General features: G+C 37.8%; 4 protein-coding genes across 6 annotated transcripts; 2 read left to right on the forward strand and 2 right to left on the reverse strand.

Annotated features, from left to right (window-relative positions):
* Positions 1-10761: 10761 nt before the first annotated feature.
* LOC145777419 (uncharacterized) lies at positions 10762-19960 on the forward strand. Its single transcript, XM_082588785.1, has 5 exons — positions 10762-11485; positions 16768-17102; positions 17475-17936; positions 18079-18558; positions 18912-19960. Exons 1-5 carry the CDS (start codon positions 10786-10788, stop codon positions 19101-19103), a joined length of 2169 nt encoding a protein of 722 aa, XP_082444911.1. The 5' UTR covers positions 10762-10785; the 3' UTR covers positions 19104-19960.
* Positions 19961-20652: 692 nt separating this feature from the next.
* Positions 20653-25301, reverse strand: LOC145777330 (small ribosomal subunit protein uS3m-like). The gene is made up of 4 exons (XM_082588688.1): positions 25183-25301; positions 23644-23758; positions 23217-23321; positions 20653-22323 (listed from the first exon to the last, which is right to left on the reverse strand). The coding sequence occupies exons 1-4, from the start codon at positions 25252-25254 to the stop codon at positions 22142-22144; spliced, it is 474 nt and encodes a 157-aa protein (XP_082444814.1). The 5' UTR covers positions 25255-25301; the 3' UTR covers positions 20653-22141.
* A 21328-nt stretch (positions 25302-46629) lies between these two features.
* LOC145777460 (transcriptional regulator protein Pur-beta-like) lies at positions 46630-57621 on the forward strand. Its single transcript, XM_082588834.1, has 10 exons — positions 46630-46768; positions 46915-47048; positions 47695-47823; positions 48232-48335; positions 50401-50474; positions 52038-52153; positions 53277-53361; positions 53613-53743; positions 55423-55530; positions 56113-57621. The coding sequence occupies exons 1-9, from the start codon at positions 46729-46731 to the stop codon at positions 55501-55503; spliced, it is 894 nt and encodes a 297-aa protein (XP_082444960.1). The 5' UTR covers positions 46630-46728; the 3' UTR covers positions 55504-55530; positions 56113-57621.
* Positions 57622-63692: 6071 nt separating this feature from the next.
* On the reverse strand, positions 63693-109021 carry LOC145777140 (uncharacterized). Of its 3 annotated transcripts, none has more exons than XM_082588440.1 (50): positions 108915-109021; positions 108260-108387; positions 107707-107847; positions 107048-107104; positions 105938-106042; positions 105745-105813; positions 105256-105330; positions 104888-104950; positions 103489-103548; positions 102565-102618; positions 102309-102392; positions 101809-101874; positions 101418-101474; positions 100398-100484; positions 100000-100092; positions 99339-99401; positions 97691-97747; positions 95997-96050; positions 95653-95739; positions 95141-95206; positions 94484-94540; positions 92967-93110; positions 91852-91944; positions 90465-90527; positions 88913-88969; positions 84622-84675; positions 84288-84374; positions 83773-83838; positions 82172-82228; positions 77613-77756; positions 76825-76905; positions 76208-76393; positions 75797-75871; positions 75294-75464; positions 74744-74806; positions 74357-74434; positions 73938-74120; positions 73787-73861; positions 73000-73182; positions 72627-72704; positions 71653-71817; positions 71389-71472; positions 70407-70580; positions 70013-70162; positions 67764-67844; positions 67189-67227; positions 66799-66948; positions 66078-66158; positions 65098-65208; positions 63693-64284 (listed from the first exon to the last, which is right to left on the reverse strand). In XM_082588440.1, exons 1-50 carry the CDS (start codon positions 108961-108963, stop codon positions 64249-64251), a joined length of 4581 nt encoding a protein of 1526 aa, XP_082444566.1. In that variant the 5' UTR covers positions 108964-109021; the 3' UTR covers positions 63693-64248. The 3 variants fall into 3 exon arrangements, with proteins under 3 accessions (XP_082444566.1, XP_082444565.1, XP_082444567.1); XM_082588439.1 differs by having other exon boundaries at positions 71389-71475; XM_082588441.1 differs by lacking the exons at positions 66799-66948; positions 67189-67227; positions 67764-67844 and having other exon boundaries at positions 71389-71475.
* Between the last annotated feature and the right edge of the window lie 3074 nt (positions 109022-112095).

A 112095-nucleotide genomic window follows, 5' to 3' on the forward strand; every position in this document is an offset into this window, starting at 1 on the left:
ATTGAAATAAATAACTGATCTACACAATGAATTGAAAACGAAATGCATAAGAATGAAACGGCAAAGCAGAGGATGGCCGAAAACGTTCGTAGTTTATAGTTTATGTTCAGTGTAATATATTATGTTAAATGTCGTGTGGTTGCTTGGTTTTATCTGTTTAACCACAACTGCTTCGAAAAAAAAAGATTGATACCGGAGCAGACTGCTTGTCTCGTCTCAATCCGGGACGTATGACTAGTTTGATAACAGGTGTAAACTTGTACGCTAATTTGAAGGGTTGGGGCCTGATTAAGCAGTTATGTGACAACAAATGACGAACAAATAAAGCAAACTTGCCATGCAGGCGGTTTTTTATCAACGTATTTCTGTGGCATTTACCGTCGTTATTAAAGCGACGTCCACGCATTTAAGAAAAAAGCAAAACATCATAAAAAGTTTTCCAGCACTGTCAGTGAACAGCTGCTACAAGCTATAATCCCCACAACCAGATGGCAATCTGCCATCGCTTTGCAAAGCGGTGAGAAATTTGCTTTTGAGTGACTTCAGGTAAACAATGGCTTTTAGAGAAAACGGTGGTTTATATAGCGAAAGCGTTTGTGCGTATTTTCGAATGAATGTCATAAGGATATTTGTCACTACTTATCATAAAATGTAATAGAAAAGCTATCGTAAGCTGTTGTTTGCGAAATTATATCCACATGAAAATTTTACGCGAAACTTTGGCTTAAGCCTAATTTTACGTGAAAAAAAATTAAGAAAAAACAACTAATTGTTAGATCAAGCTTTCAGGGCATCAAGAACAGATGTTTTCTTAAATTCAATTTTTAATTTTGACGTGAAATACACGTCACAGAATGTTATGTTGACAAGAATAGAACCTCGATTCGATGAACACCTGCTGTTGGGCTAGCACAGGTGCAGTTCGTTACGGATTCGTAAATCACGAAAATCCAACGGATTTCAACAGCCACAGTGTGGACAGAATGGCGAATTCGATCATGTAAGTTTATGAAACCATCAAATGAGTAACGACCGCGTTTTTATTTCAGTACTAAAATTACAGTGGGTTGACGCCGGTTGCGTAGCCAAGTGGTAGGAGCTGTGAGCAAGACGTTCAAATTGACGTCGGTTCGACACCGATAGCAAAGAGGTGGCTATTTTGGCACGCCGCTTAAATGACATGCTTGAAGATTGGCTTCCTTGCCTTCCTTTCCACTTGAGATAATTTACAGTAAATCTGCAACGACCGATCGCAACCGGCATATCCGGCCCTTGCTAACGGCTTTAAACTGGGGGAGACTTTTTCTAATGCCTGTAAGGGCTAGGCTTCCAGACCTCCACGCAAGCTTTCAGTCTACACTTTACAACGATACACAACTGCAGATGCCGCATCTTTATTGTGAAAGCACCTATAGCACACAGACCTATCCAGATTTATGTGATCATTTCGAGCAGCGGGTCGCGAGAACACTATCGAAATGGTCGTCAAGACTGCGAGTTGGTTGAAAGTGTGTCCTTAGCCACACAAATTTATTACAGTGAAAACGATCACAGCAATGCACTAAAAAACGTAGTTACGTAGTATAAATGAATATCAAATATTATCTAAAACCTGTTGTATGATGGCCTATGATTTTGCCAGCCCATAGCGTCGATGTTTATCCATAGTATATCTACAGATTACTAACGAGCAGTCAGTTTTTGTCTTGCTGGTATCCAAGACACAGACCCGTGTGAGCACCTCGCCCTCCTCCCCGAAATCCACTAGTGGGCCTCTATGTTTAGTAATTGCTCTTAAAAATAGGAAGAGAAAGCGTTTAGGCCGGCAAACTCTTTCAACGTTGGAAAAAATTTACATTCATCAGTTTAGCAACGAGTAAACAATTTTTAAGAGTTTATGGGGAAAAATAGTTAATAGGCTATGCCGACACTGCAAAAGGGGATCTAGAAAAAAGTTGGAAAAGGACAAGAGTTTTAACAAAGTAAAATTTATGACATAAATGAGCAACGCAATGTAACACGTAATGTCCAAATAAATGAAACGGAAAGGGTGTGTGAGGGCTTACCCCTCAGAAAACTTTTGACAAATATAATATTGTTTTGGTAACTTTTTAGAAGAAATATTTTTTGTATAAAGATGCACACTTTGTATGTAACCAAATTCATCAAACTAAAATTGGAATGGGATAGAAATTTTGTTTAGAATTTAAGTTAGCCTACCATTGGAATTTTTTTTTATTTACAACCACAGACAGGCCCGGATTTAGGGGTGCAGAGGATGCAGCTGCCCCGGGCTCCCCTTTTGAAGGGCTCCACGACATGGAAAAATGCGATTTTGTGTTATTATTATTATTTTCTCTCAGCCTTTGAAGTTTCGGCAAAATGCCTCCTTTTTCTTTCAAAGTTAATTTTTAGTCACAAGGTGGTGACTGAGCTTGGCGTAAAGGCATTAGCGGTGTGGGTGACTTTCAAGTTAATAATAATAATAATAATAATAACAACATTTATATAGCGCCACATCCACAGTCAAACTATGCTCCTGGGCGCTGTACATGACAATGGTGATAATTAATACGGTAATTTCAGTCATAATGTTCATTGAAGTAGAACGTTTTCAAGCGAGTTTTGAATTCATTTAAATTTTCTGCTTCTTTCACACAAATAAGTTATCTTGTAAAGTTTTTCGCGCCCTCGGCGCAAAAAGCTTTTTTCTTTGGGGGCCCCCTGATCTAAAAGTGTCCCGGGCCCCCATCAGTTAAACTCGGCTTTGGACGTAGTAATAGTTTTTCGCGCCAAAAGCGAGAAAAAATTGTTTGCACTGGGGCCCCGATCTAAAAGTGCTTCGGGGCCCCCTATCAGCTAAACCCACTCCTGAACACAGAAGGATTTCAATAATTTATTTCTTGAAAGTTTGTATGGCCTAGTGGTGTATTATAGTCTTTCTGCAGGATAGAACTTCGAAAATTTTACCCAAGATGCCCCAACCTTCACAGATAACATTTTCACTCCATAACCTATCTCGATTCACATTGAAATTTCTCAATTAATTATTATTATTAATGAACTCGGCTATTTGAGTGTTTGCTTCGAAATATTGCATCATTTTGTTATTTTTTTTTTTTAGACACAAAAAAGTGTTTACCCCCCTAATCCCCAACTATGCTTGCCTAATATTGCCGAGATGAACGAAATGTGGTTGAGCGCGAAAAGCGAGCGAAAATGTTTTAAAACATGGAAAAAATGTAAAATTACAAGCTAAAAAACGCTGCACGAACTAAATGTGGGCTAGTTAGAGGTAGGCTCCTACTCGGGGATTTGGAAAGCAGTACATACGGCCTTGCATGATTTAATTAGTTATTGAATATCGAGCTTCTGTAGCATTTTTTATTTTTGAAACAGTCAAAAAACATTAGACAAACTAAAATGAGTGGGCCCCTAATCAACTGTGGGGCGTGGACCCTTCCCCGAACCGGGGGGTACAGATGGCGCTTAACACAGCCCTGCCAATACACAACGCCCTTTGCTCCATTTTGCAAACAAATTAGAGAGCTGTTGTTTATTATCAGTCAAATTAGCTACACAGCTGTTTCTTACATCAGTTCCACTAGGTAAGAGAAATTTAGTGACTGGTACAGACTTGGACAACTAGATAAATGGTTCTTAAAACCAGGGTTCGATCGAACCCCTGGGGTTCAACGAAGCTGTTTCAGGGGTTCGGCGTGAACGTCCTCTGAAACATTAACACATGGTCTACTGAATGGTATATCAGAGAATATTTTTGGAAAATATTGTCCAGCCGAAACTTCATTGCGGCTTACAGGATGGTAATTAAACTCCATTTTCTCAAAACATGAATTTCCTCAGGTTTGCTTTTTGCATGGAACGGCAGAAGCAGGGCTCTCACTTTTGAGGAAATTTCCTTGGTTTAGTTCTATTTTCAAATTTTTTCAACAACATCAGATATAAACAGTCCATACTTGAATTACATTATCGAGCTTCATGAAAGCAAGATGCAAAAAAAAACTTCAACACAACAAATTTTCAAACGTTTTGGTGCCAACAAATGAAAAATTATCTTCTTATTACAAAAGTTGCCCTTGAAGTTCTCTTGCCATTCGTAACCACTTATTTATGCAAGCATGCGTTTTTTATTCTGGTGGATGTTAAAGCAAAAAAAAAAAAAACGAAACCGACTTGCATGCGAAAATGAAACGAGAATTGCTGTTTCCAAGACAAAGCCTCTAATGTTACTATTGGTCACAGAAAAACAGCAACAGAAGTCTCATTGATACAGTAATGTATTACTATTAAATGTGGTAGATTTTTGTTTTTGTGACTCAGCGAAAATTTAGGGTTCAACGAAAGCTTGCAGATTAGCGTAAGGGTTCGGAAGGTTAGTAAAGGTTAAGAACCACTGAACTAGATAATTCTAGTTGTCTAATTCGATAAATTAGAGCGAAATGTCAGTAATTCTAATTCTAATCTAATTCGGTAAAAACTTGTTTGCTCTAATTGTAGTTCTTATCCAATCTCTACTTTTGCTAAAAATTTTAGTTTGTCAAACAGTATTTTTTGGCAAATGGAAGGATACTGCGCTCTTATCAACGTTATACAAAGAAAATGCAATAAAACGATCAAGATCAAAGTGTCATTCCATCCCTTGAGCAGCAAAGTCATGAAAAATTCGATTAATTCATCAATTCACTGACGTTACAATGTAGCCTATGTTATGACGTAAGTGGTTTTGGCACTGTGATGGTGGAATGACACTTTGATCCCGAGTTGGCGTTTTTATCTAACTAAAAAAAGATATGTGACAACTGTGTCCAACTAATTCTAATCTAGTTTAAATTCTACTCTACTTTGTGAAAGCTTGGGTAGCTCCAATTCTAATCCTATTCTAATTTGTAGCAGCTTAAATTACTCTAATTATAATTATAATCTAATTTCGAAAGACTACAAAAATTCTAGTTGTCCAAGTCTGGACTGGTACAAGAGTCATGACGATTTTAATCAGCAGAGACTCCTACTGTATCATGAAAAGCTTAGATTTTGGAGGAGCAGTTGATTTGGCTTCATCGTCTACTGACAAAAAGACAGAGCGGTTTGTTCGAGACAAAACTTTGTTGATTTCAAAATATAATTATGACAAATTTTGCGAAATGGTTTAACTTTCTAATAACCTGTCAATATCAAAGGCATTGAGCAATACCCAAATATTGACTCGTAGTCTACTAATTCATTATTGTTACGACGTTACCTTAGACATTTATTTTGTGTTGCTGTAGTGCCCTACCATTATTTTCTACTTGTAACCAATAGCCTACTATATTTCTTATTTGAGATTCTTTGAAAAAAATAGCTTTTTCTCCAAGTATTATAACATACATTTAGTCATAATATACTACTATGCGCTATATATCGTGTCAGAATACTTGTCCTGTCAAACTATTTTATCGGTTACTTGTCTTGTTTGACCACATAAAGTTGTGTCTTTTGGTGACTAGATATCTCAAATGCGATAAGGCAACGCAAACCATTTTTTGCGAACTCAATAGCAACACAGCAAAAAGTGCACTACTGTTGTCAAGGAGTTTAAAATACATGTTATCCGAACCCTGACATTCATAATCACTGGTAAGTGAAAACCCTTGACAGGTGTGAGGAATTATACAGCACATGGCTGTGTTAGTCTTTAAAATAACATACTGAGTTATCTCATAAAGTAAAACACCCTAATGTGTGAAACACTATCTTTCACTTAAAAGTGGAATCAAATAATTCATCAACATAGTTGTTAGTTATTATTTAAAATTAATATAGAAACCTTCTAGGTATCCTGTGTTTTTGCCTACTAAATGTAACTTAGTGTAGGGCCCAGTGGTTCTCAATCTTTTAGTGATTGTGTACCACTTAGCAACTTTTACTAGCGTTGCGTACCACCCAGTAGCGTAGCCAGTAGTTTTGAAAGAGTGGGGTTGTCGGCCGGCGGGCGAAGCCCGACGGCGTCTTTGCCGAAGGCAACAAACAACGGCGGGGGGTCTGGGGGGCCCCCCCAAAAAAATTTTGAAAAGTTACTTTGAATTTAGTGCCTTCTGAGAGCATTTTCAACAAAAATGTGGCATAGCAAAGTACCACTTGGAAAGCTCCCGCGTACCACTAGTGGTACGCGTACGACAAATTGAGAACCACTGGACTGTAGGCAAACGTCTACTTGTCTATGGTTCAGAAAAATCACCTCTTAACCAAAATTGTATTATAAATGTAGCGTTGATTTCTTTCTCAGTGCAATCTATATGTCAAAAACATAAAACGCTTCTTTATTTTTAAACAAAAATCTTCTTTAGCAGACCTATTTAAAAAGATCAATTACAAAGTTTAAACATTCGACTCGGACTTTTTTCAAATGAAACAGTGTCAAACTCGTACTCGCGAACTCATGACGTAATTGTTTGAAGCAATCATACAACTTCAACGGGTCAATAGCCGGCGCGTGCGGATATTTGGTTTCAGAAAAGATGCATGTTAAAATTCACAAACAAAAGAACACCAGTGTGTTTGCATTAGAGATTATAAATCTCTAATTTAAAGAAAAACTACTCAGTTGAAGTCACGGTATTGCTATACCAGTGAGGTGTGGTAGCAAGTCATAACTTGGCATTTTTTCATCTGTTTACTCAGTACTTTTCCCAGCTGGACTTTTGCTGTCAGCAAATGCACAAGCGACTGATGTTGTTTGTATTGCCAACCGCAGATCAAACATTTTTCATATTTTTGTATAAAGGCCACATTCCATTATTGATTTATTCCCTTCGGTAAAAAAAGGCTTCAAAAATTTGTTACAGTCATCTTCTCTGAAGAAACAGCTGAAAATTGAAAACAATGGAGGCATCAATCAAATACTTGGGTATGCTATAAAGCACTTCATCTAAATAAAAGTCACGGTTGGAATTTCATATAGTTTTTTTCCATCCAATCTAGACAAGAAAAATACGGCCTTTCCTCTTTCCAGCTGAGCACATAGCCACATGGTATTGACGGAGTAGGCCTAGACCATTTTCTGACATGTCATCTTGAATCTTGCTGAACTCTCCATAAGCCCGCATCTGAAGTACAATAAGTTATTGATTGCTATCTCTAATTAATGTATACATTAGAATATAGTTCATATACATTGTACAATACAAAGGGATAGTTTGTTGTTGATCTAACTTTTTATCGATAAAGAATTATCGTACGACCTGTCAACGATTGTGCATACACTTGTGCTAGATGAAGTTGTTACCAATATACACATTTTGCTTGCAACTATGTGTCTCAAGTCTAAAACATGCCTTCTCAAAAGTAATCGGTAAAATCCCAGAAAATTTTCCAAACAAAAAATGTCCATATAGAAAAATTATCAATCCTAGTGATTGACTTACAGCATTTGAATGTAAGCCTAACCAGTAATTTTCAGTGGACTGGAATGCAATTTTATTGGACATTGTCAAAGACTCTAACTAAGTGTGTAATGAAATATCAACAGCATTACGAAATATTTTATTTCATCGTGTTAGCCTATTCAAAATATTGTTGGAAGTTTTATTTCGGCTCACAAAACAAATTAAAATTGGTCCAACGATCAACAGTAGGTAGTGTTACCTGTACACTGTCCATTATGCAGAGGTTGCATAGAAAATTATTTTCTGAAATGGGGTTGCATAACCAAAAAGTTTGAGAAGCTCTGTCTAAACAGCTTTGCACATAAAACCACATATTTTCGCAGAACACTTCGAATCAACTGCTTTTGAATGACGTCACGATATAGGTCATTTGTAAGCGTTTCACGTTTGGTCTACTTTGTCATAAAATGAAATTATTTTCTTGCTCACATACTGCAAGAAAGGGGACGCAGCCAACTACAATTTTTGTGTGAGAAATGTGATTTAGCTTTAGTTTATTTCCCTTTCCTAACAAAATAGGGACATTCTCTCTCCCGTATCTATGGTTCAGCATCTAATCTCCACCACTGTAGAGCAATTTGTAAGATGTTTAATCGAAATAAAGTCGCAAGCTTATTTGTTGAATTAGTAAATACCGTAAAATTGATGAAAAATATCTTGCATTGTTAAGGTTTGTAAAGATCTCGTAAGAAAGATGGTAATCTCAACCTTGCTTAGGTACATTTTTTATTAGTTCAGCTGCCTAATGGAGAAAAAAGTAAACAGATTGTCAGCCAAAAGACAATCAACCGTCAGGTATGTTCAGTTGTGTCATTAGTTCCAAGTGAATAGAAGAAGCATATACTGTATAATGTGAAATGGTAACCACCTCCTCAAATGAAGTTGCAAAAGCAAATTTTTACCTTTAAAATGCAAACCATGACGTATGGCACAAATTTTTGACTAAGATGCTTGCGATGTGATATCAAGAAAGATTCAGTTTCTAAAGTCACTTTCCTTTTTAAAGGCAAATTGTAGCAATCCAGTAGGCTTTGCAGGTGTTCCGAATCCGATCATATGAACAATAACATGCCATTTATCTTATCTACTAAAAGAGTTGGCATAGGTGTTGTCATGCCAGTGGTCCCCAACCTGGGTTAACGGACACACAAGCGGTCCATGAAAGTTTGTAACTGAAGCTCATAAATGCGTTAAATTTGGAAAAAATACTAAAGTCCAACTTCCAAACCTAATAAGTTTAAGAGTAATTTAGCAAAATTTTAGCAACGGCAACTTTTTTTAAAACTGTAGGGATCTGCTGGGTAAATAACTTTTTGCTGGAGACCAGAACTGTGAAAAGGCTGGAAACCACTACCTCACATTGTCGTGTGTATGGTTTAGTTAATATTCAAGATGCGTTTTTATTAGTTATCCCCTGTGCTACTGTAAATCTGCTCCCCCGGCCACAATAAATCTTGTTTGTATGGTATGCTAAAAAATTTTGCAAATGATTCACAGGTGTCAAGGTTTTTTTTTTTTTAAAAAACGTATTGTTTTGATCTTTATATGCGAACAAGTGTAAGGCAATCAATAAACTTATCCCGTTAGTTGTTCTTTTATTTTGTTTTATACTTGCTTGTATCAAAATATACTAAACGTTCTATCAAAAACCATTATCCAACTTATGGTATAAAAAGATGAAAAACGTGACAACATTTGTAATGTTACCTATACTCTACATAGTCTATTTGATGTAATGCTGGTAGACTTGGCTTTCAGGTAAAATATTTTTCATTGACCACAAAAAAGACAAGGAAGTTGTCAGAGTACTTTGTTACATTAATATGTACTACAGATGTAAGCACGAACACTCTTGTGCTGAAATTCGTTTTTTTGTTTTGTTATTTTGATGTCTAGCAACGTTAAATCAATCTTTTTTAATATTGTTCTCGTTGCCTTTAACGTTTGTTGTTTACAACATCAACAATCGTCCCATACAGCAAAACCAGTCATTTTTACATTGATTCAACGTCTGCAGACGTTTAAGTATCTTCAAAGATTCTTTTCGTACAAGCCAGGTCGAGAAACGAAACAATGAAATTGTTTATTTGCTGATTTTAAAGCAACATAAAAAAATATGCATGACAAACCGATTAACTGTGAACACGATGGGATACCCCATCAACCAATTGCACCAAATGACCAAACACACCATTATCTCAGCTGCCACCACAATAAACGACATTCTTTACCACCAGAGTTGCCAAGGCGGTGTGCATATGTAGTTGTCAAAACTCCAACAAATGAAAATCATAAAAATAGCTTTCAAGTGTCATTTTCACTTTGTGTAGAAGCTACATGTGCTTGAAAAGTTGCTGATGTTTTTGTTTTAACTTATTGAGAAGTTGCTTGTTGGCAAATTGATAGCTTTTAGTAAGTGTTAATGTCTATTCAGTCACATCATAAAAACACCCTTGTTTGTGTTTTTAACAAGAACAACATTTTGATTAAAAGCACCAAGAACCTCTTTAAAACATTGGCTTATTGTATAATTAAACCAGAACAAAGAGAAGTTATCACTTGGATTGGTTTTGTGGTGCTCAAAAACATATACTGTAACATGTAAAACATGCGGTGCTGTAGGCTATATACCGTTGAAAAATATATGTAGGCCAAAACGAACGTTTTTATGTGCTGTAAATGTAATTTTTTAATTTTAAGACTTGGTTATAATATTTATGCCACCATAGCCATTAGCCATGCATAATCAGTTTTGCACAAAACATTAGCGATAATGCAGTAGGCCTGCTCTTCGAAAAACGGTTGAAGCAACAAGTTTTATAAAATACCTGTTGCCATGTAGTAGGCTACTTTTTAGTGGTTTATTTTCATATGACACTTTACATCTTAAAAAGAAAAGCTTGTCTTGTTTTACTGTAGATAAATTATTGTTTCTGTTAAATCTGTTTCATCAAATAACAAATTTGTAGAAACATTTGATCAAAAGAAACACGACTCTTTTGTTGGCTTTTGCGTATAGAGATGGTAAAAACGTTGATAGTAAACAACCCAGCCATCTCTTTCAAACCTTTTTCTCGAGTTGCGGTTCATTTCTAAAACCATTCCCACAGGCTTGACTAGTCAGATACTTTATCGGTTGAGATGCGAGTAGAAGCGGTCTCACAGTGAAAGCAGTGGTGTTGTGCAGGTTAAGTTACAGGCTGTGGAAGTTTAAAAAATTAACCCCATAGTAACATGTCGCGCGAATGAATTTGTAAAGTTGTTTTTAAACATTGCTTAAGGTCAAAATATGTTTCCGTTTGAGACAGATAATAATTGTAATTAAAAGTAGATCAAAAGCATGCGTTTTTTTGTATTGGGCACTTGTCTGCTGTTTGCTTTGCTTTGCTGTGACGCCCGAAGAAGACGGAAAACTTCAAAAACTTTGGCTGGATCACAAAGCACGAACCCGGGTAAAATTCAAGAATCGTTGTCTTCGGGTAATCACTCTGCAAGTTTGCTGAATAAGCCTTATGCTGCTGTTGGAAAGTCAACTGACACTGCTTTAAGCTCTTTGGTCAAGAGTTCAAAAAAAGTTGTGACAAAGCGTCAAAAAAGAAAACGAAAATCAAGAAGAAATCGAAAAAGTAGGAAACAACGAAAATACAAAAAGAAAAGCAGAAAACACACTGGAAGAACTTCTCCAAAAGGGACTAAAACAGAATTTGACATTTTTGATAAAACCAAAAAAGAATTGCTCCGTTCCACAATGCGTCGGATGTTCGGGTTTGATCATATGACAGGACCTCGCGTCAACCAAAAAGAATCCGCAATCGATGAGTCTCACTTTGCAAAAACTCCTCGATCACACGTTAAAGACACAAGCCGGAGTAGGTTGATGAATCCCCTTGACCAAATGAACAGCCAAAATTATCATACATTGCCAAACCCTCCTGATTTTATGTTAGAATTATATCGAACATATTCGGAAGATAAAAGCCTGATGAGGATCAACGCGCAATCTCAGGGAAATACCATCAGGAGCTTTTTCTCTGTAGCAGGTAATTCATGAAAATCTAGTTTGGTAACATAGGCTACTAGTAGGCTACATAAGTTTCAAGTATTTTAGTTTCATGGAACATTATTTTCTTTTAAAACAATTGAAAAATCAATTCAATTTAACCACCAGAAAAAAAAGATCATTCAAAGGACACCTCCATTGTATTTTTTTAAAACTCTCAGATGCGAATTGTTTTATTAACGACTTCACTTTAATTCACCTTCTATCATACACACTGTTGCCACTCTATTGTCATGGAAAAGTACTAGATTTGACTAAAAAAAACACTAGATTCACAAAAAAACACTAGCATCATGAATACACGATCTTTTACATGCATAATGTACAAAAATGACAGGCAATGGCGTTAGTGAGTGTTAAAAGTCTTTAAAATTTCAAAGTAGAACTGAATTTCCTTGAAAGTGAGAGCCCTGAAGTCATAGCCGAAGGAGAGTAAAACATTTTGGGGGGCGAATAAAATTTTCCCCTAATTTAGCCTTTGCAAATATATTGTCAAAAACGCAATATAACTCACAATCATCTCTGAAGTAGTGTAGTCTAAGAACTCCACACTCATCAAATGTAAGCGACGAAATGTAAGCCTCCGGTACCATATGGTAGGCTACGCTACCTACTTTAGTCTATTTTGAAGACTTTTCACAGTCATTTGTGTGTATTTTTTAAAGTATTTATGCTAAATATCTCAAATTTGGTTATCATTGGGTGTAACTAGACAAAAAACTCGCTGTCCACTTTGAAAAGCACTACAAACACATTGATGCAGCCAAACAAAAAATAGGTGGGGCTACTTTGAACACTGTCCAAACTTATGCACACCAACATAGCGCTAAATCGCTAAAAAACACTAGATAGCAACAAAAAAACACTAGAACACTAGATGCAACCCAAAAACACTAGATCTAGTGGAAAAACACTAGGAGTGGCACCACTGGATCATACATGATACAGTTTTTAAACGTCTAAACCTCTTTTTCGATGTTGCCATTTCCGCACCCATATAATGTATCAGTATCATATACAAAACGTTCCTGCGTAACGCGAACTTTGCAGCATACAGTATAACATTTTTTTAATATTATTTTTTAATGCAATCCGGTTAGTTAGAATTTAAATTATCCAAAGTTAAAAAAAATAAAATGAAGTGAAAATTGGTAACTGAAAAGGACTGCTTGTCATTCAGCAGCACTTATTCGATGGAATAATAATTCACAGACAACAAGCGGAAACTTGAAACTTCATTTGTCAATTTCTTAACCGGGCCTGCGTCGGTGGTTCAAGCCGCTACAAGTATGCTACGCAAAACCGCGGATATGTGCAAAACTGCTAAAATTTAGCCCACAAAGAAGCTTTCTCTGTTCCAAGATAAACATTCCCACAGTCAATGAACTCACTCTAGTTCTAACTTCTAGCTTATCAGCAACTCAAAATTAATTGTGTCATCCTGTGTAAGCCGTAAATCTGCAACAGTTTGAAAACTTCAAAGCCTATTTGTTATGACCATCTTGTAGTGTTAAAGAAATTTTTAAATAAAAAAAATTACAATAAAATGCAAAGTTAATTAATTTACAAAACTCCAAAACAAAACTTCGTTCCTAAACTTCTCATCAAATTTTCCTATAATTCAACTGATGATCCACTGGGATGCACGGTGTGACAAAACATTTTAAATAAAGTAAACAATATCACACCAAATCAGAAAAATCGGTTTATTTAAATACAGAGCTTTCGCCACACAAGTTTATACTGATGAAGCCACACTTGTGTGGCGAAAGCTCTGTATTTAAATAAACCGATTCTTATGATTTGGTGTGATATTGTTTACTTTATTTAATTAATTTAATTAGTTAATTAAATGGCAAGTTAATTTGTCTACAATATTTCAAATTTGCTCTTGGAAGCTCTTTTAAGAACACAGATTTTTAATGCGGGCAAACGGACTCCTTCAGTTTGGATTCAGGCAAAAACTTGAGCAAGAAAAACGCGGCGACATAAACTGCAACAAACATAATATGGTGAATTCAGACACCAATTCTAAAGCAAATGATAGCAAGCGAGGTCAAGCGGGAAAACAGGTGATAAGGATTTTTATGGTTGAACCAAACCAACAGCAACATGACATCGTCCAAACTCCAAACGGATCATTGTTTTGTAATGCAAATTATTTCTGTTCACGAACTTCAAAAGTTTTGACGGAAAGCGTATAGATAACACAACTAACTGGCAGTTTCATTTATGACGTGGGATATGTCTGTAACAACTATGCAGTGGCGCCGGCAGGGGGGGGGCAGGCGGGGCAGCTGCCCCCCCAATGTTTTGGGCATTATCTTTTTTTTTTTTTTTTTTATTAATACATATTAATATTATTTTTTTAATATTTGGATCCCAACCTCAAGTAAGTCAACTCAAGTTGCAAGGGGGGGAGGGGGGAGGTAAAAGCTCTCTCTTAAAAGAAAGTATGGAAAACCTTGATGACTAAATTGTACAGTAGATAAAAAGATTTTCTACAGAAGCAAAGATATAGACTTTTTAAAGTTTTAACTAACGTCACATTGATGTAGAAAAATAACAACCTGTTAAATTTTTGATACATCACACTCCCATGACTTCTTCCGCGCGCATTTTAGCATTGGCTGCTTGCAGTGATTCTTTCACTTAAACAAAACGTTTTGTTTCAGCAGTTTTGAGTTGTTCGATTCTTAAGTTGTAAAGGAGACTCAATTTCTCCAATATTTATCATTTATGTTTCTTCTTTAATCTCAGCAGAGTATAAAACTTGTAAAAGTTTTTCATCCATACGACGTCATGAATGAAATTATATCTCAAATCGGCGTAATGACGTAACATCATCTAAACATTTTACCGAATAATAAATTAACAAATTCGATCGTCAAAAGTGGTTTGGTGGTGGTAAATATTACGTAATGAAAAAAATGTGATAAGGTTGGAAGACATTACGTCATGTATTTTCAATACAAATATGAAGTTTAAAATTTATTCTTTTGTTCATAGTCGTAATTCACCTTCAAAGCGGTACTACAAAGAACAATTATCGATAAGGGGGGCATCAAGAATATGTCGACATAACTTTTAAGGTTTACGTCAGCTCCGTAGATCAGTAAAATATAAGGTTCTCATTATCGTGATTGTAAGCCGCGGTTTTTCTCTAAAAAATAGATTCCCGGGAAGCTAAACATTTTTTCCAGCCCTGGTCGAAAACAAGAGAAATTAAATAATATACCATTGTCTTGCACCAGTGGCGTAGCCAAGGGAGGGGGTTCGGGGGTTTCAACCCTTCAAATTGAATTTACGGATGTTAATACATTGTTTACAAGAAAAGTTTTAGCCTATGATGTAATTTGTCGTCAAACTGTGCAAGGATGCAAGCCATCTGCAACTGCTGAGATCGCTTGTTCGATCTAGATTAACATCTAAACAGCTATTCGTTATACAAAACTTGAATATATCAGAAATAACCTAAAGTAACTTCATTGTCTCAAAGCTTTTTGTTTGACACTCATCAAGATGTATGATCTCTATGACGTTACGTTTTCTAAACTTTGGGTTGACTTCAGAGCATAAAAGTTAGTGACTTACCGGAATAAGATCGTTTTTTGAATCAACCAAAGAGAAAATTGATAAATAAAAAAACTGTAATAATCTCGCAAAAAAAAAGCAATCAATCTATGTCTCTAAAACAAAGTTTGCCTAATTTTAAACCAAACTGTATTAAAAGAGCGAGTTTTGCCAATACCAAACATTCAAATATCTCAGTCTTGAATTAGCAACAAGAAAACATAGAGACTTAGCTTTATTTCCGAAAAATGCCGAAGATCCTTTTGCTATGCCACTGGACAGCACCATTTTACAGAAATATTCATACCCACAATTTTGTTGAAAATGCTCTCAGAATGCACCAAACGGAAAGTAATTTTTCAAAAATTTCTGGGGGAGGCCCCCCAGACCCCCCGCCGCTAAGTGTCGCCTTCGGCGAACACGCCATCGGGCTTCGCCCGCCGGCTGTCAACACCCCCCCTTTCAAAATTTTGGACTATGCTACTGTCTTGCACTGTCAATATTTTGCCCCCCCAATGTTGAAGGTCTGGCGGCGCCACTGCAACTATGGGATTCAATTTTAAATGTTTTTTCTTTCAAACTATTTTATGAAAATTGTATAAAGATGTAGATTTGCACTTGCGTTTTTGTCAGACTTTAATTTGGTTGAGAAATAGCAGATAAAATGACATGCTTTTGTTTAAACAGAAGCTTTGATGTGTCTCCAAAAACTTGTTTGAAGAATAAACATTGTAACCCAACATTGAACTTTCTATCGGACGTAAGCTATAGCATTTAACATTTTAATTTTGATTCATTTAAACAGTTTTAATTCCATGCAAATACTCTACATTCTAATCACTGCATCATCAATTTTGTTTTATCAAAATTTCACTTTTAACGCATTAGCGAGACGTTGCTAGAACACCAGCCGCCAAGTGATTGTAAAAAAGTGTATCGCTACTTTCAACTGATGTTTTGAAAGAACTTGTGTTTTTCTTACAACTAGGACAAGTGTCATTTTCTACTTCTTTTTATAAAACAAAACCTTTGCAAAAAAAAAAATGACACAGCTTTCGGTGAGAGATGTGCAGTGCAATGTAAATTCATGCAGGCTACAGCCTGCAACCGTAGTCAAACAAAGGTCAGCAATGCTGCCATGGTGAAATAACGATAAAATAGAAAGAAAATTTTTATTCAACAACGTTATTTGAAGTTCAAAATATTCGAAGAAAGAAAAAGAAACAATATTATGACGTTCTACTGAGTAAAACTGTAAATAAGTCACGAATGCGCAACCACGTTAAATTATTCACTTAATCTAAAGTTTGAGACAACTTTGAATGAGAAACGAGTGTTTGTAATCGGCTTGTTGCCATTTTCACTAAAAAAAAATTGTTCAAGCTATCCATGTATTTGAAAGATTCAAGATCAGATAATGCAATTAGACACCTTTAGACTTGTCGTCGGTCATTGCTAAAAGCCTTCGCTTATACATTACCGCTATCAGATTAAATGCTTATGTTGAAACCTGCAACACCGCAACTTTAACACGGTAAACCAATATCTTTCAACTACCAATGTTCTAGTTTATATATTTTTGACTTGCAGAATAGGCTGCTTGAGTGCATAAACGTATCTATTTTCTACTTGTTTCCTGTTTGTAAAACGCTTTTGGGCTTGCTTACCAACCATTGACCTTTTCTGCAGGGGAAACGATGAGTCGACTGGAGGATAAAGAAAAGCCGTTGATTATCACTGCTTTTCGCAAAATAAAAAGTTCTGTCTCGCAATCTGATGATTTTGATGAAACCAATGCGAATCAATATGGCAGCAAAATAAAAGTGTTTGCTTTCAATGTCACATCAATACCAGCAACAGAAAGCATCGTCGCTGCCGAGTTGAGGCTGGATGGGCTTCGCAAAGCTGCTTTGAGTACATTGAGTAATCCGAGGCCGCAGAATGTTTCCCGATCGGGATGGTCGGCCGATGTTGCCGTTTACAAAGTTGCAAATTCAAACAAAGCTGAAAATGAAAGCAGAAAGGTAAACAATTTTTTTTCAAATTTTTTGACAAAAACGAAACCACTCGTTGTAATCTTTTAATTTGTAGCTTAGCTAGATTGCATTTTTAAACAGACCTCCTGATTGGCTATATAGATAGATAGACAGACCTCTATGGTTTGATCAAAGATATAACTTAAAAAGATGAAAAATGTTACAACCGAACATTTTTAGTGCATGCGCTGCGCTCTTGCAAACGATCGAAAGAAGGTGCAGTCCCGTACAGAAAACGTTCGACTAAAATGTAACATCTCTCAAAATGTAATAGAATAGTCTACAACGAGTGTAAGCCTAATCGGGCTTTACCGATTTATAGCCTAAATGTAATATAAATTATTTTGTTTATCATTCCAGATATATCAACGAGTTGGGCGAATGATCACCATTCGCCCATCGGGCTCGTTTGCCTGGGTAGATCGTCGTATCGCACGCCTGTCGTCCAAAGCACGTCGGGAGAAACATGTTCTCATCGTCAAGTTCAACCATGACGTAGAACACAATTTAGCACGTCGGAGAAGGAGTACCACATCTTCCACTGAAAACTCTTCCTACAGGTCACATGCCACGCCGAAACTACTGACATCCATTTTACCGAATTACTTTGTAGTAGTGAGATCAGATCGAAGAAAAAGAAACACCGGTGCAAGTTACAATCATCCGAGATCTGCTTCTTCGGCAAGTCCGGCATCTCTCGCGCCAATTCTCATTGTTTACTGCAATGATACGAAAACGGTGGTTTCCGCGACTGATGCTCCAATTCCGAATGGAATTTGGGGAACTCTTGGAAATTTTTCTTCTTCATCCGTACATAAAAGGGTAAGCGAAAGCCGCGGTAGCTTACGTTGTGCTTCGGTCAGTAAAAACATAAATAAAACATGTAGGCTACTGTAGTTGAATACAAAGCATTTTAAGCTTAAGTTAGCTGCAAAATGCGGTAACAGAACCTTTTTTTACGTAGACTCGCCGCTCATCAAATCGAAGATTGCCTGGACACTCTTTGTTATCATCTAGCGGTGAAAACAAAAACGAAATTCCCGGTGAGACACAAGGAGACGATGCCAGCGGTAGAGTAGCTTCTCAATTTCCCACAGTGACAGACAACGATCAAACCGAATTGCACGACAATGGTCAAGTGCAACGAAGAGTAATTCAACAACTTCAAGACCGCAAAGCAATGACTGAAAGTAAAAAAGGACAAAAGAGAAAACGTGGAAAAAAGTGCAGAAAGCGAGGCCGAAAAGGAAGAAGATCTCGAAAATGCAGAAAAGAAAAAGCAATTTCCACACCAGAGCCCGATCTGAATCGTGCCCAACAAGTTTGTTCACGAAAGTCTCTGCATGTTGATTTCAACGACATTGGTTGGTCAGACTGGATTATTTCCCCAAAAAACTTTGACGCATATTATTGCTCTGGCTTGTGCGAATTAAACACTATGAAGGTGAGTTTGCAAACGAGTTTGTCTCAAGTACAGACCAACCTTTTGTTTCTACAATTTCTAGTTTATCCTTCAACTAAACTAGTTAATCTGTAGTCTGTAATGTAACTTAGGCTAAAAGCAAACGAGCTCTAAAAATTAGTTAAAAAAATAAAGCAATAAAAAGCATACCGTACTTCATTAGTTAGCTTATCTTTTAACAAAAATAATATGTTTATCCGTGGTCTTTAAAACTTTAAAAATTGGCTAAAAAGAAAGAATTAGAAAACATAGTTGACTTTCCAAACTTTGTACTCTGAGGCTGAATTCAATCATTTCACTATTTTTAAAGATATCTAATTTGCATATGTTTGTAGAGAGCGAGACCTTCCAATCACGCCATTGTACAAGCGTTCATCAAATCCTTTCAAATCAATCCTGAGGTTCCTGCTCCGTGTTGCGTTCCCGATAAACTGATGTCTCTAAGTGTTTTGTACTTCGACAGAAACGACAACGTAGTCTTGAAGGTGTATCCTGATATGTCAGTTGAGAGTTGCTCGTGCAGATGAGCAAAAAGAGGCCACGAGAGATTAAATATGACATCAGAAGGACGTCATATCACAGGTGAACAGTCGCACGTAACCAAGCCACGGAGGAAAATCGAAAAGTGGTGAAAAAAATTGACTGTCAGAAATGGACAAAAGAAGATTTTTCAAAATACTAATCAAAATATCTTTCAAAGATTTGTTTGGTTTGCAATGTTCCTTGAGTTTGCTGTGACACACTTTTGAGATGCTACGCTCACAGACCTTAGAAGACTACACAAACATTTATGTGTGTTTGTTTATGTTGCGTAATTTAAAAAGTGACAATCGGTGATTCTATTTTCAATGTCAACTACAGTGTAACAATTGTTTTTGGTTTAATTTGATATGCTTATTTTACAATCTCAACATTGGTAGGCTAATGCTGTTAGCTGGTAGCTTATTCAATGTTTGAATATTTTATTAATTAAAACAGGACCATGTCTCATTTTCCTGAAAACATAAGCTACGGTACGTAATATTATTTAAAATAACTTCTTAAAAACCAGCAAATTTGACAGCTGACAGGTACCGAAAATTATGTGTTTTATATGCGGTGTATGCTTTTATCAATATCTCCCGATTCAAATTTGCACAGGAAAAAATGATACGCCAGACAGCAAAACACGTCATTTTTACATTTGTTCAACGTCTGCAGACGTTGAACAAATGTAAAAAAGATATTTGCTGTCTGGGACCCTACCTTCTGCATAGTTGGAAATTAGTCAGCTTGCAGTTTCTAGTTGTTTTTGTTATAATTGTTACGATACTAATTTAAAATAGCCTATCAATAAAGTTCAAAAAATACATGTTGAAACACGGCTCATCGTGAAATTCATATTTGTAAATCCATTAGCTCAATTGGAGTGCACAAAGAAATCGTATGATCAAGCAGTGCTGGCTTGGCTCTCAGGGTGTGCACTTCCACTTATGCACAACAGTTTAAGGATTGCTCTCCATTAATGACACCTACCGAATGGAATATGTACAAATAGCAACACCTTGACAATAGGAAACTTCACTCTGCCAATCTCGGTAACCGGGCGCGTATTTGTAATTTGAAGGTCGCTACAGCGGATGAGGTGTACTGTATTGTTTAATCAAAAGGTAAGATTCTTTCCCTCGGCTGTCTTCAGCAATTACGTCCACTTAATATATGTCAGGCCGAGTAAGGAAAATAGATGCTTTTTAATGATCTGTCAAACCATGATTGAAACAAATTAAATTGACCTCGACCTTGGACAGCAAGCGTTTTATTCGCTATAGCCTACCATAAGTTTTGTACCATTTATGCTATACCCAGGCTATATCATATATAGTTCCGGTATAAAAAAAAAAACTTGATTTAACTGTGGCTAGATTGCGTACAATTTTTTGTTTCCGTTTTAAAATAAAACAAATAAGTTTGTATTTTAAAACAAATAAGTCTGTTTTAAAATAAGTTTGACACTCTAACCTAGCCTACAGTACACAAAAAAGATGTATAACTACAACTTACAAGCACGACCAAGCAACCATATAACGTCACCACAAGTACAAAAGAATGTGTTTTTGTTAGTTTTTGAAACGATAAAAAATAGTGAGAACAGTAAAACAAACACTTTGCAATGCGTCCATCCAGTAGCGTACCTAGGGTATGGCAGGCATGGCTCGAGCCATGGGCGCCACATTGATAGGGGCGCAAAATCGGTTGGTACAAATTAAAATTTGTTACTTACACTTCCTTCAAAATCTAATTTGCGCCCAATACAAAGATCAAAAAGGAGTCTCTCTTTTACTGTAGCCTATAGTTATTGTTAAACAATGGAATTGTGATGTTACAAAGCAACACTGTGCATCTCCTGACTCATTTAGCGTTCAGTCATCAACAATTGAAGCTTAGTAAAGTCGCTAAGCAGCGATTAGTTGAAGCTTAGAAGTAGCGCCAGAACTTACTTATTCATTTTTATAAGAATTTATAAAGCTAATCTGTTGTATGACTTCAATTTGGCCTGACCAGAGCACTCAGTCTGTTCTAGGAAGAAATTAGCATTAAAGTATTATTGAGCCTATAAGCATGATTAATAATTATATGAAATTTTGAGACCAAAAATTGGTCTATGTAGTATTAGTAATTGTAGTATGTATGATTTATTTTTGCGTGCTGCGCTGACGCTACCTAGCACTTAGCAGTCTGAAGTTTTGAGGTTCATTCACAACTTCACAAAGTGTGCTTGATGAATATACGGTAGCCTACTGTACTTTTACCTAACTTCCTCGAGCTATCGAACGGATAAAATGAACGCAATTCGTAGCAGAACACACCAATGTTGGGATTGGGAATGATTCGATATCAGTTTCTTCAATCTCTATAGTTAGCATAGCCTACAACCCAACGGTCACAAAACCCGTCGACATGCCAACAAAAAATGTCGACGACAAATTAAATTAATTTATATTAGTTTTTAAAAAAATCTGCCGGACTTGGGTCGCTTTATTTTTATCCACAGTTATCCGACAAAAATACCCGTATCTATAGGTCGGTCATCGCCGGTTGCATCAACACAGCGCTCTGTTGAGATGAAATTTAAGTAGGCCTATACGTAAAAGACTATGAAAACATTGTGTCCATGTAGGCCTATATATTATAATTAACTTATGTCCGATTATGTCCAATAATTCACTTGGTAGTAGCCTAACTAGGCTACAGTAAGCTACAGTAGCCTATACACAGCGTCAGATGAAAAAGAAAGGGGAAGCCGCGTTAGCTAGATTTTATGTGGCAAATAACTTGGAAAGAAGGCACAAAGTGCAGCATTCTATCTCTATCAAATCGATTAGCTCCGCAGAGAGAACAAAACCTGCACGACGAAACAATCTCACGTGACTGCCTTAGAATATAATAAAACGGCAATAACACATTTATTTTCTTCGTGGTTTGTTCATAAAAGAGTTGTATGCAATATTTAACTTAATTGTTAAAAAGGGCGCACATTTAAACTTTGCCATGGGCGCCATTTTGCATAGGTACGCCACTGCGTCCATCATATGTACTTATAGTGCATATCTTCCGGTTCAACATGATACATATACAGTTTAACGTTGCACTTTAAAAAGGCAGATAGGATCTTTTCTGAATAAGCCTTAAGAAAAAAGATTTTATCTCCATGCTTTGGCGAGTTGATGAAGGCGATTACTTCCAAAATGTTGCATCGTCTTTTGATAACTGTAATCAAAACCCATGTCAGTTGAAATGATTTCGATATCAAATAGAAAGTGTTGGATTGAAAATGTACCTTAACTTTTCACTTATTGACTAAAGACTGATTGAAAAATGATTCGATAATTGAAGATTAAGCCTAATCAGGTATCACTTCATAATCATTATGTCATGTTAACCAATTACAGCAATTTGTGGCTCTGCCTGTGGTAAGTTTATAACTTGGGGTAAGTCTAATCTTTTGTATGATTGTGGTCTTGTAGTAATGTAAGAATACACACGTTGCCTGTAACATTGGTCTTAAACAAATAGCCAACGTAAGATAGAAAATGAGATCAAGAAAGTCAATCAAAAGACTCCGATATCTTTGAAACAATACTAAACCGGGTTGATAGAAAACATTGCCAAATTTGAAATCTATCCAAAAGTTTAATCTTAAATGGGACATTTTATTGATTTTCAATAAATCACCAAATCGGTTTTCTCCGAAAAAGGCTGTCTCCGAATCAGCGTATCCGAATCGGATTCTCTGAAATCGGCCATTCCGACATTAATTATATGAAGTACCTTGATATTACCAAGGCCAGTAGCTCCGACCGGAGTTGCAATTCTCTAGCAGGAACAACTGGCCTACGGCGAAAATTTTGCCACCAGTGCATCACTAATAATTTTTCAAAATAAATTTTCGTTTTGAGAAAAGTAACTTGATCTCTGTGCTTTATTTGTGCAACTATGCAATCTTCTTGCATAATTTACAAAAATCGATTTCGCAAAAAGTATAGCATTTTTAGCTCCTTCACATAGAACCAATAGTCAAATGTTATTAAAAAAACGGCAATTTTCTGTTGTTTTGAAAATCCTGCTGAAAAATTCCAGACAAGAGTCAAAAGGCTTCTCACCTAAATGCGTTGGCAGCATACGATGGAACGTTCCTTCCATAAACCTTCTGATAAACTGTTCCTCATATGTTCTGGCATGTGAATCTTTTTCATCGCGTAAATTTCCTACAATAACAATTGAAACTGCACTCAGAATATCAAAAAGACAAAGCAGTGATGCCAGGTGAAAACGAGCATACATACAAGTAAATATTTCAGATCTACTTTCCAGCTGTAAAGAGTGAAAAAAAACAGGTGTAACTTTCAAAGCGGCATCATTGAAATAATTGTTCGGGAAAGTGCTCTGTCCGACACCACAACTTTGGTGATAGTACGGTATGCTTCTCAAATCAATCATGTTTTTGACATTTTAACGACCACAAATAGAAAGTGGTAGATATACGGTAAGATATCTTTAGAAGTTTTTTTAAATTTCATGTGCAGTTACCTGTATGCATTGTTAGCCATCCCTTTGTCACTGCTATGTTGTGAGGTTTGAATGCTTGATCATAAGTGAGAGGCTTGTTATTAAATTTGCTCACTTTATAACGACCAGCTTTTGCCTGCAACATATTGATGTGTAAATATAAAATGAAAAGCAAATCGCAAAATCAAAGAAAATATGTCCCTAACATCCTTTAAAATTTTCAGAGAGCAGATGCAATCTAATCAACAATAAGATTTGCTTCATTTAATAATGCTTTTTAACCTACGGTGAAACATGTACTATACTACCCTACAGCTTTCCAAGCGGCATGTGAGAAGTTACCATTATCAAGTCATTAAAGTAAAGTGCATTATCACAACTGTCTGGAATAAAAACTTTTTGTCGCCTAATCATCGATATTTGACATAAGAGAATTGATTCAAGGTATTTGGTTTTGAGAGAGCAAAACCACACAGGGAAAGGTACGTTAAAACTATTTGGCTAAACTGTACTCCTCCTAATCTACCAACACAAGTCATGCCATGTATTTTAATGGTAACTGATAAACAGCTTTTTGGCCACCAGGTTGCATCAATCCTCAGCACTGCACAAAAAAAACATTGCGTCAATCAACATCATTTAAGAAATGATTGCCTGCCTTAATTGTTAACTCTAACGCCACATGTTAATGAGTGCTAACTGCTCAGCCTTGCGCTGATATCCATGTAGAAAGTCTGTTCTACAGACCCAACCGCCATTATTAAACCAAGTTTCCCTTGCCCTCCCACATTACAATGTACAAAGCCATACGTGCAACATTCAATTGGAAAAACATTCAAGAAGCAGTTTGTGGTAAGCAATCAGGAAGATTAATAATAATAATCATGTTTTATTTTGCGCCCATTGCGATAACATATGTACAGTATATACACTGCGATCACAGATGCGATACAACAGGAAGCACCGAATGAACATATATATATATTAGTCTTTGAATCAGCTGCTCCCCTTCTTTGCCATTGACAGTCACAGTTTTAGCAAAAAATATCTAACAAATCAATTAGCACACATTTAAATTATCAATAAATTTGTTTACACAAAGGGCATTCGATTAGATCTATCAATAAACAATATCTATTGTTAACACTATTACAATAGGCTACTTAGAATCCTAGACCAGTGCTTTTCAAACTTTTTTGGACTATATCACATCAAAAAAATTTGGAATTAACGAAGCAGATTTTTTTACTACGTAAGCTATATTTATTCTGATCAATGTATAACAGTAAAATATTTGCTTTTACTGTAAAATAAAAGATGTGGTGGCTTTGTGCACAATAGTCTTGATTCAAGGCTTGACATCAGTGCAGAGTGGTCTGATGCTCAAACGATTTATGCAGTTAGATGTCAATCTGCCATAACACAAAAGCAAATACTTCTCTCTAAACTAATCTGACACTTCACAGTTTTGCGCAATGACTGCAGCATTCAGAAATCACCAGACTTTCGCAGCACACTTGCAATTCTCACAGAGCACTTCAAGATAACTGTGAAAATTACCTTGCAATACAAAGGAGATATATGAAAGGATCGATGACATTGAACCATCCAACGAAAAGGAAAGCTTAACATAATAAAAAGCAATCAAACTTTTCTATTCATCCTTGTAAATTAAACCTGCAATTAGAATAGATTGAAAAAATACCAAGTGCACACTGCACACTACTGCACAGCTATGGAAAAAAACTATAAAAATCCTGTAAAAATACTGAGATTTTAGCGACAAGGGGTTATGCTCGGATGGCTCATTACTAGAGATGTACCGATACCAATATTTTGGCCGATACCGATCCCGATACAGATATCACTTTTTTAGGCCGATACCGATACTGATACCGATATTTTGGCCGATACTTTGGTGTTACAAAAAGAAGCAATTTTGGTATTTGCAAGCAATTACCGTATATCAAATGCTAAGTTTTACCTTATTTGCATAAAACTATTAAAAAAAGCTTTGAATTGGCATAATTTATTAAAGATTCAAGAATCCAATCTCAGCTACATCGTTGTGTCATAATAGTAGGTTTTAGTAATGATAGACCACCGTAATTGAGGACTGGGGTAATTGAGGACTGGGTATAAGGGAAGAAACATTACATAATAATTGGAGTTTCTGAAAAAATAATAAAGGGTTTGGGCAAACTCTCCAAATAGGCTAGAATAATTGATAATAAGTTAAGATGTAAAATGTAAACCAAGTGATTTGTGTAGTCGTACAAAAACTATTCGACAAGTAATGTGCAACCTAAGGGCGCTTGTCATTTGGTTGAAAAGCTTTTGGCAGGCCAAGACTACCCAGGTAGCAAAAATGTATAATTTTGCATCGTTTTTACGTTGCTAAACGTTTAAAAAACCTGTGTAACTTGGTTGTTTTTAGTAAGCTGGTTCTATCAGTTTGTGATTTAATTTCCACCTTTCGTTGTAATAAACTCACCATTACCAAGCTCAAACAATGTCATGGCAGAATAAGTAGGCTCAAAATGAAAGCAATGGGATTACGAATCCTCACTAAACTAATCCATAAATGGTCTTGTTGCCCCTAAGATGACAACCTCATTGTGAAGAAAGGAGTGTTCTTCCCGGCTATCAGCACAAGGTTGAGCAATGAGCACTCACTAGTACAGTGAGCAGTTGCGATTCGCTAACCACAACGGTGTAGCTTCCACACTAGCCATTTCTTGTCAATGTCAATTCTTGCTACAAAACGGCTGCCGAGAAACATATAGTTGATTGGATGGTCTAAATGGCTAGCGTCAAGCCACACCGTTATGGTTAGCGAATCGCAACAGCTCGCTGTACTAGTGAGTGCTCAACCTTGTGCTGATAGCCGAGAAGAACGCTCCTTTGTTCACAATGAGGTTGTCATCTTAGGCCACAAGACCATTTATTGATTAGATTAGTGAGTTGCTCATTCTCACCATTGCTTTCATTTTGAGCCTACTTATTCTGCCATGACATTGTTTAAGCTTGGTGAGTTTATTACAACGAAAGGTGGAAATTAAATCACAAACTGATAGAACCAGCTTACTAAAAACAACCAAGTTGCATGGGGTTTTTAAACATTTAGCAACGTAAAAACGATGCAAAATCATACATTTTTGCTACCTGGGTAGTCTTGGCCTGATTTTATCCTAGAGCTAAAAAAGAAACACAAATGATAAATATTGGAGAAATTGAGTCTCCTTCACAACTTAAGAATCGAACAACGCAAAACTGCTGAAACAAAACGTTTTGTTTGAATGAAAGAATCACTAAGCAAATAATGCCAAAAGGTGCGCGCATTAAGTCATAGGAGTGTGAGGTATCAAAAATTTGAACAGGTTGTTATTTTTCTACATCAATGTGACGTTAGTTACTACTTTGAAAAATCTATATCTTTGCTTCTGCAGAAAATCCGCAGTAAACATCTTTTTTCACATGTTTAGTATCGGCCAAATTTTGCCGATACCGATGCCGATACCGATACTCAAAAAATGGCCGATATCACCGATACCGATATATCGGTACATCTATACTCATTACCATACCAGGCCTTGAAATTCCAGGCAGACACGGCGGACATGTCCGCCGTAACAACATGTGATGTCTGCGGGAAGTACCATCTAGATTGGTCATAATTGTCCGCCGAGAAATACCGTAACACAGAAGTCGATACACAGAAGCCTAACACAGAAGCAAATAACACTGCCGATACAAATCGTCATTGCATAGCACGAACAATTTTTACGAGAATATAATTTACGCGCATCTAGAAAATGTGAATACTGTATCCCTAAGCTTCCATTCAAGGAGGAAAACTTTCGATTTTTACGTTGCTTCAACGATTGATGACATTAAATCAGCGTAAAAAAGGCGAATTCTTTGCTAAGAATCGATGGAAATACCGGTACTTCTACACTAATCACGCGCAACGTAGTTAAAGTCTTACGTCACAATGTCTGGCTTTGATCTCCGAGTAATGTTGATAAGGCAAGGTTGGTTACAAAATTAGATTATACAAGTAGGCTATATTACAGCAGGATGCAGCAAAATTTGTTGAAGTTTTGGTATTGCAGTAAGAAAGAAAACGGCCAGGAAAAATTCACTTTTGCTCACAAAACATGCAAAAATAAACCTAATGAAAAAAGCCTCATGAAACTTTGCACAGCAGAAAATAGTGGCGTTCTTGTAGAAGTTTTCCGACTCAGAGCATTGTGACGCAAGAAGCCACACGACCTCGTTCGGTGGAAGTTACTCAGTTATGCGGCGTATTAAGCATCTACACGGCGCTTTAACTCTTCAAGCGCACGTCGTTGGTCTGATGAAAGCCTTTCAAAGTGACTTCGCTGAAATTTTAAAAAGCCTTCTAAACCGTAGCTATAGTTTTCGAATGGCGAAGAATTATCAAGATAAAGTGATTAAACATGCAGTTGATACTAAAACTGGTGTGTCCGCCGTGAGACTTAATTTGCGCACCGAGATAGCTGCTCAGACCGGACACGTTTGTCCGCCGCCAACAAAAACGAATTTCGAGGCCTGCCATACTTTATAAAGACTAAAGGGTCATTTCATGTAAACTGATCCAAGCCATGTCTCAGATTTTGCTCCAATTCAATAGCCTACCGAACTACTGGTATGGTACTGTAATACGGACTACGGTACCAAAAATGGCAATGGTAACCCTATATCCTAATACTGTAGGCGTACATGAACAACTTTTATTGATGCTATCGTGGCTGATTCTAGCAAAATAGCTCTGATAGCTTGGTTGGTTAGCGCATGACCGAAAAAGCTTCAAGATCAAGCAGCGCTGGTTCGACTCTCGGGGTGTGCGCATTGCGCTTGAACAATGCGCTTGAACAACACGCATTGCGCTTGAACAACGCGCATTGCGCTTGAACAACGCACATTGAGTGGAGGCTGCTTTCCATTTAGCAGCATCTACTCTACAGTACCGTAAGTAACGTAATAGATAGAATAGGCTAAGTAATTCCCTGGTAAAAACAGTTCAACGATTGTAAACTTCACTCTGCCAATCTCCGTGAGCGGACTTGCCTGGTTCAAAACCTCCATAAGTATGCGAAACTGTCAAGATTAAACTCTCAAAAAAGCCAGTCCAGGACAAAGTTTCAATCAATCAATCCGATAGCTCAATTAGTTAGCGCGTCACTTCTGGAACGAAGAAGCTTCAAAATCAAGCGGCGCTGGTTCGACTCTCGGGGTGTGCGCTTGAGCAACGCACGTTAAGGACTGCTCTCCATTCAGCGGCATCTAATGGATGGAATAGTTCCCCGGTAGCCTAACAAGAATTCAACAATCGGAAACTTCACTGTCAATCTTGGTGACCGGGCCTGCGTCAGTGATTCAAAGCCTCTACAAGTATGCGAAACTGCCAGGTTTAAGCTCTGCAAGAAGCTTTCCCAGTCAGAGGATAAAAAAAATTCAAATCAAAAATCAAATCAATCGATGAAAATAAAATAGTAAAATACTGGCAATAAGCAAATGGCCTTTGCAGTCAACGAAGCGGAACGCGTACTATAGAAATCATTACCCAAATTCAATTGCAAATTATTTTTATTGCATTTAATCAAGTGTAGTGAATTTTTGAAAACACATTGCGCCATATAACTATTTTTCACAATAAAAATACACAAACATTTCAGTTGTTACCCCCAATTTAATCAGACTCTATTCTTTAATCTTGGCAACAAAACACTATCGGAACAAGTTGAAAACTATTTTTTGCTGCGAACTCCACTGCAGTTAAAAAAAAAGACATTGTCAGAATATTTGCAACAGAAAAAGAAAAGCGTTGACAAAACTAAAAATGTGATTGTGTTCAGTGCAGTTTGTTTTTGTTTCTGACCATCACAATGAAAAAACAATACAGCCAATGATAAACGTAGCAGAGGTCTAGTAAAAGGTAGAAGCGACGAAACGCGGACGTTATGACTTTATGATACCAAAGCAGGACAATCTGTGATATTCATGAAGCGGCGTGAAAAAAATCATGAAACAATATCTGGCAACTTTGTTTTCAAGCTCGAAGAACGGAACTGCAAATTAATGGAAGTCATTAAACATTCAACAATTCCTAATTCCCTAGGCCCTAGGGTAAAATTACACATGGTAGTGGTAGGACAGAAAGTACTCCAGGATAGAGTCAGAGCAGCCGTTGACGACCAGGCGATAAGCTATAAAATGCAGCACTACCGGTAACTGATATGTGTAATGTGTATTGAGTAATTCGCTAGTACATTTGGTTAGTAGCATAAGCTATATTTACCATATATGGTAACCATAGCCTAGTTTCAGTGTGTTGACCTGTGGTGTGGGTACTCTCATCAAGAAAACAATAATGTACCGGTAACACACCTGAAAAAGACGTAGATGTTGGCTATTTTTTGTATTTTAAAACAATTTTCTTGTTGCATGAATTTTTTTTCTGATGAGGACAGAGTTTTGTTGAAAACATATTATGAATTGCAGAAATGTACGTAGCCTATACGCCGCAAATTCGACGCTGCATACTTGCAGCGTAGACTTTTTGTTTACGCTGACGCTTGCGGCCACATTTTTTTGGATACAGTAGAATTCACCTATAGTGACACCTGAAGGGACCACGGAAAAAGTGTCACTATAGACGAATGATGACGTCGTTGATAACTTCACTTGTGCAGTATCTTCGCATGCGCATCCCATGTTGGTTTAATTCAAACCCAGTCAGCAAATCAATCCTTTATGGTTCAACCTTTGCATACGTTAAATCAATGTAAAAAGATGGATTTGCTGGCTGGGAACTGGCGAATGCTGATAAGGACAAAATATGATTCCAACTTAAACTGGAAATACATCGTAAAGTGTCCTTACACGGAAATTTTTGAGCCCAAGGGACAGAAATGTGGTGTCACTGTAACTCTGTAAGCAAAGTGTTCTTATACATGAAGTCACTATAGGCGAAGTCATTTCTATGCAAAACATATGGTTTGCATTGCAAACAGGACTTTGCAACAGGTATCACTATACCGTATATAGCCAAAGTCACTATAGGCGAATTCTACTGTAGTTTGCGCTTGAGGCTACACCGTAAAGTTTTTGCGGTTTTTTAGCGCATAGCATCAACTCAACGCATACTTTTTAATGTATTTTTTTTACTACAACACGTCAATACCTTCTAGCACTGCAGTTGAAAGAATGTTTTCAATGGGCAAAGACATATTGGAACCAAAACACAGCAAAATGTCAGATGAACACTTTCAGATGCTTGTGTTTCTTCGTGGAAATTCAAAATAAAACTTGTTTGTTTCGAGTGGTTTATACCGTGTGAATGTTTGGCACCTAGCAAACAAAATGAGTTTACCCTAGTGTATGCGCTAACGCTGACGCCGCCAACTTTTTTTACAAGTTGCGATGACGCATACAGCGTATGGTTTTTCGAACGTTTGCGTTAACGCTGACGGCGTCAATATTTTTTGTATGTGCGTACATCACTGATGAATTGTTACATGTGTTAGTTTTTTTGTTCTGTAATGGCTATTTTACTATATGTTGTAAATATTGCCTTTGAGGCTATATTCACCTGTTCATTTGAGCAAGTCCATTTTTTTCACTTTTTTGACATTGAAAGATGAAGAAAAGCTGCCTACATTACCTCTTAACTTCAAGTCAAAGTTTTTTGCACAAGCTTTGGTTGTTCGTGCAATTGTGTCTGTGATTGAGATTCCAAAGGATGTCAATTCACCATGTAGCCTGAAAGTGCTTTTTATTTTTTAAAAACCTGATTTATATTTGAAACGTCTCAATCGATGATAGTTCCTTTTTTGCCTTTCAGCTTCATCATCATCATCATCATAATCCATCGTCGGTTTGTTCCCCACTAGTGGGGGTGGCCGATTGTTTCCGCGCAGCAATTGTTTTAATCCCTTTTCTCCATTTCACCCTGTCCCTTGCATCTTCCTCCTTCAGTCCGACTTTTTTAAATTCATCCTTCACTTGTTGTTTCCACGTTCTTCTTGGACGACCGCGTTTCCTCTTCCCATCCACCTTTAGATCTAGTGCCTTTCTAAGAAAACTTCCTTCCTCCCTCCTTATCACATGTCCATACCATCTTACTCCATTTGCCCTTGCCAGTTGGTCTATGGTCTCTCTCATCTCTAGCATATCCAACAATTCTTCAGTCCTTTTTTCCCTTCTCGTTTTCACCCCACACATTGCTCTCACCATTGACCTTTCCGTTCTTCTCAGGATTGCCAGTTCACTCTCTCTCAATATCCATGTCTCGCTACCATATAGCATTGCAGGCCGCACACAGCTCCGATATACTTTCCCTTTCATCCTTAGTGAGAATTTTCTGCCATACAACATTTCCCCACATTCCCTGAACTTTGCCCAGCCCAATCTTGCCCTTGTTGTCACCGCTGCTTCACATCCACCACTTCCATTTATCCGATCACCCAGATAACAGAAGTCTGTCACTGTTTCGATGCCATGGCAGAACTCATCATCATGGCCTTCCACTTCATTCCTTCCTTTACTGCATTTCCCACAAACAAAACACTTCGCCAATCTTGTTGCGGCTCTCTTGACATTAGCACATCTTGCATGTACCCACTTTCCACATTCCTTGCATTGCATTGAATTTCTCATCACTCTCTTGCCACATATTCCACAGGGATCTACTTTGCACTCAACAACTGTTCCTTCTGCTCCACTCACCATCACTTTTGTTTTTTCAAGATTCACCTTCATACCCTTGGTTTCAAATGCTTCTTTCCATTTCTCAAACTTTCTCTCCAGTCCCTCCATACTATTACTTGTCAAGACCAGGTCGTCTGCATACAAAATTTCACTCAATAAGCCCTCCCTCACTCCTTCAGTTACAACGTCAACCACAATAGCAAATATCAGAGGTGACAAAACTGATCCTTGGTGTACATGCACATGATGGTGGTTGTTGCACATGATTTTTATCACACAACTAACTCTGATTCGCCAGCTAAATTATTTTGGTGTACCGGTACTTTAATAGTTTAATTTAGGGAAATGACACATTTTTTCTAATATTGTATAAGTTCAATAGATGTAAAAAGTAGACTAAGGTAACAACACTTATTTTAAAAGAAATGGCTTCATCAATGGGATGCAACCTAGCTCGTACCATGAACAGTTCGGATTGTCAGTTCGGACCGTCAGTTCGTACCTTGAAAAGATCGAGAAAAAAAATTAAAAAAAGCTGAAGTTGCTGATTGCAGTTTCCGGAATCATTTTAAAATTTTCCCCCTGAAAAGATCGAGAGAAAAAATAGCTCAAAACCGAAATCCGCTGATCGCAGTTTCCGCAAACATTTTTCCGCAATTTCCGCTAACTCTAACCATAGAGTAATCTATGCTCTAACCCTAACCCTCGCTGATCGCAGTTTTTGCAAATTTCTTTCCGCAGTTTCCGTTAACCCTTACCCTTATTCTAACTATAGAGTAATTTATGCTCTAACCCTAACCCTCGCTGATCGCAGTTTCCGCAAACATTGTTCCGCAATTTCCGCAAATATTTTTCCGCAGTTTCCGCTAACCTTTATCCTAACCATAGAGTAATCTATGCTCTAAACCTAACCCTCGCTGACCGCAGTTTCCGCAAACATTTTTCTGCAGTTTCCGCTTACCCTAACTCTAACCATAGAGTAATCTATGCTCTAACCCTCGCTGATTGCAGTTTCCGCAAACATTTTTCCCCAGTTTTGCAGTTTCCGCTAACCGCAGTTTCCGCTAATCCTAACCCTCGAGTTTGTTTCAGATTGTTTGGGAAAACTCCGATCAGCGACTTCGGCTTTGTGCTATTAAACTGCGGTCAGCGACTTCGACTTTTTTAAATTTTTTTTCTCTATCTTTTCAGGGTACGAACTGACTGTACGAATAGTTCAAGGTACGAACTAGGTTGCACCCTCATCCATAGGCGTCGATTTTTTCTTAGAAGAGAGGAATTCTGGGTGGGCAAGAGTTTTCAAACAGATTTCATTGAATGTGTATGTTTGCAAATTCGCAATGGTTCAGTCTTCGAAATTAGCATATTTTTACTTCGGCAATAACGTTGCCGAGGCCAATCGGCAAAATTTGAAATTGCTTCGGCAATTACTGTGTATATTTATTAGGAAAAGATTGTACTAAAACATGTAAAACGAGAAGCGAAAAATATACTAGAGTAGTCTATCACGACCGCACTGTTTGATTTGTTGTGATTCGACATCTAGCAACGTTGAATTATCATAAAATAACGTCAATTGCTCAACCAGATACAGGTAACAAATTAATAGCTCCCTGCGAGAAGATTACCTCGATTTACGTATACACTAACATAATTTCGGCACAATTGGGATACTGCGAACAACACAAAGTCTGTTTGATAAAGAACTAGCTGTCAGAATCGGAGTCATCAGATGCTGTATCGGAGCACGAGGTAGTCGCGTCATCACTGGAATCAGACACATCAAGAGGCTCATAGCTTGGCTGTTAATCTACATTTTGCCGTTCGCAATGAAGCGTCCACGTTTTGCGGCTTTCGGGCTTTGATACCACTCCACGGGCCTCTTTCTTTTTCATAAAGATCCATCAGGGTGTTGACTAGGGAATAAATCTATGCTGTGCCATAACGACTGGGAGGAATGTTTAACCCTAACGTTACAAGCGCTCGTGTGGCCTCGGCATTTTCATTGCCGACGCTAATGCGCCATTTGCCGACGCCCAATTTCGAAAACTGAATATATCGCATTAATAAAGTGTATTGTGGTGTCACTTGCATCCAGCTTATCGTCAGACATCAGCTGCTTGATCACTCAATAATGTTAACAATTCAAGCATAGACAGGGTGTATTATTTATCGAGTGCTTTAACTCTTTTCTAGTCCTTTGTGATTATAAGTGGCAAAGTACTACTACTTTATTTACAAGGCCGCTTGTGTAAAATTTTCTCGGAACTTCATGGCGGACAAATGCGGCCGACGGAAGGGCGAGACCCGGCGGACAAAATGTCGGTTTTTGTAGGTTAATCGCGGCGATGGCCGCCTTCAGTTTCGAGGCCTGAATTATAGGGTGATATTTTTATAAAAGATTCTTCCAGCTGGGCACGTGTCTAAGCGCCGGCGAAGTAGGAAGTAACCCAAATAAAACATCCAGCAATAGTAAGATTGAATCAACATTCTAGTCTGGTGTAGTCTAAGAAAATTAGTTTTTTCTTGTAATCTTGTTGTCCTTACAATCACCTCGGCAATTGCCGACGCTAATTTCGAAAAGTGTTGTTAATCTTTCTCACAAAGACTGCGTTTAGCGTCGCTGCAGCAATTAAGCTTTAATAGGTTGGATGTTTTCTTTCTTGCATCTTGCGATCTTATGAGCGCTGCTAAACTAAACAAACTTCTTTTATGTTTTCCTTTGCGACCTAAAAAGCGCGTGACTCGTGACCTGTTATCTTTAAAGTGGCGCCTTCGGATTTGCCGCATTTGTAAAAGCGATTGTTTTTAGTACGTCTTTAGTATGTATCGGTTATTTTATTGTCATGTTCATTAATTATGATGTCATATTCACATTCCCTTACGCTGACCGGGAACTGAAGTTTGAATGTGACGTAACGAAAGTGAGACCATTCGGAGAAAAGATCAAATTGCCGATGCAAATTTGGAGAAAAGATCAAACGTGGCTTTCTCTCACCAGGAATTGCCAGCTGTGGCAGTTGCCGTAGCAACAACAATGCAGTGCGTACCGCCGTTTTTCCACGCAGCGTTGTTACGGAATTGCTTTGTTCTGTCGGATACCTAGCGAGAGACATAGCGTAAAACAAGAAGTTGTGCTGCAGTTGGTTGGATAGTCCAGCGTTTAAGAAAAACGGAAATAATTGTAACGAACACTTCATAGTGGCATGAAAACAGGGTGGGCGAAACATATTTTGCCCACCCTCGTTTTACGGCAGGGTGGGCGTCGCCAACCCTATTTCGACGCCTATGCCCTCATCAATCTATGATTTTAGGGTTTTGATTCTGCAATTTTTTGTTTTATTTTGGACCTTCATACATTTATAATGTATGACTTTATGTTTCACGAAAAGATTAGAAGCTTGCATGTATATATAACACATTTGAGCGCATATTGAGGTCAAACGTCTTAGGCTACTTGCGGAATGGCCCGATTCGGTGAGTCCGATTCGGTGAGTCCGATCCCTTAACGGGGGATTTTTTCAATTTTTTTTTTAATTATCGGGTACCGTGGCCTAATTATCATTGCCGTTTTAGGGTTAGGGTTAGAGGTTAGGAACTCACCGAATCAGACTCACCGAATCGGACTCACCGAATAGTAGCAGACCCGGCTACTTGAGTAGCCTAAACATGAAAAAATTGTCAAAGAGGTATATATATTCACAATATATGGTGCTTTTCAACGGGTGCAACCTAGTTCGTAACTTCGTACCCTGAACAGTTCGTACCCTGAACACTGAACAGTTTGTACCCTCAGTTCGTACGGTCCTGAAAAGATAGAGAAAAAAAATTAAAAAAAGCCGAAGTCGCTAATCGCAGTTTAATAGCACAAAGCCGAAGTCGCTGATCGGAGTTTCCGCAAACAACTCGAGCGTTAGGTTTAGCGGAAACTGCCGAAAAATATTTGCGGAAACTGCGATCAGCGAGGGTTAGGGTTAGAGAGCATAGATTACCCGATGGTTAGAGTTAGGGTAAGCGGAAACTGCGGAAAAATGTATGCGGAAACTGCGATCAGCGAGGGTTAGGGTTAGACTCTTAGAGCATAGATTACTCCATGGTTAGAGTTAGGGTAAAGGTTAGCGGAAAAATGCTTGTGGAAACTGCGATCAGCGAGGGTTAGGGCATAGATTACTCTAAGGTAAGGGTTAGCGGAAACTACGGAAAATTGTTTGCGAAAACTGCGATCAGCGAGGGTTAGAGTTAGAGCATAGATTAGTCTAAGGTTAGGGTTAGCGAAAAGTGCAGAAAAATGTTTGCGGAAACTGTGATCAGCGAGGGTTAGCGTTAGGGTGAGGGTTAGCGGAAACTGCGATCAATGACTTCGGTTTTGTGCTATCTTTCTCTCGATCTTTTCAGAGGGGAAATTTTTAAATGTTTGTGGAAACTGCGATCAGCGACTTCCGCTTTTTTAAATTTCTTTCGATCTTTTCAGGGTATGAACTAGGTGGCATCCCTTTTCAACATCGCATGCTTTTTTGTGGGTGCAACCTAATTCATACCATGAACAATTCGTACCGTCAGTTCGTACCTTGAAAAGATCGAGAGAAAAAATTTAAAAAAGCCGAATTCGCTGATCGCAGTTTCCGCAAACATTTTCAATAAGCTGAAGATGCTATTACTATAGCGAAATCGATTTTTTACTTAATAAATTACACTAAGAGGTTAGGTTGTTGTGCAAATGCCAACATTTGATGAATGCAAAATAGCAGTACATTTTAAAAGGATTAGGGTATCGGAGTATCGGTATCCGCAGACAAACAAACTGAAAAGGTCGAGAGAAAAAAATAGAACATCGCTAATCGCAGTTTCCGTTTTTTCGCAGTCTCCGCAAACATTTTAAAATTTCCGGTAATGATCCTAAGAGTTTGCCGAAGTAACTGATTGCAGTTTCCACAAACATTTTAAAAGGGTTAGGGTTGATCGGAGTTTCCGCAAACATTTTAAAAGGGTTTAGGATTAGGGTGTTTCCGCAAACAAACTAAAAAGATCGAAAGAAAAAAATAGAACAAAGTTGAAGTCGCTGATCGCAGTTTCCGTTTTTCCGCAGTTTCCACAAACATTTTAAAATTTCCGGAATGATCCTAAGAGTTTGCCGAAGTCGCCTGATCGCAGTTTCTGCAAGTATTTGAAAAGGATCAGGGTTTATCGGAGCGGTACACGACAACTGGGTGAGACAAAGTGGGCGATATCCACTTGGGCGAGACCAGGTGGGCGACAAGACAAGTGGGCGACGAGTCAAGTAGGCGACGGACCAAGTGGGAGACGAAAGCGAAAGTTTAGCCGTTTGAAAAAATATGACTTTTAATTTTTACTTTAAAATACAATGATTGATTTGTGGAAGGGAGGCAATGAGAGTTCTCACGCTGAGTTTCACGAAGCATTAGAAGCAACATTTTCATTAATTTTTGTACCGGTAGTCTAGTAATAGCGCTTGCTGTTTGATGTTAATTTGCATTGTGACATCATCTTGACACATTATTTTGCAATTTGCGGCGTCAGGGTTTATCCTGAAGCTTAAGAGAAACCTCTCAGAAAAGAGACAAACGAATGGCCAAAGAGTGGTTTAAGTCAGTTATGAACGTTCCCTAACCGTTATCAAAGCTTGTCAGTATAAAATATGACTTTTAATTTTTACTTTAAAATACAATGGTTGATTTGTGGAAGGGAGGCAATGAGAGTTCTCACGCTGAGTTTCACGAAGCATTGGAAGCAACATTTTCATTATTTTTTGTAGTCTAGTAATAGCGCTTGCTGTTTGATGTTAATTTGCATTGTGACATCATCTTGACACATTATGAATTTGTGTGCACGCTTCTCCAGAATGTCGTGGCCTACATATATATATAGGTCACCAATCGAATGATTGTCCGCAATGGGCTAAATGAAGTAAAGGTGGGACAGACGCATGCGATCAAAACAAAAACAAGTGTCTGTAATCCCAGACCATAATCTTATGTGCTAAACATTGTACTGCAAACAAAGACGTTGAATCTATGTAAAATATTGCAATGTTTGTCGTATCCAGGCTTACACCCGGTGGTTGAAGATTTAGATTAAGTGGACCGGAAGGCAAGGAAGCCAATCTTCGTGTCCACCTTCAGGCATGCCTTTAAATGTGTTGCCACAGACACAGCCGCATGCTCTTGAGCGGTGTCGAACTGGCGACCTTTTGATTGCAATGCAATGAGAAATCTGCAATGAATATTGCAACGAATATTGCAATGAGAAATCCAAACAACTTTTGAAAAATCATTTGGTGATCTGCTTTGTTAAGTCAACATGTCAAGCAAATCTGTAAAACGAAATGATCTGGCTTTAGCTGAAAGAGTAATATAAAGAGTTAGAGAGGAAAACGCCGCAGAGAGTTGTTGCAGCAAAAGTTGATGTTGCACAGGCACAAATTTCACGGATATGGAAGGCACGGGAAAAGCTCTTGAACAACCATCACCTTAAGCAAGTAGAAGTTGTGTTTTATTTACAGCAAACACAACTTCTTCTGTCCATCTTTTCAGACCAAGGTATCATCAAGAATTTCAAACATCAGTATCGATGGAGTATGTTGCAAAAACTTCCGGTCACCATCGATGCTAATGAAAACGCTGCAGCCACCAACATAGCACGCGCAATCTGTTTTTTGTTTTTTTTTGCTGAAATTTTTCGGTCATTTGTCCGAAATGACTTGTAAAAATTCGGTCATTTTTTATTTATTTCGGTCATTTTTTCTGATGAAAATATTTCCTTGCAAGTAGCTGATACAAACCAAAATTTGCACTTCCTGACTTGCTACAACATTAAGTTTCGCTGAGAAACGTTGTCGTGTTTTATCTGAAAACAGTTAGAACAGACAAACGTTTCTTCAACGTTCATCAGCGAAACCCAACCTTGCAACACTTGGCCGAATTGACTATATATTTTTTTGGACATTTTGACCGAATTCCAACTATAGTTCATCGATACGTAGATCTGCCGTCGTGTTGCGTTGTATGATCGTGTGTAAAGCTTGCTATTCCAAACTAGAAGTAGAACCTTTTTAAGCAGTAAAGACGACTTCGTGTCCGATCATTCCTTGCCGACTTTGTCCAGGAATGTCGCCGTCCTACTGATGGCTATGTATGAGCGTGTATGCTGAACAGCAGCGTCCGCTACATACTAGGCCTATGTTTCTGACAAATAAACCATTGGTTGATTGACATTTGTAAATTTGCCTCCGGCTCTGAACAGCCCCACACTAGTCTGTAGCCTATATATAATATACATGTTTAAATAAGTTTCTACATTCTCTAATGCATATATCTGCATCCTAGGCAAAGGCTACTCTTCATTACACTTCCTTACCTTTTCCATGACCAGATCAAAACGGATATGACAAAAGCATGATCGCTCTTGCGCAATGGTAAAATTGCTCGAAACGTGAAACTTACTATTGCCATCTAGTGGTTGCTGTTTTGAACTTTTATTTGCCACATGGCGCTAGAGTATTATTTTCCGATTTTATTGATGTTTCAATGGCAATTCTATGTTCACCAGAAGAGATTTAACAGCAAAGTTAGTGCAGATGGTCAGAAAGTTTTCAATTTGATCAGGGACAGGGTTTTGGACCTAGTTGAAATATTTGCTGAAATCTCAAAAGCGGTTTTGGTCTAATTTTTAGTGCAGAAATAGGGATAGCAATCTTCTAACCTGTGCCATTTTAGTTTTTGAGTTTAAACAAACATTAGCCTGTTTTATTTGAAATTCGTGTTTCGGGTTATTTTACCAAAAATTTGTGTTTAGGGGAATCAGTAAATCACTATATAAATCGTATGTGCGCGGAAAATCCAATGTCTCATAGAGACTTGCTATTAACTTACATTTACAATGTTGTATGTGAAAGTACTAATAAAACTTTAATGGACAGGATCCACCACAAACTATGTGGGACTTCTCAAGAGGCATAAGTCATAATTTTAACTTGGGCACTTAAAGTCAACTGATATTTTTAATCCGAATGCTCTAGTCTAGACGCTGCGTAGCCGCACCAGCAGTTTACAGAACACATTGAGACTGACAGTCATTACTAGGGCCATTTTGTTTATGACCTAAAAATTGAAAAATATGACTTTGTTTTTATTGCATCAAATTTATGCTAATCTCCGTAGTTAATGATTCGTATGTAAGTTTTTACATATATTTTGAACAATAACACACTCGAACAACTAACAAAAACTTCTGTTTTGCTTGAAAATCACTACAAACATTCAAATGTCTAATGCATGTAGTCTACCTACCAAACCAGCTACTTAGTAGTTAAGATCTCAGCACTGGCTGACCTAGTGACCTACCGCAAGTGTTTATAATATTCAGAGACTGGATTGTGTGTTGCAAAATAATGTGTCAAAGTGATGTCACAATGCAAAATTGATGTCACAATAAACGTATTCAAAATTTTCACTTTCGGCCGACGCTACTTCACACTCCGTAATCTACGTCGCAATGATCTTGCCGCAGCAAAAATGTGTTCACTTTGAAATGTGTAAGTTGAACCGTGGGGTTGAACCTGTCTTTTTGAGGTGAAAATCACTTGCGAACATCTCGACCTATGCTCGAGTATATACAGTATTCGATAAAAAACAGAAGAGAAAACACTTCGCCCTTAACGCTTTGATGGTAAGTAATTAGCAAAACGAGCGAAATAAGGTTAATAAAACTGATAGCAGGTTTCCACTCTGCTTGAGATCATGCTTTTTTGCGTTTTATTTCGATAACTTCAACTGTCTTGATCATTGTTATTTAATCGCATGAAAAGGAAATGAATCGGCTTGTTTTCCAACTGTTCCAATTATGAGCTATCAATATCAAAATTTTTACGACTAGGCGTACTGCATGCGTAAAACTTATCGTTTCAAGCAGCGGTTCTAATAAATTCAGTTTGCAACCTAGGTGTCAATATAAACAAGACACTAAGCTTAATCAAAGACTATTTTAATTCAGTAAAATAGCGTTATGGTTATGACGTCATCACCTTTCTCGCCCCCCAGGGTTTTTTGAAAAGTTGGCGCCTATGTCAAATACACAACACTTTTCATTAGGTTGTTATTTACTACTACATGTGTGCTTCTCTTTGTTTTTGTTTTATTTTTTGCTGTTTGGGTTTTGTGGCTGTGCTAACTACAGACATAATAGCCTATGGTACTACACAATTTACTATTCAGGCACGTTTTAAACCTTGGAAGGTTTTGCCATTTTTTTCGTCTTTGACGCGTTTATGACAATAAATAAAAATGACATTAGTTAGCTCGTAATGTAGATACTTATTACTAACGTACCTTACTTAATACTTAGGCCTATTCTTATTTGGTAAATAACACATTTTTGCTGAACAAAATTACACAATCAATCAAAAATTGCATATGCCTCCACTTAGCTGTTAAACTACCTTAGTTATTTTTCTGTTGGATAAATAACTCACAACCAATTAAAAAAACTCTGACTTCACTAAGCTATCAACCTAGTGCACCTGCTTTGACTAGACTGTCAATCAAACTGGTGTGACATCACAGTTTCACCATGGTTTTAGCAAGCACAGCAGCGTGCACGCGCAGTGAAAGTGCCGTAGACATAAAAAAAGAGCATGGAATGGCTATATCTACGGCGCCATAGACATATCCACTTCAATATATTGAGGGCTCAAAACCATAACTGGCTCTGTCCAAAATCATTGTTTTTCACAAATCGCATTTGAAAGTTTCAAATATTGTATCAAATTAGAAACAAAGGACTAAACCAAAACTTCATGTTCATAAAATCATACACTGGTAGGTATGGGACATTTGGGACATGACCACTTTTGGCACTAAATCGTATGTACCTAGTAAACTAAGTAATTTGATAGACTTAACTCATTTTTGCTAAAAATGGACATAACCAGTTTTGGTTTTGAGCCCTCGATATACAAGCTGTCACCACTGTGAACGGATTTCAATGCAAATCGTCACTACTGTAAACAAATTCAAGGCAAAACAGTATTTAAATTGACCACAAGTCTGTATACGCCACCCTTCCATCCAGGCCTCTAAGCTGGATGGAAGCGGTCATCGCTACCATGGTCTCCAAAACTACTGCACCGATAAGCAATGTTTGGTCGCCGGCTTAGCCTTTTCTCTCCTTTTTCTTCTACTTTCTCTACTTTAACATTTCTCCACTCTGTTGGTATTTGAAAGTTTTTTTCTCCACTCATGCTTGTATTCAAATTTTTTTCTCTTGTGTTCGTATGTGAAACTTATTTCTCTTCACTCGCATTTGCAATTTCTTTTCACAAACAAGACAAAGTCCAGGGTTCCCACGCAGAACTTGGAAAAGACTAGGGAATTTGAAAATCCATTTTCCAGACCGGGAAAAAGTCGGAAATTTTTTGAAACCTTCCTCTTGGTGTTGAAAAAGTATGGAAAACCTTGATGACTAAATTGTAGATTAAAAAATCATGCAATATGAACTGGATTAAACAGGTTTCAGTATAGATCTTTTGAAGAAAAAAAGTTTTTTGTTCAAACAGGAATCTTCTACATTATTACTTTTTTCCTACTGATTCGAATGTAATAGAATCTGAATATACAATTTTAAACCTGTGCATGATCGTGTTTAGAAATAATACAGCAGAGAAATTTTCATTGATTAAGCACTGTTAGTGCGCAATTTAGATTGAAATTAGGTAGGGGATTTTTAAAAGTTGATATTGAAAAAGTAGCTGCATCACGACTGTGAATGGATTTCATGGGAAAGCAGCACGTTAAGTGACCACACTGTAAGTTGGAGTATGTCTCTCTTTCATTCATGACAATTTTAATCCTTGCGCTCTTTGAAGTTTTAAAGTTTATTTTTTGTTTAGGTTACTGTAACCATTGTCTGGCTGGCTAAGCAAATGCGACATGACAATCAAGATGTTAGTGGTGATAAACCCATCAAAAATGATGCCGGTGAACTCTCTCTTGACGAGGAAGGAAGGAAGGTCGCTTGGAAACAATACTATGAACGACTTCTCAATGTAGAGTTCCCCTGGAACCCGGATAATCTCTCAGATGAACCATCTGTTGAGGGCCCTAGTGTACCAATCACTACCGAGATGATCGAAAGAGCCATCAGTAAGATGCGCATGGGCAAAGCTCCTGGTCCTTCAGGAATAATAGCAGAGATGCTGAAGCCAACAGGCGAAGCTAGAGTTTCTCTTATACGAAATCTTGTAGAAGCTATTGTTAGCGAGGGTCGTATACCAGCAGACTCTGAAGAAAGTTACATCGTCAACATCTATAAAGGTAAAGGGGATGCCCTTGATAGGGTACAGATGCCCTTGATAGATTACAGAGGCTTGAAGCTGCTTGACCAGACCATGAAAATACTTGAGAGAGTGACAGAACAATTGATTAGGCAACAAGTGCTGATTGATGAAATGCAATTCGGCTTCATGCCAGGTCGAGGTACAACTGACGCCATCATCATCCGTCAACTTCAAGAAAAACACCTTGCCATAAACAAGACTCTCTATATGGCCTTTGTAGACCTAGAAAAAGCCTTTGATCGAGTGCCAAGGAAGGTGATCCGGTGGGCCATGCGAAAGCTGAGTGTTGAGGAATGGCTAGTACGGATAGTACAATCAATGTACCTGAATGCTAGGAGCTATGTGCGTGTTGATGATGGGCACTGAAACACTTTCAAAGTAGGCGTAGGTGTGCATCAGGGTTCTGTATTGAGCCCACTGCTCTTCATCATTTTCTTGGAGACCCTGTCACTCGAACTGCGCACAGGCTGCCCTTCGGAGCTATTGTACGCTGATGACCTTGCCATTATCGACACCTCATTGGCGTCACTAGTTGACAGAATCGCCGCCTGGAGAAAGGGAATGGAAGCAAAGGGCCTAAGAGTGAACATGGGTAAGACCAAAATAATGTTCTCTGGCATCAACCAGAACTCCCTAAGAAGATCAGGAAAGCACCCTTGCTCGGTATGCTTAAGTGGAACTGGTAGCAACACTATCTTCTGCACCAATTGCTCCCACTGGGTCCACAAAAAGTGTAGTGGAATTAAAGGGTCACTCAGACCGGACCCACACTACTCATGCCCACGCTGTCAGGGCACAGCAAGACCAATAGATGGCAGGCCGATAAGCGAGGTTGAAGGTGGCACACTTGACGTGGTAGCTGACTTTTGCTACCTTGGTGATACCATGTCTTCTGGAGGGGGGTGTGAGCACGGAATGGCCCGTTTCGGTGAGTCTGATTCGGTGAGTCTGATTCGGTGAGTCTGATTCGGTGAGTCCGATTCGGTGAGTCCGATCCCTTAACAGGGAATTTTTTCAATTTTTTTTTAAATTATCGGGGACCGTTGCCTAATTATCATTGCCGTTTTAGGGTTAGGGGTTAGAGGTTAGGAATTCACCGAATCAGACTCACCGAATCGGACTCACCGAATAGTAGCAGACCCGTGTGAGCATGCGGCTATAACTCGGTGCAAGTCAGCCTGGAAAAAGTTTAGAGAACTCCTCCCTATCCTCACAAGCAAGCAACTTCCTGCTGCAACCAGAGGACAAGTTTACTCCAGTTATGTGAAGAGTGTCATGCTCTATGGCTCTGAAACGTGGGTTACTTTAGCAAGCACCGTCAAGCGCCTACAATGTAATGACAGAGCGATGGTAAGATGGACCTGCCTAGTCAAACCTGAAGACAACATCCAGTTTGAGACTCTGCTATCAAAGCTCAAATTAAAAGACATCAGTGTAGTCCTCCAATTAGGCAGACTGAGATGGCTTGGTCACGTTGAGCGCAGCTCAAGCTGGATCTCACAGGTCAGATGTGTCAACATCGCAGCACAGCGGGTCAAGGTAGACCAAAACTTTCTTGGGAGGAACTTGTAAAACGTGACCTTGTAGCCCTGAACATGGACTCTGCCAACCCAATAAATCGCGAGGTGTGGAGGGGAAGACTTCGTTCTCGACAGACAGACAGGCCACACCCTCGACATGAGGATTAATTCATGGCCTGTATAATCAAAATTGGTTGATGATGATGATGATTGTCGTTAAATGTTGAAATATGTATAAAAATGCTTATTATTTGTTAATAACATGAAAAATCTGAAAACAAATAAAAAAAGATTAACATTTCTCAAAGGAACTGTCTTAATTTAACAGTTATGCATGGATTTCCCTCCTTGCAATTGGGATGTCATGCTTTGACCCAACCAGCAACGGGTCTGCGGTCTATTTTATGTGAGCAAACATTTCAATTTAATAGTTCAAACATTTTGCGCTAAATTTAATTTCAATTTATTTTTCTTTGTCGGAATGCAAAAGAAACGATATTGTGGAATAAAAGACAATTCAAAACTGTAGCTGAATAGGGAACTAGCCGAAACGGGTCTGCTACTATTCGGTGAGTCCGATTTGGTGAGTCCGATTCGGTGAGTCCAATTCGGTGAGTTCCTAACCTCTAACCCCTAACCCTAACTCCAAACCCCTAACCCTAAAACGGCAATGATAATTAGGCTACGGTACCCAATAATTTAAAAACAAATTTGAAAAAATCACCCATTAAGGGATAGGACTCACCGAAACGGCCCATTCCGAGCCGAAACGGGCCATTCCGCCAGCAACAACACACACGCCTATGGAAAGTTCTATCTAACTTATTCTGCGAGAGTGTTTTTCCAAAATTATTTCAAATCTTTCTAAATCACAATTTTTATCTTTAACAGCTTTACACTTTTTCTCAACTTAGAGCAAAATTGCTTATCTGGCAGCACTACCGTGGGAAAAATAGCCACTGTAAATTATTTATGGCATCCCAAGTTGATCAGAGATAACACAAACTTGTAAACATATTATTAGGGTAGCGCTTAAAAACTATTTCTTTTCCTAAGTGTTGCTCCTTCAAACAAGTTGGTATGCACAATACTCTTGGTTGAAAGCACTGGTTTCAAGTGACATGTTATCAATATTCAACCAACCAGAAATTAACTTATTTATATTCATACTTAGAGGTATTTCTTGACGCATTACTTCCTCCTTTGTTGCAAGCATGTTGCAGAGGTTTATAGAGTGTTTTTGATGAATGAATCATGACTTTGACTTTCATTCTCAAAAAATCTCACGTAACATTCAATCGTGTCATTTGTTGCTTTCTGTTGTTTGTTGTTTTGCATCTGTAATCACAATGTACTCGGTGTCTGATAATAACCAACTCAAAACATGATTCTATTTTCATATTTTTCTTCAAGTGTGGTGGTGAAAGTAAGCATCTTTTGTAGTAGGTCAGGGGATGATTTTTGTGTTTTGAGAAAAAAATATAAAAGCTATATTGAACAATGGCGGATAGAGAAAGCAGTGGAGAAGGAGAAGTACAAGGTGAGATTTTGTTTCAATTCTTGCCACGTTGTACTTAAATACTGGCAGTTAATAGACAATCTTTGTTATATTATTTTAAGTGTCATTTTCTATTAAATTGTTGGCTTGTTGCCTGAAATTTTTAAGCTGTTTTGACGAACTTTTAGGAGGAAAGCGGTATTATCAGAATCAGCAAATGGAAACTGAAGAACTAGCTTCTAAGATGGTGTTCATTCAAAATAAACGCTTCTACTTGGATGTGAAACAGAATGCGCGTGGAAGGTTTATAAAAATTGCTGAGGTATATAACTTTTGCTGCTATGTTGCTTGTATGAGTTAGTCGATTAATAATTAATGCTTTAATGCCGAGCTGTTGATGTTGCTTCATGAAATAACAATTATATATACACTAACACATGCACAACATTGGATGCTGAGTATGCATGTAATTGTGCCATGAAGTGCCACACATGATTGAAAATCTGGTTGTGAGTGCTGAACTATTATTAAATCTCCACATTATGATCATTTCTTCTGCACATTTTGCCATCAAACGTTTGTTCAAGAAATCATCAAAACAGATGTTTGTTCAGTTCAAGACATTGTTATTTCTTAGCAAGTTATCATGACCTCAGCAGGCTCGGCTCAGCTTTTTGCTTTACAGAGCAATGCAACTGCTATCATGTTGGACATAATTCAAATTTAAAAAAATGGATGTAATGAAGTAATCGAGACGTTTAAAAAACACGTTTTAATTGACATGCACATTGCACAATGGTCATTTTTACGAACAATATCTCATTTATATCGCTCAACAAATTTAAGTGGATGTGGGTTATAACTTATTACATTATGACATTGCAACATTTGATTTTGCAAAGCCTGCAAAATTTTAAACTCGCTGCCCACAGGTAGAGCTTTAAATTTCTGATCATTGTAATCTACAGGTCACACCTGGTGGACACAAGAATAGACTTACGCTTTCAATGGCAATTGCTCATGAGTTCCGCAACATCTTAGGCGACTTTATAGAGCACTATTCAACTTTGGGGCCTAGCAACCCCGATGCACCACCGGTACGTAAGATTCATAGCTTTGTCTATAAAGTGTCTTATTCTTTTAGTTTTTGTGGCCATGCTATCTACTGACATTACCTCAGCAATTGTTCATATATGTTTTAATTGCGAAATGTAAGATAACACACAATGAGATATCCGTTAGTTTGTGTTTGCAGGCTTGTTTTTGTTTACAGTGCTTTTAGATTCACTACATTATATATGCTATAATTTAATGTGTTCCCCTAGTTTTGAAACTCCTTAATGCCTACATGATGTTATTGGTAACTCTTGAGTAGTGGGCCATCTAAATATTCTTTGTACGAACCTTTCTTTGCCAATTTAAGCTCCAAGGCTTCTGCTTTCTACTACGGTACCCTTGAGACTGTGGCAGTGACGGTAAATATTTAAAAGATTTTCATTTTGTAGGAAGATCACAGGGCATCACTGAAGACTGATAGAATAACTCGAGAGAACAAGAGATACTTTCTTGACCTGAAGGAAAATCAGCGTGGCCGCTTTCTCAGAGTCAGGTTTGTGCAATTTTGATTGTGTTAGCTCGATTAGTAAATCAACTATTTTACACAAACTTCACTTCAACATAATGTTGATTTGATGTTGAAGTTGCAGGGTGATGGGCACAACAATGGTCAATACAACAATGATCGTTGAGATGCTTCAATAACATCATTAAGTGTAAGAAATAACACCAGTGGATGTGATCGTGCTTAGGAATCTACCTCCTTCAGTCATGATTTTTGCTTAGCATATTCGCTTGTGTTATTTTGTCTTTGCTTTGCTTCGTACAATATTTTTTGTAACTCATTCAGATTAAATCCTTGTTAATGTTCAATTGTTCATGAATACATTAGAAAAAAGTATTAGCGTCTGGGAGAACTTACTTCTACTATTCAAAGGTTGACAAGATTATGTCTTAGTGATAAACACCAATAAAAATGTAAATTTTTGATGACTTGAGTGGACTTGGTGATTTTGCGATGTGTGGCTGCGTGCATGACCGAGTGGTGAAAACATCTGCGTAACGTTCGAAAGAACGTCAGTGACTTCTTTGTGGAGCACACGGCTGTGTCTTTATAAGACATTTAACAGCATATATATACCAATATTATGGAACTGCGTGTATCTTTGCTGGCTTCAGTTGTCTGTTGTTTGCATCTGTGGTTGCAGTGCAGCGCTCTCTGTTGTCGCAAAATAAAAACGTAATTTTATAAACATGATTTCAGACCAGAGGACTGGTTTTTCATTCTTTTCCAACTGAGAAGACTAATAAGTTGTAGCTGTATTACTAATAATTTGTATTACAAAAGACATTATTTGTAGCAGCTGCATGACTGCACGTGTTAATTTTTTTAGTTATTTTGTTCTACACGTTTTTCTCATGCTTATCTGGGTTGATTGGTGCCGCGCACGAGCTTCAGAGTTTGTTGTGGATGCAGAGTTTGTTGTGAGATGTTGTTGTGAGATGCAGAGTTTGTTGAGTTTGTTGTGAGATGCAGAGTGTGTTGCGAGATGCAGATTGCAGAGCTTGTTCGCATTGATGAGACATCTCTCAATGCATATATCTCAAATCAAAAATGACTCAGCAGTTGGGTTTGTAAAAATCCTCATATGATGACTGGATACAGTGGATAGTTCTGTTGATATGCTACATTTTGACGATCCCGCAAAGGGTGAAACAGGCTGTAAAGGTTACTTTGATAATAGTGATTCAATTACTTAAATTAGCTCTGCTTAGCATTGCGCTTGGCATTGAGCACTTGAGCTTTTGTGGTATTAATACCATTTATTGCATAACGTGTGATTTTAATAGATTGCCGAGAATCGCTGATCCTCGATTACTATTTTGTAGAATATGCGTCTTAATCTTTTTTTAATTAAATAGAATTGACTGTGAATCTTTAATTGACATAAACTTCTTTATATTGTTTCTGATATATTGCGGTTGATGAAGGAAGGACGAATTTTAAGAGTCGTACTAAACTGCGATTTTTTGTTTCATGAAAAAAGTTTTCCATGTACTGTACAACTACACTGTACAGTGTACATTCAGAAATGCGCAGAAGTACACTATGTATTCTGTTTTGACAATCAAAGGTTGTTTTAATGAAAATTTATTTGTACAGCTTTGTATGCAATGTTAGTGAGCAAACAGTACATGCTGATTGTTACATAATTGATGTAAATTTGTATTTTCAATTCAATTGACTTTTTTCAGGTGGTCATAAATATCTTCAATTTGATATGCATATTTTATTGCAATTTAACTTTCTAGACAGCCATTAATGTATAAACTTAAATATCAACTGACATCTGCAAAGTAAGTAGCTTAACAATAAATATCTTTGTTACTCGAAGCTTTAGGACTATCGCTGACAAAAGTTGAACTACTAGTTCAGTAAGGCGAGATTCACACCGAACATACATACTACATAGTAAAAGGAAACAAATATGCGGCAGTTTTGGTGCGACGTTTTTGTATGCTGAAGACAGTTTTGTATGTTCGGTGTGAAGCTCGCCTAAATCTCAGGTATTGGACTTTGTACAGCACATATTAAAGGTTATCAATGCTTGGTGTAGGCAACAGCAAGCCTACCAGTACAGCTACGACGGTCGCCCATCGATCCCTCCACAGATAGCACTTCCTGCTCAAGGTAATGACTAACTGCGGGTTCTGTGCTGCTATGGTTGAACTTAAAAAGTTTGTAAAATCTAGATTTTGTTAATTGGTAATTTGGTATCATAATTATATAAGTTATTGCCTTCAAATTAGTCGCTCGTTTCCCATTATGTTTAATTTTCCTTCAAACTTTTCCCCAATTGAACTTATTTTTGAGCTTCCTATAATATAGCAATGAATGAAGCACTTTTATATTTTCTGTTGTAGCCAACATGTTCTGAGTTTGAAGTTTTTATCTTTGAGTTTCGTTCTGTGATATAGGCTCAAATCACTTTCATCTAATTTTAGACAAGATTGTTAATCACTTTGCATGGTCGAAAAAGTTTTTTTGAACTTGCTAGTTTGGAAAATCAAAACTACATTATATGACGTTAAGATTTTGATTAAGCTTTGAACGTGATTATTTTGAAAACAATTCTACATCTAGATATGTCTCAAAAGAACTTATTTTAAAAAACAGCGTTAGATTTTGACAGAAAGTTAGTTAGTATGCTACAACATTGCTAAATATATTTTAAATGTAGTGCATGATATACACATTCCGTTACACAATCACACACGGACATCGAACTGTGGTACAAGGAGCATCAACCAAAACGATGCGTGTGTTTCTGGAATGGTTGGTATTATGTCCTGCTAGTTAGCTAGTAGCATCAAGCTTGCAACAATGTTGCCATTGGAACGGTGTAACAGGAGTAATTTTTTGCACTGCTTTTCTTTTATATTGTAGTTTTAGGAGAAAGTTTGCTTTTTTGTACCAAAGACAGGCAAGGCACAACAACACAACAGGGTTGAGCATTATAAGAACGTATTTACATAGGACGTTAAAAGCACGTTTGCAAAACATTGTAGAGGGGTGAGCTTTATTGAACAGTTTCATTCAATTTTATCGAAAGTTTTCTTCGGAAGTCAGTTGTTGCAGGCTACGCCCGTAGCAACCCTGTTATGTGAGCGCATCAAACAACATTTGCCGTAACATGCCAACATAATTGTTTACATTTCTCCTTGCAAAACTAGATCAACAAACAATTACTGGGAAAATTTGAGTTATTTGCGCATTCCGTCATCTCTGCGATGATATCATGTCACTTAGCGTTGCATCAAAGCGCAACACACCCGGCCTGTTTGCGCTGGTGGTACCAGACGTAAATTATTGTTTGGCATAACACCAACCCAACCAGACTTTTTAATCAAGTGATGCTTCACTGAAAACATTTTGCTTCATTCGCTGAAATAGCCAGTAGCATCTTGATCGGTGAAAAGAGTTTGATTCAGAAACATTTTGAGTGAAGTTGGTTCCGTCAAACTTGGTCTCTAAGGGCAATTGGAAGCCACACCCACCTAGTGCTACTGTTCTTGAGAAGCGCGCTCAAATACACTGACCGAGAGTTGATCAATATTGCTTGATCTTGGCACTTCCTCTTTGCAATGTGAGGGAATGTATGGTATTTACTGCTTTTCGATTGCTTTATCATCGTAGATAAACAAAACTTTGCAAATAGCTTAGCCTTAAGACAATTATTGTTTTCTCACTTAGGCATGGTTGAGTTCCGGGATGCGCTTACAGGTCTAATCGATGAGTACGGACAGGAAGCTATCGATCAGCCTGAACTTCCTTCATCTCATGTGATCGGTAATCGCCGGTCCAAGCAGGTATGTTGTCGGCTATGATGTTCTTCAATCGCAAGTTTTTCTTTTGTTTTTACTTTCGCTTGTCTCTTTGCCAAAGTCGGCGTTGTCATTGTGTTGAATGAAATCAGGTTTTGTCTAATTTCGTTCGTGGAATGAAATACGCTGAGCAAGCCGTCTTTGTTGTGTGTTGGACGTCGCACAGGCGTGTATAGAAGTGACACCTTTGTGTTTTTATTTACTGTTGGAATTTGCATTCAATTTACATTTATTTGTTCATTGTGCAATGATTTTGGACAGATTGCGACACTGTCGAATCTTGAATAGCAAAATCCGGTCTTTTTACGTCTACTGACGTTGAAACGAAGCAGGAAAGGCTGATTTTTCAGCTAAGATAAAATTAATTGTCAAAATGCTGTGTCGTGTTATTTTGTTGCCATAACAACTAGTGACATCGTCCAGATCCTGCTAATTTACCACAACTGTGTTTGCGTTGTGCGAACGACCTTAGCAGGTGCAAACGTTACAGTTTTGTCGGCAGTTTTCCTAATTGATTCAAGTGTTTACTTCGCAATTACACCTGAAGTCCAAAAGACCATAACTGTCAAAGGCCGTTTCATTTCTGATTCATATTTGTTTGACTTTCAATCAACGTAAAAATATCTTGTCGATAAAACGATTTAATGATGGCGACGGGGTATCAACTGAATTGGGCGCAGATCATGATACCGCAGATGCATATCACTAATCACAGTCAGGGTTCTGGATTCGGAGGGATTTCGGCGTGTCCGGCGTCGTTAAAAAGTAAGGTCGACTCCGGCTTGATACAAAACGATAAACCGTAAAAAAATTGCAGCCTTTTTTTAAATATTATATCTTGATTTCTGTATTGCGCTCTAAAAATGTACGGTACCGTACCAAAAGATAGATGTGTTAGTCTTGTCAGTTTTTGTATGTCGCGGTCTCACTTTCGATCACAGCTGTAGTAAAATTAAATTTTAAAAAAATGAAAATTTAAAAAATCTTGCAACACTGAAACCGGAGTCGGAATCGTATAATTTCTGTCTTACCTGATCACGATGGTGTTTTTGAAGAAGTTGAGTTGTTGTTCAAAGCAATTGATTATTATATATATTTTGTTCTACAGTTCTTTCTTGACGTCGGGCAGAATCAACGAGGAGTTTATCTTCGTGTCACTGAACAGACGAGAAACTTCCGCTCTGCTATCAATAGTGAGTTGCCTGTTACCTTCCCACAGTACTGTTGGTTAACTTACTGGTCAGTTCGTTTTCTGCTGAGATCATGCATTTTAGCGTTGCCGTTACAACTATTTTCTTGATGAAGCGTTTTATTAAATTCTGTTCTACCACAACCCGTAGTTAGTTTAAGCAAAAAAGCTAGCTTGACTTGTATAGTTGTAATCGTTTTTTTTTCCGCATTAGCTCTTAATAGCACCATAACTGGCTGACTCTTTTTCTCGAAGTACCTGAGAGTTTGTGGGAGGAGTTTGCCGAATACCTGAAGACTACCTCGGAGCAAATGGATGAATATTATGAGCAGGTTGCGAAGGATAAACCGACGACGACCGTTGCTAAGATTCCAGATGAACCTGAGGTTTGCTTTTTCGATAAAACCACAATTTTGTCGAAATATCATGACGCTTCAATGCCCGCTCTTCTTCTTGCTTATGAGACAGTAATTCAGGCAACACCTTTCAACTGCTGCAACCAGTGCACTGTATCAGTGTTGGGATTTGTTAGATCTACATGTCGTGTAGGTCGGAAAATATTACTTCCTCGTAGTAGAGATGTCCCGATATATCAGTGTCGATATCTGTGACATCCGCCATTTTTGGAGTATCAGCATTGCGATCGGTGTCGGCTAAATTTGACCGATACTAAAAAATAAAAATGAATCGCATTTGCTGCAGATTTTTTGCAGTTAACAAAAATATAGATTTTCTAAAGTATTAACTAACGTGTCACACTGATGTCAAAAAATGACAACCTGTTTCAATTTTTGATAGTACATTTCTATTAATACCCTAGCCTTATACCCCGATTATAGTGCCTGTTTCTTCCCTTTATACCCAAGTCCCAATCGTGGTGACCTTTTATAACTTGACACTACTATTATGACACAACAACGCAGTTGAGCTTGGATTGGTTGAATCTTTACAAATAAATTATGCTAATTCAAAGCTTTTTTTGAATAGTTTTATTCGAGTTATTGAAACAAAGTCCATCAGCTTTTGCAAGAACTTCCAAAATTTCTGCTCCGAGCCAGAAAAATAAAGACACCACAGCAGCAACTCCAGCACAGATATTATCCTCTTGTTTAGCGGCATGTTGGCGAATCATGCAGAATATATTTTCTCCAGGGTCGTTGCGAGGATCATTTGGGTCCGGTGCCAATGAGATCCTCGAGCCCCCAATTAGACATTTCTAAGAAATCTGCAATATATCCAAAGAATGCGCAGTGGTTTTGTCAGTCTCTCGACCCCTTGGAAAGATTATGGGCCCTTAACATCATCCCGGGCCAGGGTCCCAAACTATTTCCTGGACCCCCTGTCAATGGTGCTGGTTTTATGCAAATAAGGTCTGACTTAGCATTCCATTTAACTATTTGCAAACACCAAAACTGCTTCTTTTTGCAACACTAAAGTATTGGTAAAAATATTGGTATCGGTACATCTCTACTCAAAAGCAAGAAGAGGAATGTCCATTGTCCAGCACTGTCGCAAACTTTGTTAGATTATTGTATTTCGACTTAGAAAAACTTGCCTTAGTTATATTGTTTGACAAGCGACATTGAATTATAAGTACGGCAACTTTTGCTGATTGGGTTAATGAACCTGTAGCATTCTTTCGCAACTAATTGAAAAACTTGTAGCATTCGTCTGTAGTTTTCTTCTGTAGTCATTTCTTCAGCATTCTTTTGTAGCACTCTTCATTAACCCAATCAGCAAAAGTTGCCATACTTCAAATTCATTTGTAGCATTCTTTTGCAACTAGTTGAAACTTAAATATACAGTACACTATATTTCTACGATAATGACGAAAAGAAAATACGTCATAAAACAGTAGTTGACCTCCACTCGAGTGCGTCAAACGTCCTCACTGTTTTTTTGATGTTTTGATCTAATCATGTGATGCCGTCTTGACAGCAGTTGAATGATGACGTCACGCAACCCACACGTAAACGGATGTGACCGTTTGAAGTCAATTTTTCTTGTTATTGCTGGAACGTTGCTGTTGTGGAAAGATTTTGAGTTTCCTTTTTGTTGTTGGCAGGCGGAAGAGGACTTGTCGGATGGCAGGCGCCGAACAGATGATTACGATGACAGGGATGAAGAGGAGACAAAGCAAGATTAGATGAGTTGCGTTGGCGTTTTAGCATGAGTAAGTAATTCAAGTTTTTTTTTTTTTTTTTTAGATTTGTGGACGCTCTTCAATCTTTTCATAAATTTTCAGCATTTGAGGGATTGTGAAAAATTTTATCCTTGGACTGAGAGAAAGGCTGTTTGGAAGCTTGATCCTGGTTATTTTGCAAACTTGGGCAATGTATACTGTACACCACAGACCACAGTCTTTGAGCCACTGAAACAGCCCCGGTTACCGACACTCACAGTGAAGTTGAGGTTATCTTCAAACTATTTAACTGTTAGCTGTCATTAATGTGCTACCTCATGCTCTTGTCTTATTCCGTTCCCTCTGACTGTAAAACTACACAGCAAACACTTCGATCGGCCACGTTGAGGCCAAGCCAAGTTTCTTCCATTTACCTGGTGGTCGTTTTAAATGATGAAATTCATACATAAAAGTGGATTTGGGGCTCGCAAATACTTATCCCACTATGAGAAGTTCGCTGGACTATTTTTAATTTGTATTTTCATTCAACTAGCCAAAATATTTCTGTGTTAATCATTTATCATTGCATTGCGTTTACTCCTGATATTAACCTCGCACATTTTTATTTTGCAGCCCCATGTTGAAACGGACTGAGCTTAGCAGTGAAGAATATTTGTAATTGTGTAGAGCCATGGGCATGCGTATTGAATGTTGTACTTGTAACCAAAAAGCCTGGTGTGTTAATTCCGATTGCATTATGACTGGCGACAAGTGTAGAATGTGTAGTTGATGGGAGCGACATGAAACGGTTAATTACATTTTTTTACGTTAATGCAACGTAAACTAACTTACTTTTAGTCACTGGAACGGTGTCGATGATATTTAAAAGATTTTAAGTTATTTAAAACTTTAGTTTAAATTTGATACAGAATTTGTTTTAAATATGCTTGCGTGACGACAATGCTGAGTTCTTTTTTGGCTTTTTACCCAGGCAACAAATTTCAACGTCTGCAGACGTTGAATCAAAGTAAAAACAATGGATTTTGTTGCCTGGGTAACAACTATGTTTGTTTTGTGCGTTTCGATATGTCGTAGGCGAAAATTGGTAACATAATTAGTGCATCATATTATGCTACTAATATATTAGAAATACAGTATATTGTTTGCAGTGACTTCTAAATTACTAACCTATTGTGATATAGGAAATTATATCATCACTTTTATTGTACTGCTTCACACAATTCTGGCTTATGGATTGCATCGAACCATCTTTAAAAGACAAGGGATGTCATTTTTCCGTTTAAAGTATTTTCGGCAACTTCAATAAATCATCAGCACAAAGTGCAGTTCGCCTTGTTGGCAAGTGCGCGTAGCATAGATATGATTGCATGACTCCACGGTTTGTATCCAATTGTACTTGCCTGAGATTCCCTAAGTTCGGCTGAACACACGACTATTAAGTTTGTTTAAACTGTGATTTAAAAAATTTCAGTTGGTTGTAAGCAGCGCAGATGGACTGACAAAGAACATTCTTTTTGCGTGGTTGAATTTAAAACTGCATTGCATGCATCCTATTGATTTTTGCGGCTCAAAAACGGGCTTTCATAGCTGAAAATGCTGAGAAAAGGCCACGATGCGTCTGTGATATTTATCGGTAGTTTAGTTATTTTCCTGTTGGTTATCTATTACGTTCTTGTATATATTGTATAATTTCACTGTTTCAAGTTAATTTTTTAAAGTTCTCAACGTCGCAACGCAAGCACGTCACGTTGAGTATCCACAAACATAAAAAAGTAGTCAATTACTTTGTTTTGGTGCACCCTGTTGTTGAAATGAGGTTTCTTATTGAAGGGCAAGTTGTTCATTCAAGCGTGTCCATTCAATTCACCAAGCAAGGTGGCTTTGATTGTTACGTCGTAATCTAACTTAGAATACTGCTTTGCATTCGTCCGTTTACTCTTTGCTGTGTTCAACTTATGGAAGAAGTATAGCGGAGACTATGCTTACATTGCTTAGGTTACTTTAATTCACGACGCTCCGTGTTGTTTTCATTGGTTTTGCTCAAAAAGGTCTTCAACTAAATTCTTGATTTGCTCAACGAGTGTATGTGATTGAATCTGTTATTATAAATTTATGTTTCAATCGCGTTGTCGTGGGAGTATCAGACGCATTTTAATGACTGTTCTCTATTCAGTAGCACTTGTGGATGGAATAGTTCAGAGACAATAACACTTTAACAACCAGAGACTTCTGTCGCAGTTGGCGTTTCATATTGCATTGACAACAAATAGGAAATCGTCCCTTCCGGTCATTTTGGTGCAAGTTCCAACTGTCCAGCTCTTACCATATTCGTGATAAGGTCAAAATAGCAAAAATCCGCTAGCTGGCACATCAAGATGACGTCATAATGAAAAAAATAACGTCATTTTTGAAATCAGTGACGAAAACCAGTCGGAATTTGACCCGAACCTAATTTTCCTGAAAAGCCGCCTAAAAGTGGGACACCCTACTCTACAAGGATGCGAAACTGCCAGGAATGTCCTATCAGAGACTTTCTCAGTACAAGCATAAAGGTTAAAACCACTAAGCATCCACGGCTGTTTAAGGGCCCACCCATTTTAATCTCCGTAATGTTTTCTTTTAACAATATATAGAAGTAGGCTATTACCACAGAAGCTCTATATTCTGATTCCTGCATCCCGGCTTGGAACCACGCATATTCAGTTCGTGCAGCGTTTTTTCTAATAAGGTAGGTTTATGTGAAAGTACTGCTACAAGATCTCGACTTTTAATAGCTTCATATTTTTGTTAACGCGTCCGGGACGAAAAAGATAGGCCTATTAGCTAAGTTACAACAGTCCATATACCAGCACATAAATGAACGGGAGCGTATTTTTAAGCTCTGCCTTCTGATTGGTTAAAACAAGTGATCTGCTGCAGTGACTTAAGCTTACAGATTATAAATACGCAGACCGTTACCACTGAGACAAATCTAGGTGGTATCCGGCCAGCAAAATTGTTGCTTTTTACATTTGCAGACATTGAATCAATGTTAAAATGAACAATTTTGCTAGATGGGTAACGCCCTGATACTTCATAATTCAGAAGATTTTCAAACCAACCTTATGAAAACGTATTTTTTTTCAAAAAATATTGTAACTTCAAAATGATTGGGGGACATTTACTCCCTGCCCATAAGAGGCGCTACTGTATACACAGGTACAGTATATGAGCTTAACAATTCTTCAGGCATCTAACCGTCTACCCCAAGCTTTGCTGAAAGGGAGCCTCAAACATTGTTCACTGAGTTAAGAAACCTAACAAATATCCTTCTACCTTTCATCAATCGTCATCTCCGCCTGTAGCAGATTGCAAGTCGACATGGGTTATTTGCTTCCAAGCAGGGGCGGATTTACCTATGGCGCCGGGACGCCACGCCCCCCCCCCCCCCCCCTAAAATTCCAATTTATCTATATTAACAACGCAATTAACATTAACAATATTAACAACGCAATACTTTCATTTGTGTAACTATTTGAATGAGAGAGTGCAGACTCGACGACCTCCTACGCCTTCAGGGCTACGGTCTTTCGCACTCTCTCATTGGATGCACACTGTCAGTTTTTGTTTTATGTGTGTTTCGGCGTTTCGCATCCAAACAAAAATAAAATGACCATCCATCCATCTTTTTATGTCTGCATGCAAATTTCCTTTTTATGCTATACTTTAACTTGTAAATTTCCATTTTACTAACGTAAAACAATGCGTGATGTTTAGTCTCAGCAAGTAGACCTACTAACCGCTAGCCTAATAACCGCTGATAACGGTACAAGAGACAATGGACATTTTATAAAATAGCCTACTAATAACACTAATAAAGAAACTTTTTTTAACTCAAGTTTAAATAATATAATGCATGGTAGCAATCCAGATTTTATGGCAGTTTAGGCAGAGAGATATGATGGAATTAGGAACGGTAGATACCGGAACGCGCAACTCCGTTGTTCCGCCAACATTAGAAGGGTCAATTGCCAATTTGACATTTTTTTCACGCTTTGTTGCTCGCTTGTTTTCAACTAAAAACCTTAAATTACTTTAAAACCAACTTCATTCTTCTTATATAACCTATAAAATGTACATTATTTTGTAAATCAGAAAAAATCGTAACCCTTCTAGTGTTGCGGATAAGCCAAAAGCGGATGTAGTTGCGCATCCCGATATTCTACTTTCCCTAGATGGAATGCCACACATCAACCTTTTGGACAGTAAAGCTGGATCTGGTCTTGACAGGGATACCTAAACTAGTACGAATAGTTTAGGTATCCCTGGGTCTTGAACACATCTCTGCTATTTTATTCAAAACATGTTTGTGATCGAATTACTTGTTTGATGAAATCTAATGTCATTTTTATACGTTGTTACAAATTACAATAACGAATTGAGACGTTTTTGCAACATTATTAGCATGAGTAGTTTAATCCTATTATTCTTTTGCCCAATTGCATCATTGTCAGTTTCACAATATTTTGTTTTGCTGATAGGGCATAGGCCCGATTATGCTTAGTCTACAAAATAGAAATAGTAGACTCCAATTGCTGCAAGTGCTTTGTTCATATTTGAATTATTTTTTTATTCGCAATATCTTAACTGAGTAGGCTACCACTCACTTGTACTAAGTAGGCTACACCTTGGCCTCACCGTTTGAATGTTTTTTAAAATGCATTTTTTTTGGGCTATGCACCAGTGAGCTTCAGGCACTCTAGGTTGGTGATTTATTGAAATGGATTTTGGTAGTTAGGCTACCCCCTTTTCATTTACTTGGAGCAATCACTGTTGTATAGCCTAAAGTTTTTGTGGAAAATACCTAAATTATCATTTTACGTTCGTTATTGCTTTTAATTGCCACGAGCGGCATTATGGCATTGCCTCAACTTTACAACTGATTGTCACTTGTGGTGTTGATTTATGATGTAGGAATGACTGGTAGCCTACCTGACTTAGATAGGCAATTTTATTGATGAAAACGCAAAAAAATTTCCAAGGCTATTTGCGGCGAGGTTGTTCCATACTTCTTTGGCGCCCCCTAAAATTTTGCCCTAAATCCGCCACTGCTTCCAAGAGTGGCGATTTTGAGCCAACTCGCTCAGTGTCGCCAAGTTGAGTCCGGTCCATGATTGGATGTTGTCTTGCCATCGTTTTGGTTGTCTGCCACGTTTTCTTTTTCCTTCTACCTTGCCTTCTGTGCAAACTTTGCTGATTCCGAATTGTGATCTTTTAGTGTGGCCGAACAGTTTTAAAACTTTTGATTTTATTATTGCTGCAATTGGATGTAGTTTTGTCATATTTAAAAGATCTTCTGTTTTCGTGTGGTCAAGTAGCCTTTTGTTGGTCATGCTTCTCATGATGTGATTTTACCTCCTACCTTTATAGAAAGCTTATTACCGTACTTTATACGCATTCTCGTGAGTCGTTACACCTGTTTGTGCTAGTGCAGTCCAAACTTCGAAATTTGCCCACCACACTTCATTTTAATGTTGTACTTTCAACAGAACGTCACGCACCTTGATCCACCATGACCGACGCTTTCCTGGTTCATTTAATATCCATAATAAATTACATCACTGGAGAACTAACCTTTCCATCCAGTTGGGCTATAGCCTTAGCGATTGAGCTTATAGAGCCTAAGATTTGAGCTTACTAAGCTCAGTCGAATGTCAATGGAGGTTTGTTTCAACTCCGACGATCACAAATGACTGTTGATGGCCTACCTTTAGCAGTCTGCTTCTGCGTCGCGAAGTGTAGGCTAATAAAATTAGTTGGCCAAGAATTCGTCGTTTTGTTGCCCCATTTGCTATCATGTTGGCCTGTAATAATTAGGTACCGGTAGCGTATAGTTTTAATGTTTCTTGTGGATTGGAAAATATCCTGTTTTTATCGTATCATCTAATTCGTAAAGATAGTTTTGTAGCTTGGCCAATGTAAGCTAAAGGTTATGATGGAAAACAAAGTTACAATAGGCTAGAGTGGACCATCTAGTCGGATTGAAAACCGGTTCTGGTGTGGAAGGAAAAGCAAAACTTACGTGTATCATCTACGAAACGAAATAGATAATCTGATCACGCGGTCCTGGTTCGACTCTCGGGGTATGCGCTTGAACAACGTATTTCAAGATTGCTCTCCATTCAGCGGCACCTAGTGAATGGAATAATTTCCCGGCAACAAGACTTCAACAATCGAAAAACTTCACTCTGCCAATCTCAGTAACCCACCCTGCGTCAAGAGCCTCTACAAGTAGGCCTATGCGAAACTACCAGGAATAACCTATCAAGGTTTGTCAGTCCGAGAATAAACATTCAAAACCAACCAATCAATCATTTTATTTTTCGTCATTAACGCGTCCGGGACGAAAAAGATACTAACTACAAAAATCGATATAAACCTACCAGCACGTTAACGAACGGGAAAAGGTGGCAAAACCTTGAAAGGTTTAAAACGTGCCTGAATGAAAAATTATGTGGTAGGCTATATATCAGTAGTTAGCACGGCCACAAAACCCAAAAAAAAACAAATAGCAAAAAATAAAACAAAAACAGAGAGAAGAGAACCAACACCTAAGTTGGATCAATTGTGATTGAATGAAATTAATACACATTATCATGCATTGAGACTTTTTGTTGTAGGCTATTTGTAATTCAAAAAGATTGAAATTACTTTGGAGCCTGAGTTGGAAGCATAATATCAGAACTTTTGTTCCGCTAGCTGGAGTTTAAAAAGGACTTCTACATTGTAGATAACCTACGTTAATCTTTATCCAATGCAAATCTACTTGTCTTTGCTAAAATCAAACTGTAAAAAATCATTGGTGAACATATAAATTGAAACATTTAATTTTTGGAAATGAAACGTGTACGATAATTAATTAATTACATATGGATGAAAGTAATATAATTTTTGTAAGTTTGGTTGCTTTTGTTGGCAGCAGTGGCCGAGTGGTTAGCGCGTTGGGCTCGCAGTCGAGAGCCTGCATGTTCGACTCCAGCCACCCGCACTTGCTGTTGTTTCTCTGGGCAAGAAACTTCACGATAATTGCCTCTACCCAGTGATCAATTTTGAGTAATGGGTAGTACCAAATTTAAGTCATAAGTAGAGTAGACAACCGGAAACAGACATTGTAGTTGGCTGCAACGTGGGTCAGATGTACGTCGGAAGGCGTACACCGATGCATAGCGCTCAAGTCCGCTTTCCCGCAATGCAGGATAAAGATATGTAAAACAAACTTTATCTTCGGACTGACATAGCCTTGATAACTTAATCCTGGTAGTTTCGCATAGCCTACTTGTCGAGGCCTTTGACACAGAGCCGGTTACCGAGATTGACAGAGTGAAGTTTTCCGTTGGTTGCCAGGGAATTATTCCATCCATTAGGTGCCGCGGAATGGAGAGCAGTCTTTAAAATACGTTGCTCAAGCGCACACCCCGAGAATCGAACCAGCGCCGCTTCATTTTGAAGCTTCTTCGTTTACGAATTAGGTTACAATTATTGAATTTGAATATGTCAGAATAACGTTGCCTAATTGTAAACATTTTGGTGGTGCGATTGAACCGAAAACTGCGTAATTGGTCGGACTCTGCTTCACACCATCTTTCAAGACCAATACCTAACCGTTAAAACTATTACAAAAGCATACTGAGAAAATAAACTCAACTTACACATGGCAAACAATGTCAATCATTGACAACCTTATACGCAGCTTTAGCATGAATTTGTTATTTTCGGACTGACAAAGCCTTGATATGTTATTCATAGTAGTTTCGCATACTTGTAGAGGCCATTGACGCAGGGCCAGTTACCGAGATTAACAGAGTAAAGTTTCCGATTGTTGAAATGTTGTTGCCGGGGAATAATTCCATTCATTAGGTGCCGCTAAATGGAGAGCAGTCCTGAGAATGCGTTGCTTCAGCGCACACCCCGAGAGTTGAATCAGAGCCGCTTGATCTTGAAGCTTTTTTGTTTACGAAGTCACGCGCTAACCAACTAAGCTATCGGGGCAACTGAACTTATCTTTAACGCATTGTCGTCAGAAAAGAAATTTTGTTAGTGTGGCAGCTTAGGTCTACAATTTCATTAAGAATTGGTAACTTCTAACTTGTTCTGTGTGTTTGATTTAATACATTTGTCTTCCTTTCTAACCCCCAACATAGATCGATTGCAGGTAGCTTCAGTCGTTATTGTATTTAGGTTATTATGAGATCTTGACACAAATTTAGCTTACAACATAAGCTACCCGGCCGTGATTCAAATGTTACCACAAATAAATGTCATGATTTATCAAACAAACAAAGTCAAACAGATTTATTGATTATATGTTTTGCAGCCTCAGTGTTCTGGATCACCTGTCACCAGATAAAACATCTAATGATTTAAAAACAAAAACAGTTTTAGCTGATTCAAAAATATCGCAGAAAAATTTAATGAGCAATGGAGGAAATTTAATAAAATATCTACAGTATACTCTACAGAAATTCTGTATTGTTGTACCGGCTTTATATAATGCAAATTGCAATATGATATCAGCATTCCCAAAGCAGTCACAAAGAACATTGCATACGGTATCACAAAACTGTGTACGATAACTGCATGAAAAAAACCACATTGCTTTTATGTTAATTTGAAGTTGAAAAAATGTGATTTTGTTATCAGCAAGTTTCATACGTCACAATCAACATTCCACAAGCTGCAAACACTAAAGTCATTTCTTTGCATGGCAACCTAGTTCCAAACATGAAGACGACAGTGATCCAAGGCCTGAAAGAAAAATATCATGACAGTGCCATTGGTAACATTCAATCTAAAAAGGCTGCAAAGACCAACACCATGCTACCAAAGACACAGTGCCAGAAGTTCTCAAAGCCTTAGGTTACACATTTGTGCATGGAGATAGTGAAAAATTTCTAAAATCATTTTACCTGGAAAGCCATTACTTCAAGCCCAACCCCCAAAGTCCCAAGTAAGAGAACAATAAAGGTCAATGTAGCCACACAAACAGGGGAGCGGGTAAATTTCAATTTCAACTTTAGCCCCTGCTTTTCGGATACAACAAAATGTTCTAAGAATCTAAGATTTTTGTTTTCGAAATTTTCTTCCAAACCCCGCCCTCCCTACTCAGAAAACTAATTTACTATTTACTACACTGTACAAAAATACGTCGTTTCAAGATCAAATGATATTTGCTAATCTGTTGCAACACGCCGATATGTGGCAAGACAGCCGCAAGCAGTTTTTCTGAGCAAGGATATCACGTGAAACATGGTAAAGTGGTTCTTACGATTTCTACGCATGACTACCATGGAGTGGGGGATTGGGGAGGAAATTCCAACAAATTTATATACAAGATCTTACAACATCTTGTTATATCCAAAAATCAAGTAGAATTTGAAAATTTTAGCCAAACGAAATTGCCTTTTAGCATAAAGTAGAAAGATATCTTTTTCCAAAAAAAGCTTGAAATCATTAGCGTAAGGTTATATGGCGATATAATTATGCCTAAGGATATAAATAATGTCGAAGATCAAAGAAAAACTCAAAAGTATACAAACAATGGCTTTCATAAGCACTCACATGGCATTCCTTGGCTGATTGTTCGTTCTTACACCAATAGGACGGCCCATAAGTGCACGGGTTGCCACCAACCAGACCAGGCTTCTTCGCATTTCCACACAAATCGAGATGCTGAAATGGCATCGATACATTCTCAATCTATGGATCACGCGCACTGGTCGAAGTGATATCATAATGAGTGCAGTTATCATATGAAATGCCGTTTTTGCTTTATTACCACCAGCAATCAATTGCTACAGATTATATAACACAAAAGTTTAAATACAAAATGAGGCTGTTCACCAGGCATTTAATCATTAAACGATTTTTTTGCGTTGTTTTTATGACTGCAAACTAGGCTATCACAAGATGTTAATAATAACAACTAGCTTTATTTCAGACGCTTCGTCAGTCAGCACGACTGATTTGATGGAAAGGGCTGAAACAGGTAAAAACTACGTGTTCAGCAGTAAAATGGCACAACACAGAAACATATTGAACGAAATGAAGAAATTTGCAAGACACAAAACTTAAAACGCACACATTGCCACACAATTCGATTGACAACGCAGATTGATACGTAAAAAACAGCACTATCCAGCAGCTGGTAAATCTGTCCATCTCAATGGCTACGAGCGTTGAATCAATGTCAGAAGAAGATAGAAAAGGTTTAAGATCAGTAAATCGGATGTGATGGAAAATTGCCTCGATAGAAAACAAATAAATGACTATTTTTGGAGTAACGCGTGACAACAGTTTTTAAATAGCATCATTGAACTACTGTATCAAAGTTAAAACTTATTTTTTGTATAAAGATGTGAGCAATGGAATGGATTGCCGCAATATTGATTTCTGTTGGTCACTTAATTATTATGAAACACCAGACGACTACAAGATTAATAGCTGTGGAAGTGGAAATTGTAGCGGCGAGTATCAGTTTTCGTTGGAAGATTCCGTAAAGAAGAATGGTAGCCTACAACAGTGGCCAAGGAAATACTCACAACACAAACGTAGTCGGGGTCGAAAATATGGTCGGCCAAGTCAAGAATCTCAGGAGTGTACTGCTTCACAATGTCATCGCACTGAAATAAATCAAATGATTAGTCCAAGACTGCATAGTTCATATCAACATTAAAATGCTCAAGCTTAGCTGCAACGCAAAGAATTTATACAGTTTTCAAAATATCTCTGTTGTAAGACAAAAACATGTCGAATATGATGCGACGCCATTGAGGAACGGGGTGTTAGCATGAAACGTCATTGATTGAAGTCGTATGGGGACTGGGAAATAAAAACAAATGACAGCATAGTGTATTTGAACACCTTTACACACAATGTTTTTGGTGGTGAATGAGCAGGAAAAGACGATAAAACTTGTTCCAGGGCATGGTCATGATGTCCATTCTGTCAACATCTGCACCAATGATCTGCCGAACACGTTATAAGGCTCTTCAAATATTATACTCGTCCTCATGAGAAAGGTTGCCACAACCCCCATGTTGCATTATAATGATTGATAATCACATGAGGTGGAAAATGTTCTTACAGTCTGACCAGTGGATTTTACTCCAGGCCCTGCCGCTGGCTCAAGAGTGGTAAAACAAGAGCCCCTCTGCCCCTTCACGCCCTTGGCCTGGCAAAGAAACATCAAACGACGGCGACGATGCAGCAATATACAACATCGATCGTCAGCAAGTTTTAAAATACTTTTTTTAAACTTACAGCGCTTGTAAGATCACTTGGTAGTTTGGCACAAAGCGTATCCAAAGCTCGTTCGATGTCTGCACGAGTGGCGTTTGTCTCGAGCTCTTGGTCAAGGAAGTCTATGACGATCTTGCATACGTCACATAGAGTACCTGTGCTTTTCACAACCTGGTGTGGAAGAAATGAAAACATCACTGATTGAGACAACACACTATCCAGTGGTAAGTTTGATGTGTTCAATTTCGTCAAGAACAGCTGAGTTGACGCAACTTATTGAACTTGGCAGTCGAAATGTACAAGTCGTGTTTTGAGAAAGAGGTAACGTCAAGTAAACAAAGTACTAAAATATGCAGGTTAATATCTGTTTATGAAGATAAAAGATGTTTCAAAACATCAAGTGCCACCAACCTGACGAGGCTTCTTGATCTCTCCACATAATTTGAGATGCTGAAACAAACAATCGACACATTCTTCGTCAAGAATTCACACACACTGGTCAAAGTGATGTCATAATGGGCATACAAATCAGATGAAGCTGTTTTCAGTTTTATACCAGCAACAATCAATTGCTACAGGTAATGCCACACAATCGTGACAGCAACACCAATCAATATAATTTTAATTTTTGATTAGAAAGAGTGAAAACAAGCATCCATTGTTTTCGAGTTTCATTAATATTTTGTATATTGTGGCTATAGAATTACTCTCGATGATATTGGATGGATATTGAATATATTGCAAGAGAGTGTATGATGAAATGACATTGAAAAGCGTTAAGTTGGCTTAATAACATACAAAATCGTAATACATAAATTCATAGTAAAATATCTAAAAATTGTTTTCTGTTGGTCACAAAATTGTGAGATATCAGATCAGTACAAAATTAATAGCTGTGGAAGTGGAAATTGTAGCGGTGAGCATCAGCTTTCGTTGGAAGATTCTATAAAGCAGAATGGTACAACAGTGGCCAAGGAAATACTCACAATACAAACGTAGTCGGGGTCGAAAATATGGCCGGCCAAGTCAAGAATCTCAGGAGTGTACTGCTTCACAATGTCATCGCACTGAAATAATAAAAAAAACGTAAATTTTTTCTCCACATTAGAGTGCTCAGGCTGAGCTGCCATGTCAAGTATTTGTTTAGTTTTCAAAATATCAGCAAGTCTGTTGTAAAACAACACTAATCAGCTTCAAAAGATCTCGAATATCAAGCGACGTTTACGAAGAACGGGGTGTCAGAGCGTTGCGTTGTATGGGTTAACATAAAAAGTCATTGATTAAAGACGTATGGGGATTGGGAAATGAAGTCTTAGTGTGTTTGAACATCTTTCCACATAATGCGGTTGGTGGCAAGAGAACAGGTAAAGACGATAAAAATCGTTCGTCAGAGATCGGTTATGACGCCCATTCTGTCAACACCTGCACCAACAACCTGCGTACACGGTATGAGGCTCTTCAAATATTATACTCGCCCTCTCAGGAAGGGGAGGTCGTCCAAACCATCATGTTGCATTATAATGATTGACTTATAACTTAATTCATCATAATGATCGCATGAGAAGCGGAGAAATCTTTTTAAAGTCTGGCCAGTGGATCTCACTCCAGGTATACACAAGCATGGGCGCCGATCGCTCTCTAAAATTGGTGGGGACATTTACTAGAAAAATAGAAAGGGGCGACGAGCAAAGCGAGCTAGAAAGATCGGGGGTCTGTTCTAACAAACAAACTAATAGCCTACACCCTACAGTACAGCCTACAAGTCTAATGCGATGTATATTGCCTATATTTTAATTGTCAGTGTCAGCATTGGACAGCAGACGTCCAAACACTCTGCAACAAGTCTCCGGCGAATTAAAACGAAGTCCTTGGAGAGGTCTGGAGGTTGATCGAATTCCAAACATTGGTGCGCACATGGCAGGCCATACCATGATTTAGCCGTTTCTGTGGCATGGACTCATGGTATAGATCGTAACCAAGTTTTAAAATGTCGCAAAATTAAAAATGACCGTTCAGCTGAACACGAGCTGGCTGGTGATACGAGATGGCGTCTTCTTGAAAATCATTCGAAGATTTTCCACCAACTTTCCGTTGTCCTGCTTTCGAAAGAAGCATAGTTCTTGTACAAGAGACTCGTGTCAGAGAACTCAGGATAATCGTCTACCACATGTCATTGCAGCTTTCCACTAAAGAGTAGTTCTTCCAGAATTTTGTAGTGCTCATGGTCGGTCGACCTGAAATAGCCAGTAAGATTTCGCTGCGCGCTGTCAATAACTGCAAAATACTCTGACCGATATTTCGTCTCTGGTGTTTGAAGTTGAGGTGGGAAACGACTATGCGGGGAACTTTCCCCACATAATAAAACATTTCTATTACGGTCGGGGTTTCTTCGCATAAAATAAAAATGTTGTCCCCTCCTTTCAATAGATTTTAAACATCTGACTAATAAAATTGTGACATTTTGTTAATATTTTCCTTTTTATGGTACGTTATAAAAATAATGTAAATAGATGGCGGGGACATGTAAAAAGATGGTGGGGACATGTCCCCGCTGTCCTATAGGGATCGGCGCCCATGTACACAAGTGTTTGAGTAAGCAACAAAGGCGAGTGAAATTGAGATGTCCATTTGTTCAGGCAGTACAAGGCCCGATAAAAAGCTTTAAACACCATTCTATCAGTACGGCTACCAGGACAGGTCACCGATGAAGCACAACTCAAACTCTACAAAACACCAAAGTTTTGTTTCCATTGGCGTGTGTGCAACTCAATCTCTTGCGCACATTCCGCACAAGCATCAGAGTATTTCGCTTAAAAGTATGAAGAATTGATTTGTGGTACAGATATTGAATATTGCACGGGGAAGGTTTTTAATGGCTCGAAGCTGCAGTTCTTTTCTATAATCCGACGACAAGAACTGCAGCTTGGAGCAATAAAAAGCCTTCTTCTCGCAAAGCTTAAAGACATGGACATTGGACAAGACAAGGACCCCTTACGTAATCTGTGCGTGTAACATGAAGCAACAAACCGTACACCACATCACCAACTGCACAACCTACAGCCCGACAAGGAAGCCTCGTAATTTATCTACACTGAGTTTGACCCGACAGCACAACAGTTGCTCGACACCCGCCCGACATTTAGGAGTCTCCTGCCACTGTCTCAAACGACGGCGACGATGCAACAATATGAAGCATCGATCTTCAACAAGTTTAAAACTCTTTTTTTTTACTTACAGCGCTTTTAAGTTCACTTGGTAGTTTGGCACAAAGCACATCCAATTCTCGTTCGATGTCTGCCCGAGTGGCGTTTGCCGCGAGCTCCTGGTCAAGGAAGTCTATGACGATCTTGCATACGTCACATACAGTACCTGTGCTTTTCACAACCTGATGTAGAAAAGATGAAAATTATACGTTTGACGTGTTCAATTTTGTCAAGAAGAGTTGCGTTGACGAAACTTATTGAAGTTGGCAGTTGGAATCTTTTCGATTCTTATAGAAGTCGCATATTTGTAAAGTATACATCTCATGAATTCGTGAAATAAACATAGAAATTGGCATACGCTGGTCAATATTTGTGAGATCAAAGCTCTCACACAACAACTACTTAAAAAAAAAAGAAAAAAAATACCTTCTTCTTCTTCGGACACATATGGAGCTCAGGGCATATGGTCAAAGGAGCTACATCGTTAGCAAGGAGATCCATAATAGCTGGAGCGTTTATTTTGATGAAGTCATCACACTCGTCTCTCAGTTGGCCAGTGACAAGATGACAAATTTTTTCAAGAGCGTTTTCAACTTCTTTCTGTGAAATTACATCATAAAAATGTAAAAAGTACAACAAAGCATGAAGCGTGTGCATTCACCGTAATTTTGCATAAGATTATGATATAACCTGTGTTCAATCGAACGCTTTGTCAAGAGTGAATGGTATCTGATGGACAAAACGTCAAAATAAATGCATCTTGTCACACAGAGCATGTTGCAGAGATGTCCGGAGTCAAATTTTCTGGACTCCTACTCCACTCCGACTCCAAAGTCTGTGACTCAGAATTCACTCCTGCTCAAAAATCTTGCAAATATAGGCTTCAAACTCTACTTCGACTCCAAACGCAAATCGTAAATTACAATTCAGATTTTTTTAAATAATAATACCTTCCCTATTCCTTGTCAGAAAAAAAAGCATATTTTTAAATGAAAAAAATTACTGCCTGGGAAATAAAACAATAAAAATACACAAAAAGTGTACTAAGTAGGCTATAGCGGAAGTATTTGTACGCTGGAAGTACTAACTGGCAAAAACATCAGACTACGACTCCACTTCAACTTCGGGTCCTAAACACTCCAAAACCTCGGCTACTGCACACCTGTGACATGTTGTGATGGGATCAGAAATACATGCTTTTAAATACGGTGGTTTTACTATTGTTCGTTCATTTGATCTAAAATTAAACCAGCTGTTGCATATTACATATGTAAAAAAAAAAAACGAAAAAAAATTGGACTGAGTCGCGTTGCAACTACAAGAGTTGATTACCTCGTAACGATGTTCAATTGTTCATTGTCATGCAACATTGATAACGATGTTTTGCTTTGAAACGCAACGCGCTTACCTGCGTGGGCTTGTCGCTTAATTTTTGATCCAATTCCCCAGCAATCGCTTCGCAGATTGAACACAAACTCATGCCCTTCACTTTCTTCTGCAACATAAGAAATGACAAACCGGGTTGTTCAAAAGATTGATTTTCCAATGTAGAAGAGAACAATCAGTGCACAAGTTGACTGCGCACAAAGACTCTTGGAATAACATTCGTGTCAAAACATGTATTTAAAACTAAACGAATTTAGAATCAAGCGCAAACCAGCCCAGGACATACCTGTGGGCAAAGTCCAAGAATACCACATACTTCCCTCGGGGGTACGAGATCGACGAGCAGCTTGAGAATTGGATCACCATACTTTGCAATGAACTGGTCACAGCGTTCTTTGTATGCAGTTGGTAAAAGAGCGCACACCTTGTCGAGTGCACGTTCAATTTCCGCCTGTAATAATATGAGTCTTGCGATAAAATTTAAAATGAAAGCCTACCGACATCTACGAATCGCACATAGATGTCTTTGATTCAGATATATCTCTCCACACAGAATCTAGTGAAGTTGTAAACGACAAAATACCAACGCGAGAAATATTCTTCTCATAAATATTAGTACATTGCAATTAAAACAATTGCTGTTTTTTAGAAAAAGTACTTGAGTTGTCCGAAAGCTTTAAGCGCCAAGTCTCCAGTTTGACGCTTACTGAGACAGATCAACTTTAGGGCAAGAAAACTTGAAACAAGCTTGAGGCGACCTAACACTTGTGAAATTTCGCCTAACAACTTGGCATCAACAGATAATCACGTTACACTTGTAGTGAGTGACGTTTCGCTCGCTTCGTCCGGTTCCTCCCTGGTAGATACTTTCCATAGGAGCCCTGAGGTATCGGGAGTTTCCATGAATGTCAGACAGAGCTTGGAGGGTTTCAAGAAAAAGACGGCCATTCTTGCTTTTACACTCGACTGCTCCAAGCATAGTTGGTTGGAAGTTTCATGGCCAGCGTGGAAGTTGCAACGACATATAGTAAAAAAAATGCAATATGCTCGTTGTAAAAGGTAGTGCTCCTAGTACTCACCAGCCTTCAATTAAGCAGGCTGATGGCGCTTTAAGAGAGAAACGTATTTTTTATAGACACAATTACTCTGGTAAGCCAATGCTGCTTTAGTGGCAATGTACCTAAAGCAGACACTTTGCCTGGCTTAGATCCTAAAGAACAAGAAAGTTTTATTAGATCACAAGCATTTGAGCTCAAATACCTCAGTTGAGTTCTCTTTCAATAGCCCTTCAAGTTCGCTGCAGACCAATTCGCATATCGTACAAGAAATGGAGGACACCTGAGTGAGAAAAAAAAACTGCTGTTAACAACGTTTAATCTAAGATATCGGAATGGCGTAAATCTGTATGTTCCACGAGTTCTAAGCAACTATAATCAAAGTTCTTTTGTTCTTATTGTAACGCAAAGCTTTTTTCCAGCATAGTCTACAGCAGTTGCTACGTAAAACGTATTTTGGTGGTAAAAGAAAAATTAAGCTGTGGGAGAAATTGAAGTTTACTTAGACAGTCTGCTGAAATAAAAGCGCGGCAAATGTTCGCCATATCTCTTAGGTAAAAAAATAATATTAATCTTACTTTCGGCACTTGCTGTTTGGATCGACACAGACCAATTGTCGAGCAAAGGATTTCAGGTCTGACGCCATTGACCAACGCATTGATCATTTTCTTACTGTAATTGTCAATCAAGGCTTTGCAATCATTTGCAAGATAAGATGGAAGGATGGAACAGACCTTGTCGAGAGCGTGGGCGATGTCCTTCTACAGCGATGAAATAAAAGAGAACTTTATTGTTTGTTCACGTGACAAGACTGGACACTTCAGCAGGTTATAAATAACAGTTTTACTCGCTTAGTTTTCTCGGTTTGCTGGTCACGTTGAAAAATTTGGAGTTTACTTTGTTCGTTGCAAAAGTTTCAGATTTCTGATGACGGCTAAAGATAAGCCAAAAACGCTCGCCTGCTCAAATTTTTGTAAGTATGTGTAACATATTATTGCAATGCTCAATCCTGTTGTGTTGTTTTGCCTTGCTTGCCTTTCCTCAAAACACCGAAACACCGGAATTATACATGCGATAAACACAGTTGGCTACATTACAAGACCAGGCTGAACGAACGAGGATCGGTGTCACTAAGATTCTGTTTGTTTCTAACACAGCACAAGGTCTCGCCCTATGGAATTACAACATCTCAGAACGGACACCAAACATGGATAAGAAGATTGATGAGAATTCACAATATAAAAAGTAAGTTGCTCCAGGAAAATTACAAATAGAATTTATCTTTTTTTATTTCTTTTCACTCAGAAAGCATTAAACACATGCATACGTCACTACACTAGACAACCATCTCTCTAACGTTCTCACTTCCGTGCTATTCTTCGTCAGAAGATGATCAAGTTCTTCGCCAATGACAACGCACAAGTCGCACGCGGTTGTGGGCTGTGGAGCATAAACGTAACGTCGTCAAATGTCATATTAACGTTGTAAAACAAACACCGAAAGCAAAAGCACTTACATCCAAGGATATCGTCTTGGCAGGACAAACACCAAAAGCCGCACAAAGCTCACGAGGGGAAGTCCCATTGATGAGAGCCTGTATGATGATTCCGACGTAGTTGTCAACTGTATCCGTGCATTTCTTCTCGTAGGATCCGGGGAGGAAGGAGCACACGAGATCAAGATCATTGACAACCTCTTTCTGGAAGAATTGAGAAGTTCGCATTATTAAAGAAGTTTCATCTAAAACAGCAATCATCACAAAGTTTCACTGACGGATTCGATGTTTACCCAGACAGCAAAATCCGTCTGCAGACGTTGAATCAATATAAGAATGACGAATTCTGCTGTCTGGGTATTCGCTCTCGTTGGCCATGGAAAGTTTTTATGGAAAATTCACCAAACCAAACGCTTTGTGTCAATAACAAACCACCATACCTTGGTCAGGTTGTACGTTTTCAAAAGAGTTTCCAGCTCTTTGAACCCGAACGTGCATAATGTGCACCCGACGTCATCCTTGGAAGAACATACAACGATTAACGAACGGTATTATCATCTGACATATATTGTTGCACTAAATGCAATTGTAGACCGCTGACACGTTTTACAGACCAAATACACATTATCTCAAGCTGATGATGTCGCTCAACAAGCGCTGAACCAAACAAAAGGAATAAAAATCCGTTGTTGTGGCGAACCATTGTAAGCTGACGCAATTCAAACGTGATTAACATAATTGTTAACTGGTTACTAAACTTTGCTGCGAAAGGTGACATCGACAGAGCAAAAGACGTTTCATTAATGCAAACTGGAAATGTGTCGTACCTGCTTCGGTTTCTGCCGCAAATGCTCGTGGATTACATTGGTAAACATGCGCATGATGGCAGGCTGAAAGAAAAAAACAGATTTCATGAAACGAAACTCGTATCACATAAACCACCATCTCAGCCACCAAACTAATCAAAAAGCAGCAGAACTATTCAAGCATTGGCAGCACAATAGATTCCGTTTTAAAAGGTCTGGTGGCCGACTTTGTACGATGGCTATCCCTCGTCTTCGAGGATGATGAAAATAGTATGGCGGCCGACTTTGTACATTGTGTGTTTGATTAAAAAACTGTGCTTTAATCGAGAGACCTTTTTACTGCAATGTACCTCTTGCCGAATGTCTGAAGATCAACTGACATAAGCGTTTTACTGATCCGACTTCAGGCGTACATAGTGCGGCCTATCTCTTCTTATTTAGTAGTTTACGCCTTACACGGGGCACCTACTGGGTGCATCAGCCTCCCACTTTTCATGGTGAGTGAAGAAGTTCAGCAGTGCGGACACTTACTAATGTATTGAATTGACTTCACAAATTAAATATATCTTACGTGGACAGAACGCGATTGGGCTGAGCAAAAGTGGTAGTCCGCACACACTCGCTTCGGTGTTTCCCCATGTTTCAAGCTTTGGACGATATTTTGAATCGCATCCTTGCAGTCTTGTGCGAACACCGATGGTAGAACCACGCACATTGCATCAAGCTTGCCGACAATCACATCCTTTAATGAACAACCGTGCTTTAGTTCAAAATAACAACAACTGAAATTTACAACTGGTTGATGGAACAATACAACACTTCACTCTGTCAACTCGGCGATCGGTTCTACGTCGGTAGATGAAAGCCTCTCCCAAGCATCCGAAATTGCCAAGATTAAGCCTTTAAAGAGGATTTCTCAGTCCCAGGATAGATTTCCACATCTACACGCACTTTATCAACACAAGACTTCATCCCGGACAGCAAAATTCGACATTTTTACATTGATTCAACGTCTACAGAACCAATAAATGACGGATTTTGCTGCCTGGGATCACTACAAAACAAGCTGCTCACCATGCTGACATTTGTCTGCACCATGACGTCCACCTCCTTCACCAACATCGTGCACAGTTCGCATGGCGCAACCTCCTGGATAGGGAGATCAAATCACAAGTTAGCATATGCTTTTCTATGTTGAAAATAACACGCTTAACGATTATGCTGTATCGTTTGGAATCGATAAGCGCAGCAACAAACAACACAATCAAATCGGACGAACTATTTGATGGAAAAATCTCTTGTAGCAATGCAGATCATGAGGCAACGGTTTGGCATGCACACTGCAATTGACACTTTCTCCTTTGTATAAAGAAGTAGATGAAAAGGGAAGAAAACCAATCTTGTTCTTCATATGGATAACAGTTTTTGATAACAAGTGCAGCGCGGTGAGAAACGTATGATCACGTATTGAAATATCAAGCATACCTTTCGAGGAGCACGGGGATCAGCAGCACAGAGAAAAAGTCGCGAGCAGATGACACCAGATTCAGTTTCGTCGATTAGAAGGTCGATGACATCTTTGCCATACTTGTCAACGAAATAGGTGCAGTCGTGACTTACTTCTTTGGGTAAAATGCTGCAAACCTTGTCCAACGCCTTCTGAATCGCGACCTGCAAGAATACGATTCCAAAGGCACCATTGACATAACTAATACTATACAACAATTTTAAGCATTTCTGCAAGCAGACTTCGACTGCTTTAAGTTAGCCCATGTTTCTGAGCGACCAGGCGTTACTTTTCATAGAACTCCCAGCACACGTGTTAAACTTTTAACTCTTGTTCACATTAGATTTATTGAGAGTTGTTTCTGAGTTATATTCATATAATACTTCCACATAAGTCAACTTTTTTTGCTGACATGGCAAGTAATGATTTTCACCAAATGACAATAAAGAGTTTTACATAAAAAAGGAATTTTCCAGGTATTGTGGGATCGTAAATACAAGAAAAACTATCAGATAAAAAAAAGGTGACGCTAAATGTTAAGAAGAGCAATTATCATAACACTTGATGTAAGGAGCCGGACAATCCAATGCCTCACCTCAGTTCTATTTCCTTCGAGTAGCTTGTCCAGTTCGTGGATTACGAGCCGGCACAGCACGCACGTCACGGGGCCTTTGACCTGAAAGTAAAACGACTTCACTTTGTCAAGAGAGCACGACAATGGCTAGAATGTGGCTTTGTTGAAGAGTGTACACTACACACTAGCTACAAAATGATGGCTTGGCTAAAAACCTGGCAAAGAAAAGAAAATATAAGTAGGGGGTGGGTGTTAATCGGCCTTTTTTTCAAATTCAAAATATAATTTTCAGGGTAAGAAGGGGGGGGGATGGATGTAAATTTCAAAAAAAATAATATCATAGTTCTTAAAATTTTTGTTGTATCCTAAAATCAGGGCTAGGGTCAAAATTATTCTCCCTCTCTTAATATAAGCGCAATGTTTTCTCGGCAGCATGGCCGATTGTTGAGGCGAAGCAGCAATTGCTCGGTAGCGTTGCCTTTGATAATGATCAACTGCAAAGCTGTAGTCGATTAGCTGAACACATATTTCAATCAGTGTTTATCTATTAGAAATTAAGGGCTTTATCATAGTTCGCAATTGCAACCATTTCTAACTGAAAAATTGAAAAAACTCAACATGTAAAAGTTTGATGATGCCAAACTAAGACAGGAGTCATAAAGTCAAGTGCAGAGTGGTACAACTATAAGTTGTAATAATAATAGTTCACGTTCACAATGCACATACACAATAACACATGGTTTAATCTGTCAAATCATACGACCACAAGCAATCACATAATCAAAGTAAAGATTTCCAGCAAGAATTACCTTTTTAGATGCCTTAGAAAAACCACCGACAGATCCTTTCTTCTGCATTTGAACTGGCTTCGACTGAGGTGCATCGGAAAGAAGAAGCTTTCTACCACTTATGTCGCCACAGAGATCCACTTTCGTGCAGATGATGGACACTTCCTGCACACAACAGGGCGTATGAAGGAACGCAGATGCTAGGTTGTGATAAATTAAGCAGGGAAAGTCAATTCAATTTTTATCTGGACAAGGTTGATAAAATGATAATTTGTCCATTGACTTGTGTCTTCTTACATTCCTCACGCTCTTTAGACGCTAACACAGCGAAATTCTATGACAACGAACAGCTTTTATTCTAGCTTGTTGCTGTCGTGATTTCAAACAGTTACACTACTCTGTCATAGCTACTCTGCAAGAAAACATTCACGCTATATCTTAACATGCAGAGCTGTTCACAAAATCTCGATGAAAAACAACATGACAATCTTATAATGTGAGATTTTGACCTGCTGACTTGCAGTTGAATCTCTAGACGCTTGTGTATGCATTTGCTAATACCTGACAAGGAAAGGGGTGAGCAACTGCACACAAATTCTGAAATTACTTGTGTGTGTGTCTGTGTTAGCAAACGAGTAACGGGCCACTTTCCAACATTGCTGATATAAAATTGTACTTTATTTAGTAGGCCAACGTAAGAGGAATCTACTGTAAACTTGGTACAGCGAGTTATAAAGCAAATGATATCGAGACTGCCGTACATGATTACTTAAAATACAAAAAGTAATTGCAACCACATCCAGTGTGCTGGTTAGCGTCTACACCTTCTTGCCTGACAGTCCTTGCTTTGCTTTCCTGGTCTATCTGCTTTCTAAACAAATGAAAGTCTCACTTTAGCAAGTCTTCAACAGTCTCATTTTTAGCACAAGGAGTCAACTCATTCGACTTCAATTGCCTAACGCTGGCCATCTTTGGAAAGTTGTAGGAATATTAAATTGAACCGAAGTTCGAATAAAGTTAATTATTTAAATCAAGGGTCTTAAACACGCGGCCCGCGGGCCGCATGCGACCGCGAGAACGTTTTAGGCGGCCCACGATGGATTTTTAAACTTTTAAATTATGAACAATTAAAATTAACTTTTATTTACTTAGCAAGATAAAATTCACTTTAAAATCTGAAAATGCCCATCAAACTTCACCCGACTTTTAAGCGCTAGCCTATTGTTGCGCAACTTTATTGCGTACGAGAAAGCCATATTATTACATCACAATCACATTGCCTATAAGGTAACAATAGCAATCTTGGTAGCCTATTTGCGGCAGTCAGTGCAGAACTTCGTTTTTTTTCGCGCATTTTCAAGGTGGGTTGCAAGATTGTTGCTTTCGAGGCCCAGGTCGTTCCGTTTGCATTTTTTTTTTTCGTTTTTAAAGTGGTTTTCTATCTCTTTGTTCTTACTACTATTTCTTCTATTGCGATCTTACGTTGTTGATGCGTTCTTACTACCCTTTTTTATTGCGTTCTTACTATGTTATTTTGTTATTGAACAGTGATGTAGGCTACTGTTTTATCAGCATCGACAAAGCTCGGGAACAAATAAGTGACAAGGCGAGAAGAGCAAAATAAACATAGCCAGGTCAAAGACTTCAAAAAACCGGCCTGCCACACCCACGGTGGCTATAAGTGACGTGTTTTGGAGTGGCAATGCACTCGGGGAGGAGGTCCACCAGCTTAGGTTGGGGAGTCGAGGTAGGCCTACCTGTGGAAGGAGAGTGTGGTCAAAAACTTTGTAACACCCGTCCGCAAAATTAAGAAAATCGAAACAGGCCAGAAAGACAAGCTTAAAGTGCAACTGCACGATGACTTTGACCGCACTTTATCTGAAAGAGCATGTTTCAATCTATAAATACCAACCTCGCCCTTACATTTTAAGGCTATATTTACCTCAATAAAAATTATCAAAACTATGGTTTTCCACGCGCTTGTATTTTTGGCCACGTTTCTGCAATGGCGGATTGCATTGCGCAACACGCGGATTATGACGTCAGTTGGAGTCAGATCGAAGCGACGACAATCGGTTTTGCAAGTCTTTTAGTTGTGTTTGTCCTAGAGGAAGGAGGTTTTTTTCGCTGCTTCGATCTTGCTGCACGTGCTTTTTATGTGAAGGCAGGTAGTATAGGCTCTTTGCAATCTCGAATTTGAAAAAAATAAGCCAGGTCTGTTGACTTATCCATTGAAATTGTTGGTTAAGGGACAGACCAAAGCTGTCATAGGCCCATGCGAGGTAAGGTACGGTACGTCTTAACCAATGTTATGTGACATTGTTGTAAGCTTCAAGTCTTTCGTTCAAATATGGAGAAGTTCTGGGCAAATCCAACAGAGTCGTGCTGCCATGCTGCATTGTCTCTTTTATCCGCAGAAAGTATCCCAGCGACGATGGAGACTATGCTGGGTTCCGAAGACCAGTGTTAACATTTTAGTCTTATTAAAACCAAATCTGGTTTATTTGCAACCGTTTGGTTTATTTTTTTTCGATTTGGTGTGTTTTTTTGGTTTGTTTTCGATTTGTGTGTCGTAATGCGATTTGTCATCAGTATTGTATGTTGGTTTATTCTTTTAGTTTATTTCTGCTTCAATTTGGCTTATTCTGGTCTTTTTTGTTTAGCTTCATGTGTCGTAATGCGATTTGTCATTAGTATTGTTATCATCAGCCAGTCATGCCACTGCTGGCAGATGGCCTGCACATAATATGTTTCCACACCATTCTGTCTTTTGCTGTTCTCATCCAGGTGATGCCAATCTTTTCTTCTATGTCATCTCGTCATCTCCTTTTTGGCTTCCCTCTAGTTCTTCTTGCATATCTTGGTGTCCATTCTGGGGTTATCTTGGCCCATTTGTTGTCTGTCATTCTTGCTACATGTCCCGCCCATTGCCACTTTAGGTTTGTTGCTGCTTCTATGACATCTTTGATACAAGTTTTGTTTCTGATGACTTCATTTCTAATCTTGTCTTTTCTATTTATGTTTAATATTATTCTTTCCATGTTCCTTTGCGCTGCTGCCAGTTTTCTTGTTTGTTGTTTTGTGAGTGACCATGTTTCTGCTCCGTATGTTAATGTTGGCAATATTACTGTGTCCATGATTTTTCGTTTTAGGCTAATTGGAATTTTCTTGCTCTTTAAAAAAGTGCTATATTGACCAAATCTTCTCCAGCCTGATGTTATCCTTTGGGTGATTTCAGTTTCGATGTCGTTTCCTGGTGCTATCATTTTCCCTAGATATTTGTATTGATCAACCTCCTCTATCGTTTCTCCATCTATCAAAATACCCATCCTTGGTTGTTTCCCTGCAATCTCGTTACACTTATCGTTACATTAGTATTGTATGTTGGTTTATTTTTTAGTTTATTTCTGCTTCAATTTGGTTTATTCCGTTTTTTTTTAGCTTCATCTAGATTATTTTTAAAGAACCTAGATGTGAACACTGCCGAAGACAGTCCCAATGAATGCTAAAGCGTTATCGCATGATAATCGACTGTACTATGTCCTACAATACAAAATGTTTTCGATATAAAGTTTGGCTGTTGTAATCTACGAAACTAGCCTTCGCCGATGGGCTTCGCAAACCACTCCTGGCACACAGGCATGAACAATTAAATTTGTATAATGCTGGCTGAAAGATGCGTCTTCCTTATGGATGGATGCCTTATAAATTTGCGCATTCACTAGCAACTAAGCCTATCTCGGCTAGTTTGGTCTCCACTAAGTTCGACTCCAACTGACGTCATATCGCTAGGTGGCGTGGACGAGTTTGCCACTTCCAGGTAGCGTGAGAGAGAAGCGCTAGAGAGCGTGGGAAAAGGGTCGGTTTCTCGGCTGTGGGCCTCAATAGTAAGGAAGTGAGTTGTTCAACAGATACCGGATGTCTTGGCAATAGATTCTAGCCAATGTTAATTCGATCGTGCAGTTGCACTTTGACTTTCCGCAATGCAAAAAGGTATTGCGGCCCTCGGGTTAATTTACAAGTATTCATTTGGCCCTCAGAGCAATTTGAGTTTGAGATCCTTGATTTAAATATTCATCTATTCAATGCAGAATGAGACTGTTGACTAGGCATCTGATAATAAAGTATTTTTGTGTTCTTCAGATGACAGGAGGCAGGCTATCACAAGATGTTGTGTTAACCTCGTCTACAGTTAGCAGAAAAACGCAAGAAAACATTTTACACATTTCATTCATTGATTGAATGTTGAAGAAAACGTTTAACAAGAGAAAAACTTTCTAAAGAAATAAGTGTTAATGATAATTCAAACATGGATATTTCAAGATAACAAAGTCGGCCAAATTCGATAATTAGTGCAATTTACTGAAAATGCTTTCGCCACTGTAAGTAGGCTTCGTCGAGATCTGGAGCAGCACAAGCAAATGGCTGGCGGAAAATTTTGAAAACTTAAGCGGTAAAATCAACTAAAAACACGGTTCAGATTATTTCTAAAAAAAATTCAACAATTTATTGCAAAACTGCCTGTATGAACGAGAAGTCTTTCAGTAACTAACGCATTTTCACATAAAGCTCGAACTTACAGTTTTCTTCACGTATTCAAGAAGATTCAGTATCAATTGCTTTGCCACATCGTCGCACTGCAAAGGAACAAAATGTCAGTTAGAAAAACAATTGCCAGAAAAATTGTTCGATTAGGAGCAAATATTTCAGAGTTTGCAGCATCACTTCGACCCTAGCTAGGAAGCAGATTCTTAAACACAAGACTTGCTTGCTGTTTGAACCATTCAAAATTTTATAACAGCGACTAAGAATCTTCTCTCAGTTGTGAAATATAAACTGTGGAAATTAAACACGGCTCAATATTCATAGTTTTGCTTTTTCTTAGTCACCCGGTTCAATGACAACTAAGCGTCGGACAAAACAATTCAATATGTTTTTTTCACTGTGATCCATAAAGAAAAAAAAAAGGTTTCACACACAGGTTAGGTTAAAGGTTACAACTGTAAAAGGTCAAAAGGTTATAAGGTTAAAGGCATAAAGTATAAAAAAGGTATAAAGGTTACAAAGGTTAAAAGTCAAAGAAGTTACACACAACACACAAAACCTTGCTAAGCGTGACAGATAGGAAGCGTAAGTTCACTGTTTGCAAACAGCGTTGCTTTACCGCCACCCGTCCTTAGAAGGGGTCAACTGTTTCCAACCAACTGATCGCACAACAGAGAAATGATAAAACTTTAAGGGTAACGTGAAAATTATGTATCCAAAGACTCTTTACAATTTAAAAAAATTAATACAACAGTTGTTGAGATATCTTAACTTGTTTTTCTTTGCTTTAATCAGTGTTTATACCAAGATTAAAATGTTGTATTTCAAATGTTTTGTTTATGGAAGAACAACTACTTAGTGAACGCATATAAAATGCACAGAAAGCTTCATAGGAATAGTCCAAAACTCAATGCGTGGTGAAATGATCAAAATCGACAAAATTGGTCCATTCTTCTTCAACAAAAAGCAGTTAGGCTACTGCATCCTCACACTGGGTCTGCATGTTGATCATTCCTCGACCAAACATTTCGAGACCGATGGATTGGAAAAGATGATCTAATCCCATGGTCACCACGGTAACCAGATATTACAATCTTGAAGTTCTTTCTGCGATTCTCTTTACATCGTGCATCGAACAAACAAACAGGTCATTACTGACTGGACACAAAGAATTGTTTGTCATTGCCACCACAGTTGAGACTATTTTACAGCGATCCTGGCAAAAAGTTGAGTACTGTTTTGATGTGCTTTGTGCAACTCATAGCGCCCATGTAGAGGCGGTACTTTTTTTTTGTGTACCATGCCTGTTCCAGGCTTCAGCGTTCATGCATAGTTCTTTCCATCCATCCCGGTGTTTGACTTAATTAAAAATTGTTTTGGATGTAACGTGAAAATGATCCTTGAGGTTATTGAGGAAAGTGAAACGCTGTTTTCCACGAGCTTGTTTTCCTTTGATCTTTTCACAAAAAGCTCAAAGGCGCATCAAAAGAGTTAAAAAAAACTATAACACTGATTAAAACAAAAAATGCAGCCAAGATTTCTCATCTTCTGTCTTCATGGTGCACTTTTTATGTTATAGGGAAGATACTTTGTGGGCATTCTCTATGACAAACAAACTAAGTTATAACATCTTCACCTTAGCACGGAGAAAAGATGGCAGTTGATTGCAGTGGGCAAGAGCTGCTTTGTCAAGTAGATTGTCCTGGAACATAAATGTACAGATGCACACAGGATACGAATACCAGTAACAACATGAAAAAAGTTGGCCATTTTCAGTTGTCCAAAATATTATTTGAAATCGCAAATATGAAATAAAGGTCGTCAGAATTAAACGCATTGTTTTTTGTGAAAGTTAAAACTATAAAAATGACAAAATGAGTTGTTAAATAAGTTGTAAAAATAACATGTCAAAATACACTTCATTAAAAGATATGTTGATCAAAAAATCGTTGCAAAATAGACGCACAAGAATGCTTACCAAAAACACTACTTATATATTAACAAGAAACATCAGTTTTACAATTTTACACCTAGCTGGAAAAACGTGTCTTTTACGCTGATTCAACATCTTCAGGATGTAGTAAATCAGCATCCAAAACGACTGTGCACTTATTTCATGTCATTGCTGCTAAAATAAGATGGCTAACTTACCACGAAGGTCTCATTGTGGACGAGAGTGACTTGCCAGTCTTGAGCGAAATTAATGCAGTCTTGGCAAACGTCACCACCCTTGGCAGGCTGCAAAGATACAAGCATTTCATAAGCTGCATTTTATCTTGGTGAGACCAAGCGATAGCGCCCTTAGAAGACGCTGTCAATGTCTATGCAATCAACCTACGTGATGTACAGTAAAAAGTCTATGATTCATCCGACTCAACTTTCTCCAACTCAACCATGTTTGGTGCGGTGTACTGGCCACTGGGTTGTTGCATTAAGCCATTTAATATTTTACTTCTCCTTAAGTGAACTCACAAACTGCACTTACTTTGACCGGTGGCGACTTGCACATCAATATCGTAGTACAGAGAACACCCACATCCTGAAAAAACATTCAATTACAATCAATGTTGAAACAGCAAAAAATACAACGCAAGAAAACACAACTTTGTGTGAATAACTGAGTCAAAGGTTGAGATGTCGACAAAATAAATGATGACGATACCGACTTTTAAAACTGTTTCCACTGCGTCATAAAATGATGTTTATTGCACGAACCTTAACAAAGTCAATAGACATATCAATAAGCTGGTAAACGTTCTTATACAGCAATCGCTGCAAATGCATATGTTCGTGTTATCTGTGCCGGTCTTAGAGTATTCAGGGCCCTGTGCGGAATATGCTTTGCGGGCCCCAATGACAATGATCCAATTTAGAAGTGTAGCTAGGTATTTTGAAAGAGGAGGGGGTGGCGGCGGCATGATCGCCGAAGGCAACACCCAGCGATGGGGGGTCTAGGGGGCCTGCCCCAGAAAAATTTGAAAAATTGCTTTGAATTTGGGGCATTCTGAGAGAATGTTCAACAAAAATTTGGGTATGAATATTACTGTAAAATGGTGCTGTCCGGTGGCATAGCAAAAGGATAAGATCATGATTTCTTTGGCATTTTTCGGAAATAAAGCTATGTGTCTATGTTGAATCTGGATGCAACCCATTTCGTCCCTTGAAAAATTCGTACCCGGATTTCGTACCCTGAAATTGTTTAACAAAATCAAATTTCGACCTATTTTGTCCCCTGAAAAGATCGAGGGAATTTTGAAATGTTTGCGGCAACTCCGATCGGCGACTTCGGCTATGTCGTTTTTTTTTCTTTTCAGGGTACGAAATGTTCAGGGGACGAAATAGGTTACACTCGCTGAGTCTCTATATTTTCTTGTTGCTAATTCCTTTGTTGAATTCACTTGTTGAATTTTTCCATTGGAAATGACAAAACTACTGCATTTTCTGAGTAAATTGCGGGCCCCCTAATTTGCGAGCCCTGTGCGATCGCACGGTTTGCACACCCCAAAGACCGGCACTGGTATTATACATTTACAGAGAAGCTAGCAATCGGGAAGCTTAGAGCAAATCAGAAATCGTTAATTTGTACAATTTATTAGGTCGATTATGGACATTAGTGCGATTTCACAAAGTAGCGATTTTATAATAATTAGTTATATAATTACCTATTTTAATACCAATTGATAAATTAACAAGTTGATAATAAAACAGCGTATTAAACAATACATGTGCTTAAACAGTTAAGAAATTTGATGCAGAAGAGATGGTGATTCAGTAATGGTCAGGGTTAAAAAAAACCCGTTTTGTTTTAAAAAAACCCCAACCTGCCCAGGTTTTTTTATTTAGAAAAGATGCAAAAAAGGAAGATTCATGCTTATTTTACCTTAAAACTACTTTTTACCGATGAAGTGCCTCTCACTCACAGTACATGCTGGCATAACTCAATAAAATAATGCGCTAGGGCTGTTGTTGCTTGAATGTTGCATCATCCATTAATTTTGGTGTACTTTGATTTTTGTGTACTGTACAAAGTGTACAGAAACATCCACTGCGTTTTCAGTTTATTCTTGGAAATTTACTTCACAATCACATCCTTAACTTAAGTGCTAATTTGAAGTTTGTTTTAAGTGCCTTGTAGTGTTTTTGCTCATTTTTTCGATTTTCTAGTAAAAAACTGCACGAATATGATGCTCTGGGTTTTTTATGTTTTTTTTTACGTGGGTTTTTAAAAAAAAACCACCCGTTTTTTTTTGGGTCGGGTAAAATACCGACAACCCTGGTAATGGTACGCACAGACCCATAAAATAGTGCACATGTTTGACTGGTGTGGCTACATGTTTGACTGGTTGAGAATATGAAAAAGATGTATCCTCGAAATGAGAAAACTTCCTGCCAAACTTTATTCCGAGCCGTTTCATACAGGATCTAAGTGGGATCTAAGTCTCTGACGGTTGCCGAGATTGAAGCTTGAAGTTTCAAATTAACTCAAAAGAATAGAGAGTCCTTGAAGTGCACTGACCAACTTCAAACGCCGAGAGTTAAAGTATGACCTTGCCGGATGTGGACGCCATTGTGTGAGGGCACTAACAACTTTCAAAAGTAATTGGCCAGAGTTGCTATTTTTTCTTTAATGATTGAGATATTGTCCTCACAAATCACTGTCAATCAAATCTTCTCAGATGCAGGGGCGTTGACAGGGGGGTCTAGGTGGTAATTTTGGACCCTGGCCGGGTATATTTAAGGGAGCCGGATTTAAAAGATTCCCCGCAATTTCAAACATTATCAAGATCTTAACATCACCAGATCTAAAGGAATTGCCATCAGAGGTTAAAACACCCACTTCAGCCGTCAGATGGTAACGTACCGGGCTGCAACTTTTGAAAAGGTATCATTATAAAATCCCTTCAACTTTGTTTGGTAATTATAGAAGAAAAAAGAGCAACAGCAGTGGTGGGAATCAAACCCACGTCATTGTAATGATAGGCCTACCACCGCCCTAACCCAATGCGCCAAGCAAGCCGATGGCGAACCAATGACTAAACTGAGCTAGTATATTCGTTTTCCTTTGTTGCTCAAAGGGGATTTTTTATGGTACCTTTTACAAAGTTGCTACCGGGCTCCCTTCTGGGTACCGGGCCCACTTCAGCTCTCTGGTGGTAAAATAGCCACTTCAGCCACCAAACAGTAAAATAAGAGTTTAGTCCAGTATAGTGATTTCCTTAACCACGAATATTTAGTGAAATAACAAGAAACACGAACTTCAAAATAAACAGGCTAATGTTTGTTTAAACTCAAAAACTGAAATGGCAAAGGAAAGAAGATTGCTATACCTATTTCTGCACTAAAAATTAGACCTTTCAGATTGCAGCAATCAGCAAATGTTTGACCTAGGGCCAAAAACCTTTTCCAAATCAAATTGAAAACTTTCAGATTGTCTGCATTAACTTTGCGGTAAATTTTCTTCTGGTGAGCCTAGAATGACTAGTGAAACATCAATGAAAACGGGAAGTAATACTCTAGCGCCATGTGACAAATAAAAGTTCAAATAAGCAACCGCTAGATAGAGATAGTAAGTTTTGCGGTTCGGGAAATTTGAAGATTGCGCAAGATTTGTTAAACGACCATGCTTAACGACATCAATAAAAGTTTGTACACAACCTTTATATTCATAACATTGTCGATGAAGGGGGCCCGAAAATAAATTGGTATCGGGCCCCAGAAATCCTGTCAACGGCCCTGCTCAGATATCATTAGTATTTTTTGTAAATATTGATCTTCATCGAATGTAATCAATTGCCAATTCATGTAAAACCTCTGGAATTAAAACATAGAAATCCTTCCACACAACACGAAACTTACAATACTTCAATGTAGGCTCTTGGAAAATATTGCATGACTTCGCTACTGCCGAAAAACTTTCAATAAAATATCATCGATATTTGCAAGAACTTGGTGAAATATACTTTTAGTCAGTACATAGTGTACGACATGGTCCAATCGTGTGTCATAATTTCTACATGCTACAAGAGCAAACTGGTGTAAACCGGTACATAGCCCAACATCGGCCACAAAACAGTCAGTGGCGTTGCCAGAAAAAAATTTGGGGGGCCAAATATTTGATGGATCGAAGAGAACGACAAAGTATTTGATTAAAGACATCGCCATTTGATGTGCAGTGGTGTATCCTGGTGGGTTGAGCAAAGGAAGCAATAAAAGTGTTGGGGGTTAGTGCGTGCCGAAGGCACGCGTATTCTAGGGGGGTCCGGGGGCATGCCCCCTCGGAAAATTTTTGCAAAATTACCCTCAAATAATGGATTATAGCGCTTTCTGGAAACACATTTAGGGTAATATTTGTATGAAATTTATTAGCAGATAAACAGCTATTAACTTATTAAACGTAGCTCTTGCACACGAACGGGCAAAAACTGTGGCTAAAATTAAAGAACACCAAAAACTCAGCTACACAAAAACCCAACAGAGTAAGCGATTCTGAAATTACTTCCACAGATTAGTTAAAAGAAGCGTAAATCGCGTAAGTTTGCGCGATTTACGATTTGCAAAATTTATTGGTGTCTTTCTGTGTGTCTAAAACAAGTCCTGGGGGGTGTTAATAGCCAGATGTCTAGGAAAACGATATAAATTTCTACGAATATATTTTCAACAAAGGGCTTAACTTCGGAATCCAAACTTTGAAAATTTGGGGGAGGGGGATGGCCCCTTTCGACCCCCTGGCTACGCCTATGAAAACAGTTAGCTGCTTTTATCAATTCTGCACTTACAGCCACTTCGAATTGAGGAAGAAAGGACGTCACAGCGGGGGGTATCTGCTTGCGACACTGCAAGGCAAATAAACAGCAAAGTTAAAAGTTTAGTTTCCATACGGGTTCACACCATGCGATCGTGTCGTAAAATTTTATGTTTGACTGTGCAAAATGTCAATAAAGTTAAAAGGATCGCATTTGTGTTAGCTCAGAAGTATGCCACAAAAGTACACAAAAATTCATGCTAATGAATTGATTTCAGCGCGGAAACGGAATCGCTCGCTCAACGATTCAATCCAAGGGTATGTAAGTAAATATTGAGCAGAACCACAACCTATAAGTACAAAGTCAGGTTTTGACCACATAAGTGCTAAGAGAATAAACCTATATTTTTTCTAAAACCGTAGGCAAAAAAATTGATCTATGATATCATAGCACAGCTGATGAAACCAGCAAAACAACATAAACAACACACAACGCATTCACCAGAAAACATATGGTCATGTAATACATTGGCGTGCCGCAACTAATACAGTAGAACAAGCACAACAACTCGTAGGTCGCTGGGTTAGGGAAGTGCATTTGCAAACCATTCAATGAAATATGAAACTTAAAACTTTCCAATAGGTCTCTTCGAACAAGCGGCTATGCTGTAATTATCTTCAACAATGCATCAGTAACTATTTACAAGACAATGATTGAATTGTCACATTGCCTTCTGGCTCAGTGAGCAATACATCTGAAATGACGGATTTTGCCAGCTGGACATGAAATGGAACGTCACATGACGATACGAATCTTACCACGTCAGCATCCTTTTTGAATTTGCCAAACAATGAAATCATAGAAAGTTAACAACAAAAAACAGCCATGTTCACAAGATCGATATAACGAGAAGTGGTTTTGTATTGCACAGATCAGAAATGCGGTAGGCAACTACTAGGAAATGCAAAATGCAAGTAGGCAACATTTTCATTCAAAATCCATTCCCTAATTACTGACTGCTCACCGTTAAGCAGGAACAAAGCTCAGTTCAATTTTTTGTAGTTTTGGTGTGATCTTATTCTGTGCATGATGATGGCAATGAAACACTTCATTCAATCATAATGTTCAGTAAAATAGAAAGTTTTCAAGCGAGTTCTGAATTCGTTTAAATTTTCACCTTCCTTTGTGCGAATAGATAAATAATACCGGCAAACATGAATAACTGAGATACTGCGGTTTCCATATTGTGTCATCAAAAGAAGGCTGTGTGAAGCCAACTAATGTTATATAACCTACCTAACATACTTAGACGACAGAACATGGAAAACTTGATATACAAAAAAACAAACTTTTGAAAGGTGTAAATTTTACAGGATATCAAACCAACTTCTAATGATTTAGGGACATTCTATCCACTTGGCTAGTATGGCGAGCGTAGATCCGTGGTACAAGTTAAATAGCTACCGAGAAGATATATCGGAGGACTACTGTGATAGTGACAAACGGTTTACAAGTTGAAAATTGAATTATGATTTTTCAACGGAATTGATCACAAAACCCAACAGAAGCTTGTAGGTTTACTCACCAATCCTGATAAGATAAATCCAAGTTGATCGCATTGCTTTTCCAACAAAGTTGTAAGATCACTCTAAAAATCAAGTTTGTCATGCATTGCAACGTTAGTAACATTTGGATTTATACAACACCTCACTCATCGCGGACATACATTGCTCCCGGGGGTTCACAATAGAGAACATTGAACGTGTCTCTACATTGAACGGTATCAATGATGGCAAATTTCATTCACCTCTATTGATTAGATTTACCTTTTGTCTGAAAAAGGTACACAGACTGACTGTGAATAAAATTAAAAAACTATCCCTCAAACAAGACTGTCATTGTTTATTATAACAACGATGAACCATAGGCATACGAAGCCGAGTAACGTGATCAAGTTTAACATCTTCAAGTTTATTACATCATATAGAAACACAAAACTACGCAAAAAATTAAGTATCGAACGTTTTCGACATCACAAGATGTCCTCTTCAGGAATTATACATATAACTTAACTACATCTGAATAAAATACAATGGTTAACTAAATCTATAAACAGGAAAAGACAAAAACTGCACAGTACTTCTGACTATAGCTCAAACTCAACGATAGGCTCCACGAGAATCAAAGGTAATTGCATCAAAAGGTGTTAAACAGATCACATGATATGGTAGAAAGGAAAGGTGTATTTAAAAATGTATTTTAAAATTAGTTTTTTTGCACCTTGCCTTTCTACCATATCATGTGATCTGTTTAACACCTTTTGATGCAGTTACCTTTGATTCTCGTGGAGCCTATCGTTGAGTTTGAGCTACTCAGAAGTACTGTGCAGTTTTTGTCTTTTCCTGTTTATAGATTTAGTTAACCATTGTATTTTATTCAGATGTAGTTAGGTTATATGTATATTATTCCTGAAGAGGACATCTTGTGATGTCGAAAACGTTCGATACTTAATTTGTTGCGTAGTTTTGTGTTTCTATATGTAATAAACTTGAAGATGTTAAACTTGATCACGTTACGGGGCTTCGTACGCCTATGGTTCAACAAGACAAACTCTCTACCGAAGCTCTAACAACGATGAAGTAAGGAACAAAATGGTTGGAATTTTGGTCTCTTAACTTTTGATTCCTTGATAATCAGTTGCCGAACAACAACTGTTAAAAACTTGAAACAAAATAATGAACAAACAACTCAAAAGTGAATGAGCAACCAGCTCATGTTAGTGCAACGAGAACAAAGTATGTGAGCGACATCAAAGACTTTCAGACGGTATGGTTTTGCCTTGACATGCATTGCATTTATTTTCTATCCAAAACCATCCAGTTTAAAAGCAAAGCAGAACAAGGGTTCCAGCGCTTGTTTTAGTTTAGCGATCCCTACAAAGAGAGAAATAAAAATCATACTAGTTTTCTTACGACGAAGCTTTTGTTGTTTCTTGCAAGCCCTTGCAGGTCGGTCAGAAGTGCTGTGCAGTCTTGGCAGTAGTCTCCATTGGCTGTCATTGATTTCTAAAAAGAAAAAAAGTTAGACTGGGGACTGAAAAAAAGCCAACGCCAAATGTATTGAGAGTCTCATAAAGTTGAACACTTGATGGTCTCAGTTGCATGTACGCTGCAACTTGTAATGACGTAGACAAAACAAGCGACATACAACAATCGATGATCGGTAAAAATATCCCTCGTAAAATTCCCCTTGGTAAAAAGACCACCTTCTTGTGGACAAACAAATAGGTTTCGAAGAATTTTCTGCTGCCGTTGCAAAATAGCTGGTTTAGTCCTTTGAATCCATGCCGTGAAAACTGAGGTATTTCAAACTACTCACTTACCATTAAATTGAGCGTAGTCATGCGCACTAATCCAAATAATCACTTTCCGTGTTTTACGACAAAACCAAAACCACAAAAATGTTTGCCTCTGTCTTGCAACTTTATTAACGTGTTTTAGTACATGAACTTTAAATGCCATAAACAAAACGTGACGTAAATACAATATGAGGTAATCTTAAGCAAAAAGTAATTTTCAGAGTAAGGGGTGAATGAAAATTCAAAACAATAATATCAGAGTTCCTAAAATATATGTTGTATCCTAAAATAAGGGCTAGGATTAAAATTATTCTCCCTCTCTTAACATAAGCGCAATGTTTTCTCGGCAGCATGGCCGATTGCTGAGGCGAAGCAGCAATTCCTCGGTAACGTTGCCTTTGATAATGATCAACTGCAAAGCTGTAGTCGATTAGCTGAACACATATTTCAATCAGTGTTTATCTATTAGAAATTAAGGGCTTTATCATAGTTCGCAATTGCAACCATTTCTAACTGAAAAATTGAAAAAACTCAACATGTAAAAGTTTGATGATGCCAAACTAAGACAGGAGTCAAAGTCAAGTGCAGAGTTGTACAACTATAAGTTGTAATAATAATAGTTCACATAGAGGAACCTACTGTAAATGCACATACACACGGTTTAATCTGTCAAATCATACGACCACAAGCAATCACATAATCAAAGTAAAGATTTCCAGCAAGAATTACCTTTTTAGATGCCTTAGAAAAACCACCGACAGATCCTTTCTTCTGCACTTGAACAGGCTTCGACTGAGGTGCATCGGAAAGAAGAAGCTTTCTACCACTTATGTCACCACAGAGATCCACTTTCGTGCAGATGATCGACGCTTCCTGCACACAACAGGGCATATGAAGGAACGCAGATGCTAGGTTGTGATAAATTAAGCAGGGAAAGTCAATTCAATTTTTATCTGGACAGGGTTGATAAAATGATAGTTTGTCCATTGACTTGTTTCTTCTTACATTCCTCCCGCTCTTTAGACGCTAACACAGCGAAATTCTATGACAATGACAGCTTATATTCTAGCTTGTTGCTGTCGTGATTTCAAACAGTTACACTACTCTGAGTTACTCTGCAAGAAAACATTCACGCTATATCTTAACATGCAGAGGTGTTCAAAAAATCTCAATGAAAAACAACATGACAATCTTATAATGTGGGATTTTGACCTACTGATTTACAGTTGAATCTCTAGACACTTGTGTATGCATTTGCTAACACCTAACAAGTTGAGGGCCTAAGCAACTGCACACAAATTCTGAAATTACTTGTGTGTGTGTCTGTGTTAGCAAACGAGTAACGGGCCACTTTCCAACATTATTGATATAAAATTGTACTTCAGTTAGTAGCCCAACGTGAGAGGAACCTACTGTAAACTTGGTACAGCGAGTTATAAAGCAAATGATATCGAGACTGCCGTACATGATTACTTAAAATACAAAAAGTAATTATTGCAACCACATCCAGTGTGCTGGTTAGCGTCTACACCTTCTTGCCTGACTGTCCTTGCTTTGCTTTCCTGGTCTATCTGCTTTCTAAACAAATGAAAGTCTCACTTTAGCAAGTCTTCAACAGTCTCATTTTTAGCACAAGGAGTCAACTCATTCGACTTCAATTGCCTAACGCTGGTCCTCTTTGGAAAGTTGTAGGAATATTAAATTGAACCGAAGTTCGAATAAAGTTAATTATTTAAATATTCATCCATTAGATGCAGAATGAGACTGTTAACTAGGCATCTGATAATAAAGTATTTTTGTGTTCTTCCGATGACTGGAGGCAGGCTATCATAAATTGTTCCGTTAACCTAGTCTACAGTTAGCAGAAAAAACGCAAGAAAACATTTTATACATTCATTCATTCATTGAATGTTGAAGAAAACGTTTAACAAGAGAAAAACTTTCTAAAGAAATAAGTGTTAATGATAATTCAAACGTAGATATTTCAAGATAACAAAGTCGGCCAAATTCGATAACTAGTGCAGTTTACTGAAAATGCTTTCGCCACTGTAAGTAGGCTTCGTCGAGATCTGGAGCAGCACAAGCAAATGGCTGGCGGAAAATTTTGAAAACTTAAGCAGTAAAATCAACTAAAAACACTGTTCAGATTATTTCTAAAAAAAATTCAACAATTTATTGCAAAACTGCCTGTATGAACGAGAAGTCTTTCCGTAACTAACGCATTTTCACATAAAGCTCGAACTTACAGTTTTCTTCACGTATTCAAGAAGAGTCAGTATCCCTTGCTTTGCCACATCGTCGCACTGCAAGGGAACAAAATGTCAGTTAGAAAAACAATTGCCAGAAAATTGTTCAATCAAGAACAAATATTTCAGAGTTTGCAGCATCACTCCGACCCTAGCTAGGAAGCAGGTTCTTAAACACAAGACTTGTTTGCTGTTTGAACCATTCAAAATTTACAGCGATCCTGGCAAAAAGTTGAGTACTGTTTTGATGTGCTTTGTACAACTAATAGCGCCCATGTAGAGGCGTATCTTCTTCTTTGTGTACCATGCCTGTTCCAAGCTTAAGCGTTCATGCGTAGTTCTTTCCATTTATCCCGATATTTGACTTTATTAAAAATTGTTTTGGATGTAACATGAACATGATTCTTGAGGTTTGAGGAAAGTGAGACGCTGTTTTCCACGAGCTCGTTTTCTTTCGGTCTTTTCACAAAAAGCACAATAGCGTATCAAAAGAGTTAAAAAAAAACTATAATAAACAATAAAAACTGATTAAAACAAAAAAATGCAGTCAAGATTTCTAATCCTCTGTCTTCATGGCACACTTTTCATGTTATAAGGAAGATACTTTGTGGGCATTCTCTATGACAAACGAACTAGCCTAGGTTATAACATCTTCACCTTATCACGGACAAAAAATGGCAGTTGATTGCAGTAGGTAAGGGCGGCTTTGTCAAGTAGATTGTCCTGAAACATAAATGTACAGATGCACACAGGATACGAATACCAGTAACAATATGAATAAAATTGGCCATTTTCAGTTGTCCGAAATATTATTTGAAATCGCAAATATGAAATAAGGGTCGTCAGAATTAAACGTATTTGTTTTTTGAGAAAATTAAAATTGTAAAAATGACAAAAGGAGTTGTTGTCAAAAAATATGCCAATACTGTATACACTTCGTTAAAAGACATGTTGATTAAAAAATTGTTGCATATTACACGCAAAAGCATGCTTACCAAAAACACTACTTATATATTAACAAGAAACATTACTTTTACAATTTTACACCCAGCTGGAAAAACGTGCCTTTTACGCTGATTCAACATCTTCAGGATGTAGTAAATCAGCATCCAAAATGACTGTGCACTTATTTCTATGTCATTGCTGCTAAAATAAGATGGCTGGCTTACCACGAAGGTCTCATTGTGGGCGAGAGTGAGTTGCCAGTCTTGAGCGAAATTAATGCAGTCTTGGCAAACGTCACCACCCTTAGCAGGCTGCAAAGATACAAGTATTTTATAAGTTGCATTATCTTGATGGAACCAAGCGACAGCGCCCTTGAAAGACGCTGTCAATGCCTAATGCCTAAGCAATCAAAGAAAACGTAACTCATTGTACGTGATGTAAAAAGTCTATGATTCAGCCGACTCAACTTTCTCCAACTCAACCATGTTTGGTGCGGTGTACTGGGTTGTTGCATTAACCCATTTAATATTTTACTGCTCCTTTAAGTGAGCACAGAAACTACACTTACTGTGACTGGTGGCGACTTGCACATCAATATCGTGGTGCAGAGATCACCCACATTCTGAAAGAACATTCAATTACAATCGACCTTCAAATGGCAAAAAATACAACGCAAGAAAACACAACTTTGTGACAATAACTGAGTCAGATTGGGATGTCGACAAAATAAATGATGACGACACCAACTTTTAGAACTATTTTCACTGCGTCGTAAAATGATGTTTATTAAACGAACCTTAACAACAGAATATTTGAAACACATATTTAAAACTTAACATATACTAGAAATAAAGAAAACCATGGACCAACTTGCAGAGTAAATGAAGATGGTATGAGTATGAGCAAGAAAATGGGATTTTTCTTGAAAAGCATTGAATTCGAAGGTAGATGGGAAGAGCAAATGCGGATGTCCAAAACAAACATGAAAAGAACAGGTAAAAGATGAGATAGACAACGTTAGACTGAAGAAGATGCAAAACATGTACTGGACAAAATGAAATCGAAAAGAGGAACGAAGATGAAAAAATCGGCCACCATTAGTGGAGGCCAAACCGAATTTAGATGATGATCAGGATACGACTAGATCTTGATTGTATGGGTTGATTTATCTTAAAAATCGGGAAAAAGTATGTTGGTTTGGAGCAGGAAGCCAATAAACATATCAATAAGCTGGTAAACGTTCTTATACAGTAATTGCTGCAATTGCACATGTTCGTATTATACATTTACAGAGAAGCTAGCAATCGGAAAGCTTGGAGCAAATCAGAAATCGTTAATTTGTACAATTTATTAGGTCGATTATAGACATTGGTGAGATTTCACAACGTAGCAATTTTACAATAATTACCTATTTTAATACCAATTGATGAATTAACAAGTTGATAAAAAAGAGCATATTAAACAATACATGTGCTTAAACAGATAAGAAATTTGATACAGAAGAGGTGAAGTGATTCAGTAATGGTACGCACAAACCCATGAAATAGAGCACATTTTTGACTGGTTGAGAATATGGAAAAGATGTATCCTCGAAATGAGAAAGCCTCCTACCAAACTTTATTCTGAGCCGTTTCACACAGCTAAATGGGATCTAAATCTCTGACGGTTGCCGAGATTGAAGCTTGAAGTTTCAAATTAAGTCAAAAGAATAGAGAGTCCTTGAAGTGCACTGACCAACTTCACATGACGAAATTTAAACCGCCCTAGTATGACCTTGCCGGATCTGGACTCCATTGTTTCAGGGCACTAACAACTTTCAAAAGTAATTGGCCAGTGTTGCAATTTGTTCTTTAATGATTGAGATATTGTCCTCACAAATCACTGTCAATCAAATCTTCTCAGATATCATTAGTGTATTTTGTCAATATTGATCTTCATCGCATGTAATCAATCGTCAATTAATGTAAAACCTCTGGAATTAAAACATAGAAATCCTTCCACACAACACGAAACTTACAATATTTCAATGTGGGCTCTTGGAAAATATTGCATGACTTCGCTACTGCCGAAAAACTTCCAATAAGATATCATCAAAATTTGCAAGAACTTGGTGACATATAGTTTTAGTCAGCACATAGTGTACGACATGGTCCAATCGCGTTCATAATTTCTACAAGCTACAAGAGCAAACTGGTGTAAACCGGTACATAGCCCAACATCGGCCACAAAACAGTTAGCTGCTTTTATCAATTCTGTACTTACAGCCACTTCGAATTGAGGAATAAGGGTCGACACAGCGGTTGGTATCTGCTTGCGACACTGCAAGGCAAATAAACAACAAGGTTAAAAGTTTAGTTTCCATACGAGTTCATACCATGCAATCGTATCGTAAAATTTTATGTTTAGCTGTGCAAAATGTCAATAAAGTTAAAAGGATCGCATTGGTGTTAGCTCAAAAGTATGCCACAAAAGTACACAAAAATTCATGCTAATGAATTGATTTCAGCGCGGAAACGGATTCGCTTTCTCAACGATTCAATCCAAGAGTGTGAAAGTAAATAACGAGTAAAACCACTATGTACAACTACAGTCGAATTTTGACCGAATAAGTGCTAAGAGACTAAGGTTATATTTTTTCTAAACATTGATCTGTAATATCACAGCACATTGATGAAACCCGCAAAACAACACAAACAACACACAACGCTTTCACCAGAAAACATATGGTCATGTAGTACATTGGCTTGTGGCAACAAATAGAACAAGCACAACAACTCGTATGCCGCTGGATTAGGGAAGTGCATTTGCAAGCCATTCAAGGAAATATTAAACTTTATAACTTTCCAAGAGTTCCCTTCGAACAAGCGGCTATGTTGTAATTATCTTCAACAATGCATCAGTAACTATTTAGAAGACAATTGAATTAACACATTGCCTTCTGGTTCAATGAACAATGCATTTGCAATTTCCACATTTGTAAGAAGGTGGAGTAAATTTTTGAACAAATTTATGAAAATTGAAAACCAAAAGTTGGCCACTTTCTTTCAGCTGTTCAACATCCAGACACCAACGTAGCAAAATACATCCTTTTCATTGGTTAAACGTCTGCATGAGTGGAATCAATATAGAAATGGCGGATTTTGCTAGCTAGACATGAAATAGAACGTCACATGACGATACGAATCTTACCACGTCAGCATCCTTTTTGAATTTGCCAGACAATGAAATCATAGAAAGTTAACAACCAAAAAAAAAACAGCCCTGTTCACAAGATCGATATAACGAGAAGTGTTTTGTATTGCACAGATCAGAAATGCGGTCAAGTAGGCAACATTTTCATCCAAAATCCGTCCCCTAATTACTGACTGCTCTCAGTTCAATTTTTTGTAGTTTTGGGGTGATCTTATTCTGTACATGATGATGGTAATAAAATACTTCATTCAGTCAAATGTTCAGTAAAATAGAAAGTTTTCAAGCGAGTTCTGAATTTGTTTAAATTTTCAGCTTCCTTTGTGCAAATAGATAAGTAATACCAGGTAGCAGAAATAACTGAGATACTGCGGTTTCCATATTGTGTCTTCAAAAGAGGGCAATATGAAGCCAACTAATGTTACATAACCTACATAACATACTTAGACGACAGAACATGGAAAACTTTATATACAAAAAAATTTGTTTAAAAAGTATAAATTTTACAGGATATCGAACCAACTTCTAATGATTTAGGGACATTCTATCCACTTGGCCAGTGAGGCGAGCAGAGATCCGTGGTATAAGTTAAATAGAAACCGGGAAGATATATCGGTAGATTACTGTGATAGTGACAAACGGTTAACAAGTTAAAAATTGAATTATGATTTTTCAACGGAATTGATCACAAAACCCAACAGAAGCTTGTAGGTTTACTCACCAATCCTGATAAGAGAAATCCAAGTTGATCGCATTGCTTTTCCAACAAAGCTGTAAGATCACTCTAAAAATCAAGTTTGTCATGCATTGCAACGTTAGTAACATTTCGATTTATATAACACCTCATCCATCGCGGATATACTTTGCTCCCGGGGGTTCACAATAGAGAAGGTAAGTCCCTACATTGAACGGTACAAAATGATAGCAAATTTCATTCACCTCTATTGATTAGATTTACCTTTTGTCTAAAAAAGGTACACAAACAAATTAAAAAAACTATCCCTCGAAGAAGACTGTCATTCCTTGTTATAACAACAAAGAACTAAGGACCAAAATGGTTGGAATTTTGGTCTCTTAACTTTTGATTCCTTGATAATCAGTTGCCAAACAACAACTGTTAAAAACTTGAAACAAAAATAATGAACAAACAACTCAAAAGTGAATGAGCAACCGACTCATGTTTGTGCAACGAGAACAAAGTATGTGAGCGATATCAAAAGGCTTTCAGACCGTACCGTATGGTTTTGCCTTGACATGCATTGCATTCATTTTCTATCCAAAACCATCTAGGTTAAAAGCAAAGCAGAACAAGGGTTTCAATGTTTCTTTTAGTTTAGCGATCCCTACAAAGAGAGAAATAAAAATCATACTAGTTTTCTTACGGCGAAGCTTTTGTTGTTCTTTGCAAGCCCTTGCAGGTCCGTCAGAAGTGCTGTGCAGTCTTGGCAGTGGTCTCCATTGGTTGTCATGAATTTCTAAAATTAAAAACAAAAACAAAGTTAGACTGGTTACTAAAAAAGCCAAAGCCAAACGTATGGAGAGTTTCATAAAGTTAAACACTTGATGGTCTCAGTTGCATGTACGTTGCAACAAGCCACATACAACAATCAGTGATCGGTACAAGCTAAGACGATTATAGCCTATATATTACACTTGATCAATGGTAACTGTAATTTTTTAACCAAGCCATCCCCAAGAGAAAACTATAACCGTGGGGATATTCACCATGGGAAGATTTTTAGCAGAGGTGATAATTTGCAAAGTTTGCAACCGTCCATACCTGTTGAATGAGTGATAGAATTCGATTTTCTGTTAAGAGTTCAGGAGCGGAACAGAAATCGATGGCTTCGCATATTTCACCAGGTGTCTGAAAATTGAAATATAGAAATGAATCAACTCGAATTTTTATTAAAAACGTTTGGTGAGTGATTGGTAGTAATTTTCAGGTACGCGCTCAAAAACCAAAGCCAATATCTTTTTTAGCACAAAGTGATTTCAAAAGACATGCAACAAATAAACAGATTAAGACTGGCCACCTGTCACACCAAAAACATACAAGTGCAAAAAAATACAACGTAACGTTCTTTCACGCAAAAGCAACGTTAAATTTTACTCAGCAATGGCAAGCAAAAGTGCCCTTGCATCCTGTCTTAGAGTCTCGTCAGTACACGAACTACACAGTTCTAATGAAAGAAATCACAGAAATCTAAGGAAAGATTTCAGAAAAACTGTTTCAAATATCTTTAAGTATATCTGGTAAACTACAGTATACTTGAAAGCTGAAATAATTCAGCAGACCATGCAGATTCCAGTCAGCAAAACTTTTTACATCTTGTCAACGTTTAGTGACTAACAAGGTTCCAACGTTCATTGACGTCACCTAAGCATGGACAACTACGTTATGATAACAAAGGATCAAAGATAGGTCCCAAACAGGTGCAATGTTACGAAGGAATAGCAAAGTATTGATTCATATTCAACATTTTTGCATATCGTCGGGCGTCCTGAGCGCATGTTAAAACATGCTGATGCATTTTTGGTATCATAAAACGACTATTCTATTATTAGTGGTGGTATTTCCGTCTCTTTCGAATTGATATCGTCAGTCATTAGCATCAGCAACAATCGAATCAATTTGGATTGAAGCCATCATTGACTAACAACAAGCCAGGTGACATTCCCACTTTCCAGTGCAGTGAAACATGATTCAGTGTATAGAGATTGAGCGAAGAACAAACTGATTGATATAATGTGTTGATTCGAAAACTCGTTGGGTAAGATAAAAAATCGCAAAATTTACCTTCTGCATAATTCTGTTCAGAGCAATCTTCAACGCCATGGCAACATACCTTGAGCACTAAAAAAAATATCCAATTTAAAGCATTGCTTAATAACTCAGAGGTGATGATGCAAACAGCTTGCAGCCGGAAGCAATAATCACAAACTGTAGATCACAAACTGTAGAACACAAAATGTTTGAACAAGCTGCAAGCATTTAGCAAGGGCATCTTGTAAGCAAGTATATTGTTTAGATAAATATAACTATAGCTTGGTGGGTTGATAACACGTGACAAGAAGAAGACTACTATATGACCGAAGAAAGGTTGTCAGCGAACGGTTATGCAACCTGGGGGGAAAATGTTTCATTTCAAAGAACAACTGCAGTAGAAGTACATCATACAAATATTTACCCGTTTTCTCAAAAATTGAGGTTTTTGAAGACAATAAAATTCGGAGACCTCTTTCACAAGTTCTTCCTGCAAATAATAATCAAACAATACAAACACATCTCAGAGAATAAACAGTAAAGCAGTTTCGGCAAAAACGTACGAAAAGTAATTTGAGCGAGTTTGACTTATTTTATAAATTCAAGTTACGTAATAATGTCACAAATTTGTTGTCTTTTAAAAATTTTGCCAAAAAAAAACATTTTATAAATTTAATGTTTTCTTCGTGAGGTAATGGCAGCAGCAGGTGAAAGATCGTGCCATGGTGGGTTGCTGCTTAGCGAAGCACGAGTCACAAAATAGATTGCTGCAAAACCAATCTCTCACACGTCATTTATACTTGATCTGAACAAACATAGCACTATCTTTAAAGAAAAAAAGGTAGAAACGCTGAGCAAATCTTCGTTCCTTCAAATATTTAATTCGGTCATTTCCAGGTTATCGTCTTTATACGATTTGCTCACCACAAGCGTGTTGTTCTTCATAATCATCGTTTGCCAGTCTTCAATGAAGTTCTTGCAATCAGCGCACATGTCGTTTCCTTCCATCTGGACACGAAATAAAACATGAAAACACAGACACCAGGGTAGCTTTTATGCAGAGAAAGATGGTAAAAAATATATTAACGATTATAATACGATCGTTATCTTATATCTGTACAACATAAATATAGATGGTGTGAAACAACATGTTTATGCCCAGAATAACCCAAACCGTTACCTTGTGACTCTTGAAGTGGCACATGTTGATTTTACCACATATCTTCACCATATCCTGCAAATACGAAACAAAAGTTCTTATGTTTTCTTGTATCGATGACAAGTTTAAACAAGTTTATCAAAGGTAGGAGCTGCAATACATCGCATCCTAGCTATGGTCGTTTTAGCAGATTAAGTAGAGGGATTACAGGCAATGACAGAACTTTCGATAAGTCGACCATTCATGGTAAGGTTACTAATATGAGAAATCGAAAGATAAAGGTCAATTATTATTATTATTAATTACTTTGATTACCTTTCTACATTGATTCAATGATAGCAGATGTTGATTCAATGTAATAAGGCAAAGTTTTCTACATGGGTTGACGGAACTAAAGTAATCTTGCTTTGGCAAAGCAAATGTGCTAAACATCACAAGACCCGGTATCAAAGTCCTACTTGTCGCAGAAATGAAAAGTTATAACTTTGTAAAAGAAAACAGATAATCTTCGCTCGTATTCAAAGCAACTGATGTAAGCCCTTGTTTCAATGACAAGCTAACAAACATTTTTACACAACAATAAAGGACTTATGTGTGACAAACAGAGTAAGATAACCACAGGAAAGTACATTTTGCCTTATCTCTGGAACAATTTCCTGTCATGTTTTGCAAATTGAAACAAAACGAGAAGCGCTGATTAACAGAAACGCAAAAAAAATAACCTAAAGGGAATGAAAGCAAGATACATTGTTTCAACGAAAACAAACCAAAATACACAACACCATCTAACGGAATACTGGTGAGTGGTGATATAAGCTTTGCAGGTGATTGGTTTGGCCAAAGCAAGAATTCAAAACAATAAAAAAAGTTGTTAACAAGAATCTTAACTACATCAAATAGCTTTTTGTATACTTCAACGCTATAAGCTAAAGTAGTCTGACTTACACCATCGCCATTCACGTCATGAACCAAAGAAGCGATGGCTTCCTCCATGTGATCTTGACACTGAATCAAAAAAGATATTTAGGCGAAACGCACCGCGAAAATGCAATTGGATACATTCGCAATATTTAATACGAACAATGCAAATGGAACAAAAACGGGAAATACGGCAGGTTTTTGGATATCAAAAAGAAAATGAAATGAGGGGGAGACCGGGGCAATATGAACCACAAAAATCCGGGGTGTTCTCTTTCGTTCCCTAATTGATGTAGAGTTATGAAATTTTCAGGTTGCATAGTCTTTAACATTGTCTATAACATATCACACGCACAATTCACTAACTTGTCAAAAATTTGAGTTATTGCAGTTTTTCATGAAAAATTGGCCTGGGGCACTACGAACCTTGACGGGGCATTATGAACCAATATCAACAACTTTCCATAAAATGCTTCAAAGCAGTGATTATCAACCCGGAAATTTATAGAGTGGCGTTAAGAGGATTTTTAGGAACTTCTTGCCTTTCAAGTCTGACTATTGTATTTGTATTATTTAAATAGGAAAAGCCGAAGTTGTGAGGTTCCAATGCAGTCAGCAAGTCTTCACTTGCGTAGTAAACTGGTCTCCTAACAACGATGGTTGTGTGGTTTGCATGCAAACTTAGCAATGGATTCTGACAAAAAACTCATGACCAACCACTGGCAAAGAAAGAGCTAGCACACAAAATTTATTTTTACATTTTTCAAAGACATGCAGGTTATGAAATCACAACAGTTCACTCTGTCACATAGGCTAATGTTCAGTTTACTTAAAATCAGTTAACTTCATGTTCAACTTTATGTGTTGAAGTGCCATTCAAATCGGATTAAGCTAAATGTTTTGGTTGTCTGCCCTGTGTACTGTGTAGGTGGGATAAGAGAGAACCTGCTCGATTTGGCCAGTTCCTACATATTTCACATCACCAGATGGGGGCTTCTTGAAAGCGAATTTTCACTTTTGCGATAGAAATCACCTGGTTCATAACACCCCGGCTAGAGTGTTCTTATTCAAGCTATTGCCTAACAAAACGAAATCAACATAAAGCTTAAAATCAGTTTGCATCAGTATTTCATAACTATAACCTATCCCTGAATAAAAATCTAGATTTCTAGAGTCCCTATACTAAGCATGCCAGGCCTACCAAAATGGAAAACTGAATTTACTTTTGACCTCTAAAACTACATTTTTCCAGTTCTACTGAGAACAAAGAACTGCTGACCAAAAATGATGGTACCAAAAAAAAGCATGGTGATCCTGTGACTAAAATATGCCAATGAGATCTCAGGATTTCCAACAGTTTTCCAGAAAATGGCCTGGTTCATAATACCCCGTGGTTCATAATACCCCGGTCTCCTAATTCACTTACAATTAGATTCAGACGTGGTCCAAGTGCATTGCATTCCATTCTTGCCAATTCCTTCCACTGTCCCTACAAGTTATTTCTTCATCAATAAAATCTTACGAAATATTTGTAAAATAAACCAAACAAGCTACACTAAAGAAGAGACAATTTCACAAAACAGTTTACAAGCAAGAATTGCACAACAGAAGACTTAAACGTTTTAGCTTAAAGAGTTGATTTGTGGTTCAGAACTTGAATATAGCGAGGTTTTTCATAGCTGCTGTATTGTTGAAACTGCAGCTTCGAGCTATGAAAAACCGTCTCCTCGTAGTATTTTCGTTTGAAGTTGAATATGGCTGACATCGAAAATGAATTGATGAAATGTGACGTACAATCAGACTTTTGTCACTTTTCAAAACTTTCCGAACATCTCCAAGGAAAGCTTGACAGTCAGTGCAACCTTCATCCTGTTGAGAACAAAAACAATCTTCAATCAGTTTTTGTATGTGACTTTAGTGGAAGCTACTCTTGATTTTACAACGGGAAGATGGGCGTGAGTAAGTTTTGGACAGTTTATTTAAAAATCTTTCTTTTATATTTTTGCTGAGTATTTACAATACTCGCTTCCAAAACAAGGAAGTCAAGTAAAATTTTGCAACTACAACATCACTCCATTCCACATCTAACATGATTTGTTTCTTACAGCACATTTAAATCTACTACAAGTTTACTAGCACACTTAGCTACTGCAAAGACCATGTCACATTATACCGTGTAGTAAGAGATGACAGGCAAGCTTCGTAACAAAGTATGCAAGAAGATAGACAATACTTCAAGGACTAAAATAGCGAAATAAATGAAAAAGAAAAGAATGACGATACCTTTGTGTTGACGGTATCATCAATGAGATGCACAGAAGCAACAGGAAGTTGATTGTTATCCAAAGCATCCTGTAAGTGGTTATACAAATTTCATCAATTCAGTAATCATTGTCCAAATGTCTATGCCTGCGCATTGAGCGGTTGCGCACTAAGACAATTACAAGAAAAGTTTGTTTGCAAAATCATAACTTACCTTGAATTGAGCAGGCAAATTCTTTATCAGCATGTCGATATGGCGATTCTCAGTGGATGCTGAGCACAGACCCAGTGCACCACACACCAGATCACCATTCTCAATCTGTAATTAAGTCATGTGTGACAACCAAAAGGAGTTGCAACATACAGAACAGTATCAACATAGGACAGTAAAACTTAAAGGAAAAGTCCCTTTCTTGTGTTGAGTTTATGATAATTGGTTGTTGAAGCTGTGAGCGCAAGAAAACTGATTTTGAAAGTTAGAGAGATTTCGTAAAGTCGGACACATTTCATGAAGGGTGTGAAGCTGTACACGAAAAACTCTGCTCACATTTAAGTTAACTTTCTTTTGACATTCCTCATAACTCGCAAGGGTCCAAATACTGTTTGCAACTTAACAAGTGTTAAACTGATGGTTTTGTAATTTGAAAGCCACCTGCTAATTGCATTGATTCGGCATGAGATCCTGCTTAAGATATACAATTGCAAAACTACAATAGAAAATAAAACACAACTTATAGAAAGAACCATGAAAGAACCTAAATCGTACAGTCCTATACTATTTGTTCACACATTTGCCACAGAATATTTGGTTATTGCGTAGTCTCTAAGAATTCGTAACAATCATTTGCGGTGTGCCACTTCTCACAACATCTCTACGATGAGATTAGTTCAACAAAACACACTACAAAAGAAGCTTCATTGCAATCACTTGTGGGTTGTTAATCATTTTTTAACCAATTTCGTAACGTAAACTACTTTTTTTTTAATAACGCAGTTGGAAAATCATCAAAAAAGTTTTCAAAACCTATGGGAAAACAGCTAGCTCCCGAGCTCAGTACAGATTGCAATTAATTTCAGTCACTTTTTATTGTCATTTTACGATTATTTGTTTTCTTGTTTTGTTTAGGTTTGGATGAAATAAGTTATTTCCTGACAAAGGCAGAAAATCTTGCCGAAAACGTTCGTATTTAATATCTTGTTATTTTGTTAGTTTTATGCCTTGTTTTTGAATTATGCAATTCAATCTATCACGTTGTTATCAGTTATCAGTCTATTGAATTCAAGAATTATCTATCTACCAAAGCTATATCGGAAAACAACTTACCAAATCAACAATTTCAGTATAAAGCATGTCATAATTCTTCGTAATAGCTTCAGTGCACTGCAAAAAAGGTTTGAAATTTTTGTCTGAAACTTAGGGAAGTAAGTCATACTAATACAAGCGCTTAGTAAAGCATTGAATTCAAACAAAACTAACTATTACTGAAACAAAAAATATGCGATGCGGCCAAATTGAATAACATCTCTGAAAGGAAAATTTAATAACAAACATCTGAGTATTGCAGGCTTAGCTAAGCATTGCTTAACAATCAAGATAGGTACAATAAGCATTAATTTTTCCAATATTAAACGTTTTATGTATACAGTAGATAGTCGAATCCAGTTAATTTATTGGCATTAATTTTTAATCAAGATTTATTAATAAAAAATAAAAAAAATCATTGAAAAAGAAAACTGTGAAACCGCAAATTAAACAGACAGATCAAGTACTCGCACTGTTATGCCGGCGTGACGCTTTATCCATGCTTTATCTCTTTGAATGGAGTAAACGTGAGTGTGTTGTATGCAGTGATTAATGTTGATTACATCAAAAACTTACTAAATGACACTTCATGTATCGAGGAACAAAATAACATTGAATTAATTGTGATATAAGTGATTTTATGAAAATTTTTCAATTATTTCAAAACATAAGCAGCTCACTTCATCATTCAGTTCCTTGATAGGCACATCAGAGCAAAGCTTTAACAAAGCCGCTTCAACCATCTGCTTAGTATGATTTTTGCCAATGTACCCTGACATGGCCTCTACAGCATCCTTGCATAAATCGCAAACTTCATTGTTCTGTGAAAAAAGAGAGCATTGATGGCTCACAACAGTCACAAGCCTTGTGAGCAAAACAAAAGACAGAAATGTGAAAAATTCAGGTTAAACTTTACAGCCAAATGCATGTCACAAATGAATACGACAGGACAATTATTTTCTACATGCGTGACGTGGCTGTCGTTCAAGAGCGTCAACAAAGCTCTTGGTCTACCGTTGACCTCAACCAAGCCTCATGCAAAGGATTTTTATTTCAAGCCGAGGCACTCGAGCACAAGTTGCATTCTTTAGCTGGATACCGTACAGATTTGTAACTAGTGTTTTCTAACCAATACCTCCGTGCTGCATCAACATCTTACATTTGCATGACAACTATAAACTCATTGATGTCTATAAAAATGAAATGTAACGAAAAGGTATGCCATTCACCAACCTCCTTCGGGCTTGCCCATACACCTTTCTTGCATTCACTTATTTTTCCACATTCCAGCGCGGTATTGAAGTTCTTGCACCAGTACGATGGACCACCACCACATCGATTGACAAGAAGATCTCCATGAACTAAACCAAATAAGCAACAATCAAGAAGCTGGCAAACTATGTCCTTTTTACACTGATTGAACGGGAGGTGTTGAGTTACTAATAAAACTTTGAACTTTTGCATCTTTGTGTTGCTTTTTTTAACAAGAGTGCGACAAGTGACCCTGAAAAAAGTGCATTCCAATTTGCAAAAAAAAAACGCTGTTCTTTGATTGCCAGCACAAGCATGGGGCATCTCTAGACAACTTCCAGGCCGCTTTAAGGGTGCCAATATCTACTCATGCAGGTAACGCTAAAAGTGTGAAACAGGCATATCATCAATTGTTACACAATCTGTCACAGCATCAAAAAAAGAAAGGCTACCGTGTCTTACATGACGACATAAAAAAATCCCATCGCACACTTGCACAGTGCTTTAAGTACTATCTTTTGCTTTGAGTAAAAAGAAAATTATTTGAAAATATGCAACCAGCAAAAAATTCAAATTCATATCACAATTCAATATGACAGTTTGAATCTGACTCAACAATGCAGCAACATTATCTCACCTGACAGCAATACAACAGACAAAGCAAAGACTTGAAAGAGCAGATTCATGGTTTACTTTACACTCATTAACACAAAAACAGTGATATTTTACTTAGATACAAAATCTGCAAAAGAAGATTGGTTGGTTGATTGCTGTTGCAGACTAGCTGCTCTCTATCCAGACAGAAAAATCCGTCATTTTTATACGTCTGCAGACGTTAAATCAATGTAAAAATGACAAATTTTACTGTCTGGTTTGTAGCCTTTTGGTGTTGTCCAAAAGGAAGCATCGCCATCCTGGGGCTGTAAAAGGATAGATTCTGAATCTAGATGTTAAAAGAAAAGAAAACTAATCTTAGTAATAATATAGTGCTACGCCTATAATAGTATACACATGTTCCTTGACGCTGCACGCGACAATTGCCAACAAAACCTCTGTGGCAAATTACTCATGACATGCAAAACAGAGCGTTCTGAAGTGAGTCTAAAATTCATTTAAATTTCCTGCTTCCTTCATATGAATAGGCAAACAGTTCCATTAGCTATCAGTAACAGCTCGGAAGCTGTGGCTGCCATAGCGCATTTAGCACAAAGAGTTGCATAACAATAGTTGGTGTGGAGAACGCACAGTCGTGGCAATCTTGTAATGGTAAATATTAGAATATAGAAAAAAATAAACATTTAAATATCATAATTCTAAAATATTATCTGTTAACTACAATTTAAAAAAATACATATAAAAAGTCAAACACGAAAATAATAACAATAAATTTCATGGGTGCATACTAAAAATCATCTCCATCAATAGAGTCGTCTATTTTATATGAAACGACTTAATTGACTAAGGCCGTAATATGAATTAAGCAATACCAGTACGTCTTTCTATAACAATTGACTATTCTTACATTAAGACTTTGACATTGCCAAATTATGCTAATTCTAATTCGCAGCAATTTCATGCAAATTTTGTGACATTTCAAGATGAACAAAAATGAAGTTTGCACTCTGACGACTCGTACCAAATAATTTTTTTTATATTTTTATAATTTCTCAATAAATTTTGCTATTTTTTTCAAATATTAATCGTACACATTGATACAGGAGAAGAGAAGGAGTGTTTACAATGTTTAATAAACTAGAGGTCGCCATCTTGCAAGAATTGACACAGAATGACTCAAATCAACCTAAAGACCCTAACCCTAAGTCATTTTTTTCTAATGAAAAAGCTACACAGCGGAAGAGTTGCAAAAATCGGAAGTTGCAGAAAAAGCGGAAGTGCTTCACTGTCGTGTTTTAATGCACACACGCTAATAAATTACACAACAATTTTCTGGATTCATTTTAGCACGCGCACACGCTTGGCAATTCAAATTCAAGAGAGACTGGAAGAGTGTGACAGTTTAAATGAGATTTTCAGGGCAGCAGTCACGTTCTGAGGAACGCAATTCAGTATTGGCGACGATGACAGAAATAATACAACCCACTCAACACTTTTAAGCTATTACAGGCAATTCGCCATACAATTCAAGGAGAATGCTTGAAAATTACATTGTTGGGCCAGGAGCGTTAAGAAAAGAAATGTTTCTCTACTACCTTGGAGCAAAAGATCAGCAAATCAGCGCTTTAGGAGTGAATGAGTCTTTGTTTGAAGAAGGGGATAGTGTGTCCATTAAAACAAAGAAAGTGCAATAGAACAGTCAAGACTACGCTTTCGAAGATGAGCACAAACCCAGAAAGATCAATTCACGATTAGGTGGTTGTGCTGTGCAGTTTGTTAACGGCTTGTCAGTAGACGACACGTAGAAGACATATGGAATCGACCTACAGAAGAATGCGACTTAGTTCACTATATTTGTATATCGGCGCGAAGAAAAACAATTTGTATGCTATAGGTGTCGTCAACATTGCAACTAATGCACTTTGTCCTGCGAAAGGAATACGCTGTAAGAGATGGAGAACCATTGGTCACTTTACAAGTAACTACGTTGCCCTTTCTATAAAAATCAATTTGGTCGAAGTTCAAACTGACCATAAAGCAAGAAAAGGAAGGTTATGAAAAATAAAGGGGGTACCATGAAAGGTGCGAAAAAAACGTTCTTCATCGTGATACAGATGTGGATTGTGGTTGCCTGATTTGTCAAATTATGGAAAGAAATTAATTCGTGAACAAGCTTGTTGAATGCTTCCCGGTTTCAACTAAAATTATGTTTTCTACGAACACGGTTGGACAAAGCATCGAAGACACTTTCCAAAAATGTCAAGAGAAAAAACTTGAATATTTAATACGTACGAAATCTTAAAGTGGTGAAAAATCACTTTCAGCAGTTGTAGCATGCTTGGGAAATTTGCAAAATTGACTTTTTGCTCATCATTATGTTTGTTGAGCATATTCCAGATTTCTTTCTACAAAAATACTAGAATAGCAAGAAAATGTCGATTTCAAAATAGAGTTTAATGAAAATGATTCCCTTGCTTTTCACAGAAAGAATGTGTATTAAAATTAGCCTACACAAGTTTAGATTTTCTAAGCCTTTTCCAAAGCACATAATGTAACTGTTCAGAGACAAAATCAGGACTGGAACCAGCTCCTTGATGAGCACTTGTCTAGTAGACTAAAAGTTGCAATTGCTTCTGTTGAGGCTGACAGTTGCAAGTTGCGAAAACAAAGAATGTTTCAAGTAATATATCCATACGAGAAATTGGTTGCGAATGCTTTTCTATCATAAGAATTATTCATTTAATTTGTTTTTCTGATTTAACAAAATATCCAACTTTCAATATTAGGCTATTGCATTTGTATACAATCCAGTGGTAGATGATAACTTGCATGTAAAATAAAGGTGTGGTCACTGGTCAAGGGTCTTGTAGTGTAATATAAATATATTTGGCCCACTCATACAAAAGTTAAGCTTACAAACCACTGCTTTAAAGCTACTGCACAATGCGATTGTTAATCCGTAATCTAATTCAGATTTGTTGATGGTAAAAGAATGGTGCCTTCTGGGAAGACGGCCTTTGCTACTCCAGATGCTGCCGAGCTGTGAAGAAATGGCATGGACGCCATGGGTGTGGGTTCCACATAGGCTACTCTTTTGAAATGCGTAATTTAAACTAATAATCCATTCGCTTCATTGGGCTTAGTTAAGCTCATCCGCATCGTATTTTATTTATTCTCATGGCTAGGCCTAGAAAGAGGTGAAA

The sequence above is a fragment of the Aplidium turbinatum genome, chromosome 9 (genome assembly GCF_918807975.1).
Source record: "Aplidium turbinatum chromosome 9, kaAplTurb1.1, whole genome shotgun sequence".
NCBI lineage: Eukaryota > Metazoa > Chordata > Ascidiacea > Aplousobranchia > Polyclinidae > Aplidium > Aplidium turbinatum.

Bases quoted from the DNA above. Each gene is read 5' to 3' on its own strand.
- LOC145777419 (XM_082588785.1), top strand. From the start codon at position 10,786: ATGCGTTTTTTTGTATTGGGCACTTGTCTGCTGTTTGCTTTGCTTTGC. The intron at 17,103-17,474 runs GTAAACAATTTT...TTATCATTCCAG, and splicing joins CTGAAAATGAAAGCAGAAAG to ATATATCAACGAGTTGGGCG. The intron at 18,559-18,911 runs GTGAGTTTGCAA...ATATGTTTGTAG, and splicing joins GCGAATTAAACACTATGAAG to AGAGCGAGACCTTCCAATCA.
- LOC145777330 (XM_082588688.1), bottom strand. From the start codon at position 25,254: ATGTTAAGCTTTCCTTTTCGTTGGATGGTTCAATGTCATCGATCCTTT. The intron at 23,759-25,182 runs GTAATTTTCACA...AATATGTTGCAG, and splicing joins TATCTCCTTTGTATTGCAAG to GCAAAAGCTGGTCGTTATAA. The intron at 23,322-23,643 runs GTAACTGCACAT...TTGTTATTGTAG, and splicing joins ATGGCTAACAATGCATACAG to GAAATTTACGCGATGAAAAA.
- LOC145777460 (XM_082588834.1), top strand. From the start codon at position 46,729: ATGGCGGATAGAGAAAGCAGTGGAGAAGGAGAAGTACAAG. The intron at 50,475-52,037 runs GTAATGACTAAC...TTTCTCACTTAG, and splicing joins GATAGCACTTCCTGCTCAAG to GCATGGTTGAGTTCCGGGAT. The intron at 53,362-53,612 runs GTGAGTTGCCTG...TTTTTCTCGAAG, and splicing joins CTTCCGCTCTGCTATCAATA to TACCTGAGAGTTTGTGGGAG.
- LOC145777140 (XM_082588439.1), bottom strand. From the start codon at position 108,963: ATGAATCTGCTCTTTCAAGTCTTTGCTTTGTCTGTTGTATTGCTGTCA. The intron at 77,757-82,171 runs GTAAGTTCGAGC...TGTTGTGTGCAG, and splicing joins TTGAATACGTGAAGAAAACT to GAAGTGTCCATCATCTGCAC. The intron at 73,183-73,786 runs GTGAGAACGTTA...TCATCGCTGTAG, and splicing joins TGACGAAGAATAGCACGGAA to AAGGACATCGCCCACGCTCT.